Source organism: Balaenoptera ricei, chromosome 20 (genome assembly GCF_028023285.1).
Source record: "Balaenoptera ricei isolate mBalRic1 chromosome 20, mBalRic1.hap2, whole genome shotgun sequence".
Lineage (NCBI taxonomy): Eukaryota > Metazoa > Chordata > Mammalia > Artiodactyla > Balaenopteridae > Balaenoptera > Balaenoptera ricei.
Genome location: NC_082658.1, coordinates 12,611,546 through 12,740,613, shown reverse-complemented (window position 1 = coordinate 12,740,613; position 129,068 = coordinate 12,611,546). Strand labels below are relative to the sequence as shown.

The 129,068-nt window shown below is 50.2% G+C and overlaps 1 protein-coding gene across 8 annotated transcripts; it reads left to right on the top strand.

Annotated features, from left to right (window-relative positions):
• Nucleotides 1-13,035: 13,035 nt before the first annotated feature.
• Nucleotides 13,036-126,574, top strand: CCDC57 (coiled-coil domain containing 57). Of its 8 annotated transcripts, XM_059907703.1 has the most exons (20): nucleotides 13,118-13,177; nucleotides 15,148-15,273; nucleotides 25,679-26,093; nucleotides 27,286-27,394; nucleotides 36,654-36,755; nucleotides 38,172-38,329; nucleotides 38,493-38,567; nucleotides 39,888-40,088; nucleotides 46,860-47,018; nucleotides 49,023-49,185; nucleotides 49,585-49,719; nucleotides 55,721-55,943; nucleotides 56,601-56,753; nucleotides 62,343-62,446; nucleotides 65,450-65,650; nucleotides 70,890-71,076; nucleotides 87,583-87,683; nucleotides 94,211-94,330; nucleotides 94,761-94,977; nucleotides 125,787-126,574. In XM_059907703.1, the coding sequence occupies exons 3-20, from the start codon at nucleotides 25,687-25,689 to the stop codon at nucleotides 125,987-125,989; spliced, it is 3,018 nt and encodes a 1,005-aa protein (XP_059763686.1). In that variant the 5' UTR covers nucleotides 13,118-13,177; nucleotides 15,148-15,273; nucleotides 25,679-25,686; the 3' UTR covers nucleotides 125,990-126,574. The 8 variants fall into 8 exon arrangements, with proteins under 8 accessions (XP_059763685.1, XP_059763688.1, XP_059763689.1 ...); XM_059907702.1 differs by lacking the exon at nucleotides 15,148-15,273 and having other exon boundaries at nucleotides 13,036-13,177; XM_059907704.1 differs by lacking the exons at nucleotides 13,118-13,177; nucleotides 15,148-15,273 and adding an exon at nucleotides 20,873-21,010.
• The last annotated feature ends 2,494 nt before the right edge of the window (nucleotides 126,575-129,068 follow it).

The window sequence follows — 129,068 nt, the reverse complement described above, 5'->3', positions numbered from 1 at the left end:
CCTCACCCCCAAATGCTAAAGAAGTTGCCACATAGGCATGCACACACAAGAAAGCACGAAGCACAGCCCAAGCCTCCAACAGCAACTTGGCCTAGGCCTTCCAGGTGAAGCCCTACTGAGTTGGCCTGGACCCTGGGTGTCTATAGGGGCCCTTGGGAAGGAAGGGGGTCCCCATGGGGTATCAGATGGTACCCCCAACTGCCTGTACCAACAACACTCACTGGCTTCCTCACGGCTGAAGGTGGAAGGTACACCAGCATGGGAGGGCATCTGAGGGGGTGCAGGGCAGAGCTGCAGAAGGGAATCCCTCACCCGTGCTGGTAGTTCCAACCTCTGGGGTGGGGCACCTCCTTCCTCTGCCTCAGATCATTTAGACCCACACCCTGCCCTGCGTGGGCCCCTCCTGCCACCACCTGGATGCCCTACCCATCTTCATGAGGCTTGGCAGCTAGTGCCCCTCACCCCAGGAACCAAAGATTCCTGTTAGGTAGGAGCTGTGCAGCCCTCGAGCCCCGACCCCCCCGCTCCTGCCCCCACCCACCCCAAAATGGAAGAGCTCAGAGCGGCCCAAAAAGGGAGACAGATGTGGGGTGGCTGGGGTCTTCCGACCTGCTCCCGGCCTCCCTCAGACTAGCTCTGGGTCTTCTCTGAGCTCTGCGACCGGGGAGGGCCCCCGAGGGCCCCCACCCAGTGATCTGAGGGAGTGCCTGGGATCCACCCTTGCTCCCCAAGAAGGAAAGGGACACCAAGGCTCCATCTGGGAGGGCTGGGGGTGTTTATCCAGAGATACTGTGGTCCTGCAGGAGCCCCGAGGAGGGAGAGGACAGTTCCCCAGACCCAGGGCCCCTCAGGCATGGTCTTCCATGGGTGTGGGCCCCAGGGCCAGCCTGGCTGCTCACGCAGAGCTGAAGTGTGGGCTCCCCCCTCCCAGGGACAGCGGGGGCAGGCTGATCAGGCACCGGCTTGCCAGCCCCTGCCCCCACCCCAGCAGGGCTCCAGGGAGTGTGCTTTGACTGGGGAAGTGGAGGAAGACCAAAGTGGGGTGGCAGAGTGATGGCCTCTGTGTGTGGCCCTGCGTGGGAAACCACCTGCTGACAGTCAGCGGCAGGGCAGAGCAGGCTCCCCCCAGGACCTCCCCTGGACCAGGGCCCTGCAGGGGAGGACCAGAAACCTCCACAACCTGAGACCCTCGGCCTTCCAGACCCCAAGCTCCCCCTGGGTGCTTCAGTCCACTTTCCAGGGCCAGGAGCCCTGAGCACAGCAGGGAAGGAGCGGGTGCAATTCTGTGGTGCAGGGGAGGGGCGGAGAAGGCCAGGGACACCCACCCCAAGTCTGACTCCGATGCCTCGTCCCCCGCAGTGGCCCTGGGCTAGCCCCCCAACCCAAGCTCCCCTTTTCTGAAAGGGAGGGGGTGGGTGACCCGGGGAGGTGCAGCCACCCCTGGCGAGGTGGGGGGGATGCTCTCCCTCATGACCCAACCTGCTTCTGGCCCTGCCCTTCCCCACGGTCCACCACGCCCCTGCCAGTGCCCCCACCTGCTCCATCTCCTGGATTCTCATTCTTCCAGTTGTTCCAAATCACAGCTGCAGGTCCCATCAGGCCCTAGAACGTGCTCTGAGGGGCCTCCAGGCCTGCCTGCACCCTCTCGCCGGCTGCTGCAGCTCCTGGGTGGGGACTGTGCTCCACCCTCCCCAAGGAGAGAAGATGGATATGGAGCAGGGGTGTCTACTGGGCCCATCACCTTCTCAGAGTCTGATCTCCATTTTCCACCCAGATGGTGGATGGGAGCCAGGCTCCGCCGTGCCACTGTCTCTGAAAATGATCTTGGAAACCTGGAGAGACTTCAGAGGGTCTCAGTGGCAGCCCCCCGGGGAGGATGGTGGGACAGGCCTCCTGCTCCTACGCAGGGCCAGATCTCGGGCATCAGGGAAACTTCCAGGGTCTGATGGGGCCATGCAGAGGCCCCATCCTTGAGCCCTGGGCACCCCCACTGGGCTCCAGGCCCCAGCCGGGCCATTCATCCTGCCCCTGGACTGCCTGTGCCACCCAGCATCGGTTGCCAGCACCCCGTGGACGGGTTCGGGGCCAGCACAGGCTGGGTCGGTTGAAGAAAGCCGAGTCATGGGACGGACATTCTGGCTGAGCCTGGACCCCCCAGCCCTGGGGTCCAGCTCCTGACCCCACCGTCCTTAGGGACCTGGAGGCAGGCAGGACTGTCGCAGCCGGTCCTCACTCACACCACAGCTGGGCCACACCTCCCATGATTCAGGGTGGAGAGGCCGCCTTTCCAGAAGACTGAGGCCAGTGGTACACAGGCCCCTCCCCAAGGTAGGCCACTCCCCTTCCTCCCTGCTTGCCCCTCGGCTTTTCCTCAGAGTCAGTTCAGGCGCCCTGAAAAATAAACATATTGACCACTTGGCTGGCCCAGGCTGTGGGCGGAGGTAGAAACAGGCGGCAGAGGCCAGACTCCTGCCCAGCCCAGCCTGATTCACCTGCCCTCCCCACCCAGGGCTGGTGTTGGGCACTGGGGTGAGGGTATGGGTGGGGCTTGGGGGGTGTCTGTGGGGGGTGGGAGTGTCCGGGTGGGGTTCTGTGCGGATATTGGGGTGTCTGTGGCAGGAGTTTGAGGTGTGGCTGGGATTGGGGGTGGGTGGGCTCTGGCTTGGGCCCTGGCGGGTGATCCCTCTGATAGCCGTTGGCTTTCCCCTGCGGAACCTGGCTGGCTGCTGCCCCTCGGGCCAAGGTCAGTCACAAGGGGGGCCGCCCCAGCTGCCCACTCCTCCTGACCCTGCAGCAGTCCTGAAGCGAGGGTCTCACCTGGGAGGTGAGGAACAGCAACCCAGCATGGGAGGCTGGGTCCAGGTGGTGGCAGCAGACTTGGGGCAATGGCCCCCCTCCTCGGTGGCCGCAGTGAACTCACCCATGCCACTAAGAGACAGGACTGAGACAGGGTCGGTGCTGCTGCCGAAACATTCAGCACCCAAGGTCAGTGGGGCAGCTGGGCAGGCGTGCCCAAGACTCTTGTCGAGGTGGGGTGAAGGGGCCTAGCAGAGAGGAAGTCGTGCCGGCAGCCCGGGTCAACCCTGACACGCTCTGGCCTCAGTGTCCTATCCGTGAAGTGGCAGTGAAGCCCTCCTGACCACTCTTGGGAGGGTTTGAAAGCTCACCCAGCTCACCTGTTAGGGGTGTCTCCCCGGCCCCATCGTCCAGCCAGACTGGTCGGGGGGGCTCCCATGTGGACAAGCCCCCCCCGCCCCACCCACGCCAACATCCATCCGCCGGGCTTCAGATTGAGGCCTGCCCCAGCTCGGCATCTCCCTCCACCTTCCCAAAGTCACCCATCACCCTGCACCCGTCACGCCCACCCCGGTCCTCAACTGAGCTCTGCTTGGACAGCCAGTGAGGGCATCGAGGGTGGGGCACCTGCAAGGGGTGAAAGGGGGAACTTCTTAGGGCCACAGCCTCTGAGGACAGGTAGCCTCTGTCCTGAGGCTGCTGCCACACCCTGTGGCACCCTGTGACGCCCTCGGGAGCTCTCCTCTCCCCCCCCCCCACCCCCATAGATGAAATGGGCCTGGCCTGGAGGAGGCGGGACTCAAGTGCAGACCTGAGCTTAGATGTGGGAGGGCACAGGCAGAGGCAGGGCATGGGGAGCGGGCAGAAGGCCCCTGGCCTGGCCAGGTTTGGATGACACGGCTGTGGAGGCTGGAGACTGGGGGTGCAGTGGAGCAGCGCCTGCCCCGACCCCACCAGGCTGAGAGGCTCCTGGGACTCCTGTCGGCTCTCCTCCAGGCCTCTGTGCCTTTGCACGTGCTACGCCCTCTTCCCGGGGGAGGCCAGTGAGCCTGTGCTGTGGCTTTGTTACCTGGATCGTGGCTCCTCCCCAGGTGAGACTGGGGGCCAGAGTTCAGGGGCCAGGTGAGTGCGGGAGGATCCCGGGCAGGTGGAGGCAGGCCTGGGCTGTCCGAAAGTGCCTGGTGCTTAGCCATGACGTCCCTTCTGCAGGATCCTGTCAAAACACTGGTGTCCAAATGTCCTGCCTCCCCCTGCCCACATCTATAGATGTGGAGCCTCGGCTCCAGGGGAGACCCCAATGGGAGAAGACAAGGTGCCTTGTGTCGGGGCCCCCTCTCACCCCCCACAGGCGAGAGAGGTATTCGTTCTCTATTGCTACACAAGAAATCACCCCCAAAACTTAGCCACTTAAAACAGTAAGCATTTATTACTCGCCCTGTGTCAGAGGGTCAGGAATCTGGGGGCGCCTGAGCTGGGTGGTCAAGGTTTCAGGAGGACCCGCTTCCAGGATGCGGCTGTTGGCAGGGGATCTCAGGTCCTCTGCAGATAGGCCTCTTGGGAGGGCTGCTGAGTGTCTCACACCATGGCAGCTGGCCTCCCCTGAGTGAGTGGTCCAAGACAGCCAGGGGGCTTTGCGGACCCAGTCCTGGAAATCCAGCATCATCCCTCCTGCAGCTTCCACTGTTAAAGTCACTCTGTCCAGCCCACACTCAAAAGGTGGGGAATTTGTCTCCACTTTTTGAAGGAAGAGTAAAGAATTTAGAGGCCCCAGAGGACACCAACCCTTGACCCTGGAAGGAAGGGGTGGGGGGCAGGTGTGGAGCCAGACCACAATTGCTGTCAGGGCTACGACCACTGATCCCCTGGGGAGGGGGCTGCTACTCCTTCCTCCCCACCCCTAGCCCAGGAGTCTCCAGGCAGGGCCCTTTCCAGGTAGGTCTCAGCGGGGTGAGTGGACTTGATATTTGGACCTGAGGGCTATGCAGACTGCCCCCACCCCGCCACGCACCCCTCCAGCTGCCCAGCCCTGATGTTGGGGTACAGGACGCAGCTACAGGTCTGCCCCTTCACCTCTTCTCCTGGGCCCTGGGGGTTCAGGTGTGACGGTTCTCCTACCCTCGGCCACTGAGAACAGCCTGAAGGATGAAGGACGCTGCAGTCATCCTCGTTTTACCTAGCCAGTCATGTTTCTGAAGGCGATGACTGCAGGTAAGGTTTCCGACAGACTCTGAGGTGGAAAGCAGTGTGCAAAGTCGAATCAAAGTAGGTCACGTGATTGCTCTTAGAAATACACACATGCCTCGGGAGAGGTACACGCCCCAAGCGGGATCAGGTAAGGCTACATTCAATTTCTCCTTTACACTTTTCTAGAATTTCCCAGTTTTCCTGCAGGGAATATCTATTAGTTGACTTTTTTTTTTTCAATTGAGGTGATATTCACATAACATGCAACGGATATGTAAAGTGTACAACTCAGTGGCATTTACTTTATTCATAATATTGTGCAAACACCAGCTCTCTCTAGTTTCAAAACTTTTTCATCACCCCATAAAACCCCATAAAAATACCACCCTGTACTCATTAAGTCATCATTCCCCATTTCTTCCTCCCCCATCCTCTGGGAACTGCTAACCTGCATTGTGTCTCTGTGAATTTGCCTGCTCCGGGTATATCTCATAAAAAGCATCACATGGTATGTGGCCTTTGTGTCTGGCTGCTTTCACACAGCACAATGTTTTCAAGGTCCATCCATGTTGTTGTCTTTATAACTTCATTCCCTTTTATGACTGAATAATATCCCACATTTGGTTGTCCATTGATCTGTCAATGGACATTGGGGTCATTTTTACCTCTTAGAGATTGTGAGTAATGCCGCTATGAACATTCCTATAAGGTCTCTCTGTGGACATAGTTTTCATTTCTCTAGGTCATATACCAAGGAGTGGAATTGCTGGATCATGATAATTCTATGTTTAACTATTTAAGGAACTGCCACACTGTTTTCTGTTTTCCACCTGCACCATTTTACATTCCCACCAGCAACGTATAAGAGTTCCTGTTTATCCACATCCTTGCCAACACTTGTTAGTTTCTGTTTTTTAAAAATCAAAGTCATCCTCATAGGTGTGAAGTGATATCTTATAGAAGTGGTATCATACTGTCATTTTGATTTGTATTTCCCTTATGACTAATGACAATGAGCATCTTTTCATGAGTTTATTAGCCATTTGTATATCTTCTTTAGAGTAATATCTGTTCAAGTCCTGTACCATTTTTTAAAGTGGATTCTCTTTTTTTGGTTGAGTTTTTTTTGTTTGTTTGTTTGTTTTTAGCTGTGCAGGGTCTTAGCTGCGGCATGCGGGCTCTTAGTTGTGGCATGTGGGACCTAGTTCCCTGACCAGGGATCAAACCCTGGCCCCCTGCATTGGGAGCTTGGAGTCTTAGCCACTGGACCACCAGGGAAGTCCCTTGGTTGAGTTTTAAGAGTTCTTTATGTGTTCTGGAGCCTAATCAGATATATGCTTCTCCTATTTCCCGGGTTGTCTTTTCACTCTTACATTGTCCTTTGATACAGAAAAGTTTTATATTTGTTTCTTTGGTTGCTGTGTTTTTGGTGTCATATCTAATAATCCATTGCCATGAAGATGTACCCCTATGTTTTCTTCCAAGAATTTTATGGTTTTAGCTCTTACGTGTAGGCTGTTGAGTTTTGAGTGGATTTTTGTGTATGGTGTGAGGCGGGGATCCGACTTCATTCTTCTGCACGTGAAGATCCAGTTGTCCCAGCACCACTTGTTGATCTATTACTTTCATAATTACAAAAATAGGTAAAATATAAGCCTGCTCCTGTGTTTAAATTGAAGTAGGCATTGCTCGGCATGGGCCACCCTTTGGGTCTAGAGGCTGCCCTGGTCTCTCCTTCCTACTCCTGGGGCAGCAAAGCCCTGCCCTAGACTCTTGCCCCCTCCAGCACTCACACGTCAGTGGGCAGATCACCAGCCTCAAGCCAGAGGCCTTAGTGATGGGCATGGAGTAGGAGGCAGGCTCACCTGGGTGCTGGGGGAGGAGCAGCCCACCCTGACATAAAGGGCATGAGGTGTCTGGAGCCTTGGCTGCAGCAAAGGCCACTGGCTCTGCGGGGCTGACCTGGCCTGGGGAAGCCAGGCCAGGTCGGGTCAGGCCTTCAGAGAGACCCATCTCTCTCTGGGATCAGGCTAGTGATCAGCTCCTCCCCTCTCAGCTCAACCTTTCAGCCTGGAGGCTGGATAGGGCATGGCCCCTAGGGTTTGGACTTTCCCTGCCCCCACCTGCTGCCCCAAGCCCTTTGGATCCAGTCCCCCCAACTTTTCCTCCCATTTGCTTCATTCCACCTGCCCTTGGTCCCACAGGCGGCCACTTGGGGATCTGCCATCTCTGCCCCATCCTGAGCTGTGGGCTGGGGGCAGGAGGAGGGTCAGGTCTCCCTCTGCCCCTCCTTGGAGCCAATCTAGGTCCTGGGGGTGGGATTGGGTCAGGGTTGGAATTGTCACTTCGTGCTTTCCACTGGCTAGAGCCCCCCAACTCCCTCTTTGCTCCTTGTGTCCACACCCCCTCCTCTCCCTGGGTCCTCCCACAGCTGTGCCCTCCAGACCCCACAGGCAGCCCTTCCAGCCTTGCTCCCTGTGGTCCCTACTACCCGTTCCTCCCTCCCCTCCTCCTGGAGGCCACACAGTCCAGGCGCCCAACATACGGCTCCTCTGTCTGCTGCCCGCAGGCCTGTTCGCCCTCTAGGTCCCGCAGGCTTGGGGGCTGCTGCTGTGGGACGTTACCTCCCTGTGCCCCCCTCTGCCTTGCCTGTCGCCGTTTGCCCCCACCTGTGGCCTGAGTGAGGTGTCGCTGAGAGCAGTGGAGTGGCCAGCCAGGGAAGGACTGGTGGCCAGAAGACCACTGGGGGCTGGCGGTGGGAGCCTCCCTGCTGTCGGGTCTGGCACAGCCTCCTCAGACGGGGGCCTGGAACAGAGCTGGCGACCACACAACCTCTGCTGGCAGTGGCTGCTCCCACGGCCTGTGCACAGCCTGAGGGCGGCCGGGCTGTACCTGCAACCTCACCTGCTCTCCAGGTGAGGCGAGGTGCCCCTTCACAGGTCGGGGCCGCTGAGGAGGCTGGCTGAGCCCAACACTGCACAGACTCCCGCTCAGTTAGGTACCTTGCCCAGGGGGCATCTGGCAAACGCCCACTGTCCACACTCCCTGTCCAGGTCCCCAACCCCCAAGTGCAGTGGCCGTTTCTCAGACCACAAGCCTCCAGGCCCCCTCTTCTCTCTCTGTCCATCTGGGGCGGTAGCCTCTCCCCTCTCAGGGCCCTCAAGACAATCCTTGTGTTGGTGACCCCAAGGCACCCCTGCAGCCCAGACTCCCTGAGGACCCTCAATTCCCTGGGCCAGTTGGAACTCCCTGCTGCCGCCCCCTGCGCCGGGGGCCTTCCTCTGGGGTCCTCTCTTTCCCTCACTCCCACATCCAGGCCTGAGCAAGTCCTGCAATTCCTCATGCCCTAGGCCGTGGACCCCCAAGCCTGGGAGAGCCTTTGCCCACCCTGGTGCCTGGAACAGAGTAGGAACTCCAGGAATGCAGGTGAGTGAGGACATTCGGGAAAGGGCACCTTCACACACCATCCAGCCTCCTCTCCACCCCTGCAGCCCACTTCCCACACAGCGGCCAGAGGCAGACTCCCAAACCACCCCTGGCCCAGGCTTCTATCTCTCTTCCTTGGCTACCATTCAGGTCTCACCTGCTCAGGTGGGCTGCCTGGTGGCCCAGGTAACTTAGCCCTAGCCACGCACTCTGCACCTGACCTTGCTTTGGCTGCCTCTCCCGACCTTACACTCACCGGGGATCTGCATACCTTCTGGGGGGTTGAGCTGGGTGTGGGCCCGCCTCGTTACTTGATTTTGCTCTCTAGGGCTCAAACTCGGCTCACCTGGGCTGCCCCCTCCCAGATGATACCCGGATTTACAGCTTCCCACTAATACCCCTAATCTCAACTTGGAGCATCTCAGCCCCAGGAGACAGAGGTCATGACCCAACCTGGCACACGGATGCCCAGGAAAGTTTTCCTGAGGTGGAGGATGGAAGTCTCAGCCTGACCCTGCCCTTGGCCTTCACCAGGCCAGAATGGACGGCTGGAGGACACAGCCAGGCCTTGGCAAGGAACCAGGCCTGGGAGCCACCAAGGGGGCCGAGAGAGTGGGCTGGGCTGCGTGCCAAGCTCTAAGCGTCCCTGCAGCCGCCGGGAGGGCGAGGCCTTGCCCAGCCTTCCTGTGCCGACCGCAGTCCTCCTCTTCCGGGTGACTCAGCACAGCTCGGCGGAATGTCTGGGGGCACTCAGGAGAGGGTGGAACGAAGCCAGTCCCTTGCCCCTCAAGCGCCAGCTCACGGGTGGTTTCCAGGGAGGCATGAGGGTGGGTCCTGTCCCTGCTCTGCTTGGCCACTCGAGCCCCCGTCTTCCCTCACCTTGGTTTCCTCACTTTCACTCCAGAGGGTGGACCTCACGGTCTCTGGGAATTCAGTTACTGGAATCCCTCAGCCCCACCGAATCCCCTCAGAGGCCGCAGTGGGCAGCAAAGTGAGGTGGACATCAGCCCCCCGGGCAAGACGGCTGTGGGGGTCGGTTGACCTGGCGAGGTGCACCCCCTCTTGGTGCCCACTTGTCGGGCAGCTTGTCCTTTTGACCATGGCCTCACAGGGAACACCGCTCTCTGTCCCGCCCATGTCCATAGCCCTGCCTCTGCCTCCAGGCCTCAACCTCTAGGAAATGGCTATGTTGGGCCCCCTGGTTCTCTTGTCCCTTCCAGGAGCGCTGTACTTCCCACCAGAGTCCCTTCCTGGTTGTGGCCCCATGAGGACGCCCTCCCCTGCCCCAGCTTGCCGCCTGGTTCACAGGGCACCCCTTGTTCGGCGGGGGCAGGGACCATCCAGCTGGCTGTCCATGGCCTGGCACATACTGGTAGCGGGGGGGCGGTGAAGGACATCTCTCCCACTGAAGCCTCCCAGCTGGTCCCTGTTTCCTCAGGACCCCACCAGGGAATTTGCCCACCTGCTTCTGGTGGTCCAGAGGGGCACACAGAGGCCCAGGCAGCAGGTGGCAGCCTGGCCTTTCCTGCCCTGGGGCCTGTGAGCAAGTGGCTAGGTCATTGCAGCCTAACACAGGCACCTTCCTAATCCGAGGGGGAAGTGACTTGCTCAAGGCCATGCAGGTTGGTGCCTAAGCTGGCCCCACCCAGATCCCTGTGCTTTTGGGACCCCATGAGAGGCCTGCAGCAGGGCTCCCACAGTGAGGTCAGCTCCCAGCTCTATGAGCCCCACGGCTAAAAATTGAAGGAAGGACCTGGAGTCATGGGCAGTCAGAATGGGGGCCTCGTTGGGCAGCCCCTGGTACTCCCCTGGGGGGCACTGTCCTGGGAGGGCATCCAGCTGCCAGGCCAGGCTGCCCACACAGGGGTCACTTGATGATCACCAAGGTCAGGCTGTATTCTGGGATCTGGGAGCCACAGCCCAAGCCCAGCCTTTGATGCGTGGCCGTCCTGGTTTATACCACCCCACAACGAGCCAGCTTGCCACCCAGTGTTGACATCTGCTCTAAGCTTAGGTGCTGGGGGCGCCAGTGGGAGCAGGACAGCTGACCACGCCCAGGCCGGCAGACTTGGCCCACTCCTGAGCCCCCTGGCCTCAGTTTCCCCATCTGTAAAGTGGAGAGAGTTCTAGAATCACCCGAAGTGTGGCTTTGAGGGCTTCATGTGATATAGGGGCCACCCCACATGACAGGCCGGGAAGCAGGGCCCCCTCAGAGCCCACTGGCTTCTCAGGAAGGTCCAGCACTAGCCCTTTGCTGGCCCTTTAGTGTCCCTGCAATGTTGTTATTATCCCACAAGCATTGTACCCTCACAAGCTCCAGCTGTATGCTTGGCGTGAGGGGGCAGTTTGACCCTGGCTATGCTAGTCACGAAGGGGCTGGGCAGGGTCCCTTAACCTCCACTGTTCTGTAACCACATCTGTGAGGGGTGACCACAGGGTGGCCTGTGGGGAGCTGGCCCTGGGCAGATATCAGCCCAGGGAAAGCAGTCTGTAGCAGGTTGAATGGTGGCCCCAAAAAGACGTGTTCTGGTCCCAGTACCTTAGGATGCGACCTTCCTTGGAAATAGGGTCTTTATAGATGTAATTAGTTAAGATGAAGTCACATGGGAGAAGGGTGGGTCTAACCCAATAGGACTGGTGTCCTTAGAAAAGAACACATGTGAAGACAGACACAGGAGGAAGGCCACGTGACGACGGAGGCAGAGAGTGGAGTGATGCATCAGTGGGCTGAGGGGCACCAAGGACTAGCACCAGTAGTCACCTGAAGCTGGAAAAGGTGGGTCAGGAGTCTATCCAGGGCTTTTGGAGGGAGCAAAGCCCTGCAGACACCTTGATTTCGGCTTGTGGCCTCCAGAACTGCTGTCTCAAGCCCCCAGTTTGTGGTCATTGTTATAGTGGCCCCAGGACAGACACACGGTCAGTCAGCATTGGCAACAGTGGGGATGCAGTAGGCTGGCCGAAGGGTCACCTGCCTTGCAGTGTGCGCAGAGGGCATTCTGGGTGGAGGAGGGGGTCTAGACAGGATGGTGGGCAGGTTGGGGGAGACAGACTGGGAGAATGTGGGGTCTGGCCTGACCTGTGTGGAGACCAGGCAGAGAGCTGGGTGGAGAGTAGTCAACATGTCCCTCCTCCCCTCCATGGGCATCTACTGGGCTCCCGGACGTGGGGCACAGATAAGGGGCCAAGCTCCAGAGCCCAAGTGGACAAGTTTGCAGACCTTAGAGGGCCTGTGGGGCCCGCCAGGAGTGACAAGGCCCCTCTTGGGGTGGTGAGGCCCTGAGCTCTCAGCAGGGCCCACTGCCGGCCTCCATCATTTTGTGGGCTGTGTGATGTGCAGGGGCAGGTGAGTACCATACCTCTCTGGGCCCAGCACCCCAGAGGCCTTAACTGGGGCTCAGGTGAGGGAATCAGAAGTTCTGGGATGTTGGGTGATTGAAGTGGTAGAAGCTGGCCCTGCCACAGGAATCAAGGCCATGCTGCTCCTGGGCCACCCTTAGGGTTAGTGCTAGGGTCAGGGTCAGGGCTGGGGTTATTGCAGGGATAGGGTTACGGTTGGGTGGGTCAGGATTAGGGGTTAGGATTAGTGTTGGTGTTGTCACAGGGTTAGGGGTTAGGGTCAGGGTGAGGGTTGGGGTTAGGTTTAGTGTTGGGGTCAGGCTCAGGGCTGGGGTTAGGGTTACTGTTGGGGTGATTGCAGGGATACGGTTATGGTGGGGTGGGTCAGGTTTCGGGGCATAGATGGTGAGGTGCAGAGCTCATATTTATTGTTAGGATTTGTCTTTATTCAAAGAGGTGTATCCTCTTGGCCCTTTGGGTTTACATAGATACACCCCAGAGGCCCTTCACTGGGGCTGAACTAGCACCCATGTAGTTCCCATGTTGTTTCTGATCCTCACATCTATGAGAAATGGAGGGTGTTATCCCTAGTGTATGGAGAAGCAAACAGAGTCTCAGAAAGTTGTAACAAGAGGAGCGGAATTGGGATTTGAAGCTGGACTGTCAAGCAGGTTACCCTGGTCTGGAGGCAGTGAGGCTGCCCAGGGCCTATGGGATGTAGGTTAAAGGTCATGGGGACCCTCTGTGGCTCCTCCAGGCAGGCAGGACTATTTTCACGTGGTTTCTGTGCACTGATAGGATCACCTCTTTCATTTTCCATGAGGCTTGAATTATTGATCTGCCTGATATTTAATAACCTCTGGACCTCCCTCCAAGAGCTGCCTCCTAAAACAGAGGGTTGGGACTTTTGTCCAGCACTGGCAGGAACAGCTTGGCGACTGGCTCTGGGCAGCCAGAAAGCCATCAGGGTGGAGAAAACACAGATGGAGAGGCGAGGCTGGACCAAAAACTATGTCCCCCCCGCCTCTGTGCCCATCACTGCCTCTGTGCAGCCCGGGCCCCTCCCCTCTCAGGTACAGTACCGCCCCCGCTCCGTGCAGTCCCACATCCCGACCCGTCGGAGCCGCCAACAGCTTCGGGGCTGCGAGACGGGCGGGATCGCGGAGCCCAGCTGGACGAGTGGGGGGGCTGTCGCGCCGGGAAGCCTCGGCCGCCTCCCGTCCACCCGCAACCCACTGATAGTCCTAGGCCTTCCTCCCTCGGCTGCACCTGCGCGCGGGCGGGGCGGGAGGAATCCGGAACCTGGCGTCGGGGCTCGCGTTTCCAGCCGGCGGGACCCGAGAAGTGCACCGAGCGCGCCCGGATAGTGGCAGACGGACTCGGGTCACCATGGCAACGCGGCGGGACCGGAGGCTGCTCGTAGCAGGCGTTCTGGGTGAGGCGCGGACGCGGGGGCGGCGCGGGGGGCCGCCCAGGGGCCTCAGGGGCTCGCAGCGCGGGAGGCTGCGGCTTCTCGGCTCGCTTTTCACGGGCGTCGTCGCTTTCCTTGGAAAGACCCGAGACGTTCAAGTCCTACCAGACGCAGTGCACTCGCGCGGGGCCCGCCGTTCAACCCCGCCGGGCCCGCGGAACCCCGTACACCGACCCGGGGCTGTTCCCTGTGGGGCTGTTCGCTGCAGCGCCCGTGCCGCCAGCGGGGTGGGAGGGCCGGGGGTGTTCGCTGCCGGCACGCTTTGTTTCGAGTGCTCTAGTGTTTATTCGACCCCTCCAGGAACCTGAAGAGGTGGGCGCTGCAGAGATGAGTTTACCCGGGTTCCACAGCCAGTGAGGACGGGTTCAAACCCGGGCAGCCTGGCCCAGAGTGATTTTTTTTTTTTTTTTTTTTTTTAATTATTTGAGACTTACAAAAGAGTTGCAAAAGGAGTACAAAGATCGCCTCTGTACCTTTTGCCGGGATTCCCCCAAATGCTAACCTTTTATGTTACCATAGTTCATTTTCGCAAACTGAGGAAACTAACACTAATACAAAACCATGATCTAATGTATAGGATTTATTCACTCAGCAATTATCCCACGAATGACTTTACTCTTTTACAAGATCCAATCCAGCACCATCCGTGTTTTCTTTGTCTTCTTATTCGTTAATCTGGAGCACTTCCTCTGACTTTCCTTGACTTTTATGAGTCAGTTATTTTGTAGAATGCCCCTCAGTTTGGGTTTATCTGATGTTCCTTTATGATTACTTTTAAGTTACGCATTTTTATTAAGAAAAACCTTACCAGTGAAATTGTGTTTTTCTCTGCATCTTATCAGGAGTCATCTGATGCTGATTTGTCCCGTAACTGCTGATGCTAACTTCGGTCGTGTGTTTTAGGTGATGTCTACAAGGTGTTTCCCTCATCAAGTTACCATTTTTCCCTTTCTAAATAGTAAATATCTTGTTTATAACCATACTGCCAACGAGTAATTTTAGCATCCAGAAGTGAGCATTTTCTGAAACAATTATAAGTGTTGCATTTGCCACATGGTAATTTTTCCATTTCCATTATTTCTGCTTTTATAAGTTGGAATTGTACTGTAAGGAAGAACTTTCCATATTTTAATTTGTTCAGTTATTTATCTTGGTATAGGCATTTTAATTTTATTTTTGTTTCATAGGTTATAATCCATTACTATCATTTATTTTGTTGCACTGTTGTCCAGATTTGGCCCATTCAAGTTGGCCTCTGTCCTTTTAGCCTGTCCTCAACATTTTGAGCACACACTTATTTTCTGACACCACAAGATATTCTGGACTCATTTTGTGCTTTCCTTGACCTAGCCTGGAGTCAGTCATTTCTCTAAGGAGTGTTGGTTCCTTTTAGTTTAGATGTTTTTTTTAGAAACCAAGATCTGGGGGAGGTATGCTCATTGCTACTGGAGTGTCATTGCTTTTTGGCTTTCTCAAAGGGTGAGCTGGGAAACATATATTTGTGTACACTATATACATCCGTATCTATTTCTGTATCCATATATCTGTACATATTAAAAACTGAGTTTATATTGATACTTCCAATTCCAATCCATCACCACAGGGTTCATTCTACATTCCTTTTCTTCTAACTCTGGCTCCTATTGTCCTCAGTACCTTTACCTTTTTGCTCAATCCTAGACCACATATAAAGTAATTTCAGTATTGCCAATCCATATTTCTGTGAAAAACAAACCTACTAAAGTATAATATTTGCATGTGGTTGTTTTTGTTTTTTTGCTTAGAATATATAATTAAAATGCTGTTTACAAAGTTGTCTTAGTGTGTTTATGTTATTAATTTGTAATAAAATGATGTTCATTTGTTTCTGATTATATTTCACTTTGAGTCCTTATTGATTTTTTTTTCTTTTTTTTTTTTTTTTTGTGCTGCAGTGCACGGCTTGTGGAATTTTAGTTCCCCGACCAGGGCTTGAACCCAGGTCCTTGGCAGTGAAAGCACGGAGTCCTAACCACTGGACCGCCAAGGAATTCCCAAGTCCTTATTGATTTTAAGTTTTGGTATGTGAAACATTTATGTGGTTCTGAAAGTGAGCACAGTGTCAGCTCTTAACTACAAGACTCTTCAAACTTCTATTTTATCATTTATTTGCTTTTTTGGGGGGAGAGGCAAGGGAATTTGGCAGCTGTAAATTCAAATAAAAAAGCACTCTGTTCCCCTCACTGTAGCAGTATCCCTCACCCCGAGCAAGTACCAGTGATTGAATTAAGATCTATCTGCTGCTCATCTCTCTCAGGTTTTACAAATGATCATGGGTACTGTTTGGCAGTCAGTGAAGGACAGGAGAAAAGGCTTGGGTCATAGGCCCCTAATTTTCATCCCCTTGATCCCCTTAAAAATTGTCTGTACCGAGTTTAGTTCATGCTGGGATTCTAGAGGGTGCACTGAGTCCCCTGTCCTGAGTGCAGAGATGAGCCACCTCTGGACTTTATTTGAAGTCCCCCAAAAATGTTTTATAAATTCAGCTTATTGAATATATTTACAGAGCACCAGTAAGACAACATGCCTTACCGAAGTAGATTTGGGTTTTCTGCATTAGGAATGATGGTTGAGTGGAAAGCCAAATGTATCTGGAGCCATAGTCCTTCAGAGGAAGGGGATAAAAAGAAACCTCTGCTTTAGGTGTCTGTTTGACCAGCCATTGTGCCTAAATGGCTTGTTTGTGAGCATCTAGGCACTGACTTGTAGCCTTTACAAATGGTCCTTTTTTGTACATTTTAGAGTTTGCAACTGCTTATGTTTTACTGAGGTGTTTTTTCAGTAAAGTACTTGTCAAGTGTTTATTCTAAAACAATTGCTCCAAGTTTTTGGTCAGACAAACAAAAGTGTGCTTAGTTCTCCTGTCATATCTGCAGTTGGGTAGCCTGTGGGTTCCACTCTGATTTGGTCATCTTGGCAAGGGGTGAGATTGGCAAGGATGAAGTCATCCTCCCAGGCTCCTTCCTGTATATCCAGCTCGTAGTCACTGCAGCCAGCTTGCTGGAGAGGTGGGGCCCTGCCAGGGCGGGGCAAGCCCCTCTGCAGAGCCCACTTGGCTTGGAAAGCTCTTTCTCTTCCATGGATCTCCTTTTCATATATGGTTTCTTAGGCCTCATCCTTTGCCCCAAACTCTTTTAAGTATGATGTTGGCTGTTAGGAGATGCTTGGCTATAGATCCTCCTTGCAGCCCTGGTCCTGTCGTAATCTGTGAAGAGACACCTCAGAGTCTCTCACTGCCTGGACGCGCCAGTTTCTGAGCCTCTTTCTCAATGCTCCGTTTGATCTGACAAGGCTGGGCCTGCATGGTCAGGGTCAACTGCTGCAGACCACTGCTGGGTTTTGGGTGAGAGAGTAAGTGAGTGCCCGAGCTCTTCCACACCCCACTGTATAATCTGTGGTGGCGTCTTGACACCAGGGGTGCATTCGAACTCACTCATGACTGATGTGGTCTTCAGATAGGGCCTCTGCTGCTTGTGTCTGTTTGCAGCCTGCAAATTTTCCATGTTTGGGAAACCATGGCTTTCATGAGGAGTAACTTCCATCTTCCTAAGACCCAGAATTTCCAAGTGCCTTTCAGAACTAACTAACTAACTAACTTTTTTAATCTAAGGTAAATATCCCCCTTAGATTAAAAAAAAAATAAAAAATAAAAAAGTTTAGAAAGGTCAGCATTTTACAGATGAGAACATCAGAGTGATGAGATGACCTAGCACGGTCCTGGTCCATCCCCTGCTGACCCCACTGGTTCTCTTAGAAGACTGTGAATGCCGTGGGCCAAGACGAGTTGACAGTGCGCTCCCCCTGCCCTTCCCGGAGATTTCTCCAGTTGCCCCAGAAGTTTTGTGTGGTCCCTCCTGAAAACTGGGTGCTTGCTGGGGGTGCCTGCTGGCTGACAGACAGATTGGGTCCAGATTTTGAATCTGTGACCTTTAATAAAAGCCGATTAATCTCAGCCTTGGGGCTTTTGGGATTTGTGACGGATGCAGGGCAGGCTGTCTGTGAGGGGGTGGGAGGGAAAGGAGCACGAGCACAGGGCATGCCGAGGTCCAGCGGAGCGTACACCGCAGAAGCTCGTTTCTCTCTGGGGACCAGCTGGAGGTCCAGAGGGAGCTGTGGTGGGCAAGATGGGCCAGGCCCCATCCTAGGGGTCTTCATATACTGTGCCAAACAGGTTGAACTTTCTTTTGAAAAGGCCACGTGCCATGGGCACAGTATCATGTGGTCAGATTTCTGTACTAGAAGAGTAATTTCCATGGGTGGCTGTGTGACCGATGCATTTAAGAGGCGAGCCTACGGACGGTCCTCAGAGGAGGGAGGCCCGTTGACCTCACAGACCTCCGTGTGCTCTCTCTGCAAAGAACCGCAGTGATGACTCATAGGCATTTCATCAAAGATCACAGTAGCATCGGCATCATTTAAAGTTGTGTATTTGCTTAAATTCTGATTCTTTGCCTGTGAGTGTGCACAGGCATGCGGGTGGTCTGTGTGTACGCCGATTTCTGTTCACAAGACTATGCCAGACCCCAGAACTCACTAGGCCATGCACCAGCTCGCACTCACGCAGCCCCACTGTAGTCAGCTGGCTTTGTGCATATGTTGGGGTTTGGGGGACCAGCCATTAGACGTCAGTTAGTGTGGGTGAACGCCCAACTGTGGAGGTCACCGAGTCGCCTTGTTATTCCACTCCGGGCTTTTCTTGAGCTTGGTGGCCAGGCTGACCTGCTGGAACCCTGGTTTCCCAGTGGTCCTGGGAAGCTTGCAGCCAGGGCAGGGGCCACGGACTGAACAGGATGTGTAAGCCTCCTGAAGGCTGAGCAGAGCCCCTTCCTGCCTTTCCCTCTGGGCAGGGCCTCCCTGACCTCTGACCCGAGCAGCCCTGCGTCTCCGGCCACGCTAGTGATGTGGGAAGTTACCTCCTCTGCCCCTTTGTTTCCGTGCATCTCTGTCTTGTCCCAGCAAGGATGACAACCCGTTGGTGTGGGGACCTGGCCCCTATGTCTCCAGCAGGTGAAACAGCACCTGACATGTAGTAAGTGCTAAATAAATACTTGTTAAATGAATAAATGAATAAATTTAAGAAAGTTTGCTATGTCTATGAGAATTGTACATTACTTAGTATCATTTTTTTTCTGGCTACAATGATATACATCCTAAATGGAGTAGTAACAAACATTTGTTATCTCCTTCAAGGTGCCAGGGATTGAGGTACAGAACAGAGTGTGGTGACCTCAGGACATACCTGGGGAATCCCCTAGGCGGTCTACCTGGGGAAAATACTTGGCAACTGACTGAATTGGAAGCCAGTAACTCCAGTTTTTACTGAATTCAAAATTTTTTAAAGTGAATGTCCTTAGTTTTCCTGTAGTTCATTGATACATCCAATAACACACTTAAAGATCAAGTTATTGTTGATCTAGAGTGACCGAATCTGAAGGGAGAGGGCTGGCCATCAGAGTGTGGGGTGCTTGGGTATTTTGGAGTGGGGGAAACCATGGACGGGGTAGCAGAGGTGGGCCAGGCACCTCACAGATGCAGGGCCATCCTCTGTGGTAGAGCCACCTGGGCTCTGAGACCACCTAGCACACAGGGTTGTGGGTACTTTAAGGAAGCCGAGCCTTTGGAGGAGGAGGAGGAGTGATTTGGAATGGCCCTGGAGGAACAAAGATACCTGCCTCCCCAGTTCCTCTGCTGTAGCCCCAGAGCCCCATGTTTATGTGTTGTCATGTGATAGTTTTTACCATTTAGTTATTTAGTACATACTTTTGAGCACCTCCTGTGTGCTGGAGTTCCAAGTATGGGATACCATGTGGAACGTGTAGGGAAGAATGATAACATAAGTAATAATCCACCCGCTCCTGATAAGTGCCACGCAGAGAATTTGGATAGGGCTATGGCATTGCACCAGCTTTAGTCGAAGTTTAGGGGGGATTTCCTGCAGTGATCCTTGAGTTGGTCTCAGTGACACGAAGGAGCCTGTATGTGGGTTGGGAGGAGCATTCCAGGCAGAGGGGCAGCTGGATTGAGATTGACTGACGGGGTGGGAGGGGGAACCATTCGGCACATCCCAGCCCTGAATGTAGCGATCCAGGTGTTGTAAGTGGACCGAGGAATGGGAAGCCCTGCTGGGTAGGGGGCAGTTAGGCTTTTTTTTTTTTTTAAGATTCTTTTGGTGGCTCTCAAAGGGCAAGTATGGAACAGAGGGGCCAGTTCAGGGTCTGGAGTCAGTGAGACTCCAGGTGAGGGATGATGGTGGCTGAGGTGTGGTGGGGGGATGAGAGACAGCAGGAAATCCAGGCTAGTTCCAGGTGTTCAGCTTGGGCAGCTGTGTGGAGAGGGGTGCCATTGGCGAGCTGAGGGCAACAGGGGCGGGGGCGGGGGCGTGCAGAATTGAGGGTGGCGGGCTCAGGGTTTCTGTCAGCACCCTGTTAACTCGAGATGGCAAGCAGGCCCTGGATGGATGCAGCTAAGGAGAGGCTGACATGGCCGCACTGGGCCTATGGGCGCTGGGCGAGGCAGGGTGCGACTGTCTTGCAGGAGAGGTGGTGGAGACCGGGGCTGTGCCCAAGGTCTGCCCCGGCAGAGCTCTGCTCTGCCCCAGAGCCCTGCGGGGAGGTCACCCCGCTGTCCCTGGTTAGGACAGCTCTATCAGGACACTTGTGGAGTCCGGCCGTCCCTTCTGATTAGGACCCTGCTTCCGAGTTCGTCCTCCCTCCCTGCCCTCACACTCAGAACGCTTGCTTCCTGTCCGATGTCCACATGTCAGGGGGCGCTTCTTCCAGCAAGCATTCTCAGGTTCTCAGTGGACGCCGAGTGGGTGTCCTACATTTAACTCAGTTCCCACACTAACTGCCTGGGGTTAGTGCTGATCCCACAAGATGCCCCACTTCTGGATGCCAGTTGCAAGTCCAGGTTGTCTGTCACCTATGCTTCTGCCCGACTACTGTAAATCAGGGTTCCCATGACCCTTCTCCTCAGGTTCAGTAATGTGCTAGAGTAGCTCACAGAACTCTGGGAAGCGCTTTACTTACTAGATCACCAGTTTATTATAAGCGGATACAACTCAGAGCTGACAGATGGAAGACACAGGGTAAGGTGGGTGGGAGGGGCCGGGAGCTCCCATGCTCGCTTGCCCAGCACACTGCCCTCCACATCTCCACGCCTTCGCCAGCCCAGAAGCTCTCCAAACCTGCTGGTTCAGGGATTTTTATGGATGCTTTTGAAACCGTGCATAATAATTAGTCAAACCAATTCACCTGCCTTCACTAATCAAGGTAGTTTTAAGACTTGCATGTCCTCCGAGCAGCACGTAGCCTAAACAATAAGATGTTTGCCCGAGTTGTTTTCCAGGAACTTGGAGTCAGCTGCGTCTAGTTCAAGCTGAGCCAGTTAAGACTGGATAGGACCACCAACCCTCCAACTGGGCATGTAGGAGTGTCCGCTTGGTGACCTTTTAACACTGGAGGGTCGAAAACTCCACCCTCAAAACGTGCAGAGGCCTGTAGCCTAGTTATACCTGTGCAGACCGATTACCAAACCTTTTTTCAATCACCTTTCCTCATGACCTTGCCTCTGACCGCCCTGCTTCTTTATTCCTGATCCCATAAATACCCTGAGCCCCTTGCCTCTGGGGAGGTGGATTTGAGATCCATTTTCTTCGCTTGATTATCTTGCAAATAAACGCCCTCTTTGCTGCAACCTCGGTGTCTAAGTGAGGCTTGTTGTGTGGGGGGCAAAGTGAACCTGGTTGCCAGCCACAAGGTAAGTCCAGAGGGACTTTTTGCCTGTGCCTCGTCGGCCCCTTGCCAGTACTGAAAGCCTGTGGATGAGTGAGCAGCTGCCTGGTCTGTTTGTTCCAGGGACCGTCCCCTGGATTTCCCCAGGGAGGTGTTGCTGACCTTCAGTGCTTAGTTTCATTTTGCAGCAAAGAGACAGGTTTTGGGTTTTGAGTTTTTGTGTTCAGAAGATGTCTTTTGGGTGAGTAACCTCCTTAAAGAAACGCACCTGTGCCTGTTGGCAAAAACCTTGGCTCCCTGCGCACCGATGCGGAATAGAAATACGGAGACAGAGATTTGGAGGAAAAGAAATAGGCTTTTATTTCTCAGCCAGGCAAAGGAGAGACACAGTATGCTAGCGCCTCAAGAACTGTGCCCTTGCTCCTCGGGGAATCAGAGAAGATTTTACATGTGGGGCTTGCAGTCCAGCCTATATGATAAGGATCAAAAGTAGTGAAGGTCTTGCATTCTTCTTCCTGCATTATTTCAAAACAGTCACAGCTGGCGTCAGGCAGCCTGGTAATTGGGTTGTTGGGTCCGTTTGTCTCTTGGTTAACCGCCTGCAACCTTCTTTCTGAAATGCAAATGCTACTAGGGAGTGCAGGATGTCATTCACATAGTGTTAAAGAGTGATAGGTTAGCTTTGTGAAGTACAAACCTAGTTACAGACACTACAGATTAGTAACAGTTAAAACTAGGAGTGATTAACTCTTTTAGGCCAGGTTATGTTTCTTCTCTAGCCTGTTCACTGTTCCCTTTATTTTTGTTGTTCTCAGGAGAGGGAAAACTTCATTTCTGTTTTTGCTGCAACATGCCTAGATTGTTTGCCAATCCTGTCCAGATTGTGGGTTAGAGGCCCACCCGGCAGTATTTTTAAACCTGATTGATTAAACCATTAGCCACTGGTGATTGATTCAGCCTCCAGCTCCTCTCCATTCCCTGCAAGTTGGGAGGTGGAGTTGCAAGTTCCAACCCTCTGGTTCCCCTGGCAACCAGCCCCCAACCATTGGTTATCTAGGGGCTTTCCAAAATCACCTCATTAACATAGACTCAGGTGTGGTTGAAAGAGGTTTGTTATGAATAATGGGAGACATCCTTTCACCTGGAGTTATTTCAGGAACGAGGAACAAAAACTAACTAAAGATGCCCCTGTAGCTTCTGTCACTCAGGAAATAAGGGTTTTAGGAGTCTTGTGCCAGAAACCATGGATGAAGACCAGTGTATGTTACTGTATCACAACACCACAAGGCCCTGCGGTCTCCTCCTGCTCTCTCAGCCTCTCGTGTCTGTGCCCTCTCCCTCTGCTCCTCATCTCTGGTGCAGTCACCCCGAGATGGGCTGGGCTGGAAGTGCATGTGCCTCCTCCCCTCCATGAGGCTGGCCTGCACCCCCAGTGGACACCGGGGAGTTGTGGACGGATGTTTGTGTCCAGATTGAGATCATCTCGGACCCCTGAGGATTAGGGGCTGCGAGGACCAGCCTTAAGAAATGATAGTATTTGTCACACAGGTGCTGATAAAAGCGTCCCCTGCACAAGTTTCTGGGGGTCGGCACAGCAGGCCTGTGGGAGAGACTCAGCCTATACTTTTTCTGTCCTCTGTGGCTGCTTTCACGCAGAGTTGAGGGGCTTCAGTAGAGACCTGATGACCCACCAAGCCCTAAATATTTACCGACTGGCCGGTAAAGGGAGAAAGCTTGCCAGGCCCTGTCCTGCACAATTTGTTTCCCTTATAGGAAAAACTACGTAAGGAATTCATTTAGATCTAAATGCCGATGGCTTCACCTGGGAAATTGCCTTACTTTTTCCTTATGAAAGACGCAAATCCTGTGATGAATCCTGTTTTCCTTTGTGCTTTACCTTCCAGCAAGCCCTTAGTCAGATGCATTGCTCAATACTTAATAATTACCTGGCCTTTATTGCCCATTCCTAACGTTCATCGTGTGTTTCTTTTTTTTAAAATCAATTTTATTTATTTATTTATTTTTGGTTGCGTTGGGTCTTCGTTGCTGCACGCAGGCTTTCTTCGTTGCTGCACGTGGGCTTTTTTAATTGCGGCGAGTGAGGGCTACTCTTCATTGCAGTGCACGGGCTTCTCACTGCAGTGGCTTTTCGTGTTGTGGAGCACAGGCTTTAGGCACGCGGGCTTCAGTAGTTGTGGCACACAGGCTCAGTAGTTGTGGCACACTAAGCTCACGGGCTTAGTTGCTCCGCGGCATGTGAGATCTTCCTGGACCAGAGATCGAACCCATGTCCCCTGCATTGGCAGGCAGATTCTTAACCACTGCGCCACCAGAGAAGTCCCTCATCGTGTGTTTCTTATTTTACTTTCTGTGTTCTGAGCACTGTTCTGCTGAGCTGTGAGAAACAAATGTCTAAAAAGCTTGTTTCATGTTCCCACTATCTACTGGGGTAGCCCAGCACATAACACGCATCTTCTTCCAGAAAATGCACCCTTATTGTTTCTTTAGTCCTGACAGAATATTTTGGGAGTCTCTAAATACTAACCTAGACCACTTTGACGATTTCTACTTTACTTTTTTTTTCATTTTGTTTCCAAGATGTTAATAGTAATAATTTTGATTACATAGATAATTTTTTGGTGGGGTGTGTGTGTGTGTGTTTGTTTTTTGGTTTTTTGTTGCTTTTCTCTAGAGTTTTATGTGTTCTATTATTAGTGATCACCTTTCACAGGGCAAAGAGTCCACAACTCATAAGCTAAGCAAGACTTGGGCTGTCTGAGGACAGCAGTGCTTGTGGCAGCAACTCTGCAGATGTTTGAATTGAGGTCCTACGAAGAGTTCAATCACAGTAAACCTGATGCCATCAAAACGTTGTGTAAAATGAAAAATTTGTTCATTTCTTACCTCCACTGGGTTTTAGAAAGTAAGGTTTCATTGTAGAACTTTGTTTGTTTTTCTTTTAATATTTATTTATTTATTTATTTATTGGCTGTGTTAGGTCTTAGTTGCGGTGCGCAAGATCTTTCGTTGCGGCACAGGGGCTCTTTGTTGTGGTTCGTGGGCTCCAGAGTGCGCAGGCTCTGTAGTTGCGTCACGCAGGCTCTCTGGTTGTAGCACGTGGGCTAGTTGCCCGGCAGCATGTGGGATCTTAGTTCCCCGACCAGAGATTGAACTGGTGTCCCCTGCATTGCTAGGCGGATTCTTAACCACTAGACCACCAGGGAAGTCCCCCTGTTGTTGGTTTTTGTTATCAGTAATTTCAGGAGTGAAATGAACTTCACGTCTCTAAAAAAGTTGTGCTCTTTCTGGTTTAGAGAGTGTTTGCTGTAAATGTAATGTTAAAAATAAAAACAAAAAAAGACCCTCAGGTTCTCCTGTTCCTGTTTCTGAGTTAGTTTGTGGATATTTGCTTTACATTGACCAAGGGGGACCAGTATTGATGCTGATGGTGCCCCTTGGGATGGGCTGCCTGGAACCTCCACACCTACAGGGTGTCTTCACAGGCCCCTGAAATCTTGTTCCTCTGTCCAAGAGGGTTTCTATGAATGTGTATTGACCCTGTGGGTTGAGATGGCCTGGGACAGTTTGTCTTTTTCATCTTAAAAAAGACCCACTTAAAATGAATCAGACATTTCAGACTCTTTAGGGACAATGATACACAAAAGTCACTGCTGGATGCCTGCCTCAGACCCCACCTGGCCTTCCTGGAAAAGCACTCTCAGAGCCAGGCATCATTCACATGCCACCTTCTGCCCCAGAAGATGCCAGTGGCACCTGTGCCAGCCTTTATGCTTTCTGGGCCTGTTGTGTAGCTGGCGGGGCCTGACCCATGGCCTCGGACCCATTGCATAAGTCAAGCCCAGGAGATCCCCTCCCCCGCCCCCACCAGCGGTTTTGCACATGAGAATCCACCCCATCTCTGCCAGCTGATGGGACCAGGACAGTGGTGGAGGTGCCCCGGTGGGGAGCAACCCTCACCAGCCCTGCCCCTTGTGGGCCATCCTCTGTGGACACGGGAGGCAAGAGGTCTTCAGACACTTGTTGGCAATTTGACAAAGTAGTTTTATGCTGTTGAATCGAATAATTAAAAAATCGGAGTTGCGTGTTATATATCTTCGTTTTTTAAATTTTCATTTGTTTTCTAGCACTTTTTTGTGTTTTACAAAAGTATCAGTGCACGATGGACTGGAAACACAAGAACAGAGGAGCCTGCATTCCAGCTCCGGGAGTAGAGCATGGGGGTGGGAAGGGGCATTGGCTCAGGGGCCACCTGCGGCCAGGCACAGCTCAGCTACTGAGCGGCCTCATTTTTTTATTTGCAAAATGGAGAGAGCACTTTATGAAACTATTTTAAAGAACCTAGCTTTTGTAGGTGAGCAAACAACACTCCCTGTCTTTCCTTCCTCTCTTACCTCGGTGATCCTGCACTTACTGTCTGTTCCCTCTGCTGTAGGGTGAGGATAGGGTAGACAGAGCCTTGGGGGTCTGGGCCTAGTATGCCCCTGCCCTGCTGGACCCTAGGGGAGCTGCCTTTGGCTCTCCAGAACTCAGGGTGTGACCAGAAAGCCAGTAACTGGCCAGAGCATCCTCCTGCTTTGGTGACAGCGATCACTTAGTTGGGGATCTGAGGTGTGTGTTGTGGAAGACAGGGTCCCTAACGGTGAACCGCTTGCCCGCCTCCTCTTTGCTGCAGCTGCCGACATGCTGCCCCCGCCCACAGAGCAGGCCCTGAATGCCCTGCTGGCTCGCAAGGAGGAGGAGTGGCGAGCACTGCAGGCCCAGCACTCCCAGATGCAGGAGGCAGCCCTGCAGGACGCTCAGCGCCAGCTGGAGGAGGCGCAGGGGAAGCTGCGACGCCTGCGGGAGGACTTCGTCTACAACCTGCAGGTGCTGGAGGAGCGGGACCGGGAGCTGGAGCGCTACGATGCTGCGTTTGCCCAGGCCCGTGGGCTGGAGGAGGCCAGGCAGGCCGAGGTGAGCGAGCTCAAGATCGAGGTGGCCAAGCTGAGGCAGGCGCTGGCCGGTGAGGCCCGGCGGGTGGAAGATCTGCAGCAGCGGTCCCAGCAGAGGCTGCAGGAACACCGCCTGGAGCTGGAGCGGGTCCACAGGTGAGGGCCAGCGGACCCCACTCCCCGACCCTCCACACGCCTCCCGCCCCACAGCGCTGCCCGGCGCCCACCTGTCCGGTGTTTGTCAAGGGAAGGCAGGCGGGGCCACACCTGGATGTCTTTTTCTGGGTCCCAGTGCGGCTGAAATTAGTGGACACTGGTTCAACTATTTGGAATTTTTCCCCATGATTTACAAATCTATATCATTATAATAAAACATATTTGAGCTTATGATTATTTTAATGGTGTGAAATATATATTAAATCCAAAACTAAGTGAGCTGACTTGAGGCAAGTCGACTGAGACCCTGAAGCTGCCGTCAGGCTTGTGGGCTCCGCTCACGGTGAGAAGGAAGGACAGGCCTCAGCTGCGCGCTCTGCTGCAGCCCTGAAGTGCTGTACACTGTTTTGTGAAGTGTCTCCTCGGGTCTTCTGCCCGTTCTTTTTCACCAAATTGGGGACATTTTCAACCGTTATTTCTTCAAGTACATTTTTGGCCCCGCCCTCTTTTTCCTTCCATTCTGGGACTGCAGTGATGACATGTGAGTGTTACATCTTTTGTTACCCCACAGGTCTCTGAGGCTCTGCTCATTTTTTTCAGTCTGTTTCTTTCTATTAACAGGTCAGGTAACTTTTGTTTTTCACTGGTTCTCTTCTCTAACATGTTCATTCCGCCTTTGAGCCCAACCAGGGTGTCCTTTGTTTTGGTTATTGTACTTCTCAGTTCTCAAATTTCCATTTGATTCTTTGTTACTTTTTCTTTGCTGAGAGTTTCTGATTTCCATTTGTCCTAAAACTGTGCAAAATTGCTTGTTGAAGCATTTTTATGACGGCTGCTTTAAAATCCTTGTTAGATCATTTCAGCATCTGCGTCATCTTGGTGTTAACATCTGTGGATTGTGTTTTCTCATTCAGGTAGAGATTTTCCTGGTTCTTGGTATGACCGGTGACTTTTGATTCTATCTTAGGCACTTTGGGAATTGTGTCGTGAGAGCCTGGATCCCACGTCACGTACTCTTCTGCAGGCAGTCACCTGTCCAGGTGCAGCGTGTAGGTCCCCTGGGTCCTGGCAAAGCCACCCCCGCAAAAGTGAAGCATCACCTGTCACCTCATGTTTGCAGAGGTGACCCTGCAAATGTGTAGTTTGGAGACTATTCAGTGTTACTTTTCTTAACACGGCATTTTTCACACAGTGACAGGAACGGTGAGCTGGACCAGCAGCGGGAGCAGTATGGGAACCTGAAGTGGAAGCTGGAAAGGAGGCTGGAGGAGCTGGACAGCGAACTTGCCCTGCAGCGGCAGGTAGGGCGTGGGGTCCAGTTCCTCCTCAGGTGCCCGCCCTGCCCGCCCTCTCTGAAACCAAAATTGTACCAGGTGGAGAAGACCATTTTGTTAGCCATATGGTATCCTGGGATCACAGATTTCCACTTTATGGTGATCTGTGGGGAAATGTGATGGGGTGTCTAAATCTTCCTCTGTAGTAACTCCCCCAGGGTTCTCTTTCCTTGGAAATAGAATAAACATTTCCTCCTTTATTTATTTTAGAAAAAAGTGTTATGAAGTTAAAGTTTGAGTTATTTACTGTAGAAAAGAGCTGGGAGCTCAAGTTGTGATAATTGTACTTCTTTCAACAAAGCAGTAAATAAGTTTAAATATAGATGTATCAACTGACAGGTGACACTTAAACCTGTCACCAAAATTTCTCCTTGGTGTCATTGAAACTCAGCCTACATGTCTGAGAGACTCAGCTATGTTGGGGTTTCGGTGAAGGATATCCTTCACACTTATGGCCGAAGTCCATGTCTGGCAGGGCTGTGTGTATGCAAGGACATGGGTACCCTTGGTCTCCTCCCAGGATGTGCCAAGCTTGTGTCATCAAAGCAGTGACTGGTGTTTATGGAAACTGCCTCATGGAGCTCCTTGTGCGTGTGTGTGAATTTATCTGCTCAACACAACAGAGACACAATTTTGTTCTACATTTTCCAGATAGGGGAAACATTAAGTAACCTGCCCAAGATCCCCCTCAGTAAGTGGCGGAGCCGTAATTTGAGTCCAAGACACTTCCAGTGCAAGAACTCTTAGGTACTGTCATCCTGCCACAGGATAACAACTCACACCTTATTTTTATAAATTTATTTATTTTATTTATTTATTTTTGGCTGCATTGGGTCTTTGTTGCTGCGTGCAGGCTTTCTCTAGTTGCGGCGAGCAGGGGCTACTCTTCATTGTGGTGCACAGGCTTCTCATTGCAGTGGCTTCTCTTGTTGCAGAGCACGAGCTCTAGGCGTGCAGGCTCAGTAGTTGTGGCTCGTGGGCTCTAGAGCGCAGGCTCAGTAGTTGTGGCGCACGGGCTTAGTTGCTCCACGGCATGTGGGATCTTCCCGGACCAGGGCTCGAACCCGTGTCCCCTGCATTGGCAGGCGGATTCTTAACCACTGCGCCACCAAGGAAGCCCACGCCTTATTTTTAGACTTGTGTCTGTGATATTGGAGAGGAGGTGGATCTAGAAGTCAACCTATGTGTCCTCACTTCTGCCCTCCTTGGAGTGATGCTGACTGAGCCATTGAGCTCTGAACTTGGCCCCTAGACTCCCCAGTGGATGTGCCAGTGGGCAGATGTGAATGGTGTGCCTGCCTGTGCTGGCTCCTTTTTGGGCCCTGGGGTCAGCGGTTCTCAAGGAGGACAGACTTGTCAGCTGGCGGACTGAGGCCTGACTGCTGGGCCCTCTGTCCCACAGCATAGCGTCAGTGCCCTGAGATAGGACGGCATCCTGATGTGCTGTACCCATCAGGATGGAAGGCGCCCATGGACACAACTGTCCTTTTGACCGAGCTTTCAGGCACGGCCGCATCTACCAACCATGGCTGGTGGAGGAGGGGGCCCTGCCCTTTCCTTCCCCTCTTGGAAGCTTGAATTTTACTGTCCATGATGCCATCATCGCTTAGAACATTTGAAATTTCCTGCAGAGGACTTTCTTTTGGAGTCCCCAGGGACCAAAGAACTTTTTCCATTATGGGCGGGTTTGACTTTTGGAAACAGTCCAAGGTCATTGGGGCCTGAGCTGCGTGATCAAGACCAGGTGTGACTCATCTAAGTCATGAGGTTTCCTCAAGTGGCATTGGAGTCCCTTCCAAAGAAGGAGTTTCGGAAGGGCTCTGGGCAGCAGTGGGACTGTCCCAGTTAGCAGAACAGTCAGTGGCACTTGGAGGCAGTAGTGCCCTGGTGGGAGTTGTGGTCACTGGGCTGGGTCTGTGGGTGGCTTCCCAGCCTGTCCACACTCAGAGCCCTTGCTGCGACTCAGGCTTGTTCAGGCTTTGAGCCCCCTTGTCCACAAGGAGGGCACCTCCAGATGGGAGTTTTTATACCAGCCCTGTCTCTGGAAGGAAGGAAACTTGACGTCTGGACTCTCCAGCTCTGGGCTCCGTCCAGAGCTGCTGCCAGGAACTTGGGCAGCCTTTGCTGCCTAGTGTGGTTCAGGGACAGCTGTGGCTCACGCCAGCCTCAGGGCTCTGCTGCCCACGCCCGACTCTCTGTGACTGAAGAAAGGGCCTTATGTGCTCATCAGCTTTGTGGGCTTCCTTTGGGCTGGTTTCCCGTCTCCTTTTTCTGAAGACCTTTGTGTTCATTATTGACTTGTCAAAGGTAGAATTGATTCAATGGTAATAGTGATTTTTATTTTCAAAAAAGAAGTATAAGATGACGGGAGTTGAGTTTGTTTAATGTTTATTAGTTCTGCAAGCTGTAGACTGTGGACTTAAGGTTTTTCACTGTTGGTTAGCAGTCACAGGATTAGAAGCCACTGGAGGAGAAGCAATGATTTATTGATTTATTCATTCATTTAACAAATAGATTTTGCCAGACAACATCCCGGGCCCTGGGGTTAGGGCTGAGCAGGGGCCCCACCTGCCCTGGGAGTGAGCTGGCCCTTGTGGGGGCACAGTGGACATCCGAACATTACAGGCTCTGGCTGTAGCATCCTAGGGACATCACCTGCATGACACAGGGAGGCAGGGTGGATGGGGCTGATCTTTTAATAGGCAGGTCAGGAAGGGCACCCTGAGAAGAGGACTTGTGAGCCCGTCTTCAGTTGGCATCAGAGTTCAAGTTCAAGAGGGCTGAGATAGTGGCAGTGTAGGCCTCCCAGGCCCTCGTGAGGATGGCCTTTGCTCCAAGTGAGGTGAGAAACTCTTGGGGGCTTGTGAGCCAAGTTGAGTTTTTAAAAGATCCTCTGTTGTTGGGTTGAGGACAGCCTATGGGACTGGGGAGGCAGGGAAACACGAGGAGGCTGCCACAGCCCCAGGTGAGAGGTGGGGGGCTTGAGCCACTGGCAGGTTCTGGATACACCTAGACAGCAAAGCCAGTGCACACACTGACAGATCAGATGGGATGAGAGGCAGGCGCCAAGGACACATCTGGTTTGGGGCTAAGCGCCTGGCAGGACGACTTGCCCTGTTTGGAGATGGGGGAACTGCGCAGGGAGGATGGGAAGGGCGCTTGGTTGGGCTGCATAGGAAGTGGCTCCTGCGCTCCCAGTTGGACAAACCGGGAGGTCAGGATGGAGGGGGTGGGCCACAGGGTACAGAGCTGGGAACCTGGGGCATCCCCAAAGGGTGACTGTAGGCAGAGGAGCCATCCAGGCTGAGCCGGGGACATCGGCACAGGGCAGGGGCATGGGTGGGGGACTAGCAGGAGAGGGGCCCCCAGGAGCAAGAGAAGAGGGTGGTCGGGAGGCGGGCCTGAGCTGCGTGTCTCTGGGGTGAAGTGGGGACGGGGAGTGGACTTGGACACAGCAGCGCGTTGCAGGGGTGGTGGGTTTCTTGTTTCCTCACCAAGGACACTAAATGCTTGCCCGCTGGTCTGGGCCAGGCTCTGCCTGTGCAAGGGCTTCCTGCCCCCTGGAGGCCACAGACTGCAGAACTTTGAGCAGAAACCAAGTGCTTCAGTATTTTGTAGCGTTAGGAGTGAATCTCAATGATTTTCATATTCTGATCCCAACAAGGGTTACTCATGTGACCCCTTATACTTCGTCTTGCTTCTCAAGGGATAAAAAAAGTATGTTTTCAGTTGTACTTCTGCATGGTGTCTCTGAGGCCCCCCACCTTCCGAGGAGGGGAGGGAGGCTGCTGTGGAGTTTATTGCAGGGCGGAGGCAGACGAGCCCATTCTTGCCGGCGCGCTCAGGCTGGGTTCAGCCTTCCGCGACTCTTTCCTTCAGGTAGCTGAGTCTGTCCAAGTCTCTTCAAAAGCAGGGGCCTCATTACTTGGTCAGAAACCTGGAATCCTGCTAGTGTGCTGGGCTCTCCATGCGCTGTGCTTTCCAGCACGTGCATTTCAGTTTGACTCTGTCCCTCAGTGTGTGATGTCTGCATCTGTATCCAGACCTCCCGTCCATAGGGCACATCAGCCACGAGTGTCTGCTCTCCTGTCACCACTGTAAACAAGATGATAAAGGACTAAAGACAGTGAGAACCCACAGCAGTGACGGGAGCAGGAGAAGGGCCTCAGCACACGGATGAGTGAGCCTGCGCCTTTCCGGGAGGGCGGGGGCAGCAGCTGGGGAGCGGGCCTGTGGGAAACGCAGCCAGTGGGCCTACAGACTCAGAGAGGTTAGGCCTTGGGACACCAGGGGCCATGCACGTGCAGGTGGATGTCTGTATCTGGGGCCGCAAACCACGCCCCTCACGTGCAGATGGAGTGCCCAGCAGCCAGGAGCTCCTTCCCCAGGCAGAAGCTCAGCACGGTTTTCTTTACAGAAATTGAACTACCCATGGGGAGAAGGAAGGCGGCTGTGTGGGCCCTGGTGTCTGCAGCGCAGATCTGACATTAGGGAAGCAGCGCCCTCAGTCGGCTCTGCGAAGATTCAACTTAATTGAGCTGTAATTTCCTACAGTCCATGCACCCGTGTTAAGCGTGCAGTTCAATAAGGTTTAACACAGGTACTTGAGTAACAGCCAAGACAGAACTTTCCTGCCACCCAAAGTTCCACGTGCTTCTTTGCAGTCAGGGAGCAGCACCCCTGGCACCGGCCCCACTGGCCTGCTTCCTGCCGCTTGCGGTGAGATCTGTCTTTCGGAGAGTCCTGTGAGAATGGAGCCGCGCACTGTGCCCCTTTTTGTCTGACTTCTCTCTCAGCACGACGTGTCTGAGGCGTATAGTTGTCATGTAGCTGGCAGCTTGTTCCTTCCCGGTGCCAGTGCTGTGTTGTGTGGAGGTGCCAGTCTCTTTCCGTTCTCTGTCAACGCACATTTTGGACACTTGGGTCGTTTCCAGTTTGGGGCCATTTCGAATGAGGCTGCTGTGAGCATTCTTGGCCGTCTTTGAATGGACACAGGCTACATGACCAGGAGTGCAATTTCTGCAATGTGTACTATGGCTGTGAGTAACTTTTTTTTTTTTTAATTTAATTAATTAATTTATTTATTTATTTATGGCTGTGTTGGGTCTTAGCTTCTGTGCGAGGACTTTCTCCAGTTGCGGCAAGTGGGGGCCACTCTTTTTTTTTTTTTTTTTTTAATTTATTTATTTATTTTTGGCTGTGTTGGGTCTTCGTTTCTGTGCGAGGGCTTTCTCTAGTTGCGGCAAGCGGGGGCCACTCTTCATCGCGGTGCGTGGGCCTCTCACTATTGCGGCCTCTCTTGTTGCGGAGCACAGGCTCCAGACGCGCAGGCTCAGTAATTGTGGCTCACGGGCCCAGTTGCTCTGCGGCATGTGGGATCTTCCCAGACCAGGGCTCGAACCCGTGTCCCCTGCATTGGCAGGCGGATTCTCAACCACTGCACCACCAGGGAAGCCCGGGGGCCACTCTTAATCGCGGTGCGCGGGCCTCTCATTATCGCAGCCTCTCTTGTTGCGGAGCACAGGCTCCAGATGCGCAGGCTCAGTAATTGTGGCTAACGGGCCTAGTTGCTCTGCGGCATGTGGGATCTTCCCAGACCAGGGCTCGAACCTGTGTCCCCTGCATTGGCAGGCAGATTCTCAACCACTGCGCCACCAGGGAAGCCCCTGTGAGTAACTTTTTTTTTTTTTTTTATAAAGTTATTTATTTATTTATTTTTGGCTGCATTGGGTCTTCGTTTCTGTGCAAGGGCTTTCTCCAGTTGCGGCGAGCGGGGGCCACTCTTCATCGCGGTGCGCGGGCCTCTCACTGTCGCGGTCTCTCCCGTTGTGGAGCACAGGCTCCAGACACGCAGGCTCTGTAATTGTGGCACACGGGCTTAGTTGCTCCGTGGCATGTGGGATCTTCCCAGACCAGGGCTCGAACCTGTGTCCCCTGCATTGGCAGGCAGATTCTCAACCACTGCGCCACCAGGGAAGCCCTGTGAGTAACTTTTTAAGAAACTGCCGAGCTATCCTCCAAGATGGTTGTAGCGTCACATTCCACCAGCAGCAGATTAGCATTCTAGTCGCCCCCCGTCCTTGCTAGCACTTAGTGTTGTCAGTCTTTTTCTCTTTAGCCAGTCTAGTGGGTGTGTAGCAGTGTCTTACTGTGGTTTTAATGTGCTTATCCCTGATGATCAAAGATTAAGCATCTTTTCACATGCTTACTGGCCATTCATATATCCTTTGTGAAGTGTCTGTTCAGCTTTCTTGTACTTAAAAAAATTGGGTTATTTGTCTTCACATTACTGATATGTAAGAGTTCTGCATATATATTCCAGAAACAAGTTCTTAGGTATATGTATTTCAAATGTTTTCTTCCAGGACTTCCCTGGCAGTCCAGCGGTTAAGACTGTGCCTTTCCTTTCCCTTTTTGTAACAGTCTCTTATGAATAGCAGGTGTTTTTAATTTCAGCATCCCAGTGGACTTTTTATTGCCTCATTCCTGAGTAGGAGCATATAACTGAGGCAGGATTACAAGACAGAGAAATGCCAGCAACATAAGAAGAGGCCCAGAGGAACAGGGAAAATGACCCGGGGTAGGACAGAGATGATTCCCGAGACAGTGATCCTAAAACCCGCCGCTGTGTGATCAGCTCACGTGTGAGGCAGCACGGTGGGCCGTGTGGCCCTGCTCATGCTAGGCTTGCCCGGGCATGGCGTCTGGTTGTCTGTGTTGGTCTAGCTGTCTGCGTGGGCGGCTCTGGTGCTCTGGCCTCCTGGACCCCACAAGCGGTGCCAGTGATCCTGCAACTCCTATCAGCCCAGTCCTGGAGGATGGGCCGGGAGAGTAGCCACCTTCTTGCTCCCAGGGCAGGGGCTGGCTATTTCCCTCCTTCCCATGAGGATCTTCCCGTGTCGTTCCCCCAAGGTGAGAACTTGAGCCTCTCGGGAATGGGGTGGTGACAGAGCCAGCCACTCATCCCATTATATCTTCATTTTCAGTGTCTAAGGGCACATTGTGGGGGCTTGCTGAGATCAGTGCCCCCAGGGGTGTATTTTGCATCCATAACTCAGGATGCCAGGAGGAAGGGCCAATCATAACAAGAAAGAATTTTGACAATTAAAAGTACGTATAGAAGGGCTTCCCTGGTGGCGCAGTGGTTGAGAATCTGCCTGCCAATGCAGGGGACACGGGTTCGAGCCCTGGTCTGGGAAGATCCCACATGCCGCGGAGCAACTAGGCCCGCGAGCCACAACTACTGAGCCTGCGTGTCTGGAGCTTGTGCTCCACAACAAGAGAGGCCGCGACAGTGAGAGGCCCGCGCACCGCGATGAAGAGTGGCCCCCACTTGCCGCAACTAGAGAAAGCCCTCGCACAGAAACGAAGACCCAACACAGCTAAAAATAAATAAATTAAAAAAAAAAAAAAAAAGTATATATAGAGCCTTCCCTGGCCGTCCAGTGGTTAAGACTCCACACTTCCAATGAGGGGGCCCGGGTTCAATCCCCGGTCAGGGAACTAGATCCCCCATGCCATGACTAAGAGCCCGTATGCAGCAACGGGGATCCCGCATGCCGCAACTAAGACCCAGCGCAGCCAAATAAATAAATAAAAATTTAAAAAATAAAAGTATATATAAAGAAATTAATTCAGAAAATGGAAAAAAGACACAGAAAATCCAAGAGAGAATTTAAGAGACATGGAGGATAAATCCAGGATTCATCTAACAATACAAATTCCAGAAACATACAGCAGAGAACAGGAAGGCGTCAGATTATCAAGTAAACATCATAGCCACTTCTCAGGGTGGGGACTTCAGACTGAAAGGCCCCCAGAGCCATGAGCAAAAGGGGTTTCAGAGGAACAAAGAGGAGATGCTACAAACGTCCAGAAAACCTGTAGAGGCAGAGCCTGGCCCAAACTCCTCAACCTCAGCTTGGGACAGAAGACACGTGACAAGGTCTTCAGCGCTGTTGCGGGAAGAGATGTAAGCCCGGGGCCCTGGGGTGTGAGGGTGTGGATGCCTCTGGCTGGGTGACAGCCTCTCAGGAAGTTACTGGAGTGCAATTACTGAGCGAGCCCTGTGCAGCGTGGCTGTGTGTCGGGGCCGAGGGGTCAGCCTTTAGCTGCCTCTGTTTCCCTTCTGAGTTCAGAACATTGAGAACCAAGAGATGGAGTGGAGGAGGCTGCCAGGAGAATGGGGGCCTGAGCTGGGCGGGTCCGCAGGACTGGGTGGCGCCAGTCACAGGGCTGAGCTGGCAGCCTCACCTGGAAGCCCGTGAGTCTGAGAGAGGTGGGGCAGGGAAACCGAGGGCAGCTCCCGCTCCAGCCCCCTGGGAGAAGGCCGAGTGGGGCAGGGGATCGTGGGACTCTCACCCTGATGGGAGCTCTTGAGGTGGGGAAGAGGGTCCTTTCCAGCAGGAGGAAACCAGGAGAGAGGAAGAGGGCATCCAGGAATACTGAGGACCACCTGGGGGAGCTGTGAGTCTCGGGCCTGGATGCTGGCTGTGAGGCAGCCCAGGGAGAGACCAGATGGGCATGGAGACTGAGGGCCCTGGAGGGACCACACCCCAGGAGAAGAAAGGATCACATTATAGGGTGTGTCCTGGGAAGCGGACACCACTCAGGAAACAGGAGAGAACCAGACAGAGAAGGGGCGGGGGGGGGGGGGGGGGGGTGCTGGAGAGACAGAGAATTGAAAACTCCGGGAGAAATGATGAGATGGGAACCGTCATCATCGTTCGCTGTTGGGTGAGCCGTGAATCACTTTATTGTTGTAATAGTTTATGGACTTTTGGGTTCAGCCCGTGGGTGAGGCTTACACAGCCAGGGGAGTGGAGCCGTGAGCCCCGTGTCGGGGATGTGGGGTGGGGCTGCTCAGGAAGCCGGCAAGTAGCGCGGAGGGAAGAGTGGCGTGTTGTTTAGAGACAGACAGAACCAACAACAAAACTGCCGGGAGGGGTGGTTCTGGGCTCATGGGTCTGGTGTCTCTCCTTGTGGGTCCGCTAGCAGCTCCGTCTGTGCAGAGCAAAACCCCACAGGACCACAGGGGAGAGGGACAAACCCACGCCCACGGTGGGAACACGAGCCCTCCGATGTCCTTCATGCAGTGTTACAGGCCCCAGCCCAATCTTGACCTCGTCCTCCACTAGGTCTTCTGCGTCCCTCCTGCCCTCAGCGTGCCTGCGGGTCTCTGCTGGCCCCGCCGTGCTCTTTTCACCACCAGCTCTTTTTGTTCCAGGAGCTGCTCCAGGAGTTTGAATCTGAAATGCAAAAGCGGGAGCACGCGTTCCGCCTGCAGGCTGACAGCATGAGCAATGTGGTCCTAGCACACGAGCTCAAGGTAGAGGGCGCCCTCGGACTGTGATCATTTCCTCAGCAGAAGTGAGAAGGCCCTTGCGAGTTAGGGTTCACATGAAGGCCTCCCGCTTTGTACGTGGGCCTCGGTCTCTGCCACACAGAGTTGGGGGTGACATGCAGGTGACATGCTTGCCACTGTGCCTGCCAGGGCCCCGGTCAGGAGTGATGGCCACTCTGCCCAGCCAGAGGAACGCTGGTGCCACCAGTCCGGGTCTAGTTACCTGACCTTGAGGAAGTGCCTCCCCCAGGAGAAACCGCCACCCCGCAAACTCTGTCCTTGGCCTATGTACTCCCGTGACACCTTGGAATGGGCCTGTGAGGAGGTGCCACTCATCCCCCTATGTTCAGGAGGAGGCCTGTCTGCAGTTGATGCTCCCAGCCGTGGTGCTGGCTCCCCTCCGTGAACAGGACTTCTCTAAAGCACTGGCCCCGACACGGCCAGGGCACACATGAGGAGCACGCGTGCCTGGCCTTTAGCACCGAGACAGGGAGCAGCCTGGAGGGGCGGGGGAGTTGTGCCAGGGACAAGGAAGCAGGGTTGATGCCTGGCCCGGCCCTGCTGCCCCAGCTGGTCACATCCGGGCAGCGTCCAGCCAGGTGTTCGTAGTAAGATCAACACCCTGCCCTAGTGGTCAGCAAGGTCCCTCCTCTAGGCCACCAGCCTCCCCACAGGGCTGCAGTCCAGGGGGCAGCACCAGGCCCTGCCTGACCCCTCTGCGGGAGTCTCCCTGACTTTCCCCTGGAGGAATGCACCCAGGGCCAGTAGGACCTTGAGGCTGGGGCTGCCTCACAGTGACCCCCCCTCCGAGGCCAGTTTGGGGACTTCTGAGCACCAGGGGAGAGAAGGCAGGCGGGACGTGCAGGGCCAACCTGTGCCTCAGTGCAGTGGGCACTCCTGTCAGAGGAGCGGGGGATGGGTGGGTGGGCCAGGGGATGCCCCACTCCCATCTCCAGCTGCCGTGAGTCGGTTCTGGTCCCCTGAACACCTGCCCCTTGAGGGCATCACAGGTTATACACAGAACTGATTTGGGGGCAGCAGTACCATCACCTCTGCATCATAGTCGAGGAAGCTGAGGCCCGGAGAAGCTATTTAAAAATTGAGTGTGTGGCTGGGGTTTGAGTGGGGCCGCTCAGCAGGGAGCCACGTTCTTACAGCCTCCATCTGGCTGTGTGATTCCAGTATTCAAATCATGCCCGAGTCGGGTGCTGGGGTACGACAGGGACTCACACGGGGCCCGTGCTCTCAAGGTTGTGGGAGCATGTGAGGAGACTCACTGTTTTATTGCTTCTCAAATTCCAGTTTTCCTTCTCTCCCAGTTCTGATAAAATGGTAAGGCTTACCTCTAACACCTCAGTTTGTTCCACTTATATCCTTATTTTGAATTCTTCTCTTTCAAAGATTAAACTGCTGAACAAAGAGCTCGTGGCCCTGAGGGAGGCCGGGGTGAAGGCTGCGGAGTCCCTGCAGAGCGCCGAGGCGGTGAATGCGGAGCTGGAGGACAGGCTGCAGCGCAGAGACTGGGAGCTCAGGGACCTGGCTGCCGTGAGGGACGCCCGGTGCGGAGTCTCCCCGTCTCCCTGGGGGCGACGCGGCCAACGCGCCCGATGTCTAGCATGGTCTGGACTCCAGCCTGGAGGCATCTGCCTGTTCTGGCTTATTCCAGGCCGGCTTTGCCGTAGCCCCTTACCTGCTTTTTCCACTAATATTTGATTCTTTCAGGATAAAAGACTTAGAGGGTAAACTTCACTCTGTGCAGCTCACCAGGAAAAAAGAAGAGGAGACGTTTAGGAGGAAGTGAGTGTTTCTGGCTCCAGTGTCAGCGTAGGAAAAATGTTCCCTGATCCCCTTGGGGGCAGACCCAGCCCTTCTGTGGGACCATTAGCTCGGTCAGGCCTGCTCTTCCAGGGTCTCCCCTCACTTTTCAGCTCAAATGAGTATATTTGTGTGTGTTTGGAGGAATATCATCAAAACACTAAGAATTACAGAACACGCCTTGTAAAATGAATTGCTGAAAGCCGTCCAGATTGACACTTAGAGCCAATGTACTTGACCCGTTGAAACAAGTCTTGGGAGCAGGGTGCACACAGATGCTCTGTGTCCTCACACACTGCGTGACCCCGCAGAGTCATGTGCAGCCCAGGTGGCGTTATTTACGGAGCCAAGATGACAAGAAACCTGTGTTCCTTGGTTCCTTGGTGTGGGCTGGGGTGTCCATGCCCTGGAGTCTTGGTGTTTGCCTTTTGAAAGTAGCTAACCAATGGTCACAGAATAATGCAGTGCAGAAATAACTCCCTCCCCTCACTAGCTGTCATGATCAAACTTTTGTTGTGATTTGGTGAAAAAGAAAGGTATATCCTGCCAGAAACTAATGGGTACAGCAACTGGCATGAGTATAGTTTTTTGCTACTAGAAGGTGGAAAATACTGAACAGTTTGCAAGGTGAGTAAGATGAAGATTGATTGTAATTGGAATGAAAAGTACGGCATGCGACTTGATTAAATAAGGCTTAACCATCTCGTTGAACAATGCTGATGGAATCTGAAAGAAATCATGTAGAATTACCTTTTTGAGGGCTTTTTACTCTTCATCGAAACCAAATAGAATAAAAGCATAAAACATCATGGACATCATGTCAGCTGTCAGCGACACCCAACAGTGTATTTTCGAGACGAATGTTCTGTTGACAGAGTTCCAGTAGGTTTGGCATCTCTAGCGAAGACAGACATGCAGCCTGCATCCCGCGGCCCCCAGTTCTGGGAAGCCTCAGATTCTGGGTTGAAAGCAGCCCAGCAAATGGGGTAGCTGCGAGGTGAGGGCAGTTTACAACTGCCTTCTGCTTCCCGAGTCGGTGCAGGTTCTGCTGGTGGCCCTTCACTGAAGCACATGTTCTGGGGTCTTCCTCCCATGGACTGTGAGCTTGGGAGGGCTGGGGCCCAGCGTCTGAGAGTCTCTCAGTCAGTGTTTTCGTGTGAGGAGTGAGGAGCCGAGAGAAGCGGGCAGAAGTGCCCTTCAGAAGGACATGTGTGCAGCACTCCTGCAGAATGAGGAAGGTTCTAGGCTCGGGGGTCCTGAGCAGGGCCTATGTGAGCCACTGGGGACCTCGCTGTGTTTCAGGCATGAGGAGCTGGACCGTCTGGCCAGGGAGAGGGACACGGTGCTGATGGCAGTGAAGAGCGCCCATGCGGAGCAGCTGCAGGCGGTAGAGGCCAGGGCCCTGGAGCTGCAGGGGCACTGCGACAACCTCGAGGTGCAGCTCCGCAGGGCTGAGTGGAGGCAGGCGGACACCACCAAGGAGAAGGACGCCGCCATTGACAAGTGAGCTGCGGCTGAGGGCCTGGCTGCCCAGTTACCTGTTTCAGATGAAGGGAAGTGGGCACAGGCTGTTGGGAGTCACTCCTGCCGCTCCCGTCGCTGTTGTTGTTGTTGTTGTTGTTGTTTTAATTTTATTTACTTATTTATGGCTGCGTTGGGTCTTCGTTGTGGTGCGCAGGCTTCTCATTGGGGTGGCTTCTCTTGTTGCAGAGCACAGGCTCTAGGGCGTGCGGGCTTCAGTAGTGGTGGCTTGTGGGCTCAGTAGTTGTGGCTTGTGGGCTCGAGCACACGCTCAGTAGTTGTGACGCACGGGCTTAGTTGCTCCGCGGCATGTGGGATCTTCCCAGACCAGGGCTCAAACCCGTGTCCCCTGCATCAGCAGGCGGATTCGTAACCACTGCGCCACCAGGGAAGCCCCCCCGTCACTGTTTTTAACCATTTTCTTTTCTCCTTTTCTTTTATTTGAAAGTATGTGGTTAGTATGTGTAGATGTATGTATGAATGTGTGCGTTTATTTATTTGTGGTAAATACACATAGCATAAAATTTACCATCTTAGCCATTTTTAAGTTCAGTGGCATCAAGTACATTCACAGTTGTGCAACCATCACCCCATTCGTCTCCAGAACTCTTTTCCCTGTAAAACTAAAACTGCCCATTAAACAGTAACTCCCCATCCCCCTCTCCCAGTCCCTGGCACCCACCATCCTACCTTCTGTCTCTGTGAATTTGACTTCTGACTCTGTGAATTTGAATTCCACATGAGTGGAATCCTACAGTGTCTGTCCTTCTGTGACTGGCTTATTCCACTCAGTGTGATGGCTTCAAGGTTCATCCATGTTGTAGCGGGTGTCAGAATTTCCTTCCTTTTTAAGGCTGAATAACGTTGCATTGTTTGTATAGAACTACATTTTGTTTATCAGTTCATCCACTGATGGCCATTTTGGTTGTTTCCACCTTTTGGCTGCTGTGACTAGTGCTACTATGACTATGGGTGAGCAAATATCTGCTCAAGTCTCTTCTCGGTTCTTTTGGGTATGTATGCAGAAGTGGAGTTGTGGATCATATGGTAACTCTATATGTTTAACTTTCTGAGGAACTGCCAAACTGTTTTCCACAGTGGATGCACCATTTTTCACAAAGGTTCCAGTTTCTCCATAAACTAGTTTCTTTTTATTTTTTTTAATTAAAAACCATTATTTTAAATTATTTTTTATTTTTTTGGCTGCACTCTGCAGCTTGCAGGATCAGTTCCCCAACCAGAGATTGAACCCAGGCCCTCAGCAGTGAAAGCACAGAGTTCTAACCACTGGACTGCCAGGGAATTCCCAACTAGTTTCTTTTTAAACCTAGTTTTCTTTTTCGGCATCTTAACCAGGCCATGACATGTAAGCCACTCTGTCCCACTGTGCCTGGTGTCTGCAAAGGACCATTGCAACTGAAGTCATAATTGAACTCAGCCTTTTGGCGGCCAGTAAGGAAGTGATCTTTAGAGAAGCTGTGTTTACAGAAGACAATTAAGACAAATAAGTCATTTGTAGAGCCTACTGTTTAGCAACTGGCTTTTCTCCTTTGTTTGGAAAATATTTCTATCTCTTTTTTTTACAGAGAATTCTCTGCCAAGTTATATTTCTATTTAAGGGGAAAATGGCTCTTAAACTATAGAATACCAGGAAGTTAAAGTTTATTCAGGATAGCTTCCTTAGAGTCACACGTTTTATTGTTTGATCTGTTAAACGCAGGTAGCGGTAGCTGGAGGGGTGAGGCAGCTCAGTCTGACGGGCGTGTGTTTCCCCAGCCTCTCCTCCATTTGGACAGGCTCTCCCTGGGCCCTTCTCACGGACGGCGACTCAGAGCCCAATATCCGGGTGCACCGAGCTTCCTGCGGGCAGGCCTCCTTCCTCTGCTCTCACCTCTTGGCATGTCCACCCTCGCGTTCCTTCCTGTTCTTCCGTGGGACCAGTCAAGTGGCCATGACAAGCAGCATCAGTGGGTTCCCAGGAGAAGTCTTAGTGTCGTATCAGTGTCTTTTCCTACCCAGACATACTCTTTACAAATCAGCAACAAAACGGCCCATACTGTGAGCTTGCCGTCTCTTTGGGCCTATTTGTGATAGTTTTCCTGAGACCATTGGTTTGTGGATGGCGGAGTAGAGAAATGATGACCTGAGACAGCGTTGTGAGAACTGTGTGTGTCCGTGCAGGTGTATAACCTATCACATGGAATATGATGGGGCCACATGGCACTTTAACCTCCTAGTACCCAGAGGTAAGATGCAAAAAGAAATAGGAGAAATTAACTCCAGGAGACTTCCCTGGTGGTCCAGTGGTTGAGATTCCACGCTCCCAATGATCGGGTTCAATTCCTGGTCAGGGAACTAGATCCCACATGCTGCAACTAAGAGTTAACATGATGCAACTAAAGATCCTGCGTGCCGCAACTAAAAAGATCCCGCATGCTACAGCTAAGACCCGGCACAACCAAATAAATAAATAAATATTTTTAAAAAGAAAAAGAAAAAAAAGAAATTAACTCCGATAACATTATATCTAACCCAGTATACAGTAAGTCCCCTACATATGGATGAGTTCCATTCCGAGTACACGTTCCTAAGTCCAATTTGTTCATGAGTCCAACAAAGTTAGCCTAGGTACCCAACTAACACAATAGGCTATATAGTATTGTACTGTAATAGGTTTATAATACTTTTCACACAAATAATACATAAAAAACACACAAACACAAAAAATAAAACATTTTTAATCTTATAGTATGATACCTTGAAAAGTACAGTAGTACAGTACAACAGCTGGCATACAGGGGCTGGCATCAAGTGACCAGGCAAGAACAGTTACTGACTGGAGGAGGGAGATGAGGTGGGAGGCGGTAGAGCTGAAGGATCGTCAGCAATAGGAGATGGAGGGCAAGCTGCAATTTCACCCACACCTGACCTTAATGGCACAGGTTCCGGTTCCTTGCTGGATTCAATTCTATCTACCCTCTTAAAGAAATGATCCAGTGATGTCTGGGTAGTAGCTCTTCTTTTCTCGTCATAGATGACATGGTAGCACTGGATTGCATTCTGAACGGCTGCTGCAACCTTCGTATACCGTTCTACATTTGGGTCCTGTGCCTCAAATACTAACAGTGCCTCCTCAAATAAAGAAAATCCCTTGCCATTTCCTGCGTCGTGAATCTCTTCAGTTCTTCAGTTACTTCTTCATCCTCGTGTCTCTCTTCGTCCTTTCTCTGGGCCTCCAGTTCCATCAGGTCTTCATTAGTAAGCTCCACGTTCACATCTTTGAAACTTCGCAACTTGAAGGTTCATATGTAGGGGACTTACTTTAACCAAAATGCCATCTTGTTGCATGTCATTAATAAGTAATCAATATAAAGTTATTAATGAAGAAGGATGACTAAACTTGCCTGAAAAAAATATTATTGAGATATTTTGCATTTTTTGGTGCTAAGTTTTGAAGGCACATCTCAATTCAGATTGGCCACATGCATGGGAGCCCCATGTGGCCCGTGGCCCAGTGCTGGGCAGCGCTGGTCCAAATGCTGGTCGGAGGCCAGGACTCAGTGAGGGCGAGCTCTCTGCTCTCCAGAACACAGGCCTGCTTATGCTGGCTTGGTCTTGGCAAAGTGGAGCAGGAACCAGGATCCCATTCATGGACACATGCAAAGCCCCTGCTGTGTGCAGATCATCTCGTGGGAATTCATTAGAATTAAATATATGGTTCTCGAGCTCCAGCACCTTCTCTTATAGTTGGGGAAGCCCAACACACATGGAATCACGAAGGATCAGATCAGGGACTGTAATGGGAAGCTCAGAATGGATGTCCTGCTTGATGTGTGAGGCCTGGGCAGTCGACCTCCCAGGGCCACCAGCTTTCCCACCCCTTTCCCACCCGGAAAATCAGATAAGGTCCAGTTACAAAGTACCTCCTAGCTGATGTCCTCCGGCCTCGGAGCAGAGTTGCCAATGAGTAGGTAGAGGGGAAGGAGTGCTTTGGAATTCCAGGGCAGGCCAGGCATCTCGTGTCCTTTCGTCTTCCAGCGACACACAGATCGGAGGAGAGCCTTTCATTTCCCTCTGTCACGTCAGACATGGGGCACTCGAGGCTCCAAGGCTAAGTGTCTGGTGGGGCACAGCCAGGGTGAAGCCCGGATGCTGTGAGCAACCAGCCCACCTGCACACACTTCCCCACGTGGATTTGGCTCCAGGTCGGTGCCTGAGGTGGGGGCCAGCTTTGTCACGGGTTCCTGGGCCCCCACCTGCTACTTTCTCACCCCGACAACTACATGGGACCAGAGCAGGTGCCGCCCCAGAGAGAGGGTGCTGGGCAGACCCAGAGGGGAGCAGCTCCAGCCCCCATTCTGACACTAGCACTGTGTCTTAGCTGGACAAGTTCTGCAGTTTCCAACTTTTTGTGGCCCCTTGTGATATTATTTTATTTTAGGTAAGAGTCAGTATGACTCTGGACATATTATATTGTGCTAGAAGTAATTTGTTTAAATTATATGGGCTTCCCTGGTGGCGCAGTGGTTAAGAATCCGCCTGCCAATGCAGGGGACACAGGTTCGAGCCCTGGTCCAGGATGATCCCACATGCCGCGGAGCAACTAAGCCCGTGAGCCACAATTACTGAGCCTGCGCGTCTGGAGCCTGTGCTCCGCAACAAGAGAAGCCACTGCAATGAGAAGCCTGCACACCGCAATGAAGAGTAGCCCCGCACAGCACAACGAAGAGTAGCCGCCCTCGCCACAACTAGAGAAAGCCCACGTGCAGCAACGAAGACCCAACACAGCCAAAAATAATAAATAAATTAAAATAAATTTTTTTTTAAATCTTAAAAAAAATTATATCAAGAAAAATGACCTTTTCCCATAGCTAAGACTAATGCTGGAAATTTCATACTTGAAATGTCTTAATCCTTTGAAAGTGTGACACTTTTATTACATGATGTTTCCAGGCAGGTTCAAAGAGGGTGCATTTTCCTAAGTTAGCAATAGAGCTGAAGATTCCTAATGCTTTACTGAGCAGCATGGCTTTCTTCTGGGCTGTGGGGTTTTGTACATTTTCCCATAGTCATTCCCCTTCTTCATTCCCACCTTGGTCTTTAAAGCATTTTCCCAAATGGGTTTCACTGCAGTCTTTTGTGAAAAGAGAACTCTGCTACTCAGAACGATAATAATCCTGGCTCAACCGCGAGCCATCCCCTGCCCGCTGCAGCGGGGTTGGCCTGTGAGCAGAGAGCCCCACCCTGCCACCGCATGTCTGTGCCGGGCATCACGAGGGCGCTGGGGTGCCCGAGAGAATGGAGAGCACAGGGCTCCTCAGGTGGGGACTCGGGCCTGGGGGTCACAAGCAGGGGCAGGAAGAGCAGAGCAGAGCCATCTCGTTCCTGTGGGGTCAGCTGACCCTTTGCTGAGGGCATTTTAACCCAGCAGTCCCCAATCTGTTTGGCACGAGGGACCATTTTCGTGGAAGAGAGTTTTTCCACGGATGGGGGTGGGGTAGGGGGGTGATGGCTCAGGCGGTAACGCGAGCTATGGGGAGCGGCAGATGAAGCTTCGCTGGCTTGCCCGCCACTCACCTCCTGCTGTGCGGCCTGGTTCCTAACAGGCCAGGGTAACCAGCACAGCAGGGACTTCCCTGGTGGCTCAGTAGTTAAGACTACACGCTCCCAGTGCAGGGGGCTCGGGTTCAATCCCTGGCCAGGGAACTAGATCCCACATGCATGCCCCAACTAAGTGTTCACATGCTGCAACTAAGGAGCCCACGAGCCACAACTAAGACCTGGTGCAACCAAATAAATAAATAAAATAAAAATAAATATTTTTTAAAAAATTATTTAAAAAGAAAAACCCCAGCACACCAGCCTTGACGTTCAGGCCTGTTTAAGCTGAAATGTTTAAAGAAGCTTCCCACGAGGGCACCTGCTCCCTCCTCCTTCCCATCTCTGCCCATGTTTGGATGAAGCTTTGTCTGAGGCTCAGGGCAGCTGCCCTCGGGACTTTGATCCAAGGCCTTATCGGCTGACAGCCATTTGCCTTCCCACGGCTCGTCCACCTCTGCACCGCACTCCGTGGCCCACCTGTGGGCCTGTGGCTCTGGGCAGTGGCCAGTGCGTGACCACAGCATTTACCCCACAGCATGCTGAGTACAGATTAGGAGGGACACAGGCCAGGGCTGCAAATAGGGTGACCACCCTGCGAGCTTTGTGTGGTTAATATCATGGCTACTCTAGTCAATATCTTTAGGTATTTTTTTCTAAAGTTTTTCTTCTTGGGAGATTTATCAGATTTTTGGTGATTCTACCAAGGAATGTAAAGGGTTTCTGTAGAACCTTATCTTACTGTTCAATTTGGAGATATATGTTGAATGTCTCTATGTGGAAGGGCTGTGCCGGGCATGGCAAGGGGTGCCCAGGTGAGTCAGATGGCACTGGTTCAAAACCGTTGGCTCCGAGAGACACGCCCTGGCACACATTGCCCCACGCACCTGGCGTGGGCTTGGCATTCTGCAGGTGTTAGTCGATGCTTGGGTTGGTGGGAGGGATGGGTGTATATTTCTTCTAGGGTAGGACCATTTCTTAATCTAGGCAAGGAAGTCTCTGCCCTGATGAGTGTGAAAGATACCCTGATTTGTAGCATTTCCTTTGAGGGCTGCGTGCATTTCCTTTGAGGGCTGTGTGTGTGTGTATTTGTTGTAAAAGAGAGCTCGAGTGAGAACCACGCCCACATTCACGTAGCTTCCCTTCTTTGTTTAGACTTCGGGAAGATGCGTCAGCTCTAAAATCCCGCTGGGATGCCCAGATTGCTCAACTTTCCAAGGAGATGGTCTCCAAAGACCTTCAGGTTCAGTCGCTGCAGGAAGAAGAGGTGAAGCTGAAGGCACAGCTGGCCAGATGCCAGCAGGACATTGGAAGGTACCATGTGGTGGGGGAGGGGGGTGAAGATGGGGCGGCGGGGTGGGTGGTCAGAGGAGGCCTTTCCCACAGAGCGCGGTTCTCGGTCTGCAGTAGGGCTGTAAAAGTGTGTGTGCCATTTGGTCCTGTGTCAGGAATCACCTCTGAGGTCTTTTGTCTGACTGTTAGTGTCTTAGTCTCTTTTCCTATCAGTTGGAATGAGCACTTGGCTAAAGAGAATATTCTCTTTCTTGAGAAATCATTGAAGTATAATAAATGTACCAATTTTAACTGTACAATTGATGAATCTCGACAGATATGTACATAAATATGCAGTATAACCACTACTACAGTCAGGATATAAAACCCTTACATTGCCCGAAGTCCCCTCACACCCTGGCACCTGCCGGGATGCTTTCTGTCACTGTGGGTTTCTCTTGATCTGGAATTTCATCTGCGTGGAATCCTACAGTTTATAGTCTTTTGTGTCTGGTTTCTTTGGATATTTATTTGAATATTCAGGTTTTCTATTTTGTGTGTGTGTGTTGCTTTTGGTAATTTGTATCTTTCAATGAGTTGTCCATTTCATCTAATTGTTGACTTTATTGGCATAAAATTGTTTATAGTATTTCTTTATTGTCCCTCTAATATGTGTAAAATCTGTAGCAGTGTCCTCTCTCCTTCTTGATACTGGTGACTTGTACTGTCTCTTTTTTTCTCCATCAGTCTAGCTAGAGATTTATCCATTTTACACATCTTTCCAAAGAGCCAGCGTTTGGTTTCATTGATTTTTCTCAATTGTTTTTCTGTTTTCAGTTTCACTGATAACCTGCTCTTATCCTTATTATTGTCTTTCTTCTGTTTGCTTTGCTTTAATTTGATGTTCTTTTGATAGCTTCTAAGGCTTTCCCCACAAGGTCTCATCTGCCAGGAAGGCTGGTGGGTTTTTTATTTCAGACATTTCACTTTTCATTTCTCTCCTCATTGTGTGTGTGGTTGCCTTTAATCTCTGAACATATTTACAGTAGCTGTTTTAAAGTATTTTTCTGCTAATTACATCACCTCTCTTGAGGGTCTGTTTCTGTGGCAGCCAGGTCCCCCAAGTAAGTGGGTCTCACTCAGCTGGAATCAAGGTGTCGGCCGGGCTGCCCTCTCTTCTGAGGCTCGGGCTCCCCTTACCAGCTCATCTAGGTTGTTGGCGGAGGTCAGTCCCAGCGGCTGTGGGTCTGATGTCTCTGTTTCCTTGCCGGCTGTCAGCCGGGGTTGTCCTGGCCACGTGGTCCTCTCAGCACGGCCAGCAGGAGAATCTCCCTGCAGTGGGCAGGACGGAGCCTTACTCGGTGTCCCCTGTAGAAGGTGTTACCATCCCGCCCTGGTCACAGCCCTGCCCACCGCGGGAGAGGCCTTCCAGCGATCTTCACCCTGCGTTGCTCTGCGTGGCTGACGAGAAGCCTTGTGCGGGTCCGGTTCTCTCCCCCATGCACTTTTCTTCCATCCCAGCCGGTGGTCTGTACCTTCCCCATGGCGTCTGAAGCCCCTCCTGTCCAGCACTCGGAAGCTCTCAGGCAGAAGGCTCACATCCCTCTCCAGCCATGGTGGATTTCTTCCTATTTCCATGGTTATTTCCTCCTTCCATTCTGATTTCTCCCAACCCCTGGTAGATGGACGCTGGTCTTCTGAGTTCTGTTTGACCTTTCAGCTCACTGTTGACTATCCAGCTGTGTCTGCTCTGCTGTGAACCCTCTCGCGTTTCTCTAGTGCAACCATTTTCTTGTTTGAGTTTGCTGGCTTTCTTCCTGTCTCCTCTTACTGAGTTTGACCTCCTCTCCCACAGTGCTGGGTTTCTCGGTATTGGGAGACCCTGCCGCCTGCTCCTCTCTGAACCTGGGCCTGTGTGAAGGTATAAGCCAAGCCCGTGAACACGGCCGGCCTGGGGGCCCAGGAGGGGCGCCTCCCACCTCAGCTACGTCACAGCCCAAAGGGACCTCAGGAAAACGTTCAAGTTGGTGGTTTTCACCCCCGCAGGTACAAGCAGCAGCTGTCTCTGGCCGTAGAGAGGGAGCAGAGCCTGGAGCGTGACAAGGTGCAGTTGGAGCTGGCCTGGCAGCGCCGCTGCGAGGGTGTCGAGCGGGAGCAGTACCAGCGGGCTGAGGACTTGATTCAGGGCCTGACCGCGGCCAGAGACCAGGTCTCTGCTCCCCAGGGCTGTCTGACTTCTTTCTGCAGAAGGAAGGGCTGGGAACGTCCACTGCGGTGCGTGGAGCCCGGCTTGGGCCCTCACCGAGTTATCCTTTGCATTTGAAAACACTCAGCCTCACTGAGCAGTTTGATTTATAACAACAGGACTTAAAGTGATAAGATGAGTCCCTGCCCATAGCCTTTCTCTAATGGCCAGTGCAGCTGCCTCTGGAGCTGGATCAGCGCTTGCTGTGCTCTGCCGGCTCTGATGGCCACGTATTTCCTGGGGTTTCTCACCCGAGTGTCTGCTGTCTGCTTCCCAGCAGGATGGGGAGCTGGTCTGGACCCTGAAGGTGGCACTGCTTCCTTGTAATCCTCCCAGGATGAACTGAGTCTGTGTCTTCCCCAGGTTGCGGCCAAGCTGCAGGAGACAGAGCGGGTGCTGTGTGGCCAGGAGGTGGTGCTGAAGGCCGTGACCCGAGAGAGAGACCAGGCTGTGCAGGCGCTGGGGACACGCGGACTCCACCCTGAGGAGGAGGCGCAGGTGAGGGGCCGCCTCCTGCTGAGCCTCCGCACGGCTCTTCCTCCCAAGCCCCTTGGAGACACCCACTCCCCCAGCCAGAGGGAAAATATGCCAAATAGAACCAGCACTGGAGGCAGGTCTTTTCAGCCCTATTTCTTTTAAAATGACTGTTTGCACAAACAAGGGTGAGGCTGAGCCTCAACCAGTTAACGGGAGTCTACACTCAATCTTTGTATCTTCAGCATCTGAAATATCAAAAACCCCCAAATTCAGATATTGCACCGTGGCAGACAGTAACACAAAGAACCAAGAGGTTAGAGCTTTATCCCCAAACACACTTCTTCACGCATGGTGAGTAAGCCATTCAACATGTGACAACGGCTGTTCCTCTCATAAAGCACAGACTTCCTTACTGCTTTGCACTGGCCAGAGCCTGATACTGACTATGGGATGCCTGCGGGTTGAATGGTGGCCCCAAAAGGCATGTTCCGGTCTCAGTGCCTCAGGATGGGACCTTCCTTGGAAATAGAGTCTTTATGGATGGAATTAGTTAAGATGACATCACTTGGGAGCAGGGTGGGCCTAACCCAATAGGACTGGTGTTCTTAGAAAAGCACACACGTGAAGACAGACACAGGAGGAATGCCATGTGACGACAGAGGCAGAGAGCGGAGCCTTGTGTCTGCAGGCCAAGGGGTGCCAAGGACTAGCGCCAGTAAAACCTGAAGCCGGAAGCGGCAGGATTTGACTCAGAGTTGCAGAGGGGGCATTTGCTTCCACTGAGGGGGACCCTTGGCGCATGCCTAGAGTTTGGCATTACAGTGAATACAGCCCATGTCTTGCCTTGCCTCTTGCCTTGTCCCCCGTCCATCCAGGGCTCCGGAGGGAAGCCCTGTCACCGGGCTGCTATGAAATCTGGGCAACCCGCAAGGAGAAGTGCCTTCCAGAGCTGCACCAGCAGAGCTTAGCCCGAGCCTGTCTCAGACATGACCTTCCTGGTTCAGTGGCCCATTGTTTCAGTAGTTGATCTCTGTCCATTTGTGGAAAGTCACTTACCCGGTCGTCCAGGATAATGGAGCCACTGAAATCCTTAGGATGTTTCCAGGGGTGCTGGCCTCTTCCCACCTGTCCAGCTGTCCACCTGCAGAGGGAGGATGGACGTGGCACAAGCTGCGTCTCCAGGCGTCCACCCGGCCCTGCTTGTGCCTATGTGTGTGCAGCCAGACTGTCGGGAGTGCAGGTTGTAGCTCATGTGTCCTTGCTGGGAGGATTCGTGCTCACCGTGGGTGGAAGGCGGCCCTGGGGCCTCACTGCGACCTCTGTGGCTGGCACTTGCCCGCAGTTGGTGCTGGGTTGACCTAGCGTTCACCTGGTGGAGGTGGGCTCCTGCCAGCCATGCTATGTGGGCAGTGACTGTCCTCTCTGCACAGGTGACTGCGCAGCCCCCAATCTGGCCACCCTCAGAAACCTCGGGAGCTTCCGAAACACATCCCTCTGAGTCCCAGCAGGACCTACTAGGCCCGATGCCTTAGGGGTTGAGCTCCGAAAGGCACATCTGTTAACAAGCCCCCGGGGAGATTCACCGTCAGCCAGTGGTCAGGCTTGGGAGCACCGATGTTCCCAGGAGGAGAGGTGGGGCCGACCCCAGCCTCCAGAGTCACCTGTGGTCCTGGGGGCTCACAGCAGTTAGTCTCTGCATGGGTGCCTTCCCTAGGACACATAGAGAAAACAAATGCCTCTCTTTTTTTTTTTTATCAATGAACCCCCACCCCAATTTTTCTTTGTTGTATTTTCCCCCCAGGCTGGCAATTAAAAGAAGTCATTTGTCTCCAAGCACCAGCTCGGCTGGTCAGGGAGGCCTCTCATGGCTGGTTGCCTTGTTAAGTAAACAGGGGCTTTAGAAATGGTCTAGGGGTCAGAAACAAGTGCCCCGCCCATCCCATGCAGAGTGGGGAGATGCACACCTTTGTCCTGTACAGAGGGGCCCGGCCACGGGACCCCGGAGACAAAGCGAGTGGGGCGCGGCAGAGCAGCATCCCAGGCACCTGCGAATGTGAGCTGGCGTGGCGGTCTTGACAGAGAGATGTGGCTTCCAAGCCAGGACCCAGGGTGGGGCAGAATGCTGCACAAGTTCCTGGCTGACCCAATGGAATGAAGTTTTTTGAATCCTGCAGATAATAGCAAAACACTTGTGCTCCCCCTACAGGGCCTTAATACTGGGAACAGGTTAAGGATGTGACCACCTGGTAAAGCGGCAGGTGTGGGCGGACAGCAGTTGGTGCTGAGTTCTGCAGGGGTGAGCCCTTGGCAAACACTAAGGTAGGAGCAGTGAGGGAATCTGTCATACAATGAAGTCAGAAATAGAGGCTGCCAGGGAGCAAGACACTGTGCTTCCTGGGGAGTGATGAGCCCATCACAGATTCCACTGTGCAGATGGGCAGGCTCTTGGCTTTGGCCACATCTTCTCCCTCGCTTGGTACTAGTTCCGAGCACGGAGCCTCAGCAGAGCCGTGGTGATCACCCCACGGAGACCAAGGCACCACCGTCGGGCAGGCACTACCAGGGCAGAGACGCAGCCACGGCCGCAGGGACAGAGGATTCGCCTTGCAGCTGGGCTGCACTGCGGCTTTGAGGTGGATCCTGTTGTTCAGGACAAGGAAGCTGAGGACCTGAGAGGAGTGGTCCCTGCCCCACAGGTGGCAGAGGGAGAATGTGAGTAGCACCAGCCAGCTGCACACTCACGGCCCCGACCACACTGCTGTCTGCCTGAGTGGGAGCAGCCTGAGGCTCTGCCACGGAGAAGGTGGGAAACGTCCCAATGGGCACAGAGAGGGAGGTCGGGTGTTTGCAGCAGGAGCAGTGGGGCCAGAGCAGTGGCTGGAAGGAGACAGAGCAGGTGCATAGCAGAGCCAGTGGTGGCTTGAAAAGCTGGGAACTGTGAGTAACAGAATAGCTTCATTCTGAAAGTAAAAGTAATATGTGGCCACTGCAGAAATTTTACAATTTAATTTAGCACAGTGTTCTCTGGAGTCAAGTGGGCCCAAGGTTCACCCCAGCTCAACTCCTCCTTGGCCGGACCTCTTGGGTCCCCTGTGGTGCCTTAGTGGGAAGTTGGTGACAGCGTGTGTCATGTGCTTGCTCAATGCCAGGGCTGAGCGTTGTGGCCGGGTCAGACCCGTGGAGGCCGCGTGCATGTCTGTCATCAGCGTGTGGCTTTGTGTGGTCGGGTGGCCCCCGAGAGCTCATGTCTCTGTTTCCTCATCTGTGTGACGGGTACCCCGTGAACGCTTGGCCCACTGCGGGTGGATGTGAGCTCTGCAGATGTGAGCCAGCATCGCTTGGAACAGAGAAGAGAACAGATCGTGTCTGTCCAACACTCAGGCGTTTTAGTGTATTTCCTTCCAGCCACCTGTATCTCCATATCTCATGTATGTTCCTGTGCCCATACTGTGTTCATATAGCTCAGGTCATGCTATATAACGTTAATTCTTTTTTAAAGTTTCCATAAATATTTCTCACATCATTAAAATTCTTCAAAAATGTAGGACTTCCCTGGTGGCGCAGTGGTTAAGAATCTGCCTGCCAATGCAGGGGACACGGGTTTGAGCCCTGGTCCAGGAAGATCCCACATGCCACGCAGCAGCTAAGCCTGTGCGCCACAACTACTGAACCTGCGTTCTAGAGTCCTGAGCCGCAACTACTGAGCCCACGTGCCACAACTACTGAAGCCTGCACACTTAGAGCCCACACGCCACAACTACTGAAGCCCGCGTGCTCTAGGGCCTGTGTGCTGCAACTACTGAGCCCACGTGCTGCAACTACTGAAGCCCACGAACCTAGAGCCCATGCTCTGCAACAAGAGAAGCCACTGCAATGAGAAACCCACACACCATGACGAAGAGTAGCCGCCGCTCACCACAACTAGAGAAAGCCTGCATGCAGCAGCAAAGACCCAACGCAGCCAAAAAGAGAATAAATCAAAAATAAAATTCTTCAAAAATGCAACTTAAATGGTTGTGTACTTTATTGTATGACCATGCCATGGTTTACTTCATCGTTCTCTCACTAATGGCCATTGGGATCATTTGCACAGATTCTTGTAATGCTGCATGGGCATGTTTGTGCGTCTCTGAACTTGTTAGAAGCTCGCGTTGTGTTCACATAGTCTTGGTCTCTCTCAGCAGGACTGGTCAAAGGTCCTCGCGAGCCCGGCTGGTTTGCTTTGCTGGTAAGCAGGATCCAGCAACCAGTCGGAAAGTCAGAAAGTGTCGGGATGGGACCTAGGCCTTGAGTGGGGAGTAAGCATGTGCTGCTTCCTAGGGGAGGACCTTCCTTCCTGCCCATTTGGAGGTTAGTGTGCTGATGGGGCAGCCGTGGAGGAGAGGAGCCGGGTGCTTTCTGCAAGCAAACATCCACAGAGGGCTGGGTTGTGCTGGGCCCAGACACAGAGAACTAGGCAAACCACAGGCTCCCTTCCTCTGTCCCCTCTTCTCTGGCACCCAGTTCTGTACAGGCAGTGTCTGAAGACAGTGGTTTCATAGAATTTGCCTGGTTTTCTAGTTGTTTACAGCCAGAGGGCAAGTCCCGTAGCAGCAAATCCCTCATGGTCAAAGGCAGAAGTCTCTCTTGCCATCATTTTCAAAGGAGATTTTCACTCAGGGTGACAGGTTTTTTTTTCTTTCTGCATATAGTTCCATTGTCTTCTAGATTTCATTGGTTCTCATGAGAAGTTGTCAGTTTCTTGTATTTGTTCTTCTGCAGGAACATAATGTGTCTTTTTTTCCTCTGGTCACTTTTAAGAGGTTTTCTTTATCATTGTTTTTTAGCAATTTGACCATGATGTGCTCTTTGGTGTGACTTTTTTTGTGTTTATCTTGTTTCAGGTTTCTTGAACTTCTTGGATCTGTGGACTTATGTTTTCATCAAATTGGAAATTTTTTTGCCAACAAGTTCTGAATCCTTTTCTGTCCCCCACAATGATCTGGGTTAGTGTGCATCTGCTTCACATTATTCCGAGGTCACTAGAGCTCTGTTGTTATTTGTTCTTTTTGGTTTCTTTCACTCTGTGCTTGAGTTTGAATACTTTCTACTGCTATGTGTTTATGTTCCCTCATCTTTTCTCCTGTAGTGTCTGATCTGCTCTTAATCCCATCCTAGCCAGTGAATTTTTCCTTCAGACAGTATATTTTCCATCTCTGTAGATGCTATTTGGTTCTTTTTTGATATCTTCCATTTTTCTTTTTATGTTCATTTTTTTTTTTAAATCCTGGAGTACATTTATGGGAACTGCTTTAAAGTCCTTGACTGCCACTTAGCATGATGTCTTCATGGTCCTTCGCTGTTGTAGCATGTGTCAGAACATCGTTCCTTTTTATGGCTGAGTAATGTTTCACAGTGTTACCCTTTGTTTATCCATCATCTGTTGGTAGACATTTGAGTATTTCCATTTTGGCTACTATGAATAATGCTGCTCCAAACATGTGTACAGGTTTCTGTGTGTATGTATGTTTTCATTTCTCTTAGGTCTATACCTAGGAGTGGAATTGCTGGGTCGTATAATAGCTCTGTGTTTACTTTGTTGAGGAACAGCCAGACTGTTTTCCACAGCAGCTGCACCATTTTACATTTACAAGCCACTGCGTTCCTTTACCTTTTACAGTGCACAAGGATTCCATTTTCTCCACATCCTCAGCAACACTTGTTACCGTCTGTCTTTTTTATAACTGCCACTCTAATGGGTGAATGATGGGTTTCTGACTAAAAAGGAAGGGTCCCCAAATTACTCAATAAAAGTTATCTTTGAAAAACAGTGGTCTTGTCTTTATGAAACACAGAAGAAAAAGTTTTTTCATACTTCTGTCAACATTACCCACCTCCAGGACAGATGACGGGGAGCAGGGACGGGGGGGCAGGTGGACGCAGATGCAGCCAGCCTCAGTGCACAAGGGAATCATTGGTTCTTGGCTGTGACCATTTTCTCTTCTTTCTTTTTCTTTTTTTTTTTTTTTTCCGTATTTGACAGATGCTTCTAAGGCATCAAGAAGAAGAAACAAGTAAAAGTTTTCCATCTACTGTGATCCAGCAGCTACAAGAGCAGAACACAAGCTTGCGAAATGTTATTGCACAGATGAGGAAAGAAATGGAAACTCTAAGCGATCAGATTCTTCCTTCTGCCCAGTTAGGAGGGGAGACCTCACAAACAAACCAGCCTGACCCAAAGGCAGCTGCTGATTCAGCTGTACCTGGTGAGTGAGGGGGAGGGGGAGAGGGAGGATGAGGAGCCACCTCTACTGGGTCCAAAATAGGCTTCACTTGGAGTCTTATAAATGAACATCCCCTTTGATAGATTACTTCAAAATGTGACAGCTGCTTTTCCTCCAAGGGAAGGGATCTTAAGTCAAATATTTTATATACAATAAAAACTTTTTATTGGTAAGTGGAGGGAAAAAGTGAAGGATACACACTCGACACACTTAAAAACCAGAGCCAGACTTGGACCAGGGGCTGGGTTGGCGTTGTGCTCTCCTGGAGTGGGCAGGTGGGGCTAGGGGAGCAGGCCCTTCCTCAGGGGGGCAACCAAGCCCCGAAGGTCGCCCAGCCCCATGCTATTTGGAGCAGGGTCTCGAGGGGTGGCGAGTGGAGGGGCAGCGCCTGAGACGGCTGCACTCAGGATGAGATGGTTGTGTCTGTGCGTCAAGGGTTGCAGGACTGAAGGAGGTTGAGTGTTTGCTCCTGATCGTGGGGCCCCCTCGGAGAGCATGGCGAGCTGGTCTCTGGAGGGGAGGGTATCACACAGACAGCACGGGACAGTCATGAGGGTCGGGCAGGGGAGGGCGGGGGTGGTAGATAAAGGGTGAGAGTGTAAACGCATGTGCCTGTGTGTTTACTGGGTTTTTTGGAAGATTATGTTCTGGCCCTTGAAGCAGAAATGCGAACTCTAAAGCATAAATTTAAAACATTGGAGGAACAACTAGAAGATGTGTTAGATCCTTCGAAGACGACCTCGTCCTGTGCTGGCGTTCAACCCAGTGTCCTGGCCTCCACAGACACCACCGGTGAGAATCCTTGTGTCGTGTCGTGTGCTCTGCCCAGTGACTGTCCAGTGACACAGCCCGAGGAGCTGTTGCAAATGTGCCACCCCCGGAGCCCCTTGTCCTCCTCCTGAGCCAGCCACTGTCCTGACTCCTCACCCTGTGGCTGAGTTTTCATATAAGTGGAATTACACGTGTGTACTCTTGTCTGGCTTCTTTTGAGCTGCAGTATGTTTTGGTTGATGGTCAGACTGTCTCCAGGCTATTCACACCATTTCCTCTCCCAGTAGCAGTCGTGAGAGCCGTTGCTCTGGTTCCTGCTGACACAGCACAGTTGGCCATCTCCTGTACAATATATCCTTGAATCTTATTTATTTTATACATAATAGTTTGTACTTCTTAATCCCCCACCCCTATCTTGCCCCTTGCCCCTTCCCTCTCCCCACTGGTAACTACTCGTTTGTTCTCTGTATCTGTGAGTCTGTTTCTTTTTTTGTTATATTCACTAGTTTGTTGTATTTTTTGGATTCCACATATAAGTGTTATACAGTATTTGTCTTTCTCTGTCTGACTTCTTTCACTTAGCATAATGCCCTCCTGGTCCATCCATGTTGTTGCAAATGACAAAATTTCATTTTGTGACCAAGGAGGCAAGAATATACAATGGAGAAAGGACAGCCTCTTCAATAAGTGGTGCTGGGGGGGCTTCCCTGGTGGCGCAGTGGTTGAGAGCCTGCCTGCCAATGCAGGGGACATGGGTTCGCACCCTGGTCTGGGAAGATCCCACATGCTGCGGAGCAACTGGGCCCGTGAGCCGCAACTACTGAGCCTGCGCGTCTGGAGCCTGTGCTCCGCAACAAGAGAGGCCGCGATAGTGATAGGCCCGCGCACCGCGATGAAGAGTGGCCCCCGCTTGCCACAACTAGAGAAAGCCCTCGCACAAAAACGAAGACCAAACACAGCCATAAATAAATAAAATAATAAATTAAAAAAAGACCTAGGCCTAGAACTGCCAATTCATTATTAAAAAAAAAATAATAATAATAAGTGGTGCTGGGAAAACCGGATGGCTACATGTAAAAGAATGAAATTAGAACACTCCCTAACACCGTATACAGCAATAAACTCAAAATAGATTAGAGACCTAAATGTGAGACCAGAAATCATAAAAGTCCTAGAAGAAAACATAGGCAGAACACCCTGCCATAAATCTTTTTTTTAATAAATAAGCAACTATTTTTTAAAATTAATTAATTAATTAATTAATTTTTAATTTTTGGCTGTGTTGGGTCTTCGTTTCTGTGCGAGGGCTTTCTCCAGCTGCGGCAAGTGGGGGCCACTCTTCATCGCAGTGCACGGGCCTCTCACTATCGCGGCCTCTCTTGTTGCGGAGCACAGGCTCCAGACGCGCAGGCTCAGTAGTTGCGGCTCACGGGCCTAGTAGCTCCGTGGCATGTGGGATCCTCCCAGACCAGGGCTCAAACCCGTGTCCCCTGCATTGGCAGGCAGATTCTCAACCACTGCGCCGCCGGGGAAGCCCTGCCATAAATCTTAGCAATATTTTTTTGGATCCATCTCCTGAGGCATTGGAAGGTCTTAATTTAAGACAAACTTATCCGTCAGTCTGTTCCTCTGTGGTTGGTCCAGGATCACAGGCTTGTTCTGGTTTCCACTTTCATTACTCTTAACTTCCTTTTCCGACAACGAGAAGCCTGGCTCCCGACCTCCTCAGTACATTACTTCTTCTATCCAGTTCCTGGGTGTGAGCAGCCTCCCTAGCACGGAGGCCTTTCCCCACGTGGAGGCCCCACCCTTTTACCCAGGCCCTCCCGGGCTCTGACAGCCGAACCAGGCTGCCCTCCACCCTGACACCCTCGCCTGCTGGGCTGCCAGCCCCCAGGCAGATCGCCCACAGAGGGTAACCTCCTGCCACCACCCATCTGATCGTTTATGGGGTCCATTGTTCAGGAAGGAAAGGAAAGGGCAGGCAGGACGCTCTGCCTACCTAGTCATCTTGTCCCAAATAGTGGACGTTTTATTTTTATCTTTTCCAGTGCTGATAGCTTTTACTTTTTTCTCTTGTATTATTTCCCCTGAGTGGAATCTCTAGTATGATATTGATCATAGCTGGCTTTCTTCCTGATCCCAGAGAAAAACTTTCAACACTTTAAAGTTTAATATTTACTTTTTTTTTGTCAGATTAAGAAGGTTTCTTCCTATTCCTATGGTAATACAAATCTGTATGTTTTTGTCATGATTCTATCAGTTTTTGCTTAATGTATTTTGAAGCTTTGTTGTTCAGTGTATGTACATTTATGTTTTCTTGGTGAATTCACCTGTATATCATTATGTGGTGTTCCTCTTCATCCTGGTAGTTTTCTTTCCTCTCAAGTCTACTGTCTGATGCTAATTCAGCCAGTCCAGTTTTCTTCTTCTTTTTTTTTTTTTTTTTTTTTGGCCATGCTGCGCAGCATGTGGGGTCTTAGTTCCCTGACCAAGGATAGAACCCTAGCCCCCTGCATTGGAAGCACAGAGTCTTAACCACTGGACCACCAGGGAAGTCCCAGTCCTGCTTTCTTCTGATTGGCGTTTGCATGTATATCTTTATCGTCCATTTTCTTTTAACCCACCTCCATCATTGCATTTGAAGTGAATTTCTTGTAGGCAGCATGTAGCTAGGCAGTTTTGAAATCCATCTTGTGATACTTTAGCCGATGGGTTTAGAGTGTTTGCACTTGATGTAATTGTTGCTGTGTCAGGAGCCAAGCCTGCCATTTCATTTGTTTTCTATCCGTCGGTTTCCTCTTTCCTGCCTCCACTGGGTTACTTGAACATTTTTTAGTGTTCCACTTTAATCTAGTTTTTCAGGGTATCTGGGTACTTTTTCTAGTGTTTGCTCTAGGGATTACAATATCCTTACTTACCACAGTCAACTCGTGTCAACACTGCAATTTCAAGTGGAATGTGGGGATCTCACCACCAGTCAGGCCCCATCACCCCCTTTATTGTCGCAAATACCACCCCTCTGTACATCGAGAGCGACATCAGACAGGATCCTCGTTTTTGCTTTCAACTGTCAAACATAATTTTAAAAACTCAGGAGGAAAGGTATGGTCCATTCTTTTCCCAGATCCTTCCCCTTTCCATGACTCTTGATTCCAGGTTCCTTCTGTCTGAAGCACTTCCTTCAGCAGTTCCTTTACAGCAAGACTGCTGGTGACAAACTCTTGGTTTTTCTTCATCCGAGTTGTCTTTATCTCACCTTCATCCCTGAAGAGTATATTCACTGGTATAAAATTATGAGTTGACAGTTCTTTGCTTTCAGCACTTAAAATATACCATTTTCTTCTGGTGAGAAATCAGATGATCATTTCTGATGAGCAGTCCATCACCTGTGAATCATTTCTCTCTGCCTGCTTTCAGAGTTTGTCTTTAGTTTCAGAAATCTGATTATGATGGTCTGTGCATAGATTTCCTTGGCTTATCCTTTTGACATTGAATCTGAAGGTGTGTCTTTTGCCAAATTTGAGAAGTTTTCAACCATTATTTCTTCAAGTATTTTTTTCAGCTCCACACTGTTTTTCCTTTTGGGACTCCAATGGCAAGAGTGTTAAGATCTTTTGTTATTCTCCCACAGGTCACTGAGGCTCTGTCTGTCTGTCTGTTTCCAATCTGTTTTCTCTATTGTTCAGATTGGAGAATTTCTATTATATCTTCAAGTTCACCAGTTCTTTCTTCTGTTGTCTCCATTCTCCTATAGAGCCCATACAGTGAGATTTTTATTATGGTTTCAGTTCTAAAATTTCCATTTTGTTTTTCTTTGTATTTTTTATCCCTTTGCTGAAACTTCCAATATTCATTTGTTTTGAGAGTGTATCAGATTGCCTATTGGAGTCGCTTTAATCTGTCATCTTGTTGTTGTCTTTTTCCATTCAAGGTGAGATTTTCCTTGTTGTTGATATAATGAGTAATTTTGGATTCTGTCATGGACATTTTGAGTGTCGTGTCATGAAATCCTGATTGTCATTGAGTCTGTTTTAATTCTGCTTCTGTTTTACCAGCAACTGTGTGGGTCTCCCTTTTCCTGGGCCTTGGTTCCTGGTTTGAGCTCAGTGGTGTCTCTGAGTCATGGCTGCTCCAGCACCAAAGTTGGGAAATACAGGAAGGAAAAAACTCCAGGAACTCACTGTGGATCATCCTTTGATTCCCAAGGTCCCCAGCCTCTCTGCCTGCTTTTCCTCCCTGTTCAGAATCTCCTCATCTGGCTTGGTGTGTGGTGTCCAGGGCTCTCAGCTGTAATCAGGGAGAGGAGTGGGGTGGAATGCACACACTCATTTTGTTCAGAATGAGAAGCTTAAATTGGTTTTTGAATGTTAAACCAACCCTGCATTTCTGGAATAAACTCAACATGTGATATATTCTTTTGCTAATATTTTATTGAGAATTATCACATTTATGTTATGGGTAAGATTGGCCTATAATTTTCCTTCCTCTTGATGTTCACGTCAGGTTTTGTAATCAGGATTATTCTGGCCTCATAAGTAAGTTGGAAGATGGTTCACTATCTCTCTGTTTTCTGAAAAAGTTTATATTAGACTTATGTTAATTTTTCCTTAACCAATTGATAGACTTCAACTTTGAAACCACCTGGGCATAGAGTTTTCCTTGTGGGAAAGTTTTAAATTTTTAGTTCAGGTTTTTTTTCACAGTTAAAGGACTATCTAGATTTTCCTTTTTCTGTGTCATTTTTTGATGTTATAATTTGCTAGAAAATTGTCTATTTCATTTAAATTTTCAAAAATTTGGCATAAAGTTGCTTATGGGAGTGTATTCTCCACAAGTTTTCACAGCCCCCAGGATCTAAAGTAACAGCCTTTCCATTTGCTATATTGTCTCTGTCCGTTTTTCCTGCTTAATCTCACCAGGGACTTAACTTTGTCAAAGAACCTCCTCTGGTCTTGTTCACCCTCTATTGCACGTTGTTTTCTGTTTCCTCAGCATCTAATACTGACTTTGTTCTGTCCTTCCTTCTACTTTATTTGCTTTTTTTCCCTCATTTTTGAAATGGATGTTCAGTTCATTTATCTTTCATCCTTCTTTTCTAAATACGCTTGTATGTCTGTAAATACTTTTGAAAGGACAGCATTAGATGCATTCCTTAAGTTTTGATAAGCAGTGCTTTTATGATAATTCAGTTCAAAGTAATTTCTAATGTCCATTGTGATTTCTTCTTTGACCTGTGGATTCGTGAACATTTTCTTAATTCCCAGCCAAACGACTAGGAGGCTACACAGGTTGGCCTCTACCAGACACTAGCTGGTAAGGTTGGATTTTTTTTCCACGAAGACTCCTGCTTTCTTGACATAAGGACTGTTCTTCGTGTGCAGCTCATCTCAGTCTTTAGGAGCACCCAGCTGCATCCACTCAGCTTTAGAACATCTTAACGTCACAGTAGACCAGCAGTGACAGTAGGCATCCTTAGGGGAGGGCAGAGAAGAACACACCTCTGCCCTGGACGCCTCAGATGTCCATCTCCTCAAAGGGAGGACAGGCAGTTGGAAGTTCCCAGGGCTTTAGGAGATGTGAGTCTGACAAAAATCACTCTCTCTGCAGGAGGAGCTGTGCCGGTCGATGGTCCATCCACGGGACTGGCGCTCAGGAGGCTTGGAGACAGGGCACATCTCCTGAGCTTCCTGGTGGCACAGCTCAGACAGAAGGTATGGCCGCCCTCTGATGCTAGACTGTGTAGGTCTTCTGACTGAAGGCACTCCTGGGGTGGCACTGAACCCCAGGAACCTGCTGTGACCCCTGCGAGGAAGGGGTGGTGGTGAGGAGCAGCTGGTTCACCTCTCGTGTGTCCCTAGAAGGCATGCAGTGAGGACCTGGTAGATGAGAGAGGAGAGTCCAGGGCAGGAGGGGCAGTGCTGGCCGTCGATGCGCAGGGCCCCGTCTCTGCCCTCCCAGGACGTGCTGGGCGAGTCCCGGGACCCGTGTTAAACCCAGGCACCAAGCTGTGGCAAGAACATGTGCTCGTCATCGCTATCTGTGACTCTAGATGCCTTGGCCAGTGCCGACCCTTTCAGTCCCCTGGCCCTGCCTTCCTGGGGGACGGGTTGTCACCAGGTGCTCGGCCGACCCACTCTTTCCTGGGGAGGCAGGACAGCTGGGCAAACTCCAGTGCAGTTCCACCCTGGCATGATGGTGCTGGTATCACAAACTGTGCTTTATTGCTATTAATTCATGACATCTCTTTTTTTTTTTTTTTAGTGTTTTTTATTAAATTCTGGTAAAATATACATAACAAAGTTTACCATTTTTGCGTGTACAATTCAGTGACGTTAAGTATATTCACAGTATTGTGTAACCATCACCAGGGTCTGTTCCCAGAACTCTTTCATCATTTGAACAGAAACTCTGTCCGCGTTAAACACTAACTCCCTGTTCCCCACCCCCAGCCCCTGGTAAACTCTACTCTTTCTGTCTCTATGGGCCTGAGTCCTCGGGGAGCCTCATATCAGTGGAATCACGCAGTACTTGTCCTTCTGTGACTGGCTCATTTCACTCAGCATAATGTCCTCAACGTTCATCCATGTTGTAGCAGGTGTCAGAACTTCTTTCCTCTTGATAACTGGAGAGTATCCCAGTATTTAGTGTACCCATTCATCTGCTGGACACTTGGGTTGCTTCCACTGTTAGGCTGCTGTGAATGTGGTGGACACATTCTGCCGTGAATGTGGTCTGTCCAAGTCCCTGGTTCAGTTCTTCGGGGTATGCATGAAGGAGTAGAATTGCTGGGTCACAGGGTAATTCTATATTTAACTTTTTGGAGAACCACTAATGTTTCCACAGAAGCTGCACACTTTCCACCCCCAGCAGGTGCACGAGGGTCCCTGTGTCTCACGTCCCCACCAGCACCCACTGCTTTTTCTGTCTTTTTGACTCTAGCCGTTCTAGTGGGTGTGAGGTGGACCTGACCTGTGGTTTTGATTTGCATTTTCCTGATGAAAAATGATGTTGAGCATGTTTTCATGTGCTTATCAGCCATTTGTATGTCTTCTTTGGAGAAATGTCCATGAATATCCTCTGCCCATTTTTAATCGGGTTGTTTATTGTCTTGTTGTTGAATTGTCAGAGTTCTTTGTATGTTCTGGATACAAGTCTTTTGTCAGATATATGATTTTTTTTTTTTTTTGCCACACCGCAGCATGTGGGATCTTAGTTCCCAGACCAGGGATCGAACCCGCTCCCCCTGCATTGGAAGCACAGAGTCTTAACCACTGGACCGTCAGGGAAGTCCCCCAGATATATGATTTGCAAACTTTTTCTCCCATTCTCTAGCTTGTCTTTTCATGGACTTGACAGTGTCCCTGGGAACACAGTTCTTACTGCTGGTGCTGGTGGTGTCACGCCACTCTGTCGCCTTGTGACGTTTCTTTCCCATGAGGCCGTTTTCATGTGCCCTTTCAAGTCCATAAGTACATAGGTTACACCATCCTGCAGACTCTGCATCTTCCATGGAACAGAACACCTGGCTGGTGACAGACATTGCTTGGCAATTTCTGTCTTTTGTGGGGAGCAGGCAATGCCCAGAAATCAGATGCCTTGTCTTGGCTGAAAGTTCATTTTTGCTGTTGCAGTGGAGATGAACTGGACCACTTTTCTGTTTCTGGGATTACAGACCTATGTCACATATGAGAGGAAGGGGTCTTCAGATGCTTGCCCTTTCCCAGTTCTGCCCCACCATCGGGATTTTACATCCCCCCACATGCTAGAAACAGGAAATAAACATGTAAATAAGAGCTTTTTTTTTTTTTTTTTAATAAGAGCTTTTAATCCTGTCTTGGTAATGATAGATGGTTTGATTATCCTGAGGAAAAAAGTCTACCTTGAAGTGTTTTTTGTTTGTTTTTTAGTTAACAGTATATGTTTATCGAATGGTCACCTTTTTTAGTGTATGTGAATAAATAGAATAAAATATTCATTACGAATTCTTTGTAGGAGTCCCTGGAATAGGAAGATATTTTATCTTCCTGAGAATAAAATTGGCAAGTTGAGGGTGTAGAGAGGTGTGTCTTTCTTTCTGCCTGTCCTTTTCCCCTCCTTATGCTGGGAGAGCAGACGTTGTCGAGAGAGGTAGCTGAAGGACGGGGCGGCCCTGGAGCTCTGGCCAGGACTCTACTCGGGCACCTCCTAGCGGCCCCACAGCTGCCCCAGGTTGTTCGTGCAGCCAGGACTTCCCTTCCTGCCCCTTCCTACTCCTTCATCCACCTCTGCCTTTTGATAGGCTTGGGCCTCCCCACCCCTGCCCACGGTCACGTGCCCTTTGTCTCCACCTGGGACTAGGGCCCAGGAAGAGGGTTTTAAGGCCCACTGTCCAGACACCTCCGTGCAGGGACTCTCCCCAACCAACCTTGGGTCCAGTGTAGGCTCTGCTGCAGGTGCCCGCGTCCCCACTCTGGGGGCGACAAGTGGAGCCGCCTGGGAGCCTGGTTAGGTGGGACCGGAAGAGCTGCAGCTTGGCGGTGGGGCTGCAGGTTTGTGGGTGATAGAATTCGGCCAGAGAGGGGAGGCTGACCAGCACGTGTCCTGCTGATCTTTCTGGACGTTCTACCATCTACTGCTGCCCTTCTCTTGCTTCCGTGTCCTCCCTGCAGATCTGTTCCAGACCCCTTCCCAGAGCTGGCCACCTTCCTAACATTGTCTCTAAAACGGCCTCCCAGGTGCTGCGGGAACCCCTGGACATGGACACCATCCAGCGAGAGCTTCCCCACGAGCTGGACCAGGTGCACCTGGAGGTTTTGCAGCTGCGGAAGCAGGTGGCTGAGATTGAGAAGCATCTCAGGTCAGCCCGGAAGGAAGGCAGGGATGCTTCAGGCAGGCAGCAACCGCATGCCTCAGACACCGAGGCTGTCGGGGGAGAGGTGGGTGCCCTGTGGGTGCCCTGCGTCCTGTGCGGGACTGGTCTGGGGTGCAGTCTTGGCCAGTGAGGGGCCCGCCCGCCCTCTTCTTCCTTGACTAGGCTGGCTCTGTCGGGGCTGTTCTCCGCAGACGCTGTCAAGGGCTGCCAAGCCCCTCGTCCTCCAGGTCGCTGAGATCCCTTTAAAAGCATGTAGGGAGGCTGCACATGTGAAGAGGACCGTTCTGTGTCCTCTAACACAGGAGTCCTTGCCTGTGTGCTTCAAGGGCCTGGGAAGCCCTGAAATGGATGCAACATGGTGGATTTTCCTTCCAGAGGACCCTCAGGGATGGATCCTGTTGTTCTCATGAGCTTCTCAGAGTGTTTGAGATGCTGTCCAGAGCACGGGCCACCAGGCCACCTGGCGTCCTGATCCTGGTCAGGCCCTTGGCACCCAGTTCCCCTCCACTTCCGTGGCTGGGTTTAAGCCAAGGTCCCAGGCCAGGGCAAGAGCTCTGCAGCAGCACGTTGTCCCCACATGTCTGCCAGACAGGCCACCTTCCTGCTTCCTGAACACCGGGATGGAGATGCTGCAAAGAACGGGCTTTCTTCACAGGGTGTCGTGTGACACGCCTCCCGAGACCTGTCAGCTACCTACGGTTATTTGCAGTCACAGATGGTGACCTGCAGTCACCTGTGATTACCTGCATTACCTGTGGCGACCTGCGATTACCTGTGTTTCCTGTGGTTGCACATGGTGACCTATTCATAAGCAGAAGGTTTTAAGGACAGTAAAATGATGTCTGGAGGGCGTCAGGCAGAAGTAGCATTGATCATATGCCCCCCAGTGGTTCTCATCCCATGGGCCAAGTTTTGAGAGTGATACTTAAGGACACAAGAGGGACCAGGCTCCAGGACCTACTCTCGGGGACTGTGAAGGACCTGGAATGGAGAAGATGCAACCCAGGACACTATCTGGCTTAAGGAACATGATGGGGGGGGGGCAGCTGTGCCTTGGCAGGGGCGAACATATGAGGAGTGCCTGCAGAGGGAGATGGGCTGGTGAGGGGGAAGCCGAGGGAGCCTGAGCCCCGAGGGGGCACTAGAAGTGGGATACTGAACCCTCTGTGCCATCGGTAGGTGGATGCTGTCCCCAAGAGCCCCAGACCTCCCCACAGTCCTGTAATCTAGGAGTTAAGTCCAGAGGCTCCGGGCCCAGCTGGGCAGCAAATGCCATTGGTGATGTGTCTGCTCTCCCGCACGGCCACGGCTGTTCCAGGTGCTGCCAGGGGCTCGCTGCAGCCCAGGGACCCTTGCAGCTCTCCTGTTAGCAGCCCTCGCATAACTCTGATCCCCTTGTTTAGAGTGAAGGGGGAAGAAACCATGCAAATGAGTGGAAATTAAAATCGAGGTGTTTAATCCCTTGGCAGACAGCCTGGGAGCTGAAGCAACTTGAGGCCCAAGACCGCTCTCCCAAGGTGGGTGTTGAGTGAGCTCTCTGGGCCTTAGTTTCTGCATGGCTATCAGGGTCCCACCTCCTTCCAGGTCTAGGCATCCTGTGACCTTGGTGAGGTCACTCCCAGGGTGAGAAATTGGAGGCACAGGAAACCCTTTGCCCAGGCCAGGCCCACCCAGCCTCTGCTCGTAATTGCCCAGCTATGTGTTGGGTGCCCAGAGAAGAGGATGTGGGCACCAGGCTTCTGAGGCTGGGGAAGAAGGTGGTCAGGAGGGCTAGGATGCCTCTGGGGCTCAGGTTGGGGTTGGAGCCACCACAGTAAACTCGTGGGTTACTTTAAAGAGAGAGGTGTGCACATATCCCGGCTCCGCCCACCAGGAGCCAAGGGGCAGTGGCTCCCCAGGGTGGGTGAGTGCACCCAGTGCCTAGATCGCATTCCCGAGCTTCCTGCTCTACTGAGAGGAACCAGGGTAAGTGGCCAATTCCACCACGGAGACATGACAGGGGTGCAGGAGCCAGCATAAATGGATCCCACTGACCAGATCCAAGCCAGTCAATCATGAAGTCATGGTTATCATCTACCTACTAAAACGGAGTCGCATTCACTCTGATGCAAATAAACTGACAAGGAAAGGAAGGAGAGAGGAAAACTCTTCCTTACTTAGAACATCAACCAAGGACATGAAGGGAATGACACAGCCGGGAGGTTGTCATCGGATGCTGAAATTCTGGACAAGCTGTTTATGTGGAATCTCCCCAGAAGTTCTTCTTATTGGAAAGGGAAAACAGTAACTTTCTGGTGCTGCAGCCTGTGGACACCACTTCTGAGGGATCACCTCCCATTGCCAACGCTGGGACAGACGGACATCACGAGCCTCCGGACAGGAGAGGGACACAGCCTTGCTCCTGACTCCAAGCACAAGACCTTAGACAGACCCAGACCAAGGGGCACTAAACCCACAGCCTGTCCTGTTGAGAACATTCTGCTGGGGACTTAGGGGACCCAGGATGCAGAAGCCATGCGGGATCCTGGACCCCGGGCAGGAGAAACAGTCCATAAAGGACGTCCTCTGGGCAGCTGACGGAGGTGCCTGTGGACTGTGCGTTAGGTCATAATGCCACGTCCCTGTGAAATTTCTGGTTCTAATAACTGGTTATTAAGAGAATGTCCTTGTTTTCAGAAAGTACAAACTGAAGTATTGGGGCATAAAGGGGTGCGATGTCTCCAACTCACCCTCAGATGGTTCAGAGAGAGATGTGTGTGGAGAGGGGAGGAACCACCAGCAGTGAGACAGGGGCGTGGGCCTCGGGCCATCCCTGCAGCTGCTCTGTGGGGATGGGACCCTGCCACACAAAAGCCAGCACCCCAGCCCAGAAGGGACCTGCAGACCCTGGAGCTCCCCGCAGTCACGGGAGACCCTGTGGGGCAGGTGGCTGCATTGTCACACTTCCACGGTTCTCGGCTCACCCAGGCCCCTCCCTCCTGCAGGCTGCCCTGCCCAGGCCCCAAACAGATGGATGCTGGGTTTCCCCAGGCCTCCCCACCGGGCACCTCAGACCGCTGGGGGGCAGTGTTGGCTGGCGATCCCTCTGACTCTGCCTGGAAGCTTGGGAACCTGCCCGAGGGAGCCCTCGCTGCCTCTCCCTGGGCCTCAGCCTCCCTGCAGGGCTTCTTCAAGGAGCCCAGGCACTCCCTTCCCTTGGGAACAGAGTCGTCATTAGGATGCCTCAAGCTTTCCCTCTGCTGCGTGGATGTTTCCCTTCTGGCCAGGATGCTGGGACCTGCACCAGAGCAGGCGAGGCAGGTGGATGGGGCCATCACGGGGTGGGACCTTGGGCCCTGAACGCAGCAGTGCAGAAGCTCCTGGGCATCTCAGGTCATTATTAGCATTGTGTCATTGTGGGGTGAGACTTTAGAGTCATCAAAATAAGCTTCATCTTACCAGGAACTGAGCTTAAGAGAGGTGGGGGCCAGCTGCAGCACCCGCTCATCGCGTGCAGTCACTGTGTGACAAGAACATGGGCCACTCAAGATCAGGACTCCCCATCCCCAAGCCCAGCCACGCCTCAGGCAGCATCATTCCTCAGCTCAGGCCAGGGGCCATCTTTGCAGGGTGGGGTCCTGCTTTTGAAGAGATTTTTAAATAAGTGTTCTGAGTTTTGCGCAGTCTCTGTTTTCAGAATTGTTCTTTCCTTACTTAAAATAACACAAGAGAATCCCACAGCATGTCCTCGTAGAGGACAAAGCCTGGAGAAAGAGTGGCCCAGCCAGTCCCCCAATCCCAGGGCAACATCCCTGGAGGTTGTGTACCTTTCCCAACGGGTCAGGTCAGCCGCCTGGGGCCTGTGCAGCCCTGTGTGTGAATCCACGCTACAGGTTTCCAAGACACAGCCCCCCACCGGCCCTGGTCCTGTACACTCGAGAGACCCCTAGCCGGGGCTGCGGGGCGGAGGCCTTTCTCTGATGGTCCCTTTGCCGTCTCACCTCCACACCCCGCTTCATGCCAATACGTCAGGCATGTGCTGGAGGCACCGGTGTGCAATCACTGTAGCTCCCAGGCCACAGGAGGGCACAGGTGCTTGCCAGCCCTGGAAAGGCACACCAAGAAATAGGGCCAGGACGGGGCGTGCTGGTCTTTTCCAGGGATGTAGAGCAGATTCCTCGTTCTGGCGCCAGCTCAGGTGGCTGGGACAGCACAATGCAGTTTTTCATAGGTGTCAGGAGCAGCCAGGCCTAAGTAGGCCACTTGCTTCCTTTGGGGCCTTGGACACCACTGGCTCCTCCTGGGCCCCTGCCTGGCACAGAGGCAGCCACACACATTCTCCTTTTTCCCTTTCTCCTTTCCCCACACCCACCCCTTTCCAAATACCCCTCTGGGCGGGACCACACATCTGTGTAGGAGCCACACGGTTGGACCATGAGTCCAGACTGGGATAGCGGGGGCGGTGGTAGGATGTAGGGCCGCATGGTGCTGCCCGAGCAACGGGGTTCAGACCTCAGGTGTTGGCCCAAGGCAGCCTCCAGGCCCAGAAGCGGAGGCCCCAGGTGGCCACTGCTCCCTCCCTTGGCCTCCTTTGCTTTCTCTCTGGCACCTTCATCAGGGTCAGGACGCTGGGAAACCTGGGCTGGTCTGCAGGTGGTGGAGGGGAGTCTGAATGGCAGGTAGAGAAATGACTGAGACAGGAGTATGGACGGATGGAGCCAGAGAGGAGGCAGGGAAGGCAAGGGACTGAGTGAATGAGGGCAGGGGAGGTGTTGGAGAAGGGCCCAGGGCAGAGGGGCCCAGCAGTGCAGACGTCCAGGGCAAGGGGAAGAGAGTAATGGAGGCTGGGTTCCCATCCCAGGCCACCTTTTGGGTCTCTGCCAGCCCCCTTCCACACCAGGCGGGCAGCAGGCACCCAGCCTGTGACCATGGGGCCCTCGAAGGGGGTCCGATCACACGTGGAGCCCTCATGGGTCCCGGGGGCACCTTTGGAGGGAGCCCAGGCCTGGGTGCCAGCTGGCTCCTCATTGTCGTCACTGGAAAGACACAAAGGCATTGGGGCAGGGCACAGAGTAACCAAGCGCAGACAGGCCTTGGCCTGGGAGCCTTGAGGGCCTTCATTCAGAGCCCACCCCCAGCCCAACCCCGCCCCCCTGAGAGAGAAGGCGGGCATGGATGCATCACGTTGGAGGGACGTCACCCAGCGATGTGGGTTCTGGGACAGTTGTTCAGGCAGTGGCTCCCACCATCTGCACCCTCACTCCCACTTCCCCTTCCCCTCCAGGACTCATCTGATGGCCTCTGCTGTGTGGGTTTGTTCACAGGGCCCGGCACATGGAGGACCCGCAAGGACCGAGGACCAGGAGGCACAGCCCCCTCAGGCCCTGTCTGTGCCCCGACTCCAGAGGAAGCTCAAGGAGGCAGCCAGGAAAATCCTGCGGCTGCGCCTGGAGAAGGAGCAGCTCCTGGAGCTGGGGAACCGGCTGCGTGCGGAGCTGGGCCACCTCACTGGTGGGTGTCCCCCCCCGCCCCGCCCCAGCATTGCCTGCGCCGTGTGGTTGGGGATGCTGGCAACAGAAGGGCCGCGGTGGGAGGACCGGAAGAGGGAGGAGGGCCGGCCAGGCTGGCGGGGCTGGGGTTCAGAAGGGAGAACAGAGCCACCCTGTGGAGCGGCCAGGTCAGGAGTCAGGCACAGAGCTCGGCTTCATCTCTGCAGTGGGAGTTCCGTGAACCCACTCCTCTGGCAGCATCTGTGAGAAAAATACCACAGGTTAGCAAAGCAGCTGGTGTTTCTATGCGGCTTTGTGGTGACGGCAAAGGCTGCCGGGTTCCCAGGCCGGCTCGGGCCTCGGCTTCCTCGGGATAAAGGCGACAGTGTGTGCGGTGCAGCCGAGGCCGGGGCTGTGGGCCGCAGACACCCAGGCTGCCCGTGGGGGTCTTGGGTGCTGGTTCCTGAGAAAGGGGCCCATGGAACCCACCAGAGCCACCACACATTGGGCCTCTCCTGGCGCCTTGGCACCACCCGGTTCTCACGAGCACCCCCCCGGCTCACCCAGCCTGGCTGAGTGGCGCTCGCGCTGCCTCTGCCTTAAGCCCCTTGATTTTCCTGCAGCCGAGGCACAGGCCGCTTTCTCACAGCTTACCCCTCACCTTCTGTGGCTTCTGCTTGTCTGTCCTTTTCCAGCAAGAGCTTTGAGTCACTGTGATGATCCCAGAGTCTGGGAGCTTTGGGATTCTACCCTGTTGTCGACTTGAAACGAAGCCATCCCCTCTCTCCATGATGGCTTACGTCCTTGAGGAGCAAGGCCCCGGGCTTGTGTTTCCTGTTGGAAGCAGAGCACCCCAGTGTGCCTCTAAGGAGCTCGGAGCCATGGGGTGTCTGCAGAATGCTTCCTCTTGGCTAACTAGAGTCTTGGCTTCCCTCAAGAGTCCTCCTCACCCCCAACCACTGCAGTGCCCAGAAAGCACTTCCCACTGAAGGGGAAGGAGGTTGGACGGAACATCCATCCCCGGTCTCTTCCTAGCACTGAGCTGTGTGTACGATGATAGTAGCTTTTAATACATTGATATTTAGCCTCCTGAAATTACCGAGTGATTGGAAGTGGGACTTGGGAGAACCTAGGAAACAGCAGAGCTAAGGGGAGAGGGTGCGAGAGACCCCAGAAAATCTAAGGAGGAGCAGACAGGTCACTTGTGTTTTCAACAGACATCTTGCTGAGTGGCTGCTGTGTGCCAGGCACCTGAGATGCAGAGGTAAACCAAACCTTACTGTAAAATTAACCCCTGTCATATTTTGAGACTGCTGTAAACATCCGCCTTTGCACACAGGGGACTTGGGAGAGACTTACCTCAGAGGCTTTTTCCTTCTAAGAACCCACCCCCGAAAGAAGAAGGGTGAGCAGCGCTCAGTGTATTTCTAGATACCATCAGTGTACAAACAGCAGGAGTGGGCATCTTTCGCAGGGAACTGGCTCCATCTCTCAGGACCCGCTTGATGAAGCCCTCCTTCTGTTCGGTCCTCCTGTTTCACAGGTCGAGGGGGAAAGATTGGCTTTACTTGTTCCTCAGGGGCACTTCTAGACCATCTTCTGCCAAGTTCACTAAAAACCCCATTTCTTTTAAAGGCCATGCCATCTACTCGTGCTCCCCTCCGCGCACCCCTGTCATTTTATGGCCTTCAGCACTTATGGCTCCATTTCTTAATTCTACCCCATTCCCTCCCACATCTGAACCTTCCTGCTCCTTAACCTTGGCCTCCGTGCCAAGCCCTGCCACTGCCGGGGTTCCCTCTCCCAGCCCTTGAGGCCCCAGACCTTTTTGATCACAACCATGCCTCCCTCTCCCTCTGACCTTTTATTCCAGTGAACTTGTCTTTCCCCCTCATTGTGGCGTCCTATAATCAGCTGGCCTCATGGCCAGATATTTGAGTCATAAACCTACCTATCCATCCATCATCCACCCACCCATTCACCCATCTATCTACCCATCTACCCACCCATCCATCCACCCACCCACCCACCCATCCATCACTCATCCATCACCCATCCATCTGGTAGAGGAGCCCCTGATCGGTGCAGACCCTCCATCGCCAGGCCCAATTCTGACTGAACTCCTCTCCCCAGGCCTGCTCCCTGTGCCTCCCAGTATCAGAGAAAGCCGCAAATCCCTAGTGACCAAGTTTGCAGCCTTCTCTGAAAGTTGGAGCGACCTCAGCAGTAGAACTTTCCATGCCTGGTGTTTTCATTAGTGGTAGACTTTTAACTACCTTTCATTTTCTTCTCTGGAGATTTGTCTGTATGGATTTTCTGCCTCTTCTTGGATCACTTTCGGACATTTACATCTTGCTGGAAATCTATCCAGAGTTCCTAGCCTTTAAAGTACTACCGTAGAGTGGCACATAGTGGCCCATAACTCTCTACTTTCTTCTGCATCTGTGCTTGTATCTCCTTCATTTTCTAAGACTTCCGTATGTGCAGAGATGTGGCATTCAGCTCCAACTGCCCTTTGCCCATTGGCTGTGCACACATTGACTCAGTGCATCTTTGCAACAATCCCAAGCATGAGGAAGGCTCCCCTTAAAAAGTTTAAAACCACGTAGACGTGGAAAAGTCAAAAATCAACAGATTTGATGTCATTACATCTTTTTTTAAATTTATTTTTTATATTTTTGGCTGTGTTGGGTCTTCATTGCTGTGCACGGGCTTTCTCTAGTTGCAGCTAGCGGGGGCTGCTCTTTGTTGCGGTGCGCGGGCTTCTCATTGCGGTGGCTTCTCTTGTTGCGGAGCACAGACTCTAGGCGTGCGGGCTTCAGTAGTTGTGGCACGCGGGCTCAGTAGTTGTGGCTCACGGGCTCTAGAGCGCAGGCTCAGTAGTTGTGGCACATAGGCTTAGTTGCTCCGCGGCATGTGGGATGTTCCTGGGCCAGGGCTCAAACCTGTGTCCCCTGCATTGGCAGGCGGATTCTTAACCACTGTGCCACCAGGGAAGTCCCTCATTACATCTTAGTATATCTCTAAGGAAAAGACATCGTAAGCAAAGATAAAAGACAACAGACTGGGGAAATGTTTGCAACATACCTGACAGGTAAAAAGAATCAGTACCCAAAGTGGGCATCTGCAGATCACAGGCAAAATGCTGGATGGCACGTCCAGGAGAAAATCCACAGAACTGACAAGGGTGTGGACGCCACGCGCCTCTGCAGGAGTCTGAGGAGGGCAAGTCAGCATCAAGTTCATGCCCAGACTAAAAAGTCCCACCCTCATTGTCCAAGAGAGTGTGGGGGACACCCTGCCTCCGCGGGAACCTTCACTGGTGAAGCCTTTTTGGAGGGCAGTTTGGCTGCATCTCTCAAATTTTTTAATGTTCATACCCTTTGAATAAGCTACTCTTCCCCTAGAGATCCTTTTAACAGATTTTCTCACAGATCTGAAAAAGATGTACATACAAGGATATTTTTGACAGCGTTTTTATTACAGTAAGAAAGTAATCGGGAAGGTCCAGGTGTTCCTCCGTGGGACATCGGAGTTGGAACTTGGATGGTGCTCAGCCCTCAAGAGAACGAAGGGCACCCGCCTCCCCACCAGGCGCCATCTCCGCACAGCGCTTCTCAAACAAGAGGGACAGACAGCCCGCTTTCCCCATTCAGCTCCAGTCTGCTGTGGATGATTCTTTTGTCAAGTACAATAAAAATGTGCTCCTTCCAAATTACTTCAAAGGTCCTAACGTCCTAACGCGTATTCTCACTTTGTGTCCTTTCCTCGCGGGCCTGGACACTGAAAGGACCAGCTCGGCCTACTGACCACACGCTGTGTGTGCCAGCCCAGATGCGTCAGCCTGTGAGAGGAGCCGCCCGCCGAACAGTGTGCTTGGAGCCCCAGGTGAACATACAGAGTGTGTGTGTGCACGCATGCACATACAGGGCGGGCTGCAAGGAAGCACGTCCAGCACTTTGCGGAGGACAGTGGAGTGAGAAGAGAGGGGTGAAGGGTTTGGGGTTTGCTCTGTGAATGTCTGTGTCCCTGGTCGTTTGTAAGAATGGCCAGCACACTCCGTTGGTTCCCTTTTGGGAAGGCCACCCTCCCCCAACACCGTGCGATGGTAGGTTTCTACTCTCCACATAGGGAGATAGCAAAGGCTGTGAGCAAGACTGGTCTGTCTGCATTTTTTTACAAAGATGATTTATCCGGGGCATCAGTCATGTGGCTGCGATCATTAAGTGGTGCAGAATGACCAGCTGTGACAGAAGTATCTTATCATCACTTGACAATATTGAAAATGTGAGACGGTACAGCCAAGGCAGAGCCACACCCACTCTGGCTCCCTCTGGTTTCAGCGCCACCAGGCAGGGTCGACCCCAGGGTGGGTACACCTGCCCCTGCCCCAAGGCTTGTCCTCGCCTGTCTGCCTCTGGGAAGGGACCTCATCCCCGCAGGGAGCTAGCAGAGCAGCCCCTTCAATGGCCCTGGCTTCATCCTGCATCCTCCGCGGCCTGGGGTCAGGCTCCTGTGCCAGCCACGTCCCTCCCTCTCAGGTGCGGGCCTTCGGATCCGCATTTACAGACAGGCAGACGCCCGTGGTTGGGCGTGTGGCCCAGAGCTGCCCAGGTGGCCCTTGACTGAGCCCTTCACTCCCCCGCCTCTTCTCCAGACGAGCGGGTGGGTGGCAGTGCTGGGGAGTCACCTGTCCCCAGGTGCCCCGTCCCCATTTGCACTCCTGTCAGCGCAGCTCTGAGTGCTCACCACTCACTTCTGAGAGGCCATCACACCATCTGCTGTGGGTGAGGCCAAGACCGTGATGGAAGCCAGCACAGCCTGAGCAGGCCTGCACAGTGGAGGGCCAGAAAAGGGCAGGTCATGCAGCCAAACTTTGTGGACTTCAACTTGGCCCACCTCTCTCCTACTTTGTTCTTCCTCCTGCTGCCAATTCAGCTTTTGCCAGAAATTGGAACTGCACATGATGTTTTCCTAATCTATAGTATACAGCTAGGATTCCTTAAAGTGTTGGTTCTAAGGATCTTAACATCTAACAGTTTTGAAAGACTTTATTTTGGGGGGGTAGTTTTAGGTTCACAGCAAAACTGAGCAGAAGACACAGCTTTCCCACACACTCCCTGACCCCGCACACGCACTCCTCCCTCGTCATCCACATCCACTCTAGATGGTACCTTTGTCGTAATCAGTGAAACTGCTTTGACACAGCGTCAGCCAGAGTCCGTAGTTTACATCAGGGTTCACCTTGGTGGTGTACGTTCTGTGGGTTTGGACCCTCTGTGCTCCACCTGGTCATCCTCCCTCCCTCCTAACTTCTGACAACCGCTCATCTTTTCACTGTCTCCATAGTTTAGCCTTTTCCAGAATGTCATAGAGTTGGAATCATACAGTATGTAGCCTTTGATAGCCAGCATTTCTTTTTTTTAAAATTAATTTATTTAGTATTAATTTTTTTTTTTTTTTTTTTGGCTGCGTTGGGTCTTTGTTGCTGCACGCGGGCTTTCTCTAGTTGCGGCGAGCGGGGGCTACTCTTCATTGCCGTGAGTGGGCGTCTCATTGCGGTGGCTCCTCTTGTGGAGCACGGGCTCTAGGCGCGCAGGCTTCAGTAGTTGTGGCACGTGGGCTCAGTAGTTGTGGCTCGCCGGCTCTAGAGCGCAGGCCCAGTAGTTGTGGCGCACGGGTTTAGTTGCTCTGTGGCATGTGGGATCTTCCCAGACCAGGGCTCGAACCCGTGTCCCCTGCATTGGCAGGCAGATTCTTAACCACTGCGCCACCAGGGAAGTCCCATAGCCAGCACTTCTTAAAAGATCTTCTTTTATTCTGATTATGAAAAGGCTGTTTGCTCACTATAAAAATATAAATGAATGCTGAGAAATTGTTAACTTATACTGGAAAGCACAAATTACTGACTAGAACTCATCTGCATTTTGGCGCCTGTCTGTCTGTTGGGGTGTGTGTTCGCACTGTCACACGCACCCTCACGTTGGAACTCCACGTGGCCCCCGCCTCGCTCTACACTCATTCCCTCGCTGGCCCTGCTGGGAGGAGACTCCACGCCAGAATCACATGTCTGTCCTGCGGCTCGGCAGTCATGCTGTAGCCAGCCTCGCAGGAGGGCATGGTCGTGCCCCCAGTCCGCCCCTACCCCCCACCAAAGCGCATCTCAGGCATTTTTACAACAGTAAAGTGCCTATTTGACCACAGCTTCACAGAAACTAACAATTCATTAGAAAATGGTTTTTGCCAATTTAGTTAGGTAAAAATAGTTCATGGTTTTAATTTGTATTTACATTTCTCTGTGTGTGTGTGTTTTGGCCATTTGTATCTCATTATCATGTAGTTTTCCTGCTGAATTTCTTTTGTCCCTTCCCCCAACTTTCTTCCTGCTGAATTTTTGATTCATCTAGAAATGATTTAGTAAAAAAAAGAACAAATTAGGGATCTACCTTTATTTTTTCTTAAGTTAGCTGGCTGACCCAATGCTGTTTATTGGGCACACTTACATAAATAGTAAAATACCTCTTTACATTTAGTTAATTAATTATGATAATACATAAGGATCTCCAATCCTACTGTAAATGATATTAATTTAGAAGCAGTGATTTTCAGTCACATTTTATGAACTCTTGGCATGTTTGCCCCTCGCTGTCAGCAACCTGCCACACTCTGCTTCTCTAGGACCCTCGGGAGCCCTGGGTAGTGCATGATTTCACGCATCTCTTCTGAGGGCCTGTGGGGGAAAGGAACTGACGTTCAGGGATCTAGTCTTTCCTTCAAGAAGAGCCTGTGGGCAATAAACTCTTTGTCTTCATAAAATGATTTTATTTTGACCACTTTCTAGAGCGATGGCGTAGCTGGAAAGAGACCTCTGATTAGCATTTTCTTACAACTTTTTTAAAGACAATAGCAACTTCCCTGGTGGCACAGTGGTTAAGAATCCACCTGCCAATGCAGGGGACATGGGTTTGAGCCCTGGTCTGGGAAGATCCCACGTGCCGCGGAGCAACTAAGCCCGTGCACCACCACTACTGAGCCTGCACTGTAGAGCCCGCAAGCCACAACTACTGAAGCCTGCGTGCCTAGAGCCTTTGCTCAGCAACAAGAGAAGCCACCGCAATGAGAAGCCTGCGCAACACAACGAAGAGTAGCCCCACTCGCTGCAACTAGAGAAAGCCTGCACGTAGCAACGAAGACCTAACGCAGCCAAAAATTAATAAATAAAATAAATAAATAAATAAGATAAAAGAATCCACCTGCCAATGCAGGGGACACGGGTTCGAGCCCTGGGCCGGGAAGATCCCACATGCCGCGGAGCAACTAAGCCCGTGCACCACAACTACTGAGCCCGCGCGCCTAGAGCCTGTGCCCCACAACAAGAGAAGACACTGCAGTAAGAAGCCCGCGCACTGCAACCAAGAGTAGACCCGCTTGCCACAACTAGAGAAAGCCCGCGCACAGCAACGAAGACCCAACGTAGCCAAAAATAAATAAATTAAAAAAAAAAAAAAAAGACAATACCCTGCTATCTTCTGAGAAGCCAGCATTAGTACAAGCCCCTTCCTTGTGGGTGGCCTCCCTTTCCTCTCTGGCTGCTCTCAGATTTTTTTCCTCTAATCCATTTGTGCTCCTGTTTTACCATCCTGTGTCTACATGAGAGTTGCTTTGCTTTAATTTTACCTGCTCTGGAACCAGGATGTTTTTTAAATCTTAAGACTTGTGGTTGGTTGGGTTTGGGTTTTTTTTTTCCATTCTTTAAAATTCTCAGCCATTGTTTCTTTTTTTTAAAATAAATTTATTTATTTATTTTTGGCTGTGTTGGGTCTTCGTTGCTGCATGTGGGCTTTCTCTAGTTGTGGCGAGTGGGGGCTACTCTTCGTTGCAGTGCGTGGGCTTCTCATTGCAGTGGCTTCTCATTGTTGCAGAGCACGGGCTCTAGGCACACGGGCTTCAGTAGTTGTGGCACGGGGTCTCATTAGTTGTGGCTGGTGGGCTCTAGAGCGCAGGCTCAGTAGTTGTGGCACACGGGCTTAGTTGCTCCGCGGCATGTGGCATCTTCCCAGACCAGGGCTCGAACCTGTGTCCCCTGCATTGGCAGGTGGATTCTTAACCACTGCACCACCAGGGAAGTCCCCATTGTTTCTTTTTTTTTTTTTTTTTTTTTAACATCTTTATTGGAGTATAATTGCTTTACTATCGTGTGTTAGTTTCTGCTGTATAACAAAGTGAATCAGCTATACATTTACATACATCCCCATATCTCCTCCCTCTTGTGTCTCCCTCCCACCCTCCCTATCCCACCCCTCTAGGTGGTCACAAAGCACTGAGTTGATCTCCCTGTGCTATGCGGCTGCTTCCCACTAGCTATCTATTTTACATTTGGTAGTGTATATATGTTAGTGCCACTCTCTCACTTCGTCCCAGCTTACCCTTCCCCCTCCCCATGTCCTCAAGTCCATTCTCTACGTCTGCATCTTTATTCTTGTCCTGCCCCTAGGTTCTTCAGAACCATTTTTTTTTTTTAGATTCCATATATATGTGTTAGCATATGGTATTTTTTTTTCTCTTTCTGATTTACTTCACTCTGTATGACAGTCTCTAGGTCCATCCACCTCACTACAGATAACTCAATTTTGTTTCTTTTTATGGCTGAGTAATATTCCACTGTATATATGTGCCACATCTTCTTTATCCATTCACCCATTGTTTCTTTAAATACCACTTCTTCCTATTTCTTTTTAATCTCTTCTGGAGCATGTTAGATGTGTTTATTTACGTGCATGTGTGTGTGTGTGTGTGTGTGTGTTTTAAAATTTCTCTGCTATCTTCCAGGGGGTTTCCTCAAAGGTGACTGCTTGGAGCCAATGGGTAGATTCCTGTGTCTTTACCAGAAGTTTCCATTTCATCTTTATTCATTCCTTTCCTTGAGTTTATTTTATTGTTCTTTCCCTAATTTCTTAAACATTTATTTCATTCTTTCTTGTTTAGTAATTGCATTTTTTTATATATATAAATTTATTTATTTGTTTATTTATTTTTAGCTGCATTGGGTCTTCATTGCTGTGTGCGGTCTTTCTCTAGTTGCAACGAGCGGGGGCTACTCTTCGTTGTGGTGTGCGGGCTTCTCATTGAGGTGGCTTCTCTTGTTGAGGAGCACAGGCTCTAGGCGCACAGGCTTCAGTAGTTGTGGCACACGGGCTCAGTAGTTGTGGCTCGTGGGCTCTAGAGCGCAGGCTCAGTAGTTGTGGCTCACGGGCTTAGTTGCTCTGCGGCATGTGGGATCTTCTCGGACCAGGGCTTGAACCTGTGTCCCCTGCATTGGCAGGCGGATTCTTAACTACTGTGCCATCAGGGGAGACCAGTAATTGCATTTTTTAAGGTGCGAGCTTCCCATCTGAGTATCACTTTGGCCATGTCCCACGGATTTTGAGGGATAATATTATCAGGGTGATTAGTTGCCAGATGTTATGCCCCTATGGGCTCAGGTTTTCTATTTCACTCAAGTTAGATTAGGAGTGTTCACCTAAAACAAAAAAATGGCCAGTTATTTTTCCAGCAAAATGGGTTTATTTGGGAACAGCAAAGAATTGCCATTTAGGACATGCAGCTATGGTGAACCACATGTAAGTCCAGTAAAACAAGAGAGGAAACTTGGGTTTTCTCACAGGTGAAATAGGAGTACCACAGGAACTACTGTAGGGGATAATGAGGCCATGAGCCTCAAAGTCTTCTATTATGGACTTTATACCTTGAAGGGCTTTTTTACTTGGGGAGAGGTTTTGAGGGATCTATTTGAATCTTGATGGGAGGTACACTGTGGATTTTGCCAATACCAATTGGAGAGTTTGCCCATAAGGAGGGTGGTAGCTGATTCAATAGGGACAAATGATCAGTGTTTCCAGAATCAATTCCAGAACCATTGGAGACAGAGCAAATAAAAGATGTCAAAGGGTCATTTAATTCACCTGGTTGGCTATTTTGATGGCAGCTGTCAAATTTTAGAACTATTTCTCCCTTTTGGGAGAAAGAAGTTCGGGCATGATACTTTTCCAAGAAGTCTCAGCCTATTAAATGAATAAGGACGGAGGAGCTAAGGAGAAGAGGGTGTGTATCTCTTAAAGGGTCTAAGCAAAAGGGAATAGGTTCAGAACAGGACCCTGTTGAGGTTCATTAGAGATCCCCCACTATTTGGACCATTTTAGTATTTTGAGGCAGGGGCTCCTTTCTAGCAGTGAGGCTGAGCGCTGAGAGTGTGGTCTGGTGTCTGTAAGGAAAGAGAGAGATTCGTTCCCAATCTGGAGAGTGGTTTCTCCAAGCTGATTCAAGGAGAGGATTGGGAGAGCCTCTGTCATTCCTTGGAGCCCCTCATTGGGATTTAAGAGGATATTGGAGAGGCTGGTTAGAGGGCTGAAGATGCCCGAAATGCTTAAACTTGTAACAGTCTTTCCAGTGTCCTGGCTCTTTACAGTAATAGCAGAAACTAGAAGGTTTTGGGTTTCGTTAAGGGGCCTTCATTTTCGGGAGTTGAAGATTAAGAATTTAGTGGTCTTTCTTTTAGGTGACTCATCTAGGATTCGAGTGAGCTAATTTGCCAAGTTAACTAAATCTAGAGTGGACATAATTTCCCATTCCACCCTTGTCCTTTTAAAAGAGAAAAAGAGAAAGATCCTGGTTCAGCCCATTCATAAGTATGGAGATAAGGGGTATCTGAGTGGTTTCAACATCTGAAGGAAGACCAGAATTTTCTTTAAAAACAATGTGAAGTCTATTATAATAGTCATGAACAGGTTCATCAGATTTTTGTGTGAAAACCTGAATTTTGTTCCCATCAACAGGCTTAGGAAAGACGACTGTAATTGCTGGTGGAGGTTTTCAGCGCGTTCTGACCTCTTGCCAGAAGCTAGGGGTTTGTTTTTCTAAATCCCCTCCAGGGTGTTTCCGTCGGGCTAATTTCATCCAGTGTTTGGCTTGCCCCTCAAAAAGCATGTAAACTAACTGATATAAATCTGAGAAACCAGACTGGTAGGTTTGAATAACTATGCTAAATTCTCCAGCAAACCTATGGGGGCCCTCAGTTACTTTAGGAAAGTCTTTAACTGCGTCTGGCAATTCACCCTTCCTCAAGGGAACATAAGTAATCTGGGGTCTCTTTGAACCCTCAGAATATTTCACTTTAAAGGGCAGGTTCTGATAGGTTCAGAGGGTGGCAGAGCCTGAGACAAAGAAGCAGGGGTGGAAGGATGAACAAGATGACACCAGGGACAGAGAAGTTGGAGAGTTGAGCATGAGACTTCAGAGCCATTTTGTCTTTCTTTGTTTGTTTGCCTCAGTTAATGCGATTATTGTATTTGCAGGGAAGCAATTTTAAATTCTTGATAATGTTTGGAAGCCTCAAAATAGCAACCAAAAGAGACACCCAGTTTAATTTTGATGATTTCAGAGCTATGGCTAATATAGTTTTAAGAAAGGTAAGTTTGGGGAGCCTGAAATTTCCCCGTAGAAATGTGCAGGAGGAGGGGCTGTGGTTTTTAAACATAGAATCAGACAGGGTCCTTGAATGTGGGGTGCCCTCAAGACATTTAGATAATTGGGATCCCATTTTCGAGAGATTTTTTTGTTTTTTTCTCTAAAGCAAAGCGGTAATTCTTAAACAGCCTGCAGGCCAAATAGCAGCACAGTTCCAGTAGGGACAGCCTGATCCCAGCGGAATCAGGCCAGAGGCTGAATGGCACAGTTCCAAATAGGAACAGCCCAGTTCCAAAAGGAATTGGACCAAATGCCAGCACAGTTCCAGTAGGGACAGCCTGATTTCAAGTCAGGCTGAAGTGCCAAATGAGTACTCACAGACAAAAGAAGGCCTTAACAAAAAAGGATGAAGCCTTTGAACAGATCCCAGATAAAGCCTAGAGAGCTTCCAAATGCAAAAAGAGTGGAGCTCAGATCCAGGAGAAAAACTTACCCTCAAACTCCAGGGGTGACTAGAAAAACAGTGAGTTCAGTGGGCTCTGTTGGTACCACACCTGTTTGCTCACCAGCCTTGGGGTTGTCAGGGGTCTGCTCTGGATCTCGGTGGGACCTCCATGTAATGTTAACCTAAAACAGTTATTTTTACCAGCAAAACGAGTTTATTAAGGAGCAGCAAAGAATTGCAGTTCAGAGCATACAACTATGGTGAACCACGTGCAAGTCGGGTAAAGCAAAAGAGAGGAAACTCTTATAGAGGAGAAGGGGACATTGTGAGGAGCTGTTATAAACAGTCCATTGGAGGAAACTGGGGGTTCAAAGTGTAGTGGTTTTTCATTGGCTGAGCTGTAATGATCTCTCATTGGTTGGGCTGCTGCCAGGCAAGGAGAATATCTTCCTCCCACAGGCAGCAGTAAAGCAGTGTCACTTCCGTCTGGAGATGCAAGGTAGTCTCTTCTGTTAGGATCTGTGTTGATGTGAGTGGGACATGCATAAGGGCTCCCCTTCTGGTCTCCCACTCCATCTTAGTGAGATTCCCTTGGTTAATTTTCACAAGAGAGAGTTTCAAAATTCCTTTAGTGGGCTTCCCTGGTGGCGCAGTGGTTATAAGAATCCACCTGCCAATGCAGGGGACGTGGGTTCAAGCCCTGGTCCAGGAAGATCCCACATGCCGCAGAGCAACTAAGCCCGCAAGCCACAACTACTGAAGCCTGTGCGCCTAGAGCCCGTGCTCCGCAACAAGAGAAGCCACCACAATGAGAAGCCCGCGCACCGCAACGAAGAGTAGCCCCCACTCGCCGCAACTAGAGAAAGCCCGCGTGCAGCAACGAAGACCCAACTCAGCCAAAAATAAATAAATAAATTTATTTTAAAAAGAATTCCTTCAGTTATTTTTAAGCATGAGTTGAAGTCTACTTTGATTCTGTTCTATTAGGCAGCCTTGTTAAATATATTTTTTTCTTATTGGAAAAAAATTACAGTTTTATTAAAGATGCTAAAGAAGACCTAGATAAACAGAGATATAGTATGTCCACTAATACAGAGAGTTTACTTTTTTGAGGACGTCAATTCTCAAACTGATCAAAATTCCAGCATATTTTTTTCAAGGAGCTGGACAAACTGGATTTTATGTTCACATGGATGAACAAATGAGCAAAATACCAAAGACTATCCTGCTGGTCTTGGGGGGTCTCCGAGGAGGTGGGAGGTAGCTGCAGCTCACTGTGGGGACAAGGACACTGGTGGCGGAGACACCAGGGAACACCCACTGGCGTGAGCTCTCCTGGAGGCCACCACCCTGGCACCAAGACCCAGCCCCACCCAACAGCCTGTAGGCTCCAGTGCTGGGACGCCTCAGCTTAAATATAATTATTAACATTCTATCTAAACTTCTTTATACTCATCAACTTGAAATGCCAAGAACCATGATCTTTGTGTTAAAATCTTGCACTGCTCTTGTATTTCTGTCCACTTCTCCTCCTCACCATTGTGTTGTATCAATTTTCATGCCGTGTTACTTAGAGCAGAAGTGTTCATGACAGTTAATAGCTTATCATGGTTCATATTATTCAGTGTCCTTTCTGATGTTTAATAACATTTAATAATATTTCTTTAACCAGGTTTTAAAAAGTAATTTTCAGAAAGGAGTAAAATATGGTTCTCAAACAGATATGAATATGATCCCGTGTTTAGAATTTTCTTCTATTTATTAAACAGTGAGGAAACCAGTCACATGTTATAAGCAATTCCAAGGAAAAATCAAAAGAACACAAATTTATATGGAGTAAAGGAATTGAATTGCAAATGGAGGCAGAACTGGTTTCTCTAAAGGGGAGAGGGGGAGCCCATGAAAACTCCAAGGGACAAGGTGTAGTTTGCGTGTCTGTCAACTTCCAGAGTTGTAAAGTAGTTCAGGCACAATGAGAGGCAAGAACCTGATAGCTCCTCAGGATGTACAGTAGGCAATGCAGTTTCCACTGAAACACAGTTTTTTCCCTACAGTTTCTTTTTGTTTAACTTATTTATTTATTTTTGGCTGCATTGGGTCTTCATTGCTGCGCATGGGCTTTCTCTAGTTGCAGTGAGCGGGGGCTACTCTTCGTTGCAGTGCACAGGCTTCTCACTGCGGTGGCTTCTCTTGATACAGAGCACGGGCTCTAGGTGCACAGGCTTCAGTAGTTGTGGCATGCAGGCTCAGTAGTTGTGGCTTGTGGGCTCTGGAGCGCAGGCTCAGGAGTTGTGGCGCTCAGGCATAGTTGCTCCGCAGCATGTGAGATCTTCCCGGCCCAGGGCTCGAACCCATGTCCCCTGTTTTGGCAGGCGGATTCTTAACCACGTGCCACCAGAGAAGTCCCTCCCTACAGTTTCTCAGCTTTTGATAAAAAAATAATCTCGGGGAATTCCCTGGCGGTCCAATAGTTAGGACTCTGCACTTTCACTGCTGAGGGCTTGGGTTCAATTCCTGGTCGGGGAACTAAGATCCCACAAGTCACACAGTGTGGCCAAAAGAAAAAAGGAAAAGAGAAAAATAATCTCAAAGACTATTCTTGATCACAAAACAAGGCTGGTCTCATTTGGCCTGATCGTTTCCATAGGCGCAGCAAGAGTGTTAATTCACAGTGTTAGCCTTCTTGAGTTTGCTTTGCTGGAACTTTCCATCACGATTTCAGATTGGACTTTTGAAAGCTTCTTGTTTGTTGTCCTGAGTCCAGGAAGCCAAGAACTCACCATGTTTCACCTGCTTGGTGATTTTGAGAAAATTCCTTTTTTCTTGAGGTTTCCAAAATATTATGAGGTTCCTGGACCTGCCAGGAGATGACCTTCCTTAACCCTCTGTGAGCCTGGCACCTGGCAGTTTTCCCGGGAGGGCTTTGTGAGCATCGCTTCATGAAGTCAACCACAGATCCTTACAGGCAATGGGTCCTGATGATTAAATGAGTATCATTCTCAACTCTGGCCACCCACGCAGGGCCTTGGCTGCATAATCCACATTTCCAGTCAAAACCTGGTAAAAACAAGGACAGATTCTCTTTGAACCTATGCAAATTATGATATTGCCAGGCAAGTAAGAATACTCAACAGGAGTTTCTGAGTTCTGGAGGACTCAGGCAGGGAGAACAAGATACCACTTAGAAATGTTTCATTTCAGTTTACAAAACCAGAGACCACTAAATGTGTATGGACTACAGACAGCTTAAGGGGAAAAACCTTGCATATCTAGAAAGGAGAGCATTAAAAATCACATCTATAGTGTTCCCAACAACAGCTGCATCGTCCCTCATTGGTTCCTTCAATCCTAGGTGGTTAATCCTTGTTCCTCTCAGTCTTGGTTCCGAGGTCTCAACGGTCCATCTGCTTCTTGACTAGAGTTCTGGAAATCCTGAGTCAGTCCACTGGGATGGCCTCACGGTGGTCTAAGCAATTGCCTGTAGCACAGTCTTTTCCCACTGTGCTGACCTGACTGTAAAACTTTCTCTCCTTTTTCTTCTCTTTCTTTCTTTTATTTTTTATTCCATTAAAGTAAACAAATTCTTTGTAGATGTTCGCTGAAGAAAAAATGCACAACCTAAAAGTTGAGAATTATGTTTTATTCAAGAACATTACTGAGGACTGTAGTCCGGGAAGGTAGCCTGTCAGATGGCTCTGAGAGACTGTTCCAAAGAGGTCAGGGAGGAGACAGAATATGTAGGAGTTTTTGCTGAAACAATATATATGTAGCCAGACATCAAAAGATCACTGCTAATCACAAAAAGCAGACATCTCGAGGATGTTAGTGCCTTTCTACGTATGGGAAGATGCAAGACCTTGGGCCCACTGAAATCATTCCTTTGATATGCATCTTAACTGTGTAGGGACAGTATCCAGTTTTTCTCCATCCCAAATCCCCTCAGGGTGCACAGTTGGGGTGGCTTCAGTGGCTGATAGCTTGGTGGCAGGCAACATTCTTTGTTTATTGAAATGGCAGACAACACTTTTTTTGTCCACGGAGATGACAAAGACTTAACATGGCCATGGTTAACTTACTAATAATTTTCAAAAGTGAAAGATCTGATGAGAGTTCATAGCAAGAACAGTGCAACTGAGAAGTTACAGTTGGTTGTTTCTGTGTCATGCAAAACAAAGCTAGTCCCCCCCACCCCGCAAAAAAAAGTTTTAGATAAAGTTAATCTAAGATGTTTATGCCTATTTTCAAAGAAGACTGCTGAAGCATTGATTACAAGAATAATCCTCAAGTGTATATACTTAAACTTTTGCTTCTTATTTTTCTCTGCTGCGGAGAGGGTATGTCTTTGGGTCTCTTAATGGATGGCTCGTGACTGCCACTTTGAGAAGCTGCATAAGGGGTTATGTGCCGCTGTGGAAGGCTTCTGTGTGTTCTGGAGTCACTGAAATGCTGGTGTGTGTTGTACAAGTCACAGGTGTCCACCCCCCAAGTTCTCTTGAAAGAGAAGTGACTTTGGTTTTGAAGAGGTACATACTGTTCTTCTTGAGTATTTGTATTCAGCACGAGAGAAACCCAAGTGATGTGCACACAGAGGACAAACCATTTCCCTCATCTCATTTATAGGGAAGCCACCTCATCACCCCCTTCCTACCCCTGAGGCCCAGGGCTCAGGTGAGGCACCTGATGCACGCTTGGGACCATTGCAACCCCGTCTCACAACTCAGGTAACACTCCTTTACGTAAGAAACTTATTTTTAATAACTTTTTACTGATTGCTTAAATACTTCATTTCATAACAGAAACTTCAAAATACAGTAAACACAATTTTAAAAGTTTCCAACTTTTAGCATTTCAACATAGTTACCAGTAACATATCAGTGTGTTTCCTGCTATTTTTCAAAATTACAAAGTATAATCTATATATGTTTTATTATATAGCTTTACCTACCTAGGTATTATTTTCTAAATCTTTACCAACATAATAGTTTAAAAAATGCGTCTTTTAAAAATGTCTTATATTCCGAGCAATGTTAAAATTTTTAATCTATTTATCAGCCATTTATATTTCTTCTTTTGTGGGTTATTTATGCATGTTTTTAGCTAATTTTTCTACTTTTGTGTTTGTATTTTTCTTGTTAGTTTGTAGGGGTTCTTTATGTGTTAAGGAAATTGCTCCTTCTCTGTTACACATGTTTCTCAAACTTGCCATTTGCCTTTTAATTTTTCTTTTTTTAAAAACTCCACAGATAACTTTTTTTTCATCTAATGAACCCTGTCAGTCTACTTTAAAGGTTTATTTCACTGTTTTCTGACTTAGAGGTTTTTTCTGTATTTTGAGTTTAGGTAAATATTCATCTGTTTCTCTAGTTGTTCTATTTTACTAATTGTCGTAGTACCCTGTAAGTAATTATCCTCCTTTTTCTCACTGATTTTGAATTGACATTTTTATCATGTACTAAAAATCTATACTCTTGCTTATGTTTGTGTTTAATTTTTTATTTTGAAATAACTTCAAATTTACACAAAGTTGCAAGAATAGCATGTATACCCTTCACTTAGATTAACCAATTGTTAACTTTTTGCTACATTTGCTTTATCATTCTTTCTCTTCCCTCCCTCTGCTTCCTCCACATTTTAGAGAAATAAGTAGATCTATCTAAGTTGCAGACATCAAGCCCCTGTATGTCAGAATACAAGGACACTTCCTGACATATAGCTGCAGTAAAATATAAATTATCAAAATCAGGAAACATAACATTAATGCAGTCCCAGAATTTAATACATATTCTGTGTTCAAATTTTGCCAGTCACCTCTTTTCAGCCATCCTCCTCCACCAAGCAGGCCGTCCAGGACCTGTGTGGCATCCAGCCCACACGTGTATGTGCACATGTCTCCTTCAGCCTGGACGACTTCTCAGCCCTTCTTTGTCTTTCACAACATTGGCATTTTTGAGAAGTTAGGCCCTTGCTTTGTAGGCGATGGGCCTGATGCTGCAGCATTGTTAGGTTCGGGTTCTGCATTTACTTTCTGTACAGTTCCAGTGAATTGTCTGCCCCTGAGCGGGTGCTGTCCTGCTCTGAATACCATAGCTTCGTAATATTTTAGTAAGTTACAAATACATATAACAGCTTGCCCTTGTTTCTGTTCCTTTACAAAATTTTCTTGGTTGTTCTTTCCCATTTATTCTCTGTTGGGTGGATATTGTTATTTATGTATTTATTTTTATTTTAAGTATTTTTAGACTTCTAAGATAAAAAGACTAATATAATGAAACCTGTGTGTACACCATCCAACTTAATAAGCAAAATGTTGTAAGTTAAAACCCCTTTGAGTGTTCTGCCCCCAATATCCATGGTCCTTTCAGACTTTCCCAAGTCTGGTGTTTCTCTCTCTCAGCAGATATTTGAAGAATCTGTGTAAATCACAGCCAGCTGTGTGTACATCGTTCTGTACACATGCTCTCATTCAACACTGTGTTTCTGATGTACACAGTTGACCCTTGAACATCGTGGGGGTTAGGGGCACGGACCCCCCACCAGTGGTCGAAAATCCACGTTTAACTTTACAGTCGTCCCTCTGTATCCGTGGTTCTGCATCCGTGGATTCAACCAACTATGGATCATGTAGTCCTGTACTGCATATTTATTGAAAAAACTCTGCATATAAGGGGACCCACCCCGTTCAAACACGTGTTGTTCAAGGGTCAACTGTATATATGTTGGTACATGTAGCTCTAGTTCAGGAATTGGCAAACCTTTTCTGTAAAGGACCAAATAGTGAATATTCCGGCCTGTAAGGGCCAGAGTCTCTGTTGCAACTTCTCAACTCTGCATTTGTCCTGAATGCCAGCACAGTAGATATGTAAACAGGTGGGCATGGATGTGCTCCAGTAAAAGTTTATGAACCTTGTAACTTTAATTTCATAATTTTCATGTCATGAAATATTTTTCTTCTTTTTTGATTTTTTTCAACTATTTAAAAATGTAAAAACTATTTTTAGCTCATAGGCTGTACCAAAAAATGTGGTGGGCAGGATTTGGTCTACAAGTTGTGCTTTGCCGACCCCAGGTCTAGACACAAGTTGGTGTATTTTCTTTCTATTTTGTGAATACACAAACATTTACTTATCCATTCTTCTATTGATGGGCATTTAGGGTCAGTTACCATTTCTTTGGTGTGAACATTATTACAGATGTCCTCATGTGCAGAAGTTTCTCGGGCATGGACCTAGGATCAGAATTGCTGTGTTCTAGGCTGTGTACATTTTATCTTCCTTAGATATTGTTGAATGACACTGTCAAGTTGTTATACTGGCCTATACCTTCAGACAATGCACAAAGATCCTTTACAGTGTGTCACATATAGGTATTTCAGAGGTCAACAAAATATAGTCATCTGTTTCTGTTGCTATCAAAACTTTTTTAATAAATAGGCTTCATTTTTCAGAGCAGTTTCAGATTCACAGCAAAACTAAGCAGAAAGTATAGAGAGTTCCCGTGTACCTCCTGCCCCCACACGTGCACAGCCTCCCGTGTCATCAGCAACCCCCAACAAAGTGGTTAATTTGTTAGAATCAATGAGCCTTCCCTGACACATCATCACCACAGTCCACAGTTTACATCAGGGGCCACTCTGGGCATACTTTCTACGGGTTTGGACTAGTGTATAATGGCACGTGCTCATCATTATAGCATCACGCAGAGCACTTTCACGGCCCTAAAACTCCTCTGTGCTCCACTATTCATCACCCTCAACCCCTGGCAACCACTGATCTTGTTCCTGTGTTCATGGTTTTGCCTTTTCCAGGATGTCACAGAGTTGGAATCAAACAACAAGTAGCCTTCTCAGATGGGCGTCCTGCACTTAAGGTTCCTCCATGTCTCTTCGTGGCTTGAGAGCTCATCTTTTTATTGATGAATAGTAGTCTGTCTAATAGCTGTACCAGTCTGTTTCTCTTCAACATCCCTTTAAACTTACACTTTCCTACTGTTGCTGGTCATTTCGAACAGAGTTGACTTTTGTAAAATGATTTTGTATCTATTAACTCTTCTGAACTGATTGATGCCAACACGTGTGTCAGTATTTCTCTTTGCTTTTGTGTGTTGATGGACGTAGCGTCTGGGGTAAGGACTGGACTGCTTCCTTTTCTGGCCTCACACCATTCATCTTTTCTCACCCCACTGTCCTGGGCAGGACCCCACACAGCATGGAGGAAAACTGAGTGGCTGGCACCCACACATTCGTCCTGGTTTAGAGAGAATGCGTTTCCCATTTTTTATCTTCAGGTAGTATGTTTGCTGTAGGCTTTAGTATTATGTTGAACCATACAAAATTGCCATTTTATAGGTCAATAGTGGTCAGATACCAGCAATTTCATATAATTTGACCTAATACAGACTCTTCATCAGTTTAGGTAAGTTTGTTTGTTTGGCCACACTGCGTGGCTCATGGGATCTCAGTTCCCTGACCAGGTATTGAACCCAGGCCACAGGCAGTGAAAGCACCGAATCCTAACCACTAGACCACCAGGGAACTCCTAGAGGAGTTCTTTCTCCTCCTACTTTCCTGAGTTTTACTCAGAGTAGGTGTTGAATTCTGTCTAGTGCTGCTTCTGACTCTACCCTGACAACCACGTGTGGAGACCCCATTCCTGGCTGGTTGGACGTTGACTGTCCTCCCGCCAAGTCACACTCTGAGTAGGTGTGCACGCTGGTCTTGGCTGGGGTTTAGCCTGTGTTTCTGCCTTGGGGAACATTCTTACTTTTCTGTTCTTCACAAGAGTTTCAATACAACTGGAAACTTCTGCCAGTTTGGTTATTTGATGAAATGTATCACATGTGCCTTATAGCTGTGCATGTGTGTCTGTGTGTTGTTTTAAATTACTAATGTTCAGTTTCTTTAAAGGATATGGGAGTTTTATAAAGTCTGTATACTAATCCTTATCTGTTGGATGATTTGCAAATATAGTCTCCCAGTGTGTAGTTTGTCTTTTCAGTTTATTTAAAGTAAGTTAATAGAGAGTCAGGTAAGAGATGGACGGTCTGTTATGCCATGAGCTGACACGAGTTCTAAGTTCGCTCTTAGTGACAAGCTCCATCCTGGGTGAGAGGCACAGGTGGGTGAGGGTGGGAGCAGGGGCTGGTGAGGAGGAGTGAGGCTGGGTGGGGACTGGATCAGGATGGGCGGGGGGTTGGGAGGGCACTGAGGAAAAGCATCAGATCTGGAGACATTGGGAGCCAGGATTCCCTAAAGGGTTTGAGGCCTGGGCAGCTGGATGGGCGTGGAGACTCGATGGACGGGCTTAGATTTTAGATGCCTGTTCCCCATTGCCATGCCGACATCCGGTCTGAGCTTGCACATCTAAATGTGGAGTTTGAGGGAGAAGCCGGATGGGAGTCTTCAGCAAAGGGCAGGAGTCTGAGCCACAGGACAGCACGAGGTCAGCCAGGAATGGACCTTGGGGAGAAAGAGGCCTGTGGAGGTCTGTATGCCAGACCAGGAGACACTGGCCTGAGAAACCGAGAAGGGCTGACCCTGCGAGGGGCCCAGGAACCACAGTGCTTTCAACCAACAGACCCCTCCCCTGAGAGGAGCCTGTGGAGGACGTATCTGGGGAGAAGGAAAGAACCCAGAAAGAAGAAATGAGGGATCAGTTGAGCCCCAGGCGCCATGGCTTGGGCCTCAAATGCATGGGCCTGCTGGAACCTAGTAGGCTTTGTTCCAGACCCCTCTCACATGTGTGCATGTGCACACACGCACACAGATAACTTAGAGTCCTTCCCGCTTCGCCGCTTGTGGGAAGTGGTGTTAAAGCATCGAAGGGGCTGTCTCTCTGGGCTGCTCATAACTTTCTTTTTTTTTTTTAATATATTTATTTATTTATTTGTTTTTGGCTGCTCTGGGTCTTCATTGCCGCACGCGGGCTTTCTCTGGTTGTGGCGAGCGGGGGCTGCTCTTCATTGTGGTGCGCAGGCTGCTCATCGCGGTGGCTTCTCTTGTTGCGGAGCATGGGCTCTAGGCACGTGGGCTTCAGTAGTTGTGGCTCGTGGGCTCTAGAGCACAGGCTCAGTAGTTGTGGCCCACGGGCTTAGTTGCTCCGCGACATGTGGGATCTTCCCGGCCCAGAGCTCGAACCCGTGTCCCTTGCATTGGCAGGCGGATTCTTAACCACCGTGCCACCAGGGAAGACCAATAACTTTCAAGTCATCTGCATTAATTGCTTAAACTTCTAAATGTGTGTTATTAGAAGAAATCTCTCCCAAATCGTCAAATAAATGTGCCTGTTACCTGTTGTGGTAAAACACATATATTGTCACCTAGACCTCCACTTCTTTCTAGTATATTAAATAATTTATTAAACTTTATCAATCACTTTCAAACTACAAAACTATCATGTATTCATTATATCCAGTGAAATAACTCATCTGAAAACTCAAGAAAAGAAGACTCCATGGCGCCCCCTTTTTGGTTCCTCTTTATTTCCAGTAGTAAATGGTGCTACATAGGAAGAAACAGGAAGAACATACATAAAAGAACGCCTATAGATCAAGAAGAAAAAGACGGATAACCAGTAGAAAAATAAGCAAAGGATACTATCAGAAGCCATTGAGGAAGAAACTCATTGAGTCAGTCAACAAACATGAGAAGATGGTCATTGTCACTGCCACACAGGCACTGAAAGTTAAAACAAAAATGTATGAGTGCATTACTTGGCTGAAAATTCAAAGCTTAATTAAACTTGAGCCGGAGAAGCAGCAGCAGCAGGTGGCCCTCTGTGCAGGGCTCTGCACAGTCCAGGGCTTCGGTTCTCCTCGGTGCCCCCTCCTGACTGCTTTTCCACAGGCTTCCCCGCAGAGGGAAGATGTGAGTGTTTAGGCTGCAGGGGGCCAGAGTGGCCTCAGTTGTGCACTGAAGATGTGTCACAAACAAGAGCTGCAGGGCCCCTCGTGTGCCTGGCGGGGCTCAGGGTGCCCTCTCTGGGCACCACAGGAAGGTTGTGTGACTCTCAGGTGCTTGGTTGCCCTCGAGGGCAGGGAGGTACTCAGATTGCCATGATGAGGCCTGTTAAATTCGTCCTGGCCGGTGAACCCAAGCAGGTTCCCCACTTTGGCTTGTCACAGAGCCGAGTAAGTCCCTCATATCAGAAATCTGGGGAGAGCGTTTCTCCCTAATCTTGAGGGAAAACTCAGTAAGGTACCCCATCAATGACCCACGAACACTGAATTTCTTTTATTTAAATTTCCACGACAGGACTCTAAGAATGCCAAGAAAGAATGTTTCTCCGAACGCTCAGGAAAGAGCCAAGCCCGCTTGGCACAGACAGTCTGCAGAAGGGATGCTGAGCCAGGCTGCAGAGCGGGGCCAGGGCTGGTACGCAGGATCCACCAGGGCCGGGTCTTCATGCCACATCCCAGCCCAGGAAGCACCTGGAACCGGAGCGCTTGGTGTCAGAGAGGGTGGCCGCTGCCCAGAGTGACAGGGCTTCACCTCAGGGCATTGGCCCTGGTCCCCAATCCCACCTCCCTCGCCTCCCTCGGGATTGTGTTTCATGGTTTTTTTTTGGCTGCACCACGCAGCTTGTGGAATCTTAGTTCCCCGACCAGGGATTGAACCCGATTGAACCTGGGCCCTCGGCAGTGAAAGCACAGAGTCCTAACCACTGGTTCGCCAGGGAATTCCCCGTGTTTCACGTTTAAATGTCCAGAGCCCCTCCTCGGGCTCCGTCCACTGTCTTATCACCCCAGGAGGGCAGGGAGAGAGGGTGGCTTTCAAGGATAATTCTCTTTTCTGTCTTTCACAGAGGCAACACAGAATCTCCACAGTGACTTGCAGGTCAGCTCCTCAGAAAGAAAACCAGTCCCCAAAGCCACGCCTGGCTCAAGAATTCCAGGAGGAAAATGGCCACCACACCCAAAGTTCCTCTTCACCTGCCAGCAGTTCCCTCCAGGACACATGGAAGTTACTGGACCTGGGATCCAGCCCTTCTGGCCTCGCCTCCCAGGACGACTCGCCTCCAGGTAGGTGAAGACGTACATCCCAAGGCCGTTGCCCCATCGGTCTGGGTGCTGGCCATGAGGGCAGCTGTGGTGGCCACTCGCAGGCTGACACACAGAGTGAGCACGGCGTTCTTCCTGCTATGGTTGCGGAATCTGTAAATTCTGCAGTCCTGTCCTCTGATTTGGTGCCTGAGCGTCCCCCAGGGACAGAGGGTGTCTCCCAGCCCCGCGTCCAGCTGACCACGTCACCATGTCTACCCAGAGTAGAGCCCACAGGTCACGAGGACCGTCACTCCACAAGGGTGGGGGCACTGTGGTCAGTCTGTGACTGGGGCAGGCGGGTGTTCTGTGTTCTGCTCAGCCTCACAAGGCCAGGGCAGCCCACGAAGAGCGTGTCCTCTGCCCCCGGGAAACTCGCTCACTGTGAGGTTCTCAGGAAAGTTCATTTGAAGGGCCACCTTTGGGGGAACTGCGTGAGACCAAGATGTAGTAAGCAGGGTGGGCGGAGGGGAGGCTGTTTGAAGACCGGGGTTGGGGGAATGAACTTGGAGCCCCTTCCGGATCAGCTCACAGCAAGCGCCCTCATTCTCGGCTCTCAGCCTCAATGCATGAATGCCTCCTGCTGTGCCCAATGTGCCAATGGGCATTTTAGGTTATTTCCAATCTTTTGCCGTCACAAATAACATTACAGTGAATTACCTTGTACATGCTGTAGTGCATGCATAAAAGCATAAATGTAAATTCCCAGAGGGGGTATTGTTTTGTACAAAGGTATGTGCATGTCCAGTTTGGGAAGATGTTAGTTGGGCGCCATCAGATGGTACCAGTTCACACCCACCCAGCAAAGGCTGAGAGGGCGTCTTTCCCCAGACCCTCTCCAGCAGTGTCATCGAACTATAATCTTTGCCAGTCTGTTAGGTGTCATTTTAATTCATATTTCTCCTGTTAGGAGGTTGTGCATCTTTTCATATGTTTGAGTCATTTCCGTTTCCTTTTCTTCAGTTCTCTGCCCATTTGTATATTGGGTTTATAATCTTTTTCTTATTGATTTGTATGAGCTTATTATATATAATGGAAATCAGACCTTTTCTGAGATATGAGTTGCAAATATTTTCCCACAGTTTTTCATTTGTTTTTTGACTTTGCCTATGGTGGTTTTTGTCATGCACGTGTTTTTTATTTTTATGTAATTTAATTAATATCCTTGTTTTTAATCCTTTCTGGGTTTTGTGCCATACTTGGGTTTTTTCCACTCCAAGATTGAAGATTATTCTGCCATGATGTCTTCTAATACAGTTATGGTTTCCTTTTTTCATATTTAAATCCAGGATCCATTTGGAATTTATCACTGTGTAGGTTATGAAATCGGAACCAAACTTTTTTTTAACCCCAGGTGCCAATCCAAATGTCCCCACACCAGTTTTTTTTTTTTAATATTTATTTTATTTATTTATTGGCTGCGTCAGGTCTTAGTTGCGGCATGCAGAACCTTTCGTTGGGGCGCACGGGCTCTTTGTTGAGGTGCATGGGCTTCTTTCTAGTTGTGGCACACGGGCTCCAGAAACATGGGCTCAGTAGTTGCAGCGCCTGGGCTTAGTTGCCCCGCAACACGTGGGATCTTAGTTCCCCAACCAGGGATGGAACCAGCGTCCCCTGCATCGTGTGACGGATTCTCAACCGCTGGACCACCAGGGAAGTCCCCTCCCCATACCCGTTATTGAATAACTCACATTTCCCCTCTTGTTTGAAATCCCGCTTTCACTATCATGTTAGATGTTCTGTGTGTACTTGAGTCTGGGTCTGGAGCTCTTGTTCTGTCCCTTGGTTCGGCAGTCCCCAGCCTTTCCACAGACGGGGTGCGCGGGAGTGCAGATGGCTCAGGCGGTAATGCGAGCGATGGGGAGCAGCAGATGAAGCTTTGCTGGCTCGCCCCCCGCTCACCTCCTGCTGTGCGGCCTGGTTCCCAACGGGCTGCAGATCGGTACCAGTCAGCGGCCCGGGAGTTGGGGACCTCTGCCTTGGTTTATTGGTCTTGGTCTGTCCACGTGCGGTGCTGTTTGAATTGTTACTGCTTCCTGGTCCCTTGTAATGTCTACTGACTTAGGATCTCCAATTATGCTTCTTTCTCAGAGTTTTCCTGGTAATTCTCATTTGTTTATTTATTTTTTTCCCATACAGTCTTTAGGCCCAGCCCCAAAACTCTGTTGTGGCTTTTCTCAGGATTTGTTAAACTTGGGCTCTGCCCCCGGAAGGAGCCGCAGCCTCCCAGTGGTGCGCATTCTGTCCCCTCTGGCGGCAGCATCGCCCCTGTGAGGCCTCCGAGTAGTCTCCTCAGATGCAGACTGGTGTGTTCTCCTCACACCTCCTGCTTGAGCTCATTAATCTGAGAGGCTACTGCTTCAGTACATTTTAAATTCAGGAACGTTTTGCTGTATTTTTCATCGGCTCTGTCGGAAGTTTTTGCTGAATGTTCATTGTCATTTTGCCGGTTTCCTTCCTTCCTTTTTCTCGTAGCACTTTTGTTCCTTTGTTCCCCCTCGTCTTTAAAAGAGGTGATTTTTCCTTGACCAGGTATTTGTAGGAAACTTATAAGGGAAATGAGGCCAGGGCCATTGTCCAGTCTAGCAGTTTTGTTGGTGGTTTTTAACTAAGTCTGGCCTTGACCTATCTCTGCCCGTTTCCACAAAGCCCAGCTTCTCTCCCCTCCCACCCAGGCACGCTGCCTCCAGGGGGTTCTGCTCCCACCTCCTGGCTCCTCCTGAGGCCTCCCACCGTGCCTGTCCTTCCACACACCCCTGCTCATTTCCACCGCCTTCGGCAGAACCACCGTTCTTCCCATCTGGAATTTTATCTCTAGTTTTCCTGAAAATTTTCTCTTTTTGGGGATGATTTACAGGAAGAGTAGGGGAGAAATGCTGACTCGATGATGCCTTCTTCAGGCCACACGTCCACCTTATTTCCTGATAAATGCACTTTCCTCCAGCTCTGCTTTGCTTTAGCCCCACAAACCTTGACATACGATTTTCTTTTTGTCGTTCCGTTATGCTAGTTCATGATTCAACTCATGTTACTTTTCTTCTTTAACTTAAATGGCTTTTTTTTTTAAGTTTCCAGAGTTATGAGATTTTTTTTTTCTTTTTTTAGTTGTCTTTTAGTGATTTCTAATATTTTTACATTTTGGTTGGAGAATAAGATCACCATGATGTCAGTTCTTCTGAGAGTATATTTCTGCTCCAGCTACAGTTACTGATGTGCCTGCTTCTGCCGGTGGCGCCTGCTCGTCTCCTGTAGAAAGCGCCCTCGTGCTTTTCGTTTCCCTGAGTCTGAAAGCCTGTGTTTCTGTTTAGTGTCTCCTATGTTTCCAGTACCATGCTCCTATATCAGTGCTGTCCTCCAACAGCATATTGTATTTTGTACTTAGGTGCTTTTAAAAGTTTTTATTTCCTCCAGTCTCATTGGGTAGATCACATTTCCATTGCCTTCTGCCTGTTTTTAAGTTACAGTCTCTATTTTTATTCTTCCTCAATTATTAAGACCCTGCTTATTTTCATTTTACCCATCCATTTCTTAAACTTATCAATCTCTGTATTCTTCTGATTTTTCCATTGGTATCAATTAAAGTGTTAGCTGTTGGGCAAGGGGTGATTGTCTTTTAGACAAAAGTAAATTTGACTAAGTCCTTTATAATTTATCCTATTTGTTTTCCAAATCTCTCATAGTAGCCTCTTAGATATATTTTTCTTCTTCCAAGATAATTTTAAAAGCGAATTTTTATATGGGAAACTTTTTGAGGCCTATATGTGAGAGAGTATTTTTATTTTTGTCTCACATTTAAATACACTTCAGTTGAGTGTAAAACCCCAGGCTTACATTTCTCTTAATGTAGCAGGCTAGGTACCGACACTTTCACTGAAAACAGCTAAAACTGCTGAATAAAAAGTAAAAACACACTTATGGGGCATCAATAAACAGCTCGAAGGTAAAGAATTCTCAAGCAAAGGCTGAGAGAAGGAGCAGCCTGAAGCTGCCTTTGACCAAGAGCTTCGTCAGCCTGGGTGGGCTTGAAATCTGGTGTCATCGCCTCTTGGGCTTCGGAAAACAGGTGACACTGACAAAACCCAGGGCCCACCCAGGGCAGGAGTGTGATGGTACAACACCTCCCCCTCAAAGCTGGAACTCCAAAGGACCACAGCCTCCGTGTGCAAGTGGACCAGATAGACACCCCACCGGCAGCAGGGGCCAGGGCTGTGAGGACTGAGGATGTGGCCTGGTACTGCGTGGCAGTGGGAGGATTGTTACGTACTTGTAATTTGCCACCAAAAGTCAGCCCTCATGGTTTAGCCCCAGTTAAAACCCCTGGGTGTCTGAGAACTTTCATATCGAGTGATTCTGAGCTGGTGGCATCCCCAAGAACTAGCAACAGCAAGTGCGGGTCACTTCAGGGGGAAATCACCTTTGTTCCAGGCCATAGCAAATTTGCACAGATCAGATTTCCATGAAAAATAAGATCCCACACACAAGGAGCAAGGCACCAGGAATGAGGCCAGCAGAAATAGACCCGGGAGATCAGGGTATAAGTAACTGTGTTTCATAAAGAAGTAAAAAACCAGCAAGAAAATACATTCAAGAAACAAGGAAGGGCTTCCCTGGTGGCGCAGTGGTTGAGAATCTGCCTGCCAATGCAGGGGACACGGGTTTGAGCCCTGGTCTGGGACGATCCCACATGCCGCGGAGCAACTGGGCCCGTGAGACACAACTACTGAGCCTGCGTGTCTGGAGCTTGTGCTCTGCAACAGGAGAGGCCGCGATAGTGAGAGGCCCGCACACCGCAATGAAGAGTGGCCCCCGCTCACCGCAACTAGAGAAAGCCCTCGCACAGAATCGAAGACCCAACACAGCTAAAAATAAATAAATAAATAAATTTATTTATTTATTTAAAAAAAAAGAAAAAGAAGAAACAAGGAAATATAAAGAAAGACCAAGCAGACTTAAGAAAGAACCAAATAGAGGTTTAAGAAATGAAAAATTGTAATTACTGAAATTAAAAACTCAGTATACTGCAGAATTCATGGAATGGCATTATATATGAATAAATTACCCAGACACACACAGATTTTTTAAAAAGAAGTAGAAAAGAAAGAAAGAAAAACAGGTCAGGAGCCTGGAGAATAGAGCAGGAAGGTCTGACCCGTGTTGGTCAGAGCCTCAGCAGGAAAGAGAATATGGGTAGGGGCCACATTTGAAGAGACAGGACTGAAATTTTATGACAAGATACTAATTCTCAACCCCAGGAAGCCTAGCGAATCCTAATCCAAGTAATTAAAAAGAAACTCACACCTGGATGTGTCCTAACAAAGCCCAGGAGCAGCAGAGGTAATGAGATTATTTTGAAAGCTGTCAGAGGGAGTAGACAAGTTACCCTCGAAGAGGCGCGGCCTGACAGATGGCCAACTTCTCACCAGCAGCAACAGGAGCCCAAGACAGGGAGACAGTATCTGTCTGAACTGAGGGAAAACAGCTGTCACCCTAAAATCCCACTAAAGAGGGCAAAACAAAGACTTTTCAGACAATAAAAACTGAGCAACTGTGCCCCACCCGTCCCTCACTAAAAAAAAATTCCAGAGTAGGCGTCCGCAAACTTTTCTGTGAAGGGCCGAATAGTGAGTATTTTCGGCTTTGTGGCCCAATGGTCTCTCTTGCAACTACTCATCTCTGCCTGCAGCTCAAAAGCAGCCGCAGACAATGTGTAAGTGATCAGTGTGGCTGTGCACCAGTAAAACTTTATTGACAAACACAGGCCGTAGTGATGCTGTTTCTCAAGCTGAGTATACAGGTTTTTGTTTTATTCTTTGTTTTATTTTTTAACAATTCTTTAAACGATACATGTATGTTATATGTGCTTGATGTAGTTTGGGTATCTTTTATAATGAAAAGTTTTTAGAGGGAGGGAGTGGTCAACTGGGTGGAATGCTGCAAAGAGGTCAGGGAAGGTCAGGGCAGAAAAGCGCTCTGCGTCACTATGGCCTTCTGCTTGTCTCAGTGGAGTGGTGGACTTGTCATCCAGCCTTCCCAGTTAAAGGGGCTGGAGAAGAACGGGTGGACAGCTTAGTCAAGATGTCTTGCTCTGAAAAGCAGCAGTTAAAAGAGTGACTGGGGGCTTCCCTGGTGATGCAGTGGTTAAGAATCCACCTGCCAACGCAGGGGACACAGGTTCGAGCCCTGGTCTGGGAAGATCCCACATGCTGTGGAGCAACTAAGCCCATGCACCACAGCTACTGAGCCTGCGCTCTAGAGCCTGAGAGCCACAACTACTGAACCCGTGTGCCACAACTACTGAAGCCCACTCACCTAGAGCCCGTGCTCCTCAACAAGAGAAGCCACCGCAATGAGAAGCCCGCGCATTGCAACGAAGAGTAGCCCCTGCTCACCACAACTAGAGAAAGCCCATGCGCAGCAATGAAGACATAATGATAGCCAAAAATAAACAAACAAGTAAATAAACAAATAAATAAATTTACATTTAAAATACTTTTTTAAAAAAGAGCGATATTGGAGGAAGTTGTGGAAGTGCAGCCTGTCTATATGCAGGTTGGGAAGATGGGCGAGATGTGATGCTTGTGGCTGGGGAGGAGGGCAAACCCAGGATAGAAGGGGGTGAGGGGACTCAAGGGGCTGGGATTTGATAGCACAGGCCAGAGGCAGGGAGGTGATGGGCAGCCAGAACTGGGAGCTTACTGGCCACACCTGACAAGCAAGCTGCCACAGCCTCACAGGCACCGGCAGAAGACACGGAGGACTCGTCACTCACAGCACACAGCAGGCAGCCAAGGGTCTCCTCAACGCCTGTCCCACAGGCCAGGGCAGGAGTCTCAGCTGAGTGACCCCAGACGGGCAGAACCCAAATCTTTCATAGTGGGCTGCAGGCATATCTGCCCTTTGCCCCCGAGGGAGTCGTGCTGTCTTCTTCTGAGGCTGTTGGCCATGCAAACACCCAGGCAGGAGAGTCAGGAGCAGAAGCCTTCAGTGGCCTGAGGAGAACTGTCCCAACAGCAGGTCTGGTGGTGGGAAAACAGGTGCCGGTCGGTTCCCTTTATTTCCTCCTTTCAAGTATGAGGCAAAGCCACGGACTCTGAGAGGAGGAGGTGGAGGAAGAGGTAGAAAGAGAAGTGTGAAACGGTCGTCTGGTATGTGAGGAAGCAGGGACAAGTATGGGTGGATGGTGCCATCAGCCATGCAGGTCCCCATGGATAGCAGGGCCTGGATCAGAGCGAGAACAGCCCACTGGTGGCTGGAGGTGGAAGTGGGGACCGTGCTGGGGGGGGAGGGAAGGGTCACTGCAAACACTGCCCCCAGCAGTGGAATTGGCTTGGGGGGGGAAGGTGGGGGTGGTGTGTATTAGTTTAAATGCTTTTGACTACAAGTCACAGCACAGCCTGATGAAAGTAACATACGGGAGTTTCCCAACCTTTATCTCATCATGGCACCCATAGAAAATCACACATGGTCACTGAATGAGGAGGAGAGAGCCAAGGTGGCCAGCATCATGGTAGCCTTCCCGACACACAGTGTGCATGCACAGCAGCAGGACACGCTGACCAAGAACTTGCACATCAAGGCCGAGGTAAATGAGCTTACGGCTAGCTCCTCTGGGACTCTTTCCTCCTAAGGTTCCAAGATGGCTGCAGCAGCTCCAAGCATCACGTCAGAAGGCCAGAGATGGAAGGCATACTTCTCTCCTCCTGCTTTGGTTTCTTTTCATTGGAAAGGGAAATGTTTCCCCAGAGCTCCCGGACTCCCTTTTCTATCTCACTGGCTGCCAGGGTCACATGGCATCCCTTGACCAGTCACTGGGAGATTGTGTTAGACCCTGAGAACCTGCTGCCTGGAACTAAACGGTATTGGGGTTCCTTGGCAAGAAAGCTGGGGAAGGGCTGTGCTGTGGGTGGGCCTGCAGCAGGGTCTATGCAGGGGAAGGTGGTGAGACACCCATACAGAGGGGCTGAAGCTGCTACCTCTCAGCAGCACTTTGCAGTAAAAAAGTAGGAATGATACATCGCTGCCTAGGCTTTTGGTTCGCCCCGTGAAAGATTTGGTTGGGAAGAAAGGTTGAAATTAATGCAGTTTAGTTTTAAGTTCCCACAAAGCTTCTTTATGCTCTCCTTTATCTTGAATATTTGAGCATGCATAACTGAACTACCTGTCTGATATTTCTACTTTGTGTAAGAGTACTTTTTAAAACTTTATTGGTGACTTAAATGATAACCACAACTCTGGTTAAGACGTAAGCATGTTAGTATTTATGATAAAGGATTGCGTGGGCATCAGTCAGCAGTCAAGCAGTCTGGAAGCTCCATTCTGGAAGGTGGGATGTCTTATCCTCTGCATTTTTTTTACATTTTCGGCGCATTTTGAGTAGCAAACTGTGAGACCTAGCAGTCATGAACTGAGTTAAAAGTGATAACGAGAGAGTTTAACAATTTGTGGCATCTGCGTTAATAACATGAATAACTACGTGGTATTTCTCAGGATGGAGGGAGGTTTTCCTGCTGAAAGGCCACACTCCTCATGGTTTTGAGGTGGGGCCAGAGCCGCCCCTCCCACCTCTGCCCTGACCCCACCACCACCTGTCCCTGCCCCTCCTACTCATACCCCGCCCCTCCTACCTTTGCCCCGCCCCTCCCTGACGTCCTCCCCCATCCTCCCACGCGCACAGAGCTGCCGCTTTGCCGGCCTGACCGAGTCCTGCTGCAACCTGGTCTTAAGGCAGGGCCGCAGCCTGACACCCTCGGCCCCGCGGCACCCCAGATCCCAGGGCCACTATAGCCCCCTCCTCCATCCTCTTGGATCTGTGGTTTGCGGGGTGTGGCCTCTCCATGCCCAGCCTCCTCTCACCCTAATTCTTGCTGCATCCGGACAGTACCCGGTCCCTCTTCTCCCCTCCCCTCCCCCCTCCCCTCCCCCCCCCCCCCCCCGTTTCCTGGCAGCAGTGGCTCAAGGACTCCGACCCCGTCTCCCCTCCTCCCCAGACACGTGCAGCCCAGCTCCCTCCACCTGTGGACTGTGGACGCACCCCCACCCCCACCCCCACCCCATACCTGCAGACCCCTGTGCACGTATGGGCACCCTCTACCTTCCTCTCCCTAGCACCTGCCTGTTCCTTGAATCCCTCCCTTGCCAAAGTTCACCCCCTACCTGGCTTCCTTCCCCCTTAGCACTAGCCTCCAGACCACGTGCTGTTTTTCTCATTTATCTTGATTCTGTTCTGTCTGCTGGAAGAATGTAGGGGTGGGGGCATCTTCCTTGATCCTTGACCCCTGGCCAGCACAGACAGGTACACAATAGGTGCTCAATCAGGATGTGCAGGAAGATAACTGGGAAGAATGGGAGCCCAGCAAGGCCTTGGGTCCGCAGCTCAAGGATCTAGAGGCTCAGGAAGCGCATGTGATTAGAGAAACTACTAAGCGTTGTCTAAAAAGTATAAGATTTGAAAGACAGACTCTTCCTGGATGGAGTATTAAATATTATAAAGACAGCTGTTTTCTTCAAATTGAAGTAACCAGTTAGTGTAATTCTAACAAAATATGGACAGAGTTTCTCTTGAAGCTAAAATAAGTGGATTTTCAAGTTCTAGAGCAATAAAATGCATGGGGAAGGGGGAGTAGCAAGACCCAGCCTCATGGCTGGGTGGCAGGCGCAGAGCAGAAGCCCTTCCCCAGCAGAGCCTGCAAATCAGAGCCCAGACACGGCAAGGTGGGGACACAGCATGCTTCCATCCTCACTGCCCGCATCCAGACCACACACTAAAACTCAGCCCAGGCACAGTTAAATGCCTTAAAATCAAACCTAAAAATATGCACAATTGGAACTACTTACCAGTGACTAGAAGGTTATAACCTTAGATGTGACTTAAAAATCACAGATTTCTAAGGTATTCTTTCTTAACCTCAAAAATAACCCAACTAGAAAGATATTCTGAAGCAACATGACAAAGGTCAGTCATATATAAATAACTCATCCAGGTTGACCAAATGTACAGGGGTGGAAACACTCAGCCAGGGCAGTACCAAAAATTATGAGTGTTTGACCTGCCAGCAAAGCAGCCCTTGGAGAGCTGATCCTGGGCCTAGAGGGGGCGGCCCAGCCGCTTGGCCTTCTTGGAGGGCATTTATTGGTGAATCTGCCCCAGGGGTGGTTGGAGTCATCAGCCTCCCTAGTGTCCGTGCTGCGTGTGCAGGCGGCCCAGGTTGGCACGACATGGCGCGTCCATTGGAGCAGAGGCGCTCCAGACCTCGTCCAGCATGAGTGACACTTCCTTGTGGCTAAGAAATAAACAGCGCAGAGGGTTTTCAGTGAAAGTCTTTTCCCCCGTCTCCGCTCCCCTGCCCACCTGGCCACCTGTCCCCTGCTCTCCTCCGGACACGCTCTGCGCTCCATGGCTACGGAAGCATGTATTTAAATGTGTGTGCGTTTCCTCTTCCTGCTGTGTAAAGTGCTGTCTGCGGTGTTTCTCCATTTTGGTGGACACAGAGCTCACAGATCTTTTCAGTAGTTCAGTGGTCCTCTGCGTAAGTGCTTCCTTTCACCTGTCTCACATTCACGGACACTCAGGTCGCTTGTAGTTTGCAGTACTTCAGCAAGTCTGCTGGTGTGGGTGGTTGCTTGTGGGAGTGTGTGGTCAGGTGAGTGTTTAGGAGTGAAATCACTGGGTCAAAGGTGTGAGTGGTCTGAGCTCTGGGAGGTGTTACCAAATCACCCTCAAAGAGTTGGTGCAATTCATGTTCATGGCCACAGGGTGTAAAGCATCTTTCCTCACTCCAATACTGGTGGATTTTTATCAAGCATTTTCTTTTTTTTGCCAATCTGATAGGTGAAAATATGGGTTTTAATTTGCAGTTTTTAAATGATGGGTAAGATTGGCCATTTTATGTGTGGTTTGTATGTCGTTCAGGTTTGTACCCTTTTTTAAGGTGACTATGAAAGGTAGCAACAGAAGAAAATGCATATTCGCTGTGGTCTTGAAGTCAGGACACAGAGGGTAGAAAAGTGCTCTAGAAGGGGCTGTGGCCCCTGCTCTGGGAAGAGGGCTGGGCGTGGGAGGCGGGGAGGGGCTGGACATGACTTTTACAAATAAATGCAGCCTGAATGGGTTTTTTAAAAGAGAAGAGTCCATCTAGAAGCTAGTATTTGTTGAGTGCCCACCTGTGCTAAGGCAGCCACTCCCACAGTAAACCAATGCCATCCAGCCACTGGGTCCCGTTTTCAAAAGAGGATGCCTCACCGCCCAAGGCTGGAGTTCTCAAGTCCCAACCCTCATTCCACCCCCTGGAGTCCCAGAGGGGAGAGGCCTGACCTCATCCTCAGGACAGAAGGTCAGGAGGGGCCAAGGTTGTCCCTGGGGTCACACAGATAATGGGCAGAAGCTCCTGAGGAATGCGAGCACTCCTTCAGAAAGAGAGGCACCCGGCTGGCCCTGCCCTGGGGGCCGGACACACCTTCCCCCATTTCAGCGTTCTGAGCACGGCCCAGCACCCCTGTGGCCTGGCTGGTGCTGGGGCTGGCATGGAGCGAGGTCCCTAGGTTTCTGCTGTGGGGTCTGAGAAGGCCCTGAGCAGTCCGGCCGTGCACCCTGCTTTCTCCTGGGTGGAGACTCTTCCCCTGGGTGCTCCCCACCCACTGAGGATGAAGGAGTGAAAGGGGATAAAGTTTTTAAAGGGTACAATGTTAGTGTTGAGGTTTTTTTCTTTAAATTTTTATTCTTCTGAAAATCATATTAGTTTCTCCTGAAATTAAAAATTTTTCCTTTAACGAGGGTTGCGTAAGATTTTAAGATGGAGCATGCATGAGCCTGTTAACTGGTTGCTAATCCAAAGTTATTTTTAAGCCCTTTGTAGTGAGAACATTTCTATGCAGATCTCACTGTAGGGATGACACCTAAATCATAGTTGCCAGGCTGTTCTGAGGATCCAGGAAGCCAACAAACAACCACTTCCTGTTCTCAGCCCAGTGTTTGCTCACATAGTGCCCGGTATCACCATTAGCCCGGATCTCACTCTGCCCGCCACAGTGGATTCCTCTCCCAGCAGCTCCTGGAGGCTGGGGCTCGACATACAGATGAAGAGACCCAGGCCCAGAGATGCTAGGCTGCTTGCCCAAGGTCACACAGCCCCCAGTTCATGGATCAGGATCAGAATCCAAGCTGTCCGACTCTAGCCCATGAGCCTACCTGGCTGAGAAGGGTCCCAGACACCAGTGCCCCGGCACCAGGCAGCAGGTGGCTGAGTGAAGGCGGCAGAGCCGTGCGCAGGGCAGTGCTCGGTGGAGGCGGGTGGCGGCCCGGCCATCTGGCCTGTCCGGCAGAGGCAGTTGATGACTCCACTCCATGGCTGCCCTTCCATGGCAGTGTGGGTCCAACAAGCCAGATCTTCCAGTTTTTTAAGATGATAGAAATCTTGTTTTTTATATAGAATGTTTCAGTTTTTGAATATTGGCAACTAATTTAAAAATCAAAGTAGGGCCAAATTGCAGCTCAGTCTGTGAGCTACAGACCCCTGGGAGCCAGATCCAGCCATGCCTAGTGGTACGTGGTCTGTGTGGCCTCCAGCCCCAGGGGACTTCCTCCAGCAAAGCCCCTTCCCAGACCGGGAATAAAATGACTGCCAAGTAAACTGAGATTCTCCTATTCTGAGAGTCACACATGATTGACTGCAGAGCAAACGCGCCAAGTCCCCCAGTCTCGTCTTCGTGGTTAGTGGGCCATTCTGCACGGTGTCACCAGCCTATGAATAGGGCTAAGTGGGCCCCCAGGACACCAGCTCACCCTGGTCTTGTGTGTTTTTGAGTGGAGACTGTTCCGGACCTTCCCTGAAGGATGCTTGGACTCAGAAACAGCATTTGGGGCCTTTCTCTGAAGGCAGATTGTGATTCAGCCACGGCTCTGCCGGCCCAGCTGTGCTCTGAGGACATAGAAACATACTCTGAACACAGGACCTTAGAGTCACCTAGTCTGCACGCCCTCAAGACCAGGAGTATCACCATCTGGCCTCCCGACACGTGCTTTGTGTTTCTCAGTAAACCTAGAGGCTAAGCACAGGAGAGCAGATTCAGACGCCCCAGCGCTGCGTTGAGTGAAAGATGGAAGGAGCAGCTGCTTGTGGTTGGACTTGTGATAAGAAAAGGTGAAATCTCACCTCAGAGAACAGTCTGTGATTCCAGGGTAAACACACCTGGAATATTACATTCTCTTCTCCCCATCTGTGGTCCTCATACCTGTGTGCAAACCAAAGAATTCTCCTTGGGTCTGAGACTCTGTCCTAGAAGGTGGGCACCAGGCTCCTGGTGCATCACAGTGAGATGGCAGACCCAGCTCGGAGACTGGCAAGCCTGACCCATGGGGAGGGAGGCCAGCATGAGCCTGGGGAGGGGCCGTCCTCCACACCAGACACGTGTGAGGGTGGAACACGAGCCATCAGAAAGGCTCAGCCCACACTCTCAGCAGCCACTGTCACAGCGGCCTCATGGGGTGGATGGTAATGGGAACTGCCCAAGGGAGCACAGCCAGAGGCTCACTGAGCAACATGACCAGAACTGTTCCAGGATCTGGGGGGACGAAGTGGTCCTGCCCTGTTTTGCCAGCATCACGTTTGTCCTTTTGGCTCTGCCCATTACTACTCTCAAGATGGGACTGAATGAGAGCCAGGTTCACCAGTGTGCACCCCCTGTCAGTATCCTCTGTAACTGCAGCCAAAGAAATCTGAGAACCAGTGTTCTGGTCAAAGGAGGGAGCAGTGCAGTATCTTGAATTAGGTGAGCAACTCCAGCTTCCTGCCTTTACTGATTATTATAACCTGAGACTTTTTAGGAAGTACAGAGTATCCTGTAAACTTTTTGAGAAACAGATAGTCAAATAGATCTTTGTTAGCTCTTTTCTTGAAGTTGTTATGATGAAACAACTTTTCCTGCCACTTAGGAAAAAACTTGTGTTGAAATAACTTTTAAAACACAGTAAATACTTTAAGATATAGCCAAATCAGCTTATACTTTAGTGATGTTTATTCTGGGGCCACAGTATGACCAGCAGTCACTCCTGCTTCTGGCCAGGCTAAGGACTAGACATTAACATCCCTCCATAAACAAAATATATGAAACAACTGTTTTCAGACATTGGAAAATAAGTAGCACAGGAGTGTGCTTCTTGAAAGAAGGAAAACAAATGAGGCACCTTTCGGGTTCCCCTGGCTTTCTGCTGCAGGCACAGGGAGGGGAACACCGGGCAGGGTTCAGTGCCTTCCTGGGTGGAGGAAACAGGAATTGGAGTTTGGGGAGCCAGAGGGGCTGGAAGTTGCAGGGAAGAGTCCAGAGACGCGCGGGGAGGGATATGCAGAAGAGAGTTCCAGAAGTCTGAATAGGGGTTGTCTTGAGTCCTTACTGTGTACTAGCCCATAGATGTACAGAATAAAACTCCACAAATCCAGGCAAAGGAAAGACAGCTTATAAGCGCAACCATTTCCAGAGCTCTCTTGGGGTGGGTAGATATTCAAGCTCCAGCCTTCATTCAGTGGAGACCCAGAGAAGTTACACCTTGGTCGTAGAGCTAACTGTCTCTGAAGTGCAGGCCCATCTAGACTTACCCTAGAAAAGCTTAAAAACAATCTTTGAAATGACCAAATGAGGAACCTAACTGCCTACAAAACAAAGCCCAACACTCTAAAAAAAAAAAGTCGAAATTTCAACACAATACTTAAAATGTCCAACAGCCAGTTAAAAATTATGAGACTTTTGAAGAAACAGGAAAATGTGATCCAAAGCCAAGAGGAAAACCATTCAATAGAAAGAGGTCCAGAAATGACAGAAATGAGGAAACAAGCAAAGACATTAAAAGGACTGTTACGACTATTTTCAGGTATTTAAAGGAAAATACGTACATAATGAGAAGAACTGAAAATATAAAAAAGAACCAAACAAAACTTCCAGATGAAAAATACAATATTTTATAAAGAAAATACAGTGGATGGAATTAACAGTAGAATAGAGATGGCAGAAGAAAAAACAGGGAACTTGAAGACATAACAATAGAATCGACCCAAAATGACACACAGAAAGAAAACATGGGGGATAGAAAACAGCCCCAGCAACCTGGAAGATAGCATGCATTAGGCTTAACAGAGAGGAGAGAAAGATGGGCAGAAAAAGTGTTTGAAGAAATAATGGCTATTTTTTTCTAAATTTGATGAAAACTCTTAACTCACAGATCTGAGAAGTTTGTCTACCCCAAGCATCAGGATAGACACATGGGCACAAATGCAACCCAGGGAATATCATAATCAAGTTTCTGAAAGTCAGTGATAAAGTAAAATCTTAAAAGCAATCAAAGAAAAATAAAAGACACATTATATGGAGATGAATGAAGATAAAAATTATGACAGGCTTCTCTTCAGAAACTGTACATGCCAGAAGACAAGGGATCATCATCTCTAAGCCAAAAGAAAAAGGAGCTGCCGAAATAGAATTCTATATCTAGCAGAAATATCCTTCAAAAATGGAGGCAAAATAAAAACGTTCACAGACAAGCAAATCAGATAGAATTAATCACCAACCGACCTATGCTACGAGAACTAGTAAAGTACGTTCTTCGGGCAAAGGAAATGACAGCAGATGAAAACTGGGGTCATCAGAAATGTAGAGGCAGCAGGGTGGGTTTGTGGGTAGACGACAGAAATAGGCTTATGTTTTTCTTTGAAAGATCACTGGCTGTTTAAAGCACACATGATAACAGTGTATGATGGGGTTTGTGATACATGTACAAGTAAAATGTATGACAAAATGGCATAAATGGTGGGAAAGGGAAAAGGAAGTACACTCCTGTAGGGCTCTCATACGTGAAGTTGTATAATGTTACTTCAGCGTAGAACGTGATAAGTTAAAAATGCATAAACCATAGTGCAACCATTCAAAAACAAACACACAAAACCCACAAAGAAGTATAGCTAATAGAGCAGTAGTGGAGATATTGATAAAATGGGATAAAAAACATAAATTCAAAAGTAGGCAGGAAGGGACTTCCCTGGTGGTGCAGTGGTTAAGAATCCGCCTGCCAATGCAGGGGACATGGGTTCAAGCCCTGGTCCGGGAAGATCCCACATGCCTCGGAGCAACCAAGCCCGTGCGCCACAACTACTGAGCCTATGGACTAGAGCCCACGAGCCACAACTACTGAGCCCAAGTGCCACAACTACTGAAGCCCACACACCTAGAGCCCATGCTCCGCAACAAGAGAAGCCACCTCAATGAGAAGCCCACGCGCTGCAACAGAGTAGCCCCTGCTCGCTGCAACTAGAGAAAGCCCATGGGCAGCAATGAAGACCCAACGCAGCCAAAAACTTTAAAAATAAATAAATAAATTTTTTTAAAAAAGGGAGGCAGGAAAAGAGGAACAAAGACAGATCAGATAAATAGAAAACAATTTAGCAAGAAGATACATTTAAAACCAGCCATGTTAATAATAACATTAAATGTAATGGTCTAGACATTCCATTAAAAAGCCAACTGGGGGAAAAAGGCAAGCCTCCTGTACTGTCTACAGGAAACCCACTTTATTTTTTTATTTTATTTTTTTAAATAAATTTATTTATTTATTTATTTATGACTGCATTGGGTCTTTGTTGCTGTGCGCAGGCTTTCTCTAGTTGCAGCAAGCGAGGGCTGCTCTTCATTGCAGTGCGCGGGCTTCTCATTGCAGTGGCTTCTCTTGTTGCGGAGCACGGGCTCTAGGCGTGCGGGCTTCAGTAGTTGTGGCGTGAGGGCTCTAGAACATAGGCTCAGTAGCTGCAGTGCACGGGCTTAGTTGCTCCGTGGCATGTGGGATCTTCCCAGAGCACGGCTCGAACCTATGTCCCCTGCATTGGCAGGCGATTCTTAACCACTGCGCCACCAGGGAAGTCCCGAAACCCACTTTCAATATGAAGACACAGATTAAGAAAATCGGGCAAAGCAGACGTCCCAACAGGGTATGTTACCAGAGATAAAAAGGGACATTTTATGATGATATAGAAGTCAATTAAGCACTTCCCTGGTGGTGCAGTGGTTAAAAATCCGCCTTCCAATGCAGGGGATGCGGGTTCTATCCCTGGTCAGGGAACTAGATCCCACATGCATACCGCAACCAAGAGTTCGCATGCCACAAGTAAGGAGCCCACGAGCTGCAACTAAGGAGCCCACAAGCTGCAACTAAGGAGCCTGTGAGTCACAGCTAAGGAGCCTGCCTGCTGCAACTAAGACCCAGAGCAACCAAAATAAGTAAATTAAATTAAAAAAAAAATCTTCACAGAAACATTCAGATTAATGTTTGACCACAGATCTGGACACTGTGGCCCAGCTAAGTTGATACATAACATTAAACATTAAAAAAAGAAAAAGTCAATTAATCAGGAAGATATAACAATCCTAAGTGTGTATGCTCCTCATAAGAGAGCTTTAAAACACATGAAGTGAAAACTCACAGGAATGAAAAGAGATATAGACACATCCATAATTATAAGTGGAGAGTTCAGTGCTTCTCTGTCAGTAATTGATAGAGCAAGTAGACAGAAAATCATTGGGGATAGAAAAGACTTGTACCTCACTATTAACCACCATGACCTAATTGACATATTTAGACCTCTCAGGACAATAACAGCAGAATATATAATCTTTTCAGGTACACATGGAACAGTCAACAAACTAGACCATATACTGGGCCATAAAGACCGGTCTCAATAAATTTAAGAGGATTGGAATCATACAGAATATGTTTCCTGACCACAGAGGAATTCCCCTGGAAATCAATAACAGAAAGATATCTAGAAAAATATCCAGAAATTTTGAACATAAACAGAACACTTCTAAATAATCCATGGATCAACAAAGAAATCACAAAGGAGTGCTTAGAAATTTATACCTTTAAATTCTTACATTACAGAAGAACATTGGTCTGAAATCAGTGATCTCTACACCTTCACCTTAAGAAGCTAGAAAAATAAGGGACTTTCCTGGTGGTCAAGTGGTTAGTACTCCGCACTTCCATTGCAGGGGGGCACGGGTTCAATCCCTGGTTGGGGAACTAAGATCCCACAAGCCGTGCAGCATGGCCAAAAGAAAAACAGAAGATAATAATGTAATAATAAGAACGACTACATGCCAATAGTTTCACAAATTAAGTTAGATAAAATTGGTAAGTTCTCTGAAAGACCCAAGTTACCAAAACTGATTCAAGAAGAAATAGAAACGTGAATGTGCCTGTATTTATTCAAGCATTTGAATGTTTAACTTAAAACCTTCCCACAAAGAAAACTCCAGGCCAGGTGGCTTCACTGGTGAAGTCTGTAAAACATTTAAGAAAGAAATATTATTAATTCCACCCAAACTCCTTTTCAAAAAACAAAGGATGAAAGAAGATATTCAATTCATTTTATGACACCAGCACTACCCTGATACCAAGACCAGACAAAGACATTACAGGAAGAGAAAACTCTGGACCAATATCCTTAATGAATATAGACCAAAAAATCCTTAATAAAATACTAGAGTATCAAATCCAATGATATGTGAAAAGCATAGCACATCCTGACCCAGCGGGTGTTATCTCAGCAATGACAGGTTGGTATAACATTAAAACATCAATATGCTATATTAACAGATTAAAAAAGGAAAACCATATGATATGTCTCAATAAATACAGAAAAAGTATTTAACAGAATTGAACATCCACTCATGATTTTCTAAACCCTCAGCAAATTAGGAATAGAAGGGAACTTGTTCACCCTGATAAAGGGAATCTATGAAAAACCTGCAGCTAGTATTTTACTTGATGGTAAAAGGCTGATCCCACTGTCAGCACTTGCATTCCACACTGCTGGTAATCCTAGTCATGTAAAAAAGCAGGGAGGCTGGACATACAGAAAGCAAAAGAAGAAGTAAAACTGTTTCATTCACACACTGCATTATCTAGTACATAAAAATTGTAAATAACCTACCAAAAAAAAAAACCTACTAGACCTAAAGAGTGACTTTAGCAAAGGCCCAGGATATGAGATCAATATACCAAATCAATTATGTATCTAGCAATGAAAAGCTGGAAATTGCAATAAAAATACCATTAACAATAGCATCCAAAACCATGAAATACTTAGGGACATACTAAACCAAATATCTGTACACTGAAAAAAAAAAAATCATTGCAGAGAAAATTAAGACCCAAATAATGGAGAGATGTAGCATATTCATGGATCAGAAGACTCAATGTTAAGATGTCATTCCTTACAAAATTTATCTATAGATTTAACACAATCTGAATTAAAATCCCAGCAGGCTTTTAAAATTGAAATTGAAAATTAAAATTTACATGGAAATGCAAAAGATACAGAACATCCAAAGCAATCCTGAAAAAGAACAGTTGAAGTCACTTAAACTACCTGATTGTAAGACTTACTATAAAGCTCTAGTAAACATGACAGTGTGTTGTTGGCATAAGGACAGAAAAAATAGACACACACACACATATGGTGATCGATTTTTCAATTAATGTAACAAGAGGAATGGATTGTTTATGCAATTAATCGTGCTGGAACAACTAGATATCCATGTGGGGAAAAAATAAATCTCAACTCTTTTACCAAATACAAAAATTAAATCAAAATCTATCATAAGCCTAAATTTAAAGTTAAAACTATAAAACTTCTAGAAGAAAGCATAGGAGAAAATCTTTGTGACTTTGGGATAGGCAAAAATTTCTTAGGATTAAAAAAAGTTCCAACCATAAATGAAAAAAAATTTGATAGATTGGACTTCATCAAAATGTTCAAGTTCTGCTTCTCCAATGACACTGTCAAGAAGATGAAAAGGTAAGCCACAGACTGGGAAAAAATATTTGAACACATATCAAGGACCTGTGTCCAGAATATTTAAAGAACTTTACAACTCAGTAGTAAATAAATAGCCCAATTTTTAAAATAGAATACTAGAAAAGACCCTTTACAATAGAAGAGATACAAATGGCCAGCAAGCCCATGAAAGATACTCATTGTTAGTCATCAGGGAAATGCAAATTTAAACCACAGCAAGGTGCCACTACACGTTCACTCAGATAACCGAAAACATACAAAAACATGACAGTATCAAGTGGTAGCCAGGATGTGGAGGAGCCGGAACTCATACTGCCTGAGGGAACACAGGATGGTCAACTGCTTTGGAAAATAGCTTGGCAGTTTCTTAAAAAAAAACTTTCTTACTACACAACCTAGCCATTCAATTCCATGGTAACCGTGGGAGAGAAACAGAAACATCCACGCACGGGAAGGCCTTAACACGAATGTCAGACTGGGAACAACACAAATGTCCATCAACACATAAATGGAAAAGCAAATTACTGTGTAGCCGTATGATGTACTACTACTCCACAAGCAAAAGAACTACCGATACATATGACAACAGGAACTCAGAAACATTTCTTTGATCTCTGGAAGAACCAGACATCAAACAGTACCTAGTGTACTCTTTTTATGTGAAATTCTAGAAACGACCCATATAGTCAGTAATGACAGAAAGCAGATTGATGGTTGCTTAGGGCCGGGGGTAGGGATGTTTGGAGTGATGGAAATGTTCCACATACCTGGATGTATACATTTTCTACAACCCATTGAAATGCACACTTAAAATGGGTACATTTTACTGTTTGTAAATTATAACTCAATAGAAGTTATTTTTTTAAAAAAACAGCAAAGGATCTCCTGTGTTTAGCATCACCCAGACAGCAGCTGGGAGCAGCAATGGACCAGGAAGTTCTGGAGAATGCTAGCCTTCTGCTGTCTATGTTCTGTCTCTCTCCTGCCCCATGGTCCCTTCCAGTCTCAGTTTCTAGTCTAGGAGATCTGCATCTGTCACAGGCAAAACCAAGAAGGGCCAAAGTGAGAAAGACACCAGTGTCAACTTGCCTCACATTTGATGGCTGCTGCAGGTCCTTGCAGAATTCTTGTAATTCCTATCAATTTACTCAGGCTCTCTTAATTATCCTCCACTGTGGCACTCAGGACTCCTAGGGGAGGTCATTACTGTCAACAGTGCCCTCTCAGCGGGCCCCAGGGCCTCTCAGAAGGGCCTCGAGAGCCCTGGGGGGTGGGAGGGATGAAGGAGCCTCTGGCTTCCTACCCTCATCCCAGCCAGAGCTGCCCTTCCCTGCAGGCCTGCACTCAAGATTTTGTTTAAAGAAATAGTACCTCAACTTTAAAAACCATTAGAATCAGTGTATAGAACAAACCCACTTCTGGTTTCTTGATTCATAAGCAGTCATTTGCTCTCTGGAGAACACTGCAGATTTCACACTCACTTTGTAAAGAGAGGGTGGCCTAGAACCTCCTTCGCTGAGGGAAGGCCCCCAGGTGCTGGTGGCAGAAGCAGCAGTGGAAACAGTGGCCATCCTCTGGCCACAGACAACGATGACAAGGCATCCGGCTGCATCCCAGTGAGACGTCATTTACAGAACAGGTGGCAGGCTGGTTTAGAGTTTTCTTGCTATTTCCATCACTTTATGCTATTTGCTAGATGGTTACAGTTCTGTAGAGAAGTGCTCTGTAGTGAGCAGGCTGATCTGTCCACCCACCTTGCTGAACTTCCACATTAACACTAATAGTTTGTCTTTGGTGCTTTTTTCCCTAAGTGGATGATCTTGCTGTCTTCAAATAGTGAGTGTTCCTTCCCTTCAGTACTTACAGTCCTATTTAGTTTGCTTTCCTTACAGAGCTGGTTGGGGCCCTGGAACCATATTAACAGGAGTGTCATCATGAACATCTTGTCTCATTCTCTGACTTGAAGAGATTGAGGCTAGTTTTCCACTAAATAAAGTGATTGCTGTGTGTTTTTAAAATATAACCTCTATCAAGTTAAAATTTTTCCTTTTTTTTTTTTTTTTTTGGTTGTGTTGGGTCTTAGTTGCAGCAGGCAGGCAGGCTCCTTAGTTGCAGCTCGCCAGCTCCTTAGTTGCAGCTCACCGGCTCCTTAGTTGTGGCATGTGAACTCTTAGGTTGGGGCATGCATGTGGAATCTAGTTCCTGGACCAGGGATCGGCCCCCTGCATTGGGAGTGCGGAGTCCTAACCACTACGCCACCAAGGAAATCCCTTCCCTTACATTCTTTTTTTTTTAATATAAATTTATTTATTTATTTATTTATATTTGGCTGAGTTGGGTCTTTGTTGCTGCGCGTGGGCTTTCTCTAGTTGCGGCGAGCGGGGACTACTCTTCCTTGCAGTGTGCGGGTTTCTCATTGCAGTGGCTTCTCTTGTTGCGGAGCATGGGCTCTATGCGTGTGGGCTTCAGTAACTGTGGCTTGCAGGCTCTGGAGCGCAGGCTCAGTAGTTGTGGCGCGCAGGCTCAGTGGTTGTGGATCACGGGCTCTAGAGTGTAGGCTCAGTAGTTGTGGCTCACGGGCTTAGTTGCTCTGCGGTATGTGGGATCTTCCCGGACCAGGGCTCGAACCCACGTCCCTTGCATTGGCAGGCGGATTCTTAACCACTGGAGCCACCAGGGAAGCCCCTACATTCTTGATTTACTAAGAGTTTTCATCATAAGTAACTGTTAAACCTCATCAGGTGTTTTTCTGCATTGATTATGATAATCATATTTTTTTTTTTGCTTATTGTGGTGAAATATGGTGGTAGATTTTCTGATATTGAAACAGCTTTGCATTACTGGGATAAACTATACTTGATAATGATATATTTTTAATACTTATTTGATTTGATTTGCTAATGTTTATATACAGTTTTTATAGCTACATTTATGAGTTAAATAGGCCTGTAATTTTTTCTTGGGTTGTCTTTATCTGGTTTGGGAATGTAGATTACTTATAAAATGAGCTGGGTAGCTTTCACTCTTTTTCTACTTTTCTGAATAATTGGAATAAGATAGAAATTGACTATTCCTTGAAATTTTGGTTTCTTTGAAAATTCAGTAGAACCTCCTGTAAAGCCATCTGAGCCACAGGTCTTTGGGGAGGGAAGTTTTTGATCATCATTTCAATTTTCTTAATAATTATTGGACATTTCAAATGGTTTTGTAACTTTCCATTTCATCTAGATTTTATTAACTTACTCATGAATAGGTCTTTATAACATTCATTTTTACCCAGTTATTCCCCTGCCATGTTCGTTTTCTCTCCCTTTTTTGGATCAGTCTTGGCAGAGGTTAATCTTATTAATCTCTGCAGATAGCAGTTTGGGTTCTGTTGATACTCTGCGCTGTTTGTTTTCTTGGAGATTCTATGTCACTGAAACTTGCCTTTAACGCTGTGACATCCTTTTTCCTGTTCCCAAGTTTGTTCTGTTCCTTACTCTCCTACTTCTCCCATTGGAGGCTAGCTCATCGCCTGGTAGTTTTAACTGTTAGTATTTCCAGATAAGTGTATTTAAAGCTGTTTCAGCTCTGTCCTACAAATTCTGAGATTCACTTCTAAATATTTTTTAATTCACTATTTGATTTCCTGTATAACTCAAGGATTATTCAGTAATACATTAGTCAGTTTCAAAGCAGAAGAAATTTGGGAGGATTTTGATGTTGGTTTCTAATTTTATTGTATTTTATTTGGAATGAATTGAGACTTGTTCTGTGGCCTGATATGTGGTCTGATTCTGTGTGTGGTCTGTGTTCGGCAAAAAAAAAAAAAGTGTATTATCTGCCTAGTAGTTTAGACGTCTCTGTGTCTTAATAACTCAAGGTAATTAATTCCATTGACTAAGTCTTTGCCATCTCTGTGTGGGTTTGTGATCAACAGGGGTGATTAAAACATTCACCTACCTGTTTTGGATTATCTATTTTGCTCTGCAGCTCTGTCAGATGTCATTTGATATGTTTTGAAGTTGTCCCTTCACCAGAACACAGAGTTCTTCTTTGCCCCTTATGACACTTTGTACCTAATTCTATTTTTTATTTTGTTTTGTTTTCAATTTTTATGTTTGTTTTTTTTTGGCCTCACCACATGGCTTGGGACATCTTAGTTCCTCAACCAGGGATCAATCAAACCCAGGCCCCCAGCAGTGGAAGCACAGAGTCCTAACCACTGGACACTGGACTGCCAGGGAATTCCCTGTCTTTTGTTTTAAATGGGTCTTCTATACAATATCTTGTTGGCTCTTGTTTTTTTTTTTTTAATATACATTTATTTATTTATTTATTTTTGGCTGCATTGGGTCTTCGTTGCTGCACGTGGGCTTTCTCTAGTTGCAGTGAGCGGGGGCTACTCTTCGTTGCGGCGTGCGGGCTTCTCATTGCGGTGGCTTCTCTTGTTGCAGAGCACGGTCTCTAGGCGCGCAGGCTTCAGTAGTTGTGGCATGCGGGCTCAGTAGTTATGGCTCGCAGGCTTTAGAAGGCAGGCTCAGTAGTTGTGGCGCACATGTTTGGTTGCTCCACGGCATGTGGGATCTTCCCAGAGCAGGGATCAAACCTGTGTCCCCTACATTGGCAGGCGGATTCTTAACCACTGTGCCACCAGGGAAGTCCTGTTTGTTTTTTTTAATCCAATTTGAGAATTTTTTCTTCGTTGGTGAACTTAACCCATTTATGTTCATTTAGTTCTTATCATTGGGCTTAATTCTACATATTATTTACTTCCCATTTATTTACTTTCTGTTTTTCTTTTCTACATTCCTGCCTTTCATTGGAGAAATCAAGTTTTCTTCTGCTGCACTGTAAGTTACATATTCTACTTTTGCCCTAGGATAATTTCACTCACTCACACCCGTGTTCACGCAGCCCTACTGATTTCTCACACTTGTTACCACTTTCCTGTTCCCCCACCATAGGCACGTTCTTTACACACTCCATTCCTCCCCATGACCGGCTGCCCCACCCCATCACAGCCACAGTGTCTGGAATTCTCATTTTGGGTCGTTGTGGGTCTGTATGGGTTTGATTTCTCTGTTTCTAACGTCTCTGGAAGCTTCTTCTGGATTTGTTTTTCTCCTTCTGTAAGCACTCCTCCCAAGAGTATTCTCAATGTGGATCCTTATACTGAACCAGAATTTTTATCCCACTTGTTTGAGAACCCCTCGTGCCTGTATCCCTGTAGGGATTTAAAGTTTGTGTTTGACAGAATTCAATACAAAAATGTAGAAGTTTTTGTGTAAGTTTGGCCTCATCCAAATTCTGTCCTCCATCAACATCCTGTAAGAATGCTGTTCAGTCCTCAAGTAAGCATAATAACAATGTAACTAATCCTGGGAAATGAGGGATTTGTATTTTAACTTGGGAAGGACAGTAAAAGATTTCCTGGGCTTTGCATGTGTGGCTCTCGTGGCCAGGTTTCTTGTGATTCGAAGGTTCAGCCCTGAGTGCTTTTGGCATCATTACACGTGCTACTCCATTTATATTTTAGTGTAAAATAGAGAGCCAGTTACAATCCTGAACTACAGATGTCACACACAAGTGAGCAGGAAATCTCGTAGCGTAAAATTCTGTATTTAGCTCTCCACAGACCCTGCTACAAACATGTGGGTTTTGGGGTTCACTCTACGAACAGGGCTGAGCCTCCCTGGTCCACGTGGGGACTGAGGGAACTCTGCAGTTGGGCAAAAAAGCCCAGCCATCTATAGAAGGGGCTCCCAATTCATGGGGTGGGACGTGGCTCAGGCGTTCAGAGCTGCACGGGCGCCCTCCTCTTCGCAGTGCCCAAGGGAGGCCTGACAGAGGGGCAAGAGCTGCATTCTTACTTCCAGCCCAGCAGCTGCAGGTTGATGATCCTGGACTTTTGCTCTTGGCCCAGCTGCACCACCTCTGTGTCAGGACGGGGGTCTCGCAGCCCCCGTGTAGGGGCCAGGCGTGAGGCGGGTGTGTGCCCGGGAAGCTTTGCCTAGAGCCAGGCCTGGCACCGTGGCGGCACTCTGCAAATGCCACACTTCTGCTCACACGGTCAGTCGTTCCGGCGGCCCAGGCCCGTGGAGAGGCCTCCTGGCCCCCTTGCCAGCCTCAGGCCTCCCACTTGGGCTGAAATCAGACAGGGAGCAACAGAGAAGCTGTGGGGAGCTACCGGGCACGCAGTAGGTCTGCGCAGAGCTCACTCCCAGCCCTGAGCGCTGGCTGCCTGCCCTGCAGGGCACGTCTGTCGCTGGCCTCTCCTCCCGAAGGGGGTGGGCGGTGGTGTTTGCGGGGGTGGGGACCCAAAGCGGCCCACAGGGTCCTCAGGCTCATCACCTGGGGCCTGGTCCGGACTCACGGGGCCTGGAACAAGACAGGCAGCCAGTGTGCTTGTGGCCAATTGGCGGCCCTCCCGAGGGGGCACGTTTCTGTGGAAGAGGAGAGCGTTGCCTCACTCACAGCTGTCCCCCCGCCAAGAAGGAGCAGAGGGCAGCCCTTCGAGGCGTGTGGCCTGCCGGTCTGCACCCCGGCTGGGTGCAGAGGTGGGCAGCCCCTCCCCATGAGGATCTCCAGCGATGCTTGGGTGCCCAGCCTGGCCTCCCTGGGGGCAGAGCCCCCACGGGTCCCTTTGAAAGTGTACCTTTCATGAATGTCATCTTGTTTATCAGGTTTTCAGGCTTTGATCTCTGTGGAAAGAAGGCAGATCAGAATCTACCCCACCCGATGTGCTCATCTGTGCCCTCCCTGCTGTCCCCACACATGCCTTACAGAGGACACAGGCTCTCTGGGTGCACCCTGGGCGCTCGGCTCCCCCCCACCGCCAGGCAGCCCCGCCAGCCCTCTTCCCTCCAAAGGGGGCACCCAGCCAGGCTTGGTGGCCCAGCCTCTGCTTTCTGCCGCCTGACCCCAGCCCCCACTGTCCTGACCTCTGTCCTGGAGCCATTTCCTCCTTCCCCACGCCTGCACCCATGCGCCTGCCGCCTGCCCACCTGACCTGGCCTCTGCCAGCCCCTCTCCTCTGGGGAGCTGGGGCTCAGACAGGCCCCGAAAAGGGGTAGAGTCACCATGGAGGTGGTGCCAGCTCTCCTCACGTCCTCTGCCACAGAGTATTTCTGCTACATCCCCTGCCCAAGTCCTGGCACCCTGTGGCCCGGCAGCCCTTCCCAAAGCCCAGGATGGAAACCACACTGGGCCACACTGAGGGACGCTAGCAGACAGTCCTGGATGAGCCCAGAACCAGGGAGGAGGTACCCCCCAAAATGATGGTAAGAAGGAGCAGTTAGGGGTTAGTGTCGGGCGTTAACTTCAGGAAGGGGGCGGGAGGAGTGGTGATGCTGGTCTGTTAACCAGGTTGGTCTGGGCAGCGTCCCCAGCCCAAGGCTGGGAGTGGCTGCAGGGCCCTGAAGGATCTGGCGTTTCCTGCCTGCCCCTCCTCCACCCTGCTGAGTAGAGTCGGGCCTGGGAGTGTCCTCCCAGAGCCTCTGCACCAGGGGTGAGCAGCAGCTCCCGGCAGGGCAGGGCTGCTCAGGGTCCAGGTCATACCCACCATCCACACCCATCGTACACTGAAGGCTTGGGGCTCTATCCCAACAGTGGTGGGAAGCCTTGGAAGGATTTGGGGGTGGGGAGTGTAACAGAATCTAACTTTTAACCATTGATCCACAAGGAGGCCCAGGGTGAGGGTGAGGAGACCTGGGGGTGTGATTCCCCCAATTTGAGAAATGTTGAACTTGGGGGCTTAAGGGGCTCCCAGGGAAGCAAGAGAGAGGTCTCGACAGAAACGAGGGGCCGTCAGCACGCAGAGGTGGTCACCCAGAGAGGAGAGGGAAGGACTGGCTAGAGCAGCTGAGGCTGAAGTAAGCCTGAGAAGGCCTTGTCCCCTGTGGCCAAGGCCACAACTGGTACCTGCGTCTAGAGCAGCCGCCCAGCTCCAGGGAAGGCTCTGGAGAGCCAGGGCAGACGTGGCTCCATATCCCCTTTCTCAGGAGTGCAGCTGAGTCCCCAGCCCTTCCAACGGCCCTTAGAGGCCTGGCAGGCGTGCTCAGGGTCACCCTGATAGCCAGGCAGCCTAGAAGCCAACGCAGAAGGGAGCTGAGCAGCAGCTCCGAGCCTCCAGAGAGCTGTGCTCAAAGAGCCCTAGGAGGCCCTGAGACAGGAGACTAGCCCACCTCCCCCGGGGCGCTGGTCCACGAGAACTTCCAGGCTCAAGGTCATTACAGGCTCCAGGAAGGTTGCGGGGAAGGCCACCCACCAAAAGTGCAAGCCCACACCCCCCTTGGCACCGTCAGCCCCTGCAGGGCCCCCAGTCCTGCTCCCGGGTTCATACTGGGAGGTCTTCGACATCTCGCTGAACCTTCCTGAGAGCTGGAGCTGGACCAGCAGCCCATGAGAGGCAAGTGCTGTGCCCCCCAATTTCCCTGAAGCCTGATCAGAGCCAGTGCAGAAAGACAGCAGAACAGGTCAGGCAAGGGAGAGAAGGCAGAGAGCACGGTGGGAGCCTCGCTTCCACACACCAGCTCCTGGTCTGAGTGAGGGCGCAGATTAATCAAGCGGAGACCACGGCTTGGGCACAGGGAGTGTCCTGAGGAGAGCAGGCCTGACATGTCCAGCTTCATGGCTGAGCCAGGACTGCCCTGCCCTGAAAGCCTGTCCTGGAGGAGCCAGTCACCCGCTCCGGGCGACACTGCAAGAAGAGGGACAAAAACCAGAGGCTGCAAGGCCGGCTGTGCCATCCTCCCGGCTTTTTCTCACCCTCGGCTCAGAGGCCCTGCCCCCAGGCAGATGGGTGGGTCTGCCTGGCCTGTGCTCCCAGCATACAGTGGAACCACCTGCCTGGCATCCGGCTGAGCTGGCAAACAGCTCCTGACAGCCGGCCACAGGGAGCTTGGCCTCCCAAGCAAAGGTCTTGGGGCCTGGGCTGGCCCTTCTCCCTACGCCTCACTTTCTCCAGGAGCCTCCAAGTGGAGACTCTGGGATGGACTCAGGTCACGCCCACAGAACCCCTGAAGGGGCTGCTCCCTCGAGTTATAGGGGAGGACCCCCAGCATCACAGTGGTCAGGGTCCTGACCCTGCCCCTCCCCAGTGGCCGCTGCATTCCAGAAGGAAACCAAGTGAGCAGGATGGAGCTGACCAGAGATCCCTTTATAAGTACTTGTAAAGGCATCTGGGGTGGGAGTGTCTCTGTGTAGAGAGGAGGAATTCATCTGGGGTTTAAGAACCAAAGACACAGGCGCTTTCCCAGAGAGGGAGAAGCAGTCATGGCCAGAGGAAGCAGAAGGGAGCCTGGGGACGTCCAGGGACGCACATCCTCACCCCACTCCAGGACCCGGCGCACGGAGGCACTGGGCAGGAGGAGAGCAGAACCTGGCCCAGCTTTGGGGCTGAGGGCTCTGGGGAGGCCACTGGGTGCGACCCCTGGAGGCTCCGGGAAAGGAGGAATGGTTCCAGATGTCTCCAGAGGCCAGAGGAGCAGAAAGTGCACAAGATGAGAGAGGGGGCCAGGGCCTGGGTGCTCATGGCAGACCCCCAGCTCATGGTGCTGGAGTCGCTGGAAGAAGCCCGGCACACAGCCCTGTGTGTGTGCTTTCAAAGCCCAGGCCTTTCCCATCTCCCAGCTCCACACCAGCGCTGTTCTTTTCCTCCAGAGGCTGTGCAGCTGGCCTGTCCTCAGCCTCAAGTCTTTCCCAGGTTGGTTTCTGTCATCCACCTGTGCAGCATGCGGCCATGCGCTGGGCAGGCCCTCCAGACCTCTCCCCACAGTGTCCCACCACCAGACCCGTGGGGGTGGGCTCGGTGACACTGGGTAGACGGTGTGCGTCACTGCAGTGTGTGTCACACGTGTGAGATGCCAGTGCCAGTTGGCCAGGCCCCACCTACCATGTCTTTACACCCTGAGGCAGCATTCTCTTTTATTTTATTTTATTTATTTTTTTGGCCGCATCACGTGGTATGTGGGATCTTAGTTCCCAACCAGGGATAGCACCTGTGCCCCCTGCACTGGAAGCATGGAGTCTTAACCACTGGACCGCCAGGGAAGTCCCAGCGTTGTCTTTTAGTGCAGACCCTCCTGGAGCTCCAGACCCTGGCCCTGCCTGCTAGGCCAGCCGAGGAAGGAGAGCCGCCCCTGAGCTTGCATCTCACAATTGCTTTTTATTTATTTTTATTTTTTATTTTTTATACAGTTTTTAAAGGGTTACACTCCATTTACAGTTATTACAAAACATTGTCTCTATTCCCCTTGTTGTACAGTACATTCTTGTACGTCTTCTTGGTACTTTTAAAAAAGAAATACATTCTTAGTTCTAAAAACTAGGAAAATAGAGAAGAGCTCAAAGAACTTTAAAAAAAATCACCTATGGTGCCCTAGTGCAAAGACAGTTGTTGCCAGTATTTTGGAAGGGCTGCCCTGGAGCATTGGCCCATACCTGTGACATGTGGTGCAGCTCCCGGGTCCTTGGCCTGTGCCTGGCCACACGTGTCAGGGCTGCTGGGCAGTTGGAGATGCCCGGCAAGCATGGCCAGAGGGCAGGGGGTGGTTGACAGCCTGGGAAATGCCTGGGAAGTGTCGTGAGTCAACCATTAACCTTGGTACCTCTGTGGGACCTATTGCAAAATGAGCACGACAGGAGATGTCGTTTTCAGGGCCAAATGTCCTGAGTGCCCAGTGGAGGAGCAGGCCCAGGCCCTGCAGAGCATCTGGAGAGCACGTGCCCACACAGACCTTCTGTGTGGGGACACCAGGGCCAGGACCCCCAGGTACAGCTGTTGCCCCAGCAGGACACTGGCCTGCATGGGCCCACGCAAGGAACCAGGGAAGGCATGGGGTCTCTGGTTCCTGCTGGCGAGCAGCTCAGCCACTTGCACTCAGTGAACCCAGCTCTCTGTACGCACCGCGTCCTGCCCCTTCCTGCCCCATGATGATGCACCCTCCTTTCTCTTTTCTCTTCACCTGCTAGAGCACCCAGCACCTCCAGCAGCCTACAGCCTCCAACACCCCAAGGGAAGCCCCGTGGCGCCATGGGCGGCCTTTGCCGTCGAAGGGATGAAGATGAAAGCCCAAGCAAGGGGCAAGCCTGCCAGACACCCCAGGGCTCATCCTGCAAAACCTAAAGGCTGCCAGCGGCCCCCCAAGATTCGTAACTACAACTCCAAGGACTGACCTCCTCGAACCACCCCTCCCCGCCCCTCCTCCTCCCCACCCCTCCCCCTCCCTCCCCACCCCTTCCCCTCCCTCCCCTCCCACCCTCCCTTCCCCCTCCCCTCCCCTTCTTCTCATCCACTCCTCCCTCCCCCCCCACCCTTCCCCCTCCCCCTCCCCCTTCTTCTCATCCCCTCCTTCCTCCTCTTCCCCCTTCCCCCCTCCCCTTTTCCCCTTCCTCCTCCCTTCCAATCCATCTCTCGGTCTCTTCCCCCTCCTCCTCCTTGGTGGCTTTATCTCCATATCAGTGGTATGTGTGTGTGTGTGTGTGTGTGTGTGGGTGTGTGCGCACGCGCATGGGTGGGAACAGTGAACTGAAGAGCAGCCTCCCCAGTGCTGCTAAGGCACCTCATGGACTGATCGCAGAGCCCCGAATTGTTCTTTTAACTTGGGAAGACAGTAAAAGATTTCCTGGGCTTTGCATGTGTGGCTCTCGTGGCCAGGTTTCTTGTGATTCAAAGGTTCGACTGTGAGTGCTTTTGGCATCATTACACATGCTACTCCGTTTATATTTTAGTGTAAAATAGAGAGCCAGTTACAGTCCTGAACTACAGATGTCACACACAAGTGAGCAGGAAATCTCGTAGCGTAAAATTGTATATTTAACTCTCCAAAGACCCTGCTACAAACATGTGGGTTTCAGGGTTCACTCTACGACCAGGGCTGAGCCTCCCTGGTCCACGTGGGGATGGAGGGAACTCTGCAGATGGGCAGAAAAGCCCAGCCATCTACAGAAGGGGCTCCCAATTCATGGGGTGGGACGTGGCTCAGGCGTTCAGAGTTGCACGGGCGCCCTCCTCTTCGCAGTGCCCAAAGGAGGCCTGACAGAGGGGCAAGAGCTGCATTCTTACTTCCCTTCCAGCCCAGCAGCTGCAGGTTGATGATCCTGGACTTTTGCTCTTGGCCCAGCTGCACCACCTCTGTGTCAGGACGGGGGTCTCGCAGCCCCCGTGTAGGGGCCAGGCGTGAGGCGGGTGTGTGCCCGGGAAGCTTCGCCTAGAACCAGGCCTGGCACCGTGGCGGCACTCTGCAAATGCCACACTTCTGCTCACACGGTCAGTCGTTCCGGCAGCCCAGGCCCCTGGAGAGGCCTCCTGGCCCCCTTGCCAGCCTCAGGCCTCCCACTTGGGCTGAAATCAGACAGGGAGCAACAGAGAAGCTGTGGGGAGCTACCGGGCACGCAGTAGGTCTGCGCAGAGCTCACTCCCAGCCCTGAGCGCTGGCTGCCTGCCCTGCAGGGCACGTCTGTCGCTGGCCTCTCCTCCCGAAGGGGGTGGGCGGTGGTGTTTGCGGGGGTGGGGACCCAAAGCGGCCCACAGGGTCCTCAGGCTCATCACCTGGGGCCTGGTCCGGACTCACGGGGCCTGGAACAAGACAGGCAGCCAGTGTGCTTGTGGCCAATTGGCGGCCCTCCCGAGGGGGCACGTTTCTGTGGAAGAGGAGAGCGTTGCCTCACTCACAGCTGTCCCCCCGCCAAGAAGGAGCAGAGGGCAGCCCTTCGAGGCGTGTGGCCTGCCGGTCTGCACCCCGGCTGGGTGCAGAGGTGGGCAGCCCCTCCCCACGAGGATCTCCAGCGATGCTTGGGTGCCCAGCCTGGCCTCCCTGGGGGCAGAGCCCCCACGGGTCCCTTTGAAAGTGTACCTTTCATGAATGTCATCTTATTTATCAGGTTTTCAGGCTTTGATCTCTGTGGAATGAGGGAAGATCAAAATTTACACAGGCATATTGATGTCCTAACCACAGATGCACTGCTCATCCTGGGCGCAGTGCTTGGGGAGCTGCGGAGGCAATGGCAGGTCACTTCTGATGTGCCAGGAAGGAGCACGCTGGGAACAGCTTTGCTGCCGGGTGGCAGGGGTCTGTGTGCTCTGCTGTGTCTGGCATGTGGCCCTTTAAGTGAGGTGTTGCCATGACTTCCTTTAGATGAAAAAGTGAGGAGGGATGCCCTGTTGCTTTCCCTAGAAGCACTTCAGAGCCCATGAGTCTCCAGCCCTCTGTGGTGCAAACCAGGGTCTCAATCCCAGCCACCCAGCCTGTAATCGTCCCATCACCTGGGGTCCTGGCAGGCTGCAGTAAGCAGAGCCCCACTGACCAGCAGGAAGTGAGCCTAGGAAAGCCTAAGACACCAGGAGTTGGGGACTTCCCTGGTGGTCTAGTGGGTAAGACTCCATGCTCCCAATGCAGGGGGCCTGGGTTTGATCCCTGGTGGGGGGACTAGATCCTGCATGCCGATCCCGCATGCCACAACAAAGATTCCGAGTGCCACAACTGAAACCCGGCGCAGCCTAAATAAATAAATATTTTTAAATAAATAAGACGTGGTCTTTAAAAAAAAAGACACCAAGGTTTGAGGGTGTTTGTGCAGCACGGTCCAGCCTCTCCTGGTCCAGGTTACCAGGTGTCTGAAAAGCTCTTAAGTAGGAAGGAAAAGAAAATCCCACAGAAAGGTTGTTCGGGACAGCAATTCAGCTGTGGGATCTTGGGGCCCTCTCTCCCCTTTTCCTGTCCTGCCCTTTATTCCACAGTGTGCGAACCAGAAGCCCCCAATGATGAAGCCAAGGGGAAGAATAGAGCAGGGAGTATGGAGCTGCCCTGGGACTACCTGGGGGCCTAGGGAGCATTGTGTGTGTGTGTCGGGGTGGGGGAGGGGCGGCGTGTGGCCACGTGAAGCCATGTTGTCTGGTTTGACGTGCCAGTCCCGTTCTGTGTTGTTCCTGAACATCCGCGGACAGTGCCACACTCCACTGACAGACCCTGAGCTTCCCAGGGCAAGGCAAGAGGGGTTGCCAAGGAGCCAGGCGAGGAGCGCAGCATCGTTTGATTTCAAGACAATGAGGCTGCGGGGCACTAGCCCCAGGGAACTGCCAGGGCTCCTCTGGCCTCACAAGGGTCTGTCTGTGGCCCCAGAAGGTAGCCAGGGCGGTGCAGGGCGTGGCCACCAGGCCGGGAGGGCCGTCTTCCTGGACTCTCACTTGACCCCAAGACGGGATGTCTGTTTCTTTTTGGTCTGGAAGTTAAGGGTTTTTTGTAAATTCGGTAA

Coding starts and splice junctions, on each gene's coding strand:
- CCDC57 (XM_059907702.1), top strand. CDS start 13,132: ATGGCAACGCGGCGGGACCGGAGGCTGCTCGTAGCAGGCGTTCTGG. Junction 38,568..39,887: donor GAGGAGACGTTTAGGAGGAA/GTGAGTGTTTCT, acceptor GCTGTGTTTCAG/GCATGAGGAGCTGGACCGTC. Junction 71,077..87,582: donor GGAGCTGGGCCACCTCACTG/GTGGGTGTCCCC, acceptor TCTCATTTATAG/GGAAGCCACCTCATCACCCC.